The sequence below is a fragment of the Drosophila montana genome, unplaced genomic scaffold, assembly GCF_035044405.1.
Source record: "Drosophila montana isolate Dmon_TW-CO22-7 unplaced genomic scaffold, ASM3504440v1 contig_3733_1, whole genome shotgun sequence".
In the NCBI taxonomy this organism is placed as follows: Eukaryota; Metazoa; Arthropoda; class Insecta; order Diptera; family Drosophilidae; genus Drosophila; species Drosophila montana.
The window spans coordinates 3,586,375-3,700,744 of record NW_026998620.1 but is presented as its reverse complement, the minus strand read 5'-3'; the positions used below and the strand labels follow the sequence as shown (position 1 = coordinate 3,700,744).

Below are 114,370 nucleotides of genomic sequence, written 5' to 3'. Positions count from 1 at the left end.
ACGTAATAAGCAAATATTCAAGAATATGTGTATTTGTATATGTCTTGACTGACTGACTGATTGTAAGTCGGGGTTTATCGGAAAATCGCGAAAAATAGTTGTATGAATTTTTGTTTCAAACAGTTGGACGAGTTTTTCACACTTCCCACAAAATCCATTTCTCCTTGGTGGAAATGTGGCTCGAAAATTTGTTTGGTAAATTTCAAATTCATGTCAAATTCATTTCCAGGAAAATGATTTGAAACGGGTTTTCACATTTTTCATAGAGTCACAGTCTCCTCGGCCCTTATGATTACGAACTAATTAATAAGAACTTAGTGAATACGTGTTGTAGCGATTTTGGAAATTTCACCCGAAACAGTGGTAAATTAGCGGAAAAGTGTATGAATTGTATGAAAGTCTTGTTTAGCATATAAACACAAATCACTTTTCGAGATTTTTGTAAAATTTTATTTGATTTGTTTTTCGCAAAATCCACAGCTCCTGGATAGAAAATGGGGGTCAAAGGTTGAATGGACGAAAGTTCATTTTGCGGCTTCCAGATTCTCACCACAAGACAAATAGCCCATGTTTTTGATAACGTAGGGAAACCGTTTTGGGCTTTAATTCTAGGACTTTAAACATATTGTCGAATAGAAGTGGAATTCAAGATAGTACGGCTAGATTTACATTTTCCACGAAACTAGCCACGGGCAAAGCCGGGAAATACTCACTGATAAATCATTTAAATCTAAACCGAGTTAGTAAAAGAGAGAGAGAGAGAGAGAGAGAGAGAGAGAGCGAGAGAGTCTTAAAATTATTGCAGCAGGGTATCTTCTAGTCAAGCAATCTCATTGAAGAATATTTACGCATATATTTGTTATTGAAATAAATGTGTTTTCGTGTGATTCAGATCAAATAGATTTATTGCAAGTGCATAGCTTAAGTTATATATTAAGGGTATATATTATTCGGTAATAAATTTGCCTACTTTTTTTATACCATTTTTATCGCCCAACTTTGCGTTCACTTTGCATGTGTTTGCGTTGAATGCGCAATTATTTAGACAGGAAGTCAGCCGAAGCTGCAGCCAAAGATGCAAGACGCAGCTGAAGCTGCCGCGGATCTGCCGCAGAATATCTGCAGCCGGCGACGGACGTGGAAATGCAAACAGGCGCAGGGCGTGTGACAAAACAACAACAACAAATACAAGTAAATAACTAAAATAGCAGCAGATAAAAATAAACAAAGCGCGCGCGCGCTGCGCTGTCAGACAAAGGGCAGAGCCCAGCTAGGCATTGCAAGTGGAATCAGCATATATATGGCCATATATATGCATATATATGCACATATATACATATGTACAAGTAGACGGCAAACAAACTGAAAAGTTGATCGTTAGAAGTAGAGGCTGCAACGGGGCGAGGGGCGGCAGCTGAAAAACTTGCACGCAATGAAATTTCATTTTAGATACGCCGACAGCACGGGCCAAAATATTTGGGCAGCTGTGCGGGCAACAATGTAATCTAATATGCCAAAAATAGTTGGTGTTTGTTTTTTTAATAGTTTTTGACGATCGCCTGACCAAGCGCCTGACCATATGTTGCGCGCTTAAAATGCCGCAAAGATACTGAGATACTCGAGCAACGAGATACAGATACATGCCAACATCAACTAAGATACTCTAACAATGAGATGCAGATACATGCCAAAATCAACTGAGATAATGAGATACTCTAGCAACGAGATGCAGATACATGCTAACATCAACTGAGATACTGAGATACTCTAGCAATGGGATACAGATACATGCCAACATCAACTGAGATACTCTAGCAACGAGATACAGATACATGCCAACATCAACTGAGATAATGAGATACTCTAGCAACGAGATACAGATACATGCCAACATCAACTGAGATACTCTAGTCATGAGATACAGATACATGAGATACTCTAGCTGCGAGTTACAGATACATGCCAACATCAATTGAGATACTCTAGCAAAGAGATACAGATACATGCCAACATCAACTGAGATACTCTAGCAACGAGATACAGATACAACTGAGATACTCTAGCAACGAGTTACAGATACATGCCAACATCAGCTGAGATACTCTAGCTGCGAGTTACAGATACATGCCAACATCAGCTGAGATACTCTAGCTGCGAGTTACAGATACATATGAACTCCGACTCATTTTTGATTTTCCATGCGCCACGTATCACGTATCACATTACGTTAATAGAGTCCATTCGGACTGAGGTCGGGGCATGTCTTACATATAGTTTTAAATTCAAATCCACAGCAGAAAAGCAACCACCAAGCGTTCCAGTTCAAGAGGTCACCACACCCAGGCTCATAACTCATCCGAGCCCAAGTCAACCAGAGCGAGAGAGAGAGAGAGAGAGGGGGAGAGAGAGCGAGAGAGAGGGAGAATAAGTTTAACAAACTCTTTTGTTCGCAATGCATTACGAAAACCAAGAGAAAAGCAGGAAAAATCCGAGACAATAAAAAAGACAAAAGCAATAAAAAGTCAGGAAAAAAAAAAATTGTGCTTCAAAATGAATGAAAAACCAGTTGAAAAACCGGCCGCAATCTAAATGCCGCACAACTATGCTGGGCCATTGTTCAGCATTTTCCGGACGGCTGGCTGGCTGGCTGCCTTCGTCGACAATTGTCGCTAGTTTTCGCCAGTTTTTCACACAACCAGTTTGGGTGTGAAAAGTAACGGACCGCCGAGATTTCCACAAGTGGGTCAAGAAGAAGACGAAGTGGCAAAGTGGCGTGCCGCATGCAATGGCCAAAGAGATCGCGGCAACTGACCCACATGCAACACATGATTTATGCCACGGACATCATGTGAATGTTCTCATATAAATATCATATTTTCGAGCTGTTGTCACTATTCGTCTATCCACAAACGGGCGCAACCCCTTCTTTATTTATATATTTTCGTTTTTTTTTTTTGTGAATTATGAGCTGGACATTGGTCACTCGAAACGGGCCAGCTGGTGGGTCTCTGTGCCCCTGGGAGTCAGCCCGGCCAGATCAACTTCTCTCGCCTAATTGCGGCCAACCTAGCTCGGGACACGGGACACTACGCGGACAAATCCCGGCTGCAACTGCAATCGGAGGCGCGTGAGATTTATGAGCTCTCCCAGACGACGACGACGGACAACTATTGCAATTAAGCGTAGCCCAAAATGAAGCGAGAGTCACGTAGAGCAATTGCACTCCATATACACATATACATATACATATATATATTCATGTGCCTCCATCGCAGTTGGGTTGCCCGAAATCCAAGATAAATGAGCCAAATTAGCACATCAACAACAACATCATGAAGAAGAAGAAGAAGAAGAACAGCGACAATTATAATTATCAGACGGGGAAAGATGATATTATGCAAACCGGAACTGCAATTGCTCCACAAATGAGAACTTGATTGAATTCCATTTACATAAAACACATTTCATAACATTCGCTTTTTTATCAAATAGAACGAAGAACTATCTAAGACTAAATAACAGTTCCAGACATATTTCACATATATAAGTTTCTAGATTTCTACGAGAAACTCAATTTTGGGCTATTTTCTCCTATTTGAAATTTACATTTTGTTTGCTTTACTCTCAATTTTACTATTATTAATTGAACTTAAATTAAATTTATGTGATTATTTACAATACAACTTATTCTGCTGTCAAGTCTAACGTTAACAAGTAAGAGGTTCTAGTCGGGAGCTACCGACTAGGGGATACCCTGTACACTCTTCTTCCAACGGGCGATAGCTATAAAATGAAAGATACTTGATATATATATACTAATCTAGAAGCTAGAAGCTGTCAAGTTGGGTGACTCTAGCTCATATTATTTACCGAAATTGCTCAAAAACAGGATTTCGATATTGATTTTTATCGATTACTTGAAAACGGGGAAAGTTATCGAATATCGGAAACAAATCTGCGCGGGGACTAGGAGGACCTACAGCTAAAATTTCAAGTCTCTAGCTCTTATAGGTTCTGAGATCCCTGCGTTCATACATACGGACGGTCGGACAGACGGACGGACGGACGGACAGACAGGCCCACATGGCTAGATCGACTCGGCTATTGATGCTGATCAAGAATATATATACTTTATGGGGTCGGAGAAGGAGAAGGAAGCACCTTCTGCCTGTTACATACATTTGCACAAATACATTATACCCTTTTTAGCCATCTTTTAGATTATCGATGTTTATATAATCCGATCTAAGCGATCGATTGGATGAAATCTCCGAAATCTCCTGCGCATTCGGACTCCTCTAATTCTTCGCCTCTTTAGAAAGCGACTAGCTATATGTTTGTATGGAAAGCCAAATTTCAGTTTTAGCAGATATCTCAAAATTGAAGAGCCTTGACTCAAGGAAATACTGAAAACCGATAACAGGAAAAGGCAGCTAAATTATTTAGTCCGTGTCCGGCTGTATTCGGCATGGATTATTCGACAATATGGCGTCTCCGGTAAAAATAACTCTTGATAAACTCGGCCTATGTCTGGCGAAATTAAAGGTAATCTAGCAAGTTACGCATTTACTCATCAAATGCGTACAGTTGGTTGCTATGGAACCTAAGTTCTTTGATCCAAATTTTCAATCGATTCCATAGATTTAGTTAAGATAAGATAATGACTACTCGTCAAATTTTGGCAGAGTTAACAGCAATCGAATAAAGGTAATTGATTAAAGTGGAAAATTCAAAGCTTATCTGTTGAAATTGTTAATAGAAGACATCATCATAATTCGTAGATAACATTAAAATTTTTTTTTTTTTTTTTTTTTTAACATAATTATTATTTATTTTATTTAAAATCTGCCCCCTTTTTGGGCAATAATTAAATGTTTTCTTTGACCTATGGCAGTTATGTATTGCGTGTATCTATGTGTCTGTTTTGCGTGTTTAGTGTAGGGGAAGCAGTGGAATTTGTGGAGTTAGACTCTTTGGGGGAGGTCAAGTGGGTGTTTCCTTTTGAGCCGTCTTGTTGTTGAGTTGTTGTTTAAAAGGTTGGTGGCAAGATTATTTGGGTGGTTGCCTAGTCTGGCGATGTAGCGATCACTCAACTTGGCAATTACCTCTTTAACCCAAGGTATATTAAGCTGGCTGTGAATTGTGGTATTTTCATGGTAAATATGCGCGTTAGATAAAATTCGCAGAGCTTTATTTTGAAACCGCTGAATAATGTTCAGGTTGCTCTTGCTGGCGGTACCCCAAAGATGGATGCCGTAAGTCCATGTTGGCTTGATAATTGTTTTATAGATTATTAGCTTGACGCGAAGCTTCAATTTGGACTGTCTACCAATCAGCCAGTAATATTTTTTTAGCTTGTTTTCAGCCTGCTTTCTTTTGCGCACAATGTGTTCACGCCATGTCAGCCGTCTGTCGAGTGTGATGCCAAGATAATTGGGCGTTGTGCTTACCGGAATCTGTAATCCATCTAGGAAAACTTGAGGGCAGTTCCCTTTGCGCAGCGTAAAGGTGGTATGGGTGGACTTTTCCTGGTTTACCGCGATGTTCCACCTTTTCAGCCAGCTGTTTAGGGAGTCCAATTGACGCTGCATAACGGAGGACGCGTACTGCGGTGAGTTGGCAGTTGTAAGAAAGGCAGTATCATCCGCGTACGTGGCAACCAAGAGGCTCTGATCCGGGGTGACAGGCATGTCGGCTGTGTACACCGTGTATAACAGAGGTCCCAGAACGCTGCCTTGTGGGACTCCGGCTCTGATGTTCTTTATAGATGAAATAGCATCACCGCACTTAGTGTAAAACTGTCTGCAGGAGATGTAGCATTTAAGAAAATTGAAGTATGATGCTGGTAAGATTGCCTTAAGTTTATGCAGCAGACCGGGGTGCCATACCCTATCAAAGGCTTGCTTCACGTCGAACATGACCGCACAGCAGTACTTCTTTTCTTCGAACGCCTGCATTATTCGCTCTACTAACCTATGGCACTGTAACATTAAAATGACTTGACATTATTTTTGATTAATTTAATTTCATCAGTCTCTTTGATTTAAGTTAAGCAAAATCGTTTTAGTTGCCTTTGTATAAGGTATTTCAGGCCCGTCGAAACAGCGACAATTCCGGTCTATGCTTTTCGGGAGCAGATGTTATTTTCTGGCTGCCCCGCGAGCTCCTTTCTCGCGTCCATCTCCCTTCGACAAAAACAAGAATTTGCGTTATCTTTGAGCCTGGCTGCAGCTCAAAGCAAAACAAAACCAAGCAAGAGTCTGCCTAGAGCCGACTGGGAGATACCCTGTAGCCAGCTCTTCTTTCTTTCTTCTGTAGAAACTTTAACAAATATTTAACCAAATCTTCTTCTTTCTTGAGCCCCACACTGAGTACCAAAGTCCAGGGTATGAAATAGTCTGAATCGACGATCTACCTGCTAATATTTTAATATATCTAGCTCGCATTAGTTCCAGAATATAATCAAATTATTCGAAATATCGATACTTATCGATCTCGCAGAAACGCGCGTGAACTATCGGAGATTCAAAATTAAATACATCTAAGCGAATTCAGAAACATCTACGATTCATTATAGTCTCTGAGATTGAAACAACAACACAAATTTACCCAATTCTTCTTCTTTCTTGAGCCAAAGTTCAAGGTATGAAATAGTCCGAATATTTTACTATACGACGATCTACCTGCTAATATATTAATATATCTAGTTCTCATTAATTCCAGAATCTAATCAAATTATTCGAAATATCGATACTTATCGATCTCGTAGAAAAAGCGTGAATTATCGATTAATTGAATATAAATTCATCTAAGCGAATTCAGGGTATTAAATTGTCGGAATCTTTTACTAAACGGCGATCTACCTGTTAATATATCAATATATCTAGCTTTCTTTAGTTCGAGAATATAATCAAAATATTCGAACTGAAAAATCGATACTTATCGATCTCGTAGAAACGCGCGTGAGCTATCGATTATTTGAATTTAAATTCATCTACGTCTCAAATCTCAAACACACTTATTCTCTGAGATTGGCTAAGTATACACTTTAAAGACATTCTCAATAAGTGCAGGGTATACACGAAATACAGAGGAACAAAAATAAAAATAAAAAAAAAACCAAAGCACTTGTTCAACTTGCGCTGCGGCTCAACAAAATGTTGAAGGTGCGGAAGCGGGCACAGAGCGGCCCGGTTTTGTGCCTGGTGCCCGGCTGTGCCCGGCTGTGTCTGATTCAGGTTTTGGTTTTGGCGCAAAAATTTGCTCAAAATTGGCAGCAGGTATAACGCCCGAGCATGTGTTCCGCCAACAGCCAGCAGCCGCACAAATTGGCGCAAAATTTACAGATGCCTCACGAGTACAACAACAACAACAAGGAGAAGGAGAAAAGAGAGTCTGATTATTTATTTATATTTTGTGGCTTGTCAAAGGCGAGGGAAGATGAACAACAACAACAACAACAACAACAACTGGGCGCACTTTCGGCACAATTCGCAACCCGGGCCCAGACGCCGGCCCACGCACTAAAAATAGCCGACCCTAATGTATCTGCTAGATACATTTTACAGCCGGCACATGTATCTGCTAGATACATTGTACACAGACAACTGCAATGGGTGAAGTATGCATATGTTGCCACGTGCAGAAGCGCGGCAGCTCCGTTAATGATCTCATTTATTAATTACGCAAACGTGACGTCAGCGCACAGCCAAAGGGGCGCAGGCACAGATACAGATGCGAGGCGCAGGCGCAGATACAGATACAGGAAAACAAAAGTGATAAAAACTAAGCAGGCAACCCTCGGACTTTGAACTTAGTGCGCCGTTTTGCCTTTAACCTTTTGCGGCATGCCACACGTGCCCCGCGTGCACATTTTCCGAAATTTTCAATGAAAAATCGACTGAGGAAAACAACTAAGCGAACAGCATGTGATTTTGTGCGGCGCAAGCTGCTTTTAACGGAAGTTGGCCGCAAAAGTAGCTCAACGGCAGGCCCGGCACGTAGAACAGATAAAGATACATAAATATATATCTATCTATATATATGCAACTGAAGCAAAATGCAAAATCAAATCGAAACGCATTTTCCATGGAAATGACGCATCCGATTTGAGGCGCATTCAATTGTCGCAAGAGGTTTTCTCTCTTTATTGTTTTAGATACTCATTAGCAGAGTAAGAAGGGTATATTAGCTGGCTGTCTCTCTGTTCATATATATGTATACCCAAATCTGTACGTACTACATATGTAATTTAACAAATCAGTTATTACGCAGTTGATTGCATCCGACTGCAAACTCTCTTACCTGTTTTTTTTTTTGGCGCGAGGGTTGATTTTTGCATAGGACCTGTGCGCAACCCTTATTGTTGCATTCGCTGTCTGCTTTGGGGGCAGGTATCTTTTCAGAATTGGTGCCAGAAAAAAAAAAAAAAACCCCGAAAAATATATATAAAATAAATCCCATACTTGCCAATAGGCGCGCCGGCGCCTTTGTCCGGTCAAATGACTAATCCCTGGCCCGGGATCAGGTCCAGCTGTTTTGGGCTGACTCAGCAATATACAAATACACAGATACAGATGCGCGCACACATAAATATGTGTGTGTGCGTGTGTGTGTGTGTCTATGTCGATTTCAAACTGTTTTCACTTTCGTTTGCGGGCAACGCTTGAACGAGCGCCTAGAGCGCGAAAGTGTTTTTTTTTTGGTTTGTACCTTTTTTGTAAACACGTCGCAGTAATTATGTCGTTTAATGCTGCATGAAACTTGTTCTGACCTTGAACTAGGACTTAAACATCATTAAATCATCCAAAAAAAACAACAACAACAACAACAGCAATAGCGGCCGCAATAGTAATGTAATATTTACAAAATCCATAAACATACATACGTACATACATCTACGGTCGCACACACACACACACATCACACATTTTGTCTAGCTTCGGCCAGATCTGGCAACTCTGCAAGTCGCTGTTACTCAACAGTCTGAGAGAGTGCGCTTGCTCTTTAACAGGCATGTTGCAATACACTAACAAGGTATGACAAATGTGTTATACTGCTATTGCACAGTATGGAGTGACGTCATAAAAGTATTAATGGTTTAGCAATTATACTTTTATATTGTATTGTTTGGTAGCTGTATCGTTTACAGTATAAGGCTCCTACAATATTAATGATAATGAACGCTTAGAGTTGTTTAATTATATGCTGCGGTCAAAATTTAATTTGACGCCATTGTATTAAATTTATAATATATTGTGTTTTCCAACTTTTGTGCTTTTCGCTACCTTCATAAAAATCACCTGTGCTGTTTCTCTTTTAAGAAAGCTAAATTTGTTCTCTTTAACAGTTATCAAAATTGAGAGAAATAAAGAGATCTCTCAATGTTGATAACAATTTAACAGCCGCCACTGTAGATAACATTTTCTGCACTGCTATGCTTCTGTTAACTTGTAACTCAAGAGCTCACGTTCACGTACGCTTGTTATTCGTGTTCCAACATTCAAGTCGTGCAGACGCAGCCGCTCCGTATGTCGTGTGTTTCTTCTGACTCGCGTTTGCGTACGTACAATTAATAAAGCAGAAAAATTATAAGACAAAAAAAAAAACTAGACAGGAACTGTGCCAAGAGCAATATATAAAAAAGTCATTTTCAATTTGCATTTAAACACATGCAGCTTGCAATGCTCTCCCCGCACGGTACGTGACTTTCTTGCCACCTGATTTTCTGTGTTTTGTTTTTGTTTGTATTTGGCAAAGAAGAAATTGCTGAAGTGAAGTACAGAAAAGAAAAATACAGCTGCAAATAAAAATTAAAAAAAAATCAAGCGAAAAAGTGAACAAAAAATCAGAGCAAAATGCCGTCGTTTATAGAGGTGAAACCCCTGGCGCAGCCATTGACGACACTTGCGCTGCGCCCCTCCAAGTCCTCGCCCGAGGTTCAGTCCGTCAAGCGGAAGCTGTTCGATTGCCGTCCTGGCAATGACATCGACGCAATGATGGAGGCGGAAAACAAGCGCACCGAAAATTATTTAAATGAACGCTATAACATAACTATCGAACAACTCGAGAAGGGCACAACGCAAGTTTATATTGTGAATGGCATCGATGTGAAAAAATCGATTTCGAAAGTGCAAAAGGAGCCCAATTATGCAGTCGCGCCTAAAAACGGCCTCAAAAGTAAGTTACGCCAATTGGGAATTGCCATTTGATTTCTGTTACTACCCTCTCTCCATCATTTTCCCTCTCTCTCTCTCTCTCTCTCTCTCTTTCATTGGCACAGTTACCCTGCCGATGTCATATTTCGTTTGTTGCTTTGTTCTTCATTCGCCCTATTTTTTTTTTGTCAGGTGCAGTGCCCTTTAAATTGCCCAGCTGATTGCCAGATACCCAATAATTCAATAACCTTTGTACATATTTGCATCTTGTTACTCAATATTTGCACCACTGTGCAGCTTTGTTGTTGTTAAGCTTACGCATTACGCGCTTCTGAGCAAACGCAGTGTCCCTTTTTGCCAGGCTTTTCGCGCCTAAAACAAAATCGTATTTGTGCTTGAGTCTCGTGTTTTTGTAGTTTTGTTTTGATAGTCGTTCGCTTTTGTGCCGTCTCTTTTTGAGCTTGCTCTTCTTAACCATTTTTGGGCATTCATACACACACACGCATGCACGCACATGTATTTTAGTATTCGTTCTCTCTCTCTCTCTCTCCCTTATTCTTGTTTGAAGCTCAAAGTTGAATTGATTGAATTTGATTTCACCGCACACTAATTTTTACTATTCACAACAAAGTAAAAGCAAATTGCAAAGATAAATCGAGCGATAAACCGAAATACAAATATAAGCGAGAATAGAGATAAGAAGCAAAATTGAATGAAAACTGTTGAATAACAACGTTGACGTCGTCGACGCTGGTAGCGCTATTCAATTGACAAAATATTTTTCGCGCCAAAAAGAAAAATAGATATGTATTCCACATATGCATATGCGCACAATTTTAGTTTCTGCTCAAAAATAGCGGCGAAATAAAAGAAATCTACAACTGATTGCGTCAGCGGGTGCAGCTGCAACTGCAGTTGGCTGACAATTAATCGAGAGGCCTCAATTAAAATGGAAATCACTGTCAGTGTGCGCTGTGTTACTGTTATTGTCGGCTACACACACACAGGCACACACACACACACACATACACTATGCATGAAAACGAAAAATAAGAAATCAAGAGAATATTAAAACTTGGCACACGTCTGCGAGCGACTGTACATTAAAAAGTTGTTGTTGTTGGTGCTGCCTGACAGCCGCACCCACAACGACAAACGAAAACAACGTCGCCGACTCTTATACACACGCCTTGTCAGCCCACTCGCAAACACAAATGCACACACACACACATACACATGTGACGGGGCCAGACAATCGGGCAGGCTAAAGCATTGCCTGAGTGCTCTCTCTGCTCTCAATAAAGGAGAGCGAGAGAGTGGGAGAGCCAAGACAGATCGGCTGCTGCTGTTATTTGTTTGCATTGGCACACGCGGGCCTATGAGGTTGTTGTTTTCTCTGCGTTTTGGCGCGAATTTGTGATTTTTATTTTTAGTTTATTTTGTTTCCCCACTGATAAGCGTGTTTGTATCTGTATTGGGTTATGCATGCGTGCGTGTGCGTGTAAATATATTGGCCACGCACTACGTAGTACGCACGCATGTTGTTGTTGCTTTGTTTTTCAAAGCTCGTTGTGAAGGTCACGCGCTCGTTACGCGTAAGTACAGCAGCGCCTGCGGCTTTCGGCAGGTCTAGCTAACAACTGTCACGAAAGCGATTTATATACATATTTATAAATTTTGCGTTTTTAGATTGCGTGCTAGAACGTTTGAATAAAATGAAAATAAAATTGAAACAACTTTGTAAATTCTATTTATCTTTTATTTTATCCAAAACAGAAAAAGTTTAACAAATTGGACAATTCTCATTTAAAAGCGATTGTATCTGTGTATGTATATGCATATGTACATAACACGAAGAACTTTTTTTATCTTTTCGTCTAAGCTTTTGCCTACTTTCTTTAACTATTTTTGCCATGTTTTGATCACCACTGTACTTCACAGTTAGACGCATTTGTTTTGTTTCTTTTTCGCCTGCTTGCGCTTTTTGTTTTGCTTTGGAGTTTTCACCACGCCTCCAGCCAAAGCTTATAATTATGTATGTAAGCAGCAACTCTCACGGCCTCAACCATATACATACACGTATGTACATATGCATGTATATGCATACACAATATTTATATGCATGTATGTGTTAATAAATATTTATGTTATGTGTTGCTGTTGCTGTTGTCGTCGTTCCTGTTTTCATTCTCGCTACACACATATTTCGTAAACAAAACGCGTTTTGTTGTCGTCTCACCGTCCTATGTGGCGCGGATTCTTTCTTTCTTTCTGTTGTTGCGGTACATTCGGCTTGTAGTAGAAAGCGCTGTAAACGCATAATGAATTGAAAAAGCTTTGCGTGCCAATAACGGTAAATTACAATGCTTGAAATGAACGACAGCCAACCGATCTCGTACGCCCGACCGCTTATTACAGTCACCGTCAACGCCACCCGCTCAGCGAGCGAAATGGATGCCAGCGCTTTCTTGTGGCCGCATTGCTTAACGTTCTTTGTTGTCGTCGGCTTATAATTTTCTCTAACTGTATAATGCCTTACAACGCCGCCAGCGCTATTGTCTTCTTCTTCTGCTAGAGATGAGCGCGTGCCGACAAAGTGTGTCATGTTGTGAAATACAACTTAACGAAATTTACTAATCCCTACGGACATACAAACGTTTATATCGCTAAGTTCTCTTAAATATGTGATCTATGTAATAAAAATATGAACCTACGACATAATATTATACAGGGTTCAATCAAATTTCCACATAGAGCCTTCCGATAACATTATTAAAATAAAAATGTTTACAGAAAATCACAACTTTTAAATGCATTCAGTACGGTAAAACCTATTTCCATATATAGAAAATGCTTACCAAGTCTTAAATCCCTAGCGATTTCCCCTTTCCAAATGTAGTTCGTTGACCAGATTTCGCATATCATTTCGCACTATTTGTGAGACCGATAGGCACCGGCGCCCGGCTATCGTCGTTATTTCATTTATGATTCATTTTAAAATCACGCTAATATTGTAAGCTATTTCTAATAGACCCTCACGACCCACAGCTCTATACTATATTACCTTGCCTACTCTCTCTCTCTCTCGGCTCTTATGTATGTCAATGCGCAGTAGTGCTCTGATGAAACACAGTGACTAAGTTAACTGATTAATGTTTAGTATAAAGAAAGCAAACGCCAGCAACAACAACAACACAAGCTGTGCCCATTTGCTGATTATACAAGAAAACTCTCAAGTTTTGATAGGGAGCTGATAAGGCCCCTACGATATTGTCCACTTTTATATGTATGTATGTATATAATACCTATCGATTTGCTATGGGCCAGGTAATATATGCATACAAGTGCATACATGTGTGCGTAAGTTTGTCTATATTAAATGTATATATGCAATAAATTTACAGTGGAATCTCTGTTAGCGGACAGCCTCTTTGGGCAAACATCTCGTTTAGCCGAAAAATATATTTAAATTAAACAATTAATGCCATAATGCACTTTTATTTGTTATTTAATTGATATTCCCTCAATAGCCAATTGCAATATTGGCTGTCCTCTCCAGAGAGCTTTTACTGTGCACTTATAAGTTTCAATTTCAATATATGCATGTATGTGTAAATACATGCACATGCATGCGTCTGATAAGAGAGCTCTATGTGTGTGAGCGTATGTGTGTGTGTGCCTGCGCGTGCATGTACATATATATACGTGTGTGTGTGTGTGTGCTCTGCTGCAGTTTGTTTGTTTTGTATGGCAACTTTTGCAGTTTGCGCTCTGTCGTCGCCGTCGTCGTCGCTTTCCCTTTTTCCTTAAGCTTTATATGCATTTGAAGGTCAGGCGTTTGCACTTTTGCTTTATTTTCAACTGTGACTAATTATAGCAATTTTTGTTTGTTTGTTTCGCTTTCAGGAATTTACCGCATACGCAAGGGCTACAATGGAGCTGCGAAGGTGCCAAAACGTAAAAGTAATCAGATCAGCAGCAAGAACAATCAGACTGCAGCTGATAGCCATACTAGCGAAATGGGGCAATAATTGATATTATTATAAAAATTTTTATTATTTAAATAATTTATGTTTTTTTATATGTGTATATTTTTTTTGTTTAAACAAATCCAAGACTTGACAGTTCAAATTGTTGTTTAAGCTTTTGTTGCGAAGCCGTTTGCTTTGAAAAAAAGAAAAGAAAAAAACGAAGAAGTAGAAGAAGAAGAAGCAGAATAAGAAGCCCACACACGCACACTCAAAATAATAAAATTAGATACTAATTAGATACACCCCCCAATTTCAAAGCGTTCTCAGCGTGTTTCTGGCTTCTGCAGCACGCGTGTGCCGAAAGTATTTACAATTTGTCATGATCTCAATAAAAACAATTTAAATTATTTTGTCTAAATGTAATATATAATTGAAATTATTTAAAACGAACTTACAAAATACACAGGCGTTCTTGAAGTACACCAATTAAGTTCTTGTATTTATTATTAAATTTCGCTCAATATTACTTGTGTATAATTATTATTATTAATTCGCAATACGGTAAACCAAATTTAAACTTTATTCAATATAACTGTGTACATTGACATATGTTGGAAAGGAAAAATCTTAAAGTAGTTAAACTTAAACAAAAACAAAATAACACAAACTGTGCATATTTCCTTAAATGAAACTAAAAATTGTATAACTAACACAACACACAATGAAATTATGAAAAAAACAAAACAAAAACAAAACAACTTTATACTGTACTTTTTAGCAAAGGAAGACAAAATCTTCAAAAAAACGAAAAAAAAAAAACAAAAAAAAAAAATACAAACAAAATACAAATGTAAAGTAAAAACCTTAAAAGCTTTTTATTTGCTTACGGGGAGGACGCTCTAGAAAGCGTGATTAGTTCGAAACGTAAAATGAAAAGTAAGAAAAAATAATGAGTCAGCGGAACTCAAGCGGTCCTAGGCAACCGTTTGATACAGTAGAGCGTCAGTAAAACGAACTTATCAAATAACAACTTAACTGGACCTGCGTGTGAGTTATGTCTGCAAGGAACTAACTGGCAAAATGGAGACATTGAGAATGTTAAGAAATGTTAAAACTATATAACATTAAGAATGTTAAGAAATATTGAAACTGTATAACTATTCTCAATAGAGAGGTGGGTGAGTCCATAAATGCTTACTAGATAATTTACTATATAACATAGTCTGGCTTGCATTATACTCATTTATTTTAGGTTAAAAAACACAAATTCCTTCAAAGATACTCCTAAATATTCGTGGCTTTAGGCAGATAGCAAATGAATATCAGTATGTTAAAGTTTTCAATTCTCTCTTTAGTTTCAACATTCGCCTTAGTGAAGGCTTACCGTACACAGCCACACATACACGTGTACATTGTGCTACATTGTTTCCAATGCTGCCTGCAGACATTTGAGAAAATGCTTTCCAGTTGTAATTTGTTGCTTGTGGAGTGGGCACTTAACATTAGATTGGCTGTCACTTCCGGCAGGCCTTAGGCAAACGGCGACGACGGCGACGTCGACGTCGGCGTCGGTTTGATGATGATTGATGCTGCCAGAACGGCGGCCACTCAGCTGGCGGCCCATGCGCCCAATATTCACATAGATGTGTGCATATACATACATACATATGTTTAAATTTGTGATTGTGTGTGTGTATGCAACTATCTAGTATCTATGTATGCAGACTGCCCAGTCGCGACTTTTCAATTGGAAGTGAATGCATGTATATACGTACGTACATGCATATTTATGTGTTTGTTTGCAGTCATACGTACATATGTACATGGTTTTGTGTTTATGTAATAATGGCATTTCGCAAAAGTAAATTACACGCTGTGCATTTAGTAACAAGCATGTCCAACATACTATTTGCCCACTTAAGTAGCTGCCCGGCTATGGTTATTAGCATGCAATTTAAAGATTTTTAATGTCGGCGGAGCATTCACAATGCAGTCACACATGCGCGTACGCGTGCACGCATACACTCGCAAAATCATAGAAACTCTGCGAAAGAGAGCGAGAGAGAGAGAGAGAGGGAGGCAGAGAGCGTGAGAGATGTATGCGTGTAGTTGTGCACACAGTCGCGTTGGCCGCATTTTCGCCTGCGCCTTTTTGCATTTGGCCTCGCAATAAATTTAAAGCGCACATAGCAAACAACAACAATTTATGGCGACGCTGACTGCGTTGATTTGTTGCCTTTTTCGCTTTGCCGTAACGGTAAAGCCAAGCTCTGGTGCCATTAAAATTGTGCAGCTACAGCCGCAGGCACACACACACGCACACACACACACTCGTGCAACATGCGCGTTGTTGTCGTTTTTCTATTTCGCGGCTTTCACATTTTTGCAACTGCGCACCACCAGAAAACGGCATCTGTAAAAAAAGAATCGCAATAAATTATAGCAAATGGGGGGAAAGGGGACGGAATTTAATAGCACTGCGTTTTTCATTAATCATCATTAATGTCAGAGATCGTTCAGAGAGTGCAATGCCTGGAAAAGCGTGAAAAGCGAGCCAAGGCCGTGAGTCACTCGCACGCAACAGACGCAGACTCCTGGACACAATGGAAATCAATCAACCCTGCAGCAAATTGCCTGCTTTTGTAACCCCACCCATTCACCTAGCCATAAGCAGCTCCGTCTCGCTCTCTCTCTCTCGCTCCAGCTCTCTCTTCTTGAAGCTGCGTGTCTGGTGCTGCGATTGGACGTGAGGTCACGCTGAGCAATTGGCAGGCCTGGCAGCCCTTGGTTTGCTCTAATCTGCTGACCAAGTTGTGGCCAGCCGCTTCGCATGATTTCCTTTGGTCTGGTCTGGTCTGGGCCTGGGCCTGGCTTTCGCAATTTTAAAACTGAGCCGAGCCAATTTGCGGCAAATCAACAGCAACACGGCATGCAAAGCACTTTGGGTTTTCAGTGTTCATTTCGTTGATTGTTCCCACAATTTTCGTACAATGCTGGAAAATGTACGTGCCTCGTTCGTTGTCCCCTGGCCTCGCATTGTTACTGTAATTACCTAAAAAAAAACTAAAAAAAAAAAACTTAAAAAAAGTAACAATAAAAAAAGCCAACAACAACAACGAGAAAATTCTTTTCAAATGGCACTCGAAGGCAGGGGCGCTGTCTGAAGTCAGCAGCTCGAAAGATCTTCACAGATCTGGACGCAAATCGCTGAGCGCTGTAATCGTGCACACACACACACACACACAAACCCAGGCACACACACAGAATATTCAGGTGTAGGAGAGAAGATGTAGCATAAGAGATATGCCAGAAGATCACGTACATGTACCGCATGAAATGGGGGCGTCATTTACATGGGGGAGCTTAGAGCGTGAGGCCAACAACGGATCGCAGCGGCAACAATAACAACAACAACAGACAGGATCGTGAGCGTGTGAATCGAAAATACAATGGATGATGTACAACTATGCACAAGACAGACAGATCAAGTAAGGTGTACATCATCCAAAAGAAACCTCTCTCTTTGGGTTCGGCTTGTCAATTTACACTTCAGTCAGGTAAAGGTCTTGACTTTCTGTTATTTTTTAAATTTTAATTAATCACTTCAAATGATGTACAACTATGCACAAGACAGACAGATCAAGTCAGGTGTACATCATCCAAAAGAAACCTCTCTCTTTGGGTTCGGCTTGCCAATTTACACATTAGCCAGGTAAAAGTCTTGACTTTCTGTTATTTTTTAAATTTTAATTAATCACTTCAAATGATGTACAACTATGTACAAGGTTGACAGATCAAGTCAGGTGTACATCATCTAAAAAAATTAACCTCTCTCTTTGGGTTCGACTTGTCAATTTACACTTCAGTCAGGTAAAAGTCTTGACTTTATGTTATTTTTTAAATTTTAGTTAAACAATTCAAATGATGTACAACTATGTACAAGGCTGACAGATCAGGTCCGGTGTACATCATCTAAAGAAAAACCTCATCTAAAAAAACTAACCTCTCTCCTTGGGTTCGGCTTGTCAATTTACAATTCCATTTAGCCAGGTGGACTTGTTCTTATTTCTTAAATTTTAGTTAAACAATTCAAATGATGTACAACTATGTACAAGCCAGACAGATCAAGTCAGGTGTACATCATCTAAAAAAGAACCTCTCTCTTTGGGTTCGACTTGTCAATTTACACTTTCAATAGCCAGGTTTAAGTTTTGCCTTTTCCTTATTTTTTTTTATTTTAATTAAACATTTACATTTTTAATTTACAATTGTCTTTTTTACCGTAAAGTATTACACATTTTTATATGCATACAAAATATGCTTAGATAAATACTCTAGTTTGGGAAATATGTAAATATAACTATAGATATTATCTTGCAAGAATTTTCTTGCATGGGAGGCCTTAGGTCTATATCATCATCATAATCATCATCTTCTTCATCATCATAATCGGTTTTCGTGAGGTATGCCCAGGTTGATATAGTTTGCAGTGCTTAGTCATCGTCATAGTTTAGCAAATACTTAATCTATTAAACAAATTTTTGATTGAGTTCTACAAGCTTTGGCTCAATTACCAGGCGCACAGCGACGTCTGCAAGTATGTATGTACAGAATGGATCCGAGGACATTTGCATCCGTCTGCAATGTGACAGGTGTGACATATAGTATGTACGACAGGAACTGAACAGCAGATATTGTCCTGCATATGCAGAAGATAGGGGATATATATATACTATTTCAATTCGTCCCAATTACATGCAACTTGTAGTAATATACAAATACTTATAGAGTCTGCTCAGCGTGGCCTTAAAATAAAGATCAGTTCAACATTGCCCGAAATAAATATACGTTTTCCCAATCTGATTTGTCGTATATCAATAAATAGTCATTGCAAATATTGTTTCTATAATCAATTGTCATCAAAGCTCGTGTTGCAACCCCTATTAAACTTATTTCGCTTATCAAAATATTGTGCCAGGTAAGCCATTAGCCTAATGAACCCTCGAGATGGGTATCAATGGGAGCGGGCAGCCCTGACCTTGACCAAGCAATCAGTTAATACACCTGTGTGTACCTGTGTGTGTGTGTGCTTATAAATAGTGCCAGGCAATGCTGCCTCCGCAACATTCCGTTAATTTGCGCGCTTAGTCATGGTCGGCAGCCAGGTGAGCGTCTCCTCGCTCTCCGCGCGCATCTTGAGCGTCGCCTTCCGCTATGCCCAGACGCTGGGATTCGTCTGTTTTGGCATTGAGGGCAATCGAACGGATGGCTGCCTGATGGTTGCCCGGAATCGCTACTGGTACAAGTGGTTCTGTCTGCTGTCGCGTATCCTCATCTGTGGCATTTATGTCCGCATTAGCCTCGAGTTCATCAACAGCTTGGACAATCCGCATTTGGTGATACTCTCGTGGATTCGGCTGATCGGCTGCCTGATCTGCGCCTGCGTCATTCTGCTGATGCAGTTCTGGTTTGGCCAACAGGTGATCTGTGTGGTCAACAGCTATTTGAGGCTGTTCCGGAAGGTCAACGCGCTGCCCGGCTGCCAGGATCAGGGCTTCGGCGGCAAGCGCGAGCTCAGTCTGCTGATCTTCAAGCTGATGTGCCTGCTGAACGAGCTGGTCTGCGAACTTCCCACGTTCTTTACCGATCTAAATGGGCGTCACTTCTTGACCCTGCTCGTCGATACATACATCAGCGTGAATGCCACCATGATCGGGCACATGTGCTTCGTGGGCTACCTCAGCGTGGGCGCCCTCTACGCCCGCGTCAATCGTTATGTGCGCCAGGAGCTGCGCCGCCAGCTGCGCGGCCTGGAGCAGCACAACGGCCAACAGCCCAGTCGGCGGCAGCTGAAGGCCGCCGGCTACCGGCTGGACGAGTGTCTGGGCATCTACGATGAGATTCAGAGGGTGGGCATCGCCTTTCATCGGCTCATGGAGCTGCCGCTGTGCCTCATTCTGCTCTTCGCCTTCCTGAGCATGACCCTCGTCTCCTATTTCATCATGTTGAACCGATTCCGTGATGTCACCCTCTGGCTCCTTGTCGTCCGGCTCTTCATCGACGTGGTCCTCCTAACGTTGGCCATTCATGGAGCCTGCAGCAGCTCGCGAGTGATTCGCAGGCTCAGCCTGGAGAATTGCTACGTGAGTGAACGCAACGATTGGGACATGAAGGTAAGTTCCAAAAAAAAGGAAAACTCCTCCCTCCACACTTAAAAACTTATTATATAATTATATATATGACTGAGCCGTAAGAACTTGAAAGCTCTGATTCGTACTCAAGCTTGGTTTTGGGTCAATGAGTAATAAATATTATTCATTTCATTATTGTTGCTCATTGGTTTTGGGCTAATGAGACCCACAAATGGGGGGAAAACTGTGACCCAAATGAAAAAAACATCAAGAAATTGTGCGTGCCTAAGCGTCGGAACAACAAGCGAGAAGTCGCTGGCTCAACTCCAAGCAGTTGATTATTTTTTTTGGCTATTTGCTTATTTGATTTGAAATTATTGAAAAATGGCAAACAGCCTAAAAAAAAAAATAATAAGAAAAAAAAAAGAATGGAGTTAACAATTTTAATTTTAATTAATGTAAATTATTATTGTTTTAGTTCAAATCATTTTGGTTGTTTTATTTGTTATTTAATTTGAAATTATTAATAAACTAAGAAACAATAAACAAAAGAAAATGGGAACGAAGTAACCAATTTAAGTTTTAATTATTTTAAATTATTATTATTTTAATTTAAGTTATTTTCTTGTTTTGGTTGTTTTATTAATAACAATTCTTTTATATTTTGCACTTGGGTAAGGGTTTGGGATTCGAACCGCGAGATGAGTAGGTTTGAATTTGAATTTGAGGGTATTTTATTCAAACTAAAACAGAAAAAGTTTTTAATTTTGAGTGCAATTAAGATTGAGCTGAGACAATTTCCTTAAAAGAAAATTAATAAAGAAACCAAGTCTTCATTTTTATTGGGATTTTTGAATATGTTAACAAAAAGAAAACCTGGTACTCACCTGTGAAATTGGATTAGCAGCTAGTAGAACACCTTTGATTAAAGATATTTTACTTGAAAATTCTGTGAAATATTCTACTTCATTCATTGCAGCTGGAGATGTTCTTGAGTCGCTTGAATTTTTACGAGTTTCGAGTACGTCCATTCGGACTATTTGAGATATCCAACGAGCTGATATTGGTCTTTCTTTCCGGCCTGGTCACCTATCTCACCTATATATTGCAGTATGGCATGCAAACGAATCAGATTTGAAAATTGATATTTAAACTTTGAACTGGACACCAAGAGTTGTCGTGGAGCACTGCAATGGTTTGACCAGACCCAGGGATTACTTAAAGGACCCGATGTTTAAAACTTATCTACATCCATTTCTTTCTGGCTCGTTTATTGCCAGGCACATTACCTTCATGTTAATAGGCTAATGTCATTAGAAATAATATATATATATAAATTGCTTTTTTGATTTTTATCGAGCTACTTGACAAATAAACTTGTAAGTGTGATAAAAATAATGGCTTATATTTCTTTGAATATCAACAAATGTTGTCTAGAATCTTGGGTAATATCCCAGTTCTCATTGGTTCCAATTAGCTTATTGGTCCCCAATTGATATTAATCAGAATGGGGCTAATACTTATAAGTATTGCCAGCCCGTTTGGCTGCACATTGCTGGCCTGGTCATGATTGGGAGTCGTCGCCGTCTGAGCGCCTCTTGGATCTCCGCGAGAATCTTGCGCGTCGGTTTGAGGTACGCCACATTTATGGGCATCATCTGTTTTGGCGTGCAGTGGAATCGCCGCGAAGGGCGTCTGGTGGCCAAGGATTGGCTGTGGTACAAATGGTTCTGCCTGCTGACCCGCATACTCATGTGTGGCCTCTATTTCGTCCTGTACAATGGCTTCATCTTTGTGCTGAAATTCTCGCATTTGAAGCTAATCTTCGTCTTTCGCACGCTCATCTGCATGGTCTGCGCTGCGGTCACCCTGCTGCTGCAGTTCTGGCATGGAGAGCGGGTGCTTCGTGTGGTCAACAGCTTTCTGAGGCTCTATCAGCGCGTCGAGGCGCTGCCCGGCTGCCAGGATGTGGGCTACGGCGGCAGGTGGGCGCTGTGCCTGCTGATCTGCAAGGTGATCTGTCTGCTGCACGAGCTCTGCTACATGATTCCACAAATGCTCGAGGAACTCGATGCCTATTTTGTGCTGACCACAATTTGTGATCTATACAATACGGTGAATGCGGCCATGATTCTGCACATCTGCTTCGTGGGCTACCTCAGTCTGGGCATCATCTACGATCGTCTCAATAGCTATGTGCGGCACGAGCTGCGCCAACAGCTCGGCGAACTCGGCGTCGCCGTCAGCCGGCGGCAGCTGGAGGCGGCTGGGCATCGCCTGGACGAGTGCCTGGCCATCTACGATGAGCTGCATCAGGTGGGCCGCGCTTTCCACCAGCTCATCGAGTTTCCGCTCTGCATCATTTTAATGTTTGGCTTTGTCAGCATGGCGCTGGCTGCCTTCCTCATCATTATGGACCTATTCGATGGCATTAGCCTGTGGTTCATGGAGGTCAAGATGTTGCTCGACATTTTGCTGCTGACCCTCGTCGTGCACGGCGCAAGCAGCAGCTCCCGAGTGATTCGCCGGCTCAGCCTGGAGAACTATTACGTTAGCGAGCACAAGGATTGGCACATGAAGGTGAGAATACTTCCTGTCTATTTACCTGTTCTTCAACTGTTCCCTCGCTCGCAGCTGGAAATGTTCTTGAACCGTTTGAACTACAATGAATTTCGCGTGCGTCCTTTGGGCATGTTTGAGGTATCCAACGAGCTGATCTTGGTCTTTCTGTCCGGCCTGGTCACCTATCTCACCTACATACTGCAGTACAGCGTGCAGTGGGAAAATCTTTAGGCGCTCGTCACGCTGCGGGCGCACTTATTAACAACCCCGCCGATTGATGTTAGGGTAAGGTACACACCTGTCCTGCGGTCGCATATGAAAATCCGTTGTCAGGACAACAGCTCAAATTTGCGCTTAACGTTTTTCTGTCTCACTTTTCCCATGAAAGTTGGCGCATAAATTAGTATTGCGGCATTCGGTATGCTCTTTTTGCCTTGGAGCAGAAAATTTATGCAGCTACCGCACCGGCCGGCTGGACAGTTCACGCTAAAACGCGCATAAAAACAAGGCCGAGGCCGTCGCTCTAATTAGCATAGGTAGCCCAGGTGAACGCAAAGGTAAACGCAAAGGTAAAGGTAAAGGTAAGCGCACAGATATAGGTGCACTTGTTCGCTGCACTTGTTCCAGCTCTCGAAAAGGGCTGCGTCAGCGTTGGCGATAATCAAAAAGCAAAGCAGAATAAAAAATACCGATCACTCTGCGGAGCCGAAGATTGAATGCCCTTGCAGACCTTGCAGACCTTGCTGCACCTACATCAAATAGGTTTATCTAACCGGAAATACCTTTTGCATATGATAATTATTTAGTCAATTACATTAAGTGCAATTTTGTGAGCTGAAATTATTTTACGATGCAAATTCTTATATGTAATTATTCTATGCTATATAAAAGATATTGTGATCAAGTCTGGATAATATATTATCTATTTATTGTTCGATATTTGTAATTATAAAAGAAAAACACGGAAATTTTAAGACTTAAATTTTAAAACATTTAAGATATGGCATAAAATTCATATAAAATTCATATATATATATCCCATTAATATTTCATATCCCATTAATATTCTAAATTTGTATTAAATATTAAAATATTAAATTCATATATAGATATTCTATTATACCTTTTTGCCTTATTCAATCGCTTGGTAGAGATCAGAAGGCATTGATCGATTTCAGCGTAAAATAAAACATGCTTAAAGCATATTAAAATAACAAAAAAATAAAGATATCCTATTAAGATTATAAAGTAGTAGAATCAGAATACAATCAGTTATACTAGCTCGTAATTTCCGGTCTTGTCTGTTCCAAGTTTTTTACTTCAATTCTTAGAAATCACGGCTAAACATGGAATGTTAAAATCTAACCATATTATAGACAAATTCAGGTTTAAAGTTATATATTACATAGACATTTGAAAATGAGCTTGAAGTTTTTCGAATTAGGAACTCAAGGTTGAAATCTTAAAACCGATAAATAAACTTTAAGCCACATTTATCATCCAAAATGGGTGGATTTTGCGAAACGTGTGAAATACGTTTGAAATGAAATTTTCATAGAGATCTTTGAAAATGAATTAGAAACCGATCGGATGGGAAATTATGGTTATCTGTACTCATCTCTGCTCTCAAGCTGCCAACTGGGAAAATAATTGCAGACAGATTATGAATATACTTATAGGTATATATCTAATTTGATCGGAAATGTGTCACATGGAGAATGAAATCTGGTAATAAACTCTTTCTGATGTAAGGGTATAGAAATCAAATTGTTGGCTGGTGACGAACATTATCTCGGCATTGACAGAAGGAGAACTGTGACGATGCCTCCGGCCTGAGACTGAGAGTGGGGAGCCGGGACTCGGAACTGGGATGGGGATGGGGATGGGGATTGGGATCAGTATTTGGGGGCCCGTTGCGACTCCAGCTGCGTGCTTTTTGTGTTTATGCGTGCCGTGTAAACGGGGAAGATAATCAGAAAACGTAGCATTGGCATTGCTCAAATTATTGTACTTTTATAAGAAGGCAACAAACAGAACGCAGAGACCGGGTTACAGTCAGTTTTCCCATGATTGTTCTGTTGGCCGCGACTGGGACCCGGTTGCCGGTAATTATGGGTCACTTCTTATGTACTATGTGCTGCTCTCTCTCCCTCTCTCCCTCTCTCTCTCTCTCTCTTTTCTTTCCGCCTGCAATTATCATACACACACACGTGTGCAGGTAAGTATATTAAAGTTTGGGCTATAAGGCGAAAGATACTATAAAAAAATTAATGATGCTTTCAACATTTCACTAGACAAAAGCCCACGGCCTCATGTTCAAGTTGTAGCTCAAGTGCAGGTAACTCCTCACACCTGGTAAATCCAAATGTACAGCTACTTGGCGAAGAACGGCAGCAACAAGAGCGTCAAGAATATTGCCGATAAAACGAACGGATGATGAAAATATCATCATTAAGAACCGAAAAGCCCTAAGTCAATCAAGATTATGTATATACACATCTATATGGAGGAACAGTAGCCGCTAGCCACGAGAAGGTAGACGGTAGCCGGCAGCTGGCAGAAGTGAGAGAAAGATCCAAAATATTGCCTGTCGAGGCTGCAGGCCCCGAGGCGAACACAACATCCGATGATAACTCATTAGCCATTAGCGGCCGAAAGAAACGGAAGGTTCAACACGTTTTGCACATGAACATCTTATTGTTCAAATAAAATTACTTTAATGTAACATTTCCCCAAAAGCCACAGAAGCTATCACACATCCCGGCCTCAATTATGAACACAATAACACGCGAATTGCTACAACATTTAAATTACATATTTAACTAATGTCAATGCAGACAGCATTAATACACATTAGGCAAATATATGCACGTATATAATGAATAGACACATGCTGCATATGTAAATAGATTTGAGTATTCAGTTTGTTCAACTTGATTTCTTAATTAACAACTGTTGTTAAACAATTCAGAATTGAGTTATTTTTTATATAATTACCATTTATTACCAACATAAAAAGTGGTTTTTGTGAAAAATTACTAAAACCCAAATTTAATATTTAGAAGTAACATTTCTATTTTAACAAGAAAAATATTAAAATATATATAAATATAATTTAAAAATATGTATGCTAATAATAATAATAATAATTATAGTAAAAATAATAATAATAAGAATAATAAGAATAATAATAATGATAATGATAATGATAATGATAATGATAATGATAATGATAATGATGAGATGATAAAAATAATAATAAAAATAATAAATATGATAATGATAATGATAATGATAATGTTAATGATAATGGTAATGATAATGGTAATGATAATGATAATGATAATGACAATGATAATGATAATGATAAAAATAATTATAAAAATAATAAATATGATAATAATAATGTTAATGATAATGATAATGATAATGATAATGATAATGATAATGATAATGATAATGATAATGATAATGATAATGATAATGATAATGATAATGTTAATGATAATGTTAATGATACTGATAATGATAATGATAATGATAATGATAACAATAATAATAACAATAAGAATAATTATAATAATAATAATTATAGTAAAAATAATAGTAATAATAATTATAATAATAATAATGATAATGATAATAATAATAATAATAATAATAATAATAATAATAATAATAATAATAATAATAATAATAATAATAATAATAATAATAATAATAATAATAATAATAAAAATAATAATAATAATAATAATAATAATAATAATAATAATAATAATAATAAAAATAATAATAATAATAATAATAATAATGAAAATATAATAAGAATAAAATCTTAGATGCCTAGTTTTGACCCATTAGTTATTGGTTTTGTATATTTGTGAAGACTGAAGAACACAGAAGTTTCATACAATAGTTTTTCGACAACCAATAATAATTTCCACATTTGTGGGTGGAATAATATATCAAACAAGATAAGTACTGTACTGTGTATTGATCACCAATCAGACAGTTCGTCAGTCAATCAATCAGTCAGTCATCACAGTTTTACCTATTGTAACTGCCAAGAGACTCAAAACTTCACAGCAGACAGCTTCTAAAATTTCACAAGAATATTTTTTATTTTAAATGCACGCTCAACGTATATGAAAAATAAAAACTTTGAACCTGGAGCAAACCTACTTAACAAAACAAATATTTAAATAAATACATAATAGCTTAACGCAAGCTGATTAAGGAGATTATATAACTTGAGGGTATATTTATTTGAATAGCAGAGATTATTTAACATGAGAGTATGTGTATATTTGAATATACAAAAGAAAGGTCTGTTAAGGCATTATATCAACTAGACTTATAGACTATAAAACTGAAAAGTTTACTGCTAGAGCAAGATATATATTGATTATAGGCGGAATATCTTAAAAATCGTACATGACAAATTTTATGTATACCGGCTATCAATAAATTTATAATTTCTATTGCCTGTCATCTTAGGATTATTTTTAAGCCTCTGCCAGAGACAACTGCATACAAATACATATGCAGACATGTACTGTATATATATATACATATACATATGTATGTATGTACATGTTCGTATAGCTAAATATGTGCTCGATTTGTATTTATGGAACTAGTTAATTAAAAACAACTTTGATTTAATGCAAATCGTTTTCACCTTTTACAGCCCGAAGGCCTTCTAAGGCCTTTGTGTAACTGCAAAGGTGCATATGTATGTATGTATGTATGCATGTACGCATGCGCACACATACATACAAACATTTACATGCAACTGGTGAAGCTGAAACCTCAAACCCAAAGTCAAAGAATTGGCACGAGCTGAGCACACGTCGCCGTCGTCGTTGTTTGTGCTCCATGGGCTTGGATGTGACTTGGGCTGGGGCTGCCGCTGTGTACAGTTCTGGCGCGGCATTTTATGGCTGCACACATGGCGAATGCAGAATGCTCGACTGGCTTCGGGGGAACTTGTTTTGTGGGCCGATGGGCGCGCGCGCGCGTAGGCGCAGCAGCAGGCGCAGCAGCAGCATCGGTAGGCGGCAGCGCGTGTGCGCGATGTGCCAACATCTGGAGCTGGACCAGTTTGAAGACAGCAAACGCATCCGCAGCACAGTAGCCAACGGGTCAGGTACACACACACACACACACACAAACATACAAGCATACATACGGACAGACACATTTGAGCCCGGGCGCAAGATAATCGATGTATACTAATTATTTGCTTTGCCTGCAACTGTTTGTCATGCTCCGCGCTGCGTCTGCGTCAGCGTCTGCCACTGGCTGGTACAGCAAAAACAAAAAGCACAACAGTAGCCAGCAGAAAGCAGCCAGCAGCCACTCAGAGCTGAGCTTGAGATTGTGCCTGGCTAAAATAATGGCCATCGACAGCAGCAGCAGCAGCAGCAGCGGCAGCGGCAGGCGGGTTGGGGGCCGACTGTGTCTTGGGCAAGGTTACGGACGCTGCGAGCGTTACGTTGCGTCGCGTTGCGTTCTGTTGTTGCAAGTCCAGGCAGGCAGGCAGGCACTTTGCACGGTAGTCAAGTTTAGACACCTTAAATACACAGGAAAGCGTCATTTAAGCGCTCGTTCCAAAAACGACAAGCACTGGGCGTGGCACAGCCCGCAGACTGCTGCATCACTATTAATTACATGGACGGGCCTCACTTTAAGCCTCACTAAATTATATGAATGCATATTTATATAAATATATATATGTACATATATGCGATGCACTTGCATCTGCTGAGATTGAGGCTACAAGGTCAGAGCTTTGGAAGCCAGCAGCTGCCCGTCTTGCGGGTCGCTACAGTTCTGCACAGATCGATTTCAATCAACACCCCACAAAAGCTCAGTCAAAGCTCCGACTCGCTGCGACAACAACAACAAACAAGTTTGTGATTTAAAGAACAAAAAAAGGTACAGTCACAAAGATTACCAACAACAGCAGCAGCAGCAGCGGCGGCAGCGGCAGCGGCATCAGCAGCAACGCTGTTGACGTCAAAGCTTGGCAGCGTTTCGTTTGGCTTGAGCCAGCTTTTTTGATTTGGCCGAGACGTGTGGCAAGCTTCAAGTTTGGAACAGGTTTTGATTTCGAATTTTGGAGCTGTTGTGCAAAAAGTTCAACAACTGCGCTGCCGCTGCTGCTGCTGCTGACTCTGACGCTGCCTTCGCCTGCAGATGGCTGGTTGTTGATCTCGTGCTGCGGCCGCTGCCCGCAAAACAAGTAGCAAAACAGACAACGACAAACAAGCGAGCGTTGCGTAAATTACAAGCAGGCACACACACACACATGCGAAGACAAACACATACACACAGGCGCGCGCAAACACACACAGAAAAGCAACATCAAATTAATATTATTTTTCTTTACGATCGCAACGTCGACTGCGACGCTGGCCCTATTGACTCTCCCTCTCCCACGCTGATGCGCGCTCTCTGGGCTCGCGCTCTCTTTGTCTATCGCTGTTGTGTGCTTTTTGTGGATTCCATTTGCCATAAAGTGCGTTAATTTGTTGGAAAGTGGGTCAGCACTAATTTCGGTTCATCGAACACACAAATAACAAAGCGTCCGCGTCGAGTGTGCGTGCCCGGCCCAGCCCGGCTCGGCCCGGCCCCGGAGTTCTGCGCAGCGGCCTTAGGCAACCGCAAACCTCCCCCCCCCCCCCTCCCAGCATTGGTTTGGGTTCGCGCACCTTTGGGTACACTACCATATGTGTACGCGGCATGCACGACGAATGATTCATGCAACTGCAGCCAAAGCGAACACACACACACAAAAGAATCTCTTCGCCGCATTCCTTACTGATTTACTCATTTTCGTTATGGAAACTACTAAAACCGTTAATCCATTTGTTGTTTGAAAAATCTGACAGATTTGTGATTTTGTGTAAACGATTGCCATAACGGGCCCTACTATGATAAGCGTTAATGTTATTTAGTTAATGATTTCGGTGAATTTAACGATTCGTTTAGCATTGAAAATTTATGATAGACCATTTTTTATTTAAATTTATTTGTTCTTTGCAAATTATTTCTTTAGGTAGCTGCTATTATTTCCACATTATAAACAGTTATACAATTGTCTATAATTCCTGATGCAATCTATTTGCTTTGTAGGTCATAGAAGATTCGTTGCAGACCGCAACGCTTGCTTGCCCACTTGTTAGCGCCTTGTGTATTTAGGCCAAAACGAGTATTGGCATTTGCTGATCTTGGCTTGTAAAGTGCGCGGGTAAAGGGGTCAGTTTTTTTTTCCAATATATACTCATAGCATGTTTTTGTTTCGTATTCGATGTGCTGTTTACGCTTTCCCACTTGATTTGCCATGCACACACACACACGCACACACGTACACACACACACACTCACACAAGCTGCGGCAAACATATGCGGGGAATTTGTTATTATTTTTATAAGATGTTTTTACTATGAATACACACAGAGTCTGTTGTGTGTTGTTCTTGCTCCAAATTAAGTTCAAACATTATTCGGGCACGCTTGTTTATCGGCTGCTTGCCGCCGGCTGCCCCCGCACGAGGAGTGAGGGGAGGGGGGGGGGGGGTTCTGTGTGTGTGTGTGTGTCTGGGATGGCAAACAAAGTGGTTTGTTTGTGTCACGTTTACGAGCACACGATCTCAATACGAGACGGCAGCATTAGCTCTTGTGTTTTCTATTTTGCTTCCAGTCATTCGCTAGTGAAAGTATTTCAAAATGGATCGCATGACTCTGTTGATGATGTGATTGTTTTCACTACTGTTCATAACACTATCTAACACTGGTCAACAAAGTGCGCTAAATGGAGTGCAAATCATCTTTAATATGATATGTGTATATATCTAAGTAAATCAAATTTGATTGAGTTTCGAGGTTTTGGGCTTCATTTGGAGTTGCACAAATCTCTTGAGAAAGTAAGGATATCTTCGGCACGCCGAAGACTTAATACCCTTGCTCGCAAAATTCTAAGTTTCTTGAAATATCTTCCAAACAGATTATTTTGCCATATAAGATCCTACCATTCCACCGATCTTGCCTATAGCAGCTATATTTTATAGTGGTTCGATGTTGATAGGATTTTTCAAACATATAGGGGGCATAGTGAAACTCTTAAATGTCAAGTTTTGGTAAGATATCTTGATAAATAAAAAAAGTTCTGCTCACAAGTACTTAGTTTTTGAGCGATCGTTCCTATGGCAGCTATATGATATAGTGTTCCGATGTTGATAGAATTTTGCATACATATGAGGATCTGGGTATAACTTAAAAATGACCAGTGTGGTCAAGATATCTTGATAAGCCAAAAAGTTTTTTATACCAGAACCTACTTTGCGACCGATCGTTCATATGGCAACGATTGTTTAAAGACTTAACAATACTTTGCTTTACTTAGTAGTTTTTATGATTATAAACAATAAACAATTTTTGTTCGAACCAAATCCCTAATATATGTTAATATATTTTCTAATCTGTTCTAGGACAACAAAGAAATTGCTTTGAAAATTAAGTGAGATACGATAAAACTTAAAAGAATTGTACGAGCTCCAACTATAATATTTCATTATAGTTAGAATAACTTATTACATTATTTGAAAGATGCAGAACATGTAATCTTTTTTAGGAGTCCTGTTACCCTACTATTGTTAAGGAGACACAGAGCCAAGTTATTTTTATGCTTTGTGCAACCTATATTTATAGCTCACAGCGCATCTATTTATTTTAAGCTTCATACAAGGGGCATGTTTAGGTCTTTATGTATATCATCATTGCCCACATACAAAGGCGCACCTGTAATAGTTCATGGGGTCATAGACGGATAACTTTAAAGTAATTTCTATTTTGGGATTTTCTTTAGTTTCCCATAGCTGCATATAGCTTATGTCCAGTTCTTAGAAGGTCTTTGAATCACATTTTCAGCCAGTAAATTTTTGCTTTGATTTTATATATTTATATGCTTCTTTATTTATTTTGCAATAAAGAAAATGCTTTGCCATTTGTCAAGTGAATATTCGGTCTATCAGCGCTATTTTCCTTAGAATCAAATGCTTTCCACAAGATCTTTTATCTCCGAGTGCAGCGCAATGTGCTGCTGCGTCTTACGGACTACGGCAAAGGTCAAAGAGCTTGTCGTTTTTTTTATTTTTTTTGTGCTGATAAGCAAGTGTGTGGCCTGCAATTGAATAGAATGTGTATTTAATTAGCTCAGAATGTGCCGCTAGTTACACACACGATTCTTACGCATGCCTGTAAATACATAACCGCAGCCAGAAGCGCACATGGAACATTGGGAGCTGTCTGTGTGTGTGTGTGTGTGTGTGTGTGTGCCCTTGGCATGGGGGCCCACTTGGAGTGTGCGGCATCTTTCAACTGCAGCGCCGGCATGCGGAGAACAATGCAGGCAGCCACAACTTCTGCGGCTTTTCAAGCTGTTCCGTCATAACCTTTGCCGCTAGCCCCACACCACCCCACCCCACCCCTTAGGCACAGGGTGTGCCAAGAATTTTGCTGCAGAGACACCACAGCCGGCGGGGAGCTGGGCTAATTAAGTACATGGCAAATACTTGCTTGGAATGGCCTGTTGCGGCGGCAGGAAATCGAAGCTGGCTAATGGCGGGGCCTGGACAGAGGACAGAGACTGGCCGGAAATATGCATGGCTTGGCCGGGCCGGGCTGGCCTTTTGGCCAGCTCCAAATGGGCAAAAAATTTGAATGCGCCCTGTCAGGAAGAATTGGGAGCTCTGTTGCCAACATAGACCAGCGGCGTGTGCAGCCGACCACAAACAAAAAAAAAGTAAACAAAAACAAAAACCAAAAGCAAATTAATTCAGTTGCAATGTTTGCAAGTTTTCGTTATTTCCACTTGCTAAACACACATGGGGTATTTTGATTTAGCAATCAAATTTGTGACGCATAGAAAAGGGAAGTGACAGTTCTCGTTTGGGTGGAAATAAAGTATTTTTTAATCAAATATATATAAGGGCTTGCTGCAAATCTCTAGGAATTCACATTTCACCCATTTTCCGCCAATGAAAAGTTGAAATCCACCCGTACTATTTCGAACTACATTAACAACATATTTTACATAGATAATCGAAAATAAAGAACCGAACGGTGGAATCAAAAGTTTCCCTTCATTTAAGTTCCGCGGTGTGAAAATTAATCCTCCATTTATTCAACCTTTGACCTGCATTTATTATCCAAAAGGGATACATTTTGCGAAAAGTGTGAAATACGTATCAAAACAATTTTCACCACGATCTTTGAAAATGATTTTGAAACAGTTCGAATGGTAAGCATAGAAGTTTTATGCAACCGTTTTCCACGCTTATTCCACACAAGCGAGTGGAATTTCCCAGAAATCTGTCTATATTTGCAGCTCCTCTAGTGCATCAAATTGATCAACAATTTGTCTAGCAGGATAAATAGAAATATATATAGATATATATATTATATCTCTATCTGTATATCCATATATAGCTACATATATACATCTATAGAATAGCCCTATTTTAAGGATTTCTTTTATATATTTTCTATATATCTATATTCTTTTTTTTTAACCTTTTGTTGCAGTTCCGAAAACAGGTTAAATGGTCGCTTGTCTCTACAGTCTTATAGATTGGCATCGGCTTATTAGGGTATTAGAGGGTATTACAATCTTCGACCTGCCATGCATATGTTATTTTGCTTGTGTGTTTTTTTTTCGCCGTTTTGTTTGCTTTGTTCAGTGCATGAGTATTTCGCCAAGCGGATCACACACTGAACGCACACGGGTCAGCAACGGTGCCGAGTTCAGGTTCAGCTGACGACACTCCCGACTAACCTCGACTACATATATATATATTTGGTGTACATGTGTACTTGGACGGGGTATATCTGTATAATAGGCGTGACAAGCGCGTTACGCTCGGCTGGCGCCTAAAAAATAATCAAAGACAAAGACGCTCGCGTAGATGACGATGTTGATAATGGGGCGGGCGGCGTGGGCGGAGCAGGAACTGACAAGCCAGACGTAGCTATGATAATTACGCCGTGCTCAGCTCCGAACTCTGGCCTGCCTAACGAGCACCGACTTCCCAGCACCACCCAGCTCCGAATTGTATCAGCCCGGCACGTAGTATAATGGGGCACAATATAATGAACGATAATATGGGCAGCATGAATTTTCAAAAAAATGCAAAAAACAAAACAAACAAGTTCAGTGAAAGAGCGGGCCAAGAAATTTGGATTTACAAATGGTTGCGTGGGCGGAGAAAGCGTTTCCATCGTCTAACTCGAAACCTCATAAAGCCCCAGCTTGAGACTTTCTGTGGAATATACTACACACAATAAACTGGGACTGGGGAATGTTTTTATATTTTCATTTTATCTTTCGTGAATTCCAGTTTTTTGTTCGACCAATTTAGCTTCCTTTTGCCCATTTACGAGCCTATCGAGTTACATTAATTGATAATGCATTAATGGAAACCACTTGGGGTTGTTTTTTTTTCTCAATATCTCTTCTCACAATACATATATATATTTATAAAGATTATTATTGTTTTATACATATACATTTATATCATATATTATATACATGTGTATTTTAGTAAAATATTTACGAACAATTTTTTATTAAATCATTTCTGTATTAGATAAATCCTCGACTTAAATTAATTTATTTTTATGTTTTTAAATAGTTACATTTGAATCTATTTTTTTTCTTCTTTGTACTGAGCGCTCTATACGATATTCTTGGGCTTAAGTATTGCCTAGGGGATTTATATGTTCTTATACTTTGGTCCGATTTGGAATAGATAAAATGGTATATCTATGGCACGTACAGTTTTGATCAATTAATCTATAGTAATCTAAAGTATCTTTTGTAGATGATATGCTATCACTCTCTGATTTTCGTTTTTCTTTAACTCTCTCTCTCTCTCTCTCTCTCTCTCCCTCATTCTCTCTCTCTCATTCTCTCTATCTTTATTCTATATTCTATATTCTGTTTTGTCTCTCACTTTTCTGCTTACTCATTCACAATCTTTCATATCGCCTTTCTATGCGATTTTCATGAATTCAAGTTATGTTCCCAAGTTTTGATAAACAATTGTTAATTTACTAATCATTTGTTTGGAATAGGAAGGGATCTAGCTCAGGCGTTGTATATAAAGTGCTCCGATTTCAGCGAATGCTTCTGAGTGTGTTTATTTTAACTGAATAAACACGACTTTGTTTAGTGTAATCCTATCGTGGGTATAGGGTATTTTCTAATCGAGTAATTTTTCCGTCCCATTTCGACAAATACGTCATTGCAAGCGCTTTAGTAAATGAAAAAGATTATCTGTAGTAATAAGCGGACCAAATTTGATTACCTTGCCGAGTATTTAATGTAACATACGTATCTATAGATAATAAAGCTATTTTGATTAAGATACATTTTTATGAAAATCTTTTATAGTTTCTGGCAATTCGTCGGCTACTTCGAAGCCGCCAGTAAAGGCAAATTGTATCAATATAAATAGATATGTTATAATGGCCGATAATATTGTTGGTATAAATCCATTGTTCAGCTGAAGGATGCCCAGGACTTTGATTTCCAATTGCTGTGTTTGCAGCTGATTCAGAAAGGATTCCACCTGTTGCAATGGAGTTTAAATTAAGTATCTACCCTGACGCCATTTTAACTGGTTAAAGGGGTATAATGGTTTTGTGTTAATGTATGTAACGGGCATAGAGCACATTTTTATTAAAAACCAGGCTTGTCCGTGAATCTGTTTATCCGCATGAATGTGTCGAAAATTTAAGAGCTAAGGAATGGAAATTTTGAACTTAGGTTTCCAATCTTCGATAACATGCCCCGTTTCCAAAACACCAATAAAATTCGATAGGAAATTCTGTTGCTTTTAGCATATCTCGGAGAAAGCTAAGAGCTAGGGATAGATAATGTAGTATGGAAACTTTTGTAGGGTATTCACAGGTCCAGAACATTTCACCTTTTGCATACCTTCCCCGCTTCCACCAAAATTGTCAGAAATAAACTTAACTCTGAAGGTATACGGCTTTGATATCTACACTCATTTGAATGCCATATATGTGACACTGAAAACGATCGGACAATAAACTCCGATTCTACTCAAGAAAACATTGCCATAGTGTGGCTGAGGGATTGTGTTCGTGTAGTGATTGTGATTGTGATCGTACTAGAATGACAGCTCGTGGCTGGGTACAGGGTATTTTCTAGCCGGACACTTCCGACTAGAGCACTCTTTTTTGTTTCATATAATAAACTCACGCTCTTGTCCCAACGCTGGTCTATATCCGTGCAGACAATATCCAGCGGCAAGATCTGTGGCATTTGGGATTTCTTGATCGTGAAATCCGCACACATGATCAGGAGCACAATATTGGCCAGCTTGATGCAGACCATCAGCACGGGCACCAGTTCGCCCTGCGCAGCCTCCAAATAGTTCAGAATATACTCGTACAGCATAAGCAGCAAGACAATGAAATTGTAATAGATATAGAATAAGATCTGCCATTGGAAAATGCTGCGAAACGAGAGCGTTACGTTATACAGTTCGTTATAGATAACACCGCAAGCGTCCAGTTCATCGGCCCGATCGCAGAGCAGACACATGCGCCTATAATGGCTGAGGTGCGGCGGATGAGGATTCGACTGGGATTCGGCTTCGTCGTCCGACTGCAGCTCCTGGCAATCGATGTCAATGGAGCGCATTTCCCACAGCATTGTCGCAATGTGCGCGCCCATGTGCTCGTAGAGAAGGCCGGACACGAAGAAGCCGAGGAAACAGGCGTCCAGCAGGAAGAGCGTGCCCAGCCACAGGTAAATGGCGATCAGGCCGCCGATCACCTCGCCAATATCCAGCTGGACAATGTGCTGCAGCGGCAGCAGCTGCGGCACCTCGTAGAGGCAGCCGGCGACAGTCAAAAGCAATTTGAGAGCCGTAAAACTGATGAACTTGAGCGGAAGGAGCTGTTCGGTTTGGGTCAGCGAACAGATGCTGCCGTAGACCGCAATATAGCGATTCAGTATGGCCATGAATCTGGACTCGGCGCGCACTTGCATTATGAAGGAGCCGACCGCGAAGACGGTCACCGAGCCGGACTGCATCATGGCAATCAGTGCGGCATAGCTTTGGCTCGTCTTCACCGATCTAAAGATGCCAGGTATCATGGTCCAGTATATGTTGACCAATATGGCGCGCCACAGCACGATCAACAGACGGTTGCACTGATGCCGTGGCGCCTTCAGCTGCACCGGCTCCCGCTCCAGATCCAGCGAACTGGACAGCAGCGAAAGTCCGCGCGCGGCTTGGTAAAGCGCCAGCAGGAGACGACGCGAGCGGAGCTCCACGCGACCAACTGCTGTTGGATTGCACTTGGTCATGGCCAGGCTTGGACTGAAATTGCTGTACTGGATGTCCAGTGTCCTGGCCGCTGACAGGGCACAGCCGAGTTGTTGTTGCTGTTGTTGATTTCATTAATTGAATGTGTCTAGATATCGGCAATTGCGTTTCACGCTTCGCTGAGTGCCTCGCTGACTGATTAGCCGAACCCGGAGCTGGACACGGAGACGGACAGAGACGGAGACGGAGACGGAGCTCATCGCGATACGAGCATGCTCGCCCGTTGATGGACAGCCCCCCTCCCTTGTCCCACTTGGCACGCACATTGGAACAGATGTTGCTCAAAATAGGGCGTAAAATGATATTTCGATTTCTATTTTCGGTGCGAACTGGTTGCCTTTCCACGAAATTTAAAACTTGCGTAATTGAAGCCGTTTTTTTATTTATTAAAATTTATTTTAATATTTTTAATCAAAATTTGTTATTATATTTTTGGTAGGATTTACCTTCACTTATTCAGGCATTTTAGGAAAAATAAGGTAAATAGATCTTTTTTATATTTTTATTCAAAATTTTTTTTTATATTTTTGGTAGGATATGTTTTCATTTATTCAGGCATTGTAGAAAAAAGGTTCATCTATCTACAAGAAACATTTGCTGCAGTATATTTAATTTATATATAATAACAAATTTCATCCTTAGATAGGATGACAAAATATGCCTTTAAAATCCCTTTACAATATGCCCGGCAAAAATGCACCAAGGCACAGCCCGAGACAGTTTGAGAATGGAGAAGTTTTCAAAACTAAGTAAGAGGAATTTAGAAATCCGCTTTTATTTTATATTTTTTCCCAACTCAATATATTTATCGCTCCAATTGGTTTTTACGTGAAACATGCGAACTATCGTCTGGTTGTAAGTGGAAAGTTTTGCCTGATAACCTGGTTTTTACTCCAGCTTGACTTCAGATATCGTAATCTTCGTGATATGGGAGTTGTATTTTTCTTTTTAAAAAAACCTATAGAAAACCCATCATAGTTATTAATAAATACTACATTTGATTTGAAGCATAAGCAAATAATTTATTATTTTTACACAATTTTGACTCACTAATTAAATTTCATATTATATTAGCCATAATTGAAGTACTTCCTAAGCAATTCGAACCTAAAGTATATTTGCAGAGATTAGTTTTTTGGCGCTGGCGGTCATTATAACCATTCATTGATATTTATAATGGCTGTTAACTTAAATCTTATCAGGTAAGTACAAACAATTTAAAATGAATCAAAAATTCGGCATTTTGTGCCACAAACCGTTGATACCGACAATATTTTTATACCCTGAACCCATTAATGGGTGTATCTGTGCAAATGTATGTAACAGGCAGAAGAAAGCATCTCCGACCCCATCAAGTATATATATTCTTGATCAGCATCAACAGCCGAGTCGATCAAGCCATGTGGGCCTGTCTGTCCGTTTGTCCGTCCGTCTGTCCGACCGTCCGTATGTATGAGCGCAAAGATCTCAGAACCTATAAGAGCTAGAGACTTGAAGGCTGAAGGTCCTCCTAGTCCCTGCGCAGATCGAGTTTGTTTCCGATATTCGATAACTTGTCCCGTTTCCAAGTAATCGATAAAAATCGATATCGAAATCCTGTTTTTTCAGCAACTTTCGCAAATAATATGAGCTAGAGTCCCCAAACTTGACATGTAGCTTCTAGAATAGCATATATATATCTTTCATTTTATACCTCCCCGCTACCACCTCAAAGCTATAAATCAAGTTAATTATCCAACCTGTATTGCCCATCAAAGCCACAATTTATATGCAATTGCATTTTTGAGAATACATAAATATTCTTTATTCTATTCTACAATAAGATGTACTGTCGAAAATTTCATTAAGATCGGTTAAGAAACACAAAAGTTATGTGCGCACGTGTTAGCAGCAGCTAGCGCAAATTCCAAGAATTTCTGTATACATGTACACACACACACACACACACATATTCATGCGCTTCTGCTTTCCCGACTAGAACCTCTTACTTGTTGATTTTTACCATTATAGATGCCATATCTGCTAGCTTCTGGTAGAAAATGTCCCAATTTATTTCGCACGTCAAATTTGCCGGCAGTCATTTAAAATGGCTAAGAGGGCTATAAATTATATATATATACCTTATCAACAACAATTTAACAATTTAACAATTTCTTGATTAGAGTTGAGTCTATCTGTTTGTCCATCTTTGTAATCGCGTCGATATCGAAAGCTTTATAAGCTAGAGACTGGAATCCCATATCGATTAAAATCGATTTGAGACTTGGTTTTTAGGCATACCTTATCTATAATGGTTAGATATATACCAAAATGGGTATGTAGACTTTTGGATATATGTCATATATCCAGTATATTTCCCCTTTTTGGAGAAAAATCCCTTGTAATGCTAGAAATTTGGTATCTTTTTGGTATCTCCACATATTTTGGTGCCATATTTACATATGTCCCTTAAATTGCACGAATCTTTTCAGAACATATTTTCCATAATGTGAATAAGAGTAAAAAAGAAGAGATAGGCTTGGATTAAGCTTTTCCTGTTCCGGATCCGTAGAAACCTCACCGACACAGAGAGCAAGATATTCAAAATAGGAACAAAGTAGGAGAAAAGTGAATTTAGAGATTAGGAATTAAATAGATATTTAGTTAGAAAATGAATAAGCTTGATGTTGATTCAGGGTAACAATAGTCGGGCATACCCGGCTCTCGTACTCCGCCTTGTTCAATATGAATTTCATAACAATTTCAATTCACTCGCGAGCAATTATAAAGGTCCGATAGTTGTTGACGTTAGTTGTCGTTGTTGTTGTTGTTGTTGGTGTTGCACCTCCCACTGTTGCAAGTTGCCAAACACGTTTGCTGGACATTAGAATGTGACGCGGTTCAACGAACTGCCGCAAAGAGCATTATCCAGCTGGAGGAGGAAGTGTTGTATGCCCAAAGACGGGCAATAGAAATAACAAAGTCAATAGCCTTTAAGTTGCTGCCACAACAAGCCAGAACGACAACAACAACAACAACAACGACAGCAACAACAACAACAATCAGCAACAGGTCTAGGCTGGATGTTGTTGCTCCTGGCCTGATCATTGCCGCTGACAACGCGGCGGCAAGCAGGCGTGCAACAAGCCCTGCCACATAACTGGTTTTTCCGATGCAAGCCAAGCCTTGCCTTGCCTAGCCTAGGCCCGGCCATAGATAGATAGATAGTAGACTCTTATGCAGCGTCTACTCGTCCCAGTACAGCATCCTGCAACTGCAACCAGTTTACGTACAGTCCGATGCCCAGTTCCCGATGCCCGATGCCCGATGCCCGACTCTCGACTTTCCACTACTCATCGCGTCCGTGTTATTGCAGTCCAAGTACATGAAGTAATTGCATGGAGCAGACCTGACCCCAGCCGTGATGCTGCTGCTGCGGCTGATGCTGCTGCTGCTGCAGCTGGGGCTCCATCAACTGGCGGCCGGCCAATGAACTGCCACTGAAAAGACAATAGGAGCCGGGCCACAGCTCAAGCACTTGCCCGGGAGCTGACACTGCAGCGGGGCGGGGCAGGGCAGGGCAGGGCAGGGCAGGCTGAGGCCATCTGCTGGAGCCAGTGTTGTATTGCTAAATTGGAAATAATTGCAGAGACGCAGCAGCAGCAGCAGCAGCGGCAGCAGCAGAATGCACGTGTGCAGCTCTTGTTGTTGTTGTTGCTGTTATCGTTGTCATCAGTTGTTGTTGTTGTTGTTTTTGTACTATGACATAAAATACGAGACAAGAGCTGAACGAGCTGCAGGCAGGCATGGATAATATGACTAGAATCAGAGACAAGCAACAACAACCAAAACAACAACAACATGCGGAAAATGCTTGCGAATAATAACAACAATAATAGAGTTGTGCGCAATGCGAACTATAACAACAACAACAACAGCAACAGCGACAACAACAACAACAACAACAGCAGCAAAACATCATAAAGGAACAAGTTCAATGACATTAGAAGATTAGAGAGAGCATTCACGATACACAACAACAACAACAACAACGGTAACATGCACATTTGAATGCGCGCCTATGTGTGAGTGTGTATATATGTATGTGTACGTGTGTGTGTGTCAGCGAGAGATTCATCGAAGCACTTCGACGTCGGCGTCGCTGTCGACGCATGTTAAAACACAAAAAAGTCAACGACATCATATGGATTTTCGTTAAGTTGAACGTCAGGGAGAGTGTGGGGCAGAGGTTGAAGGAGTTGAGAGAGAAAACAACACAACGAAAAAGAATTAAAAGAACGCAGTCGGGGACAGGAAAATGTTTTTCATTGTGTTGCTTGGAAAAGCTGACTGACTGACGGGCGGACGCAGCAGGCATTGGATTCATTAGAGTTGCGGGAGACATGCCCCATGCGTTTGCATAAACAACAACAACAACAACAGCGACAACAACAACAACGACAACAACAATCGTTAAGTCTGGCCATGCAAATGATGCGCTCTGTCTGGCTGTTGCGACGTGATCCATTGGGGCCGGGCCGAGGCCGGGCCGGGCAGAGGCCGGGTGCCGCCACCCCAAAGGCAGCTTCACATTTTGGCGTGTGTTGCATAAAATGCCGCACTCGGCTGCGCTGCCGTCTTGCTATTTACAGATACGAAAAGATGCAACCCCTACATAGCTGAGAGGCGGCTGGCATTTGCTTACGTTTAATTTGGATATTTCATGACGATAAAGATACTGGAGCCAGAGAAATCAGAGACCCAAATGCGACTTCTGGGTGGGGCTATAGGGAAAACAACCAGAGTAAGTCGACTGCTGTATGCTCTCAGATTCGGACTCGACTTAGACAGGTGGCGTTTACTTTAGACAGATTGACAATTGTGTTTATAACTAATATATTAATAATTTGCCACACTTAAATTTTAAGAAAAATTCTAATTTCTTTCACAAGTAAAAGTTAAGTTCATTCTTTTTCTCTTTTATTACGAACGAAAAATATGTATGCATAAATATATAACTCATCTTCTCAGCAACTTAATGTATCTGAAAATGTGCAATTTAATTAATTAATAAATAATAATAAATTAATTTAATTATTTATTTTTGTATATTCAGAATGTTGAAACGCACACTCAAGAAAGTAATAAAACAAAACCAATCAATTCTAATGAATAATCCTTTTTCTTATGCCAAGTATCTATTGAAAATGCTTGACAATATGGCATAATATGTTACAGGTAGAGGAAAGAATCCCTGGCCTGTAGTTACGATCAGGACGACGGCTGAGTCGATCTAGTCCTGTCTGTCTGTCCATCCGATCTCGAAAACTAAAAAAGCCAGAGATTTGAAATTTGGTATATATACTCTCACAAATATATATCATATTATACGCATATCATATCATTTTCATAACGGGTTACATGTGTGTTTGTGCTCGAGTGTTTATAATGACAGTTCGATGATGGATATAGGGTATCTCATAGGGTATCTACACATTTGATGATGAGTCTTACAACTGTAAAATAATAAATAAACTGAAATAAATACAAGAATTATACTTTTTTTTGACATTGTTCTATTTACGTCATTTTCCACAGAAGTCTCGAATTATTCCTCGACTCATTATATTAGAGCATTACTTAGTTGGTGTTTATTTAGGATTGTTATCTTAATTCAAATAAAGATTCCTTTTGTAGTTAAAACAGTTTGCAATTTTGATAACTGTCTGATTAATATCGAATTTTTAAATTTTAGTGCAAGTTTTCTAAGGAATTCGTTATAGCCAACTTGTTAGGGTATAATTAGAGAAGCTGCTGCGGCGGCGGCGGCGACGGCGGCGACGGCTGCTCAATTTGATTAGGTTTTCAAAATCAATTCCCAAAGTCAACTCTTATTTGTTTTACCGCCTTTGTGAGAAAATAAACATGGCCCATCCGCAGACGAGATGCAGCCCGATCTCTGATGCTGGTTATTGGAACTGAGAGCTGAGACTGGGGACGGGGACGGGAACGGGAACGGGAACGGGGAATGGGCCTTTCTTTCATTGCGTCTCGCCTTTGTTTGTTATCACTTGGAGTTTGAGCATTTTAACGAATTGATTAAGGCGACGTTTGTTTACAAGCAGGTAAACAGAAAGTGCGGCCAGTGAGAGAGAGAGAGAGAGCGAGCGAGAGCGAGGCAATAGATAGAGTGGGAGAGCGAGCGAGAGAGAGAGTGGGGGAGAGAGTCGGCAAACTTTCCGTTTAAATGCTTTTACAGTTGACTTGCAAACATGTTCTGGACGCTCGTAAAGTCGCCTCCGTCTCCGGCTGCGCCTCTGCGCTCATTAAGCAAAGCATGACGAATAACTGCAGCGTCGACGTCGACGTTAGCACACCTGACAATTTGTTAATGAGAGCAACAGGTTCAGCGACGCGGCAGGAAGCGAAGCGATAAAACCGACAAAACCAAAGCAAGCGCAACCGACAACCAACTTGCCCGGAGATCATCACGGATGTCCTGCTAAAGAGAACCCAAACCAGAACCAGAACCAGAACCAAAGCCAGAGACAGATCCGCAGTCAGATCTGCAGTTAATCAAAAAAAGAAAGAAATATGTAAATAATGCAAAACATTTTCTCACCACGTTCCGCTGGCGGCGCACTTTTTAGGCTTCCCCCGGAAGGGCAACGGCAAAGCTTGCATGGGAAATGATATGTAAAAAATGCGGCAAAAAAAAAAAACAAACAGAGAGAAAACAGAGAAAAACTCTACACACGCCTAATGTGTGTGAAGATCTGTGCTTTCTAACCGAGTGTCTATGTGTGCGTGAGTTTTGTTTTTGTGCGCGGCATGACAGGCCAAATATCCGCATAGGAATATCTTTAACCATATAAACAACATATGGCCAAGTCGCGAGATGACCTTTTTTCCACATTCACACACACACACACACACACACACACACATGCCTATATGCATATACGCTGCCCAGCCCATTTGTAGTGAAATTTAATCAAGCGTTTAATGCCAAGGTGGAACGTCGAGGAATATAATACAACGGGGCTGCGGGGCGGGGCGGTGCGGGGCGGGGCAACACGCTGGCAGGGCGAGGGCGTTTTTTGACTCGTTTCGACTGAAGCTGATGCTGAACCAGAAACATAACCAGACCGTAGAGAACTCTGTCCGGGCTGATCTGGCTGGGACTGGGACTGGGACTGAGGCTGTGCCTGTCCAGGCTGTGCCCGCTTTTGATGCCTGTCAGATGTCAGTCTGCGAGCGTCTCTCACCTACGAGGCTGGTTAATGACATTCTGAGTTAATTGCTGCTGCTGCTGCCATATGGGCCCGGGTCGGGGTCGGGGTCGGGGTCGGGGTCGGGCACTACGGTAAATAAATATGCGTACAGACGGCCTTTCCGGGCAACGTAATTTGACTACATACATCAAATGCAAATTGGGGGAGGGCCTTGATCCTTCGCCAGCTGATCAGTTCCCGATGATCCGTTAACATCGGACATTAGGCACAAAAGTTTGTTTTTGAAACATGAGATACTTCAAACAACATATTTATGCACGTGCTTCAATTTACCTGACAATCTGTGCGTTTACCTTGTAACTGATAACCTTTTTTTTTAAAAAAAAAAAAAACTCTACTTTCTAAATGCAATTCAAGCGTGTAATAATTAAAGTTTCTTTTATCGAAAATTCAGTCGGAAGTATTTTAATTTATTTAAATGTGCCTGAATAAATTTGAAAGGGTTTTTTTTTAAAATACATTGATAGTTGCTCTCATTAAATATTTAAAAAATACATTATCAGTTGCTCTCATTAAATATTTAAATGTTCTTTGCGACTTGCTTTAAAATCTATATCAATTAAGGATATATTGAGACTTATGAAAAGTCTTCGATATGAAAGCATTTCGTATTCAAATTTATAATTATATTCCGGTCTTTTCTAGGTTTCGATTCGGTTCGGTTCGTTCCGTTTCCGTTTTGGTTTTCTTGCTTCCGCGTGAATTCGAATCGATTTCGAATCGAATTCGAATCGTTTTTATTCCCACTCTCAACTGTTTCTAGCTGTTTCATTAATTCGTTAAATTTTTGTTTAAAATGCCAGCTGAAATGATTTTTGATTGACCCCAGGCGAAACGAAGACTAATTGCAGCCTCAATTGAATACAGGTTGGTTCAGTTTCCATAGATGTCGTTGGCGTTTTTTTCAAGAAAGTATTATATAATAATTTTGTAGAAAAGATTACCTAATTAAATAAATAAAAGTAATGTCAGTTAAAACTGTAAAAGTTTGCCAAGAAAACGATCCGTTTCGATTCCGTAAAGATTAATCGAATTCGAAATCTAGATTAGGAAAATTCGAATTCACAAAGTTTGATCGGAATCGAAATTAAGTTCACCAATCTAATGCAAATTCACAAAGTTTGATCGGAATCGAAATTAAGTTCACCAATTCATTTAGATTTCGAAAATGTGGATCGGAATCAAAAGAAAGTACACCAATCCGATTCGAATTCAAAATGTTTGATCGAAATCGAAAAAGGATTCACCAATTCATTTCGATTTCAAAAATTTTGATAAATATCATCAATTCATTACGATTCCGAAAAGTTTGATTGGAATCATAATCTAAATCACGGCATATTATTTATATTTCATATTAAACCAAAGGGAATTAATTGGCTTTGCCCGAACTCAATTAATTTTAGACGTAGGTTTTCTATTAATATCTCTACATATATCAAATTTTATTTAAAATATATATTTTAAAATTAGTTTAAAATCGATTAGATGAAAAGCAAAATGCTGCATTAAAATCTATTAATTTTTTAATTATATTTAATTAATATTTGGAGCTTGGTAATTAAGCTAGAATTAAAAAACTAAACAAAACCCAACCCAAAATATTCGAATTGGATTTCGAATACTATATAGACCCAAGTTAAGCTATTCTTATCTAAAGCAAATCTTATCTATTTACGCATAACTGTACATGCGGAACTGTTGGGATTATTACGAGATTATGCCTTGCCGCATTTGGCGCGCTTTTTTCGATTTTCGGTTTGTTCGCAGCAGCTAGTTGCAGGTAATGTCCTAGGGGCAACAATAGCAGCAGCAGCAGCAGCAGCAGCAAGTGGGCAGGTACGCTGCGGCTGAGGCGAAGGTAGGTGCAGAGGCGCGCTGCGTAGGACGCGTAACCAGCAAAAAAAAAAAGAAGAAGAAAAGAAAAAAACAATATATATTGGCAGCAAACCAGTTTTTATAATGTCAATTCGAATCCTACACGTTCACGTCCATGTCCAATCCACACGCATTAAGCGCGACAGTCGCAAGTCGCGACGCGTCCAAATAATGACGACAATGCCAGCGCAGGCGCAGGCAGCGGGCGAAGGGCGCGGGCAGCGAGACGTCGGCAGCGACGGCGACGACAACGGCGACGGTGGCGATTGGTTGGCGTTGAATTTGATTTTGATTTCAGCTGAGTGGCTGCAGCTCTGAATGTTCCCTCTGCCGCTGCCTCTGCCACTGCCGCTGCCCCTGCCTGTTGTCAACCAACGCAACTGCATTGCGACCTACGATTTTCGACATGTTATTGTTGTTGTTGTTGTTGCTGTTGTTGCCTTTGTAATTGATGATGTTTACGTTTGGGTTCCCGGTCGCTCGTTTTGTAGACGCAGTTGATTTAAAGATTACGCACCTTTTGTGTGTGGGTTTTCGGAGAGTGCTTGTGACCGGCATATTAATTCTGAAGTCTTAATAATTTCTAATGTGTTTATCAAATGGTTTATGCCCATACCGAGATAATCATTTAAATAATGCTTATAATGTTTGCATATTTGCATATATTAAGGTATTTTATATCAGTCGAACTATTATTGAAGATACATTTTGAGTTTAGTAAGGAAGCAATTCAACTTAATATGCTTAACTACATCTAAATACTTAAATCTCTTTAGCCTGACGGACTGATTGACTGACTGACTGACTGACTGGCTGACTGACTGACTGATTGGCAATCTCTAGGAAGCTGACGTTTTTCACTATAGTTATTTTATGTTATGACGCTAAGTCGCGCTTTTGGGAAATTCCACCCGCAATAGTGGAACAAGCGCGGAACATATTTTGTTTAGTATTCGATCGACCTCAACTCATTCTCGAAGATCCTTGCGCCAATTCTCTTTTAGAAAAGCTTAAAGGTGTGTTTACTTTTGTCTTCAAATTTCTCACCACAAGTCTAAAATGGGCTTTAAGCGTTGATCCAACCAATAGGTCGACTCAAAGACGGCTATTTCGACTAAGTCGCACGTTAAAGACAGCTCTTATAGGGATAAAGAAAATACTTAATTCCCATAGAACGCACACATGCTGGAAAGGTAAAATATTTATTATAAGTACATGGCGATGACCACCAATAACAAGAATCAATTCGATATGGAGATTCTTACATTAAATATTATTTAAATATTATCTCAATTGTTATACAAATATACAAATATCGCATTGATAAGGTTAAAAGCATATCGAACTCAATTCGGTGAATACATTTTTTTGAATTCTTGTTGCGCGGTTCTTTTAAATCACCCGCGTTACGAATAATCCGTAAGGTTGCCAGAGTGCATTAATACCACATATAAAGTCAGTATTTTTTGTGAGCCAGGTTTTTTCACATCAACCTATGTTAACAGGGTGGACCCTTACAGCTGTAGGAATAATTCGTTAACTGCCTGTTTAACATATAAAAATAAATTTAATTGATGTTTTTATTTAAAGCAGATTGCAATTGATTCCAGACATTAATTAAGTTGAAGCGTTTCGGATCTGCAATTTGATACACAGGCCACTCAAAATATTAATTGGAAACTTCTAAATATACTGTTTTCAATATGTTTGCATTGTTGTCTTCTACACATGCAAATTCTCATAAGCAACATATTGATAATGAATCTATGAAGTTAACTGATAAGAATATAATTTGAAAGATTCAAAAGTTGAGGGCTGCCAGACTGTGGAAATCAATTTAATGTTTACATTTCAGTAGATGTTTAACATCTTTGTTGTAAATTCAGTGCTGCCACCTTACAGAAAAAGTCCATTCACAATAGGCGAACCAGTGGTACTCTAGTTCCATCACAGCGAGCCGGTTCAGTTGCCACCAGTTCTTTGCCAATCAATTTACGGGCCGTGTTTGTTTTAAGTTAAAATAAGTGAACAAATAGCAATATTAAATAAATTATACTATAAAATTAAAGTGCACAACTATCGACTGAGCTTCTAGCGACCGTGGGAATCAAGTATTGGATATGTCTCAAGCCGTAATATAAAATTGTGTGCAAAAATTCGGTTGTGCGGTGCTGAGATTGGAGGGGTTTGTACCTAAATGAATACACGATATGTATGCGGGTGTGTGTGTGTGTGTGTGTGTGCGTACGCTAGTATGCCCATCAGTTGGTGTGGGCGTGGGGGCGTAGTGGGCGTGGGAGGAGGCAATGATAGCAACGGCAGTGACTGAGCAATGCAAATCCTTTGTAAAAATACTCAACAAAGAATCAATTTCTTAATTGTGAGGCGGTGGCACTTGTCGCGACAAGTTGCCTTCCGTATACATGTGTGTCTCTCTCTATGTGTGTGTCTGTGTGTGTGCGTGTGTGTGGTAAGGTCGCCCAGTTGAAAGTGTCAAGGAATTTTACAACAACGTCGGCGGCGGCAAAGGCACTCACGAGCAAGGTAAAACCTTCGCCCGAGACCGAGCCCTGAGCCTCGAGCCATACCGCGCCCAATGCGCGCTCTGCATTAAACGTGACCATATATATATATATATATATGTGTACATGTGTGTGTGTGTGTGTGTGTGTGTAAGTGTGCTGCCCAGGACCTGATCCTGCCGTGATTGAGAGCCGAGTGCATTCCAAATTGTTGCATTTGTCAACTACTCAACTCTTGTACACGCAGTCCCGGATATCCAGACCCTGTGAGAATTTTTATGGCATTGCTTACATTGTTACGATTACAATTTTTGGCATTTTTACACGAACTTCGCCACGCGCCTGCGCTTTGAGCCACACCCCCGCACCCCCTTGCATTCTCCCTCTCCCTCTCCCACTCGCTCTCTCTCTTTACTGTCGGCGCTCACTCTCACTCTCGTAGTTTGGAGTACCATCAAAAAAGTGTGTTTCGACTTCAAGTGTGCTCTGCCCATAATAAAACCTCAACTATTATAAGCTTAAAAAAACAAAAATAAGAAAGATGAAAAACAAGGTGAAGGAAAACTTGTCCAGCATTTAGGAGCTATTGTTCCTCTACTATGCTGGCCAGTGTAGTGGCAGAGTCTAACAGTAAATGCCTTGTTTACATTTTGTGGACGAGCGCAGGCAAACATTTCCGTTCCGAAATTCAAATCGTTAACTGACAGTTAAACTTCCTTTTGGTCGGTGGAAATTTTCGAAACGCTTTTTGGGGCTGTAATTGATTTGGGTTCGGTGGGCACTCGGCCACCTGTGATTGACACATCTGCAGGACCTGATGAATGCCCATTTTGATTTCCGTTTACTTTGTTTCCTGCGCCCTGTGTTTACTCACATTAACAACTTTCTGTGTCATTTTTCAGTTACATGCGACGAGATGAATCTTTAACAGCAGCAACAACAACGAAGCAACAACAACAACAAGAAAACATACACACACACAGAACTCGAAACTCGTAGCAAAGACTAAAGTTCATTGAAGTTTTGTGGACTCGACTTGTTGTTTGACCAGGAGCATTAGGAGCGGAGCCGTAGTCGGGGAGCAGCCGGGAGCCGCAGCCGTGGTGCAGTGGTGCTCATCAATATTCGAAAAAGCAATTGAGCCAGGCGGGCGCACGCATTAATTCATCAATTATTCAAAATGACCGAAGACGAAATTCTCTTTGACGATGTCTACGAGCTGTGCGAGGTTATTGGCAAGTGAGTTCCATTTGCTTTCCCATTCTTCTTCTTCCTCTAGTCGCTTCGGCTGCCACATCTCATTATGTGTTGCACGCACTAAATCATCTGTCGACGCCCCAAACGGGGGCCAGCATTCAATGCGAACTTGGCAAACAGCAGCTTGCCTCAAAAGTTGGCCAAACAAGTTTTGGGCGCCGACTCTTACATTATGCATTAATATTTATGTGGCGCTCGTTTAGTCGATCCAAGCAACGAAATTTCGCTAGTTTTGACACGAATATGTTGAATATGTTTGGCAAGTTTGCAAGCCTTTGGCCCGATAAGGTCAGCGAGGACATTTGAAATCAGTTCATAACTTTTACTAAACATTTATTACTTTTTTGCATTCCATACATTTCAACACTACGCAGAGGACCCTTCTCCATTGTGCGACGCTGCATACATCGAGAGTCCAACCAGCAGTTCGCTGTCAAAATTGTTGATGTGGCCAAGTTTACGGCGAGCCCCGGACTGAGCACAGCGGGTGAGTTACGGCGACGACGACCTTGCCCCAAGCGCAGCTCCCGAAGCACTTTCAGTGAATAAATTATAATTAAGCTGTGCGCAAATTATACAAAATTTGCTGCTACTAATTGTGCGGTAACAACGGAGCAAAATTAAGAACGTGCCGTTCGCGCAGCACGGGACAGGGTATGCGCAGCTTAGAACTTAGTCGACGGGCCAATTAAAAAGAAATTGCTCAAATGAACTGGCGTCTGCACTCGGATATTGACTAAATGATACATGGCTGGCACATAAGTCAGCCCCAAATCCATTAGAGCTCCCGGCCAGCTGGTGTCCCGGACAAGGGCGCTGGGCGCCTTGTGAGGGGGTGGTGCGAGCGCGCGGGCGGCCATACAAATGTTACTTATTCTAATATCAACTAATTGCGCGCCATTACAGATCTGAAACGCGAAGCCACAATATGTCACATGCTGAAGCATCCGCACATAGTCGAGCTGCTCGAAACCTACAGTTCCGAGGGCATGCTCTACATGGTCTTTGAGTTGTAAGTAACACACACACACACACACACACACACACACACAACTTTCTGTATATATATATTTACTTACATTCGAATGTGGGCCACTTAAATATTTCATTTCCTCTTGCTTGCAGCATGGAAGGCTCCGATTTGTGCTTTGAGGTTGTGCGGCGTGCCGTCGCAGGATTTGTCTACAGCGAGGCGGTGGCTTGGTGAGCATCGACACATTGCCCAGAATTATAGTATTATAACGGAGGTTTTTACTTCAAATCTCAATCGATCAGATTCTATATGAGGGCAATCAATTAATATTTAATGGGAATACTTAGGACAAATGAATTAGGCCACATTTCGATTTTAATTACACTATGCAACGGAATTACATTTTTTGTTACCGCTGAAATTTATATTTTTTAATAGATTTGAAACATTTAATAATGAAATGGAGCTTTTAAATGTTTTGTTTAAAGGCAATAGATATTGTACCATCTATTACTTCGGAGTTAGTTAAAGTTAAATTAGCCCTTGTCCAAGCATAATTGAAATAACTCCATTTCTTTATTAGAGTTGCCAAATCGAAAAATATATCCCTCTTATTAAAAGATATTATATGCTGTTGCATAGTGTTATTAACTATGTTTGAATGCCAGCAGAGACAGCTCTTTACTTCCGATGTACTTAGCTATTCGATATAAATATTTTAAACAGATTGTGTGGATTTTAATATTAAATAATCTGGCATTGTAAACCCGCTCTGAATTCTTTTCGATCGTTAACAAGATAGGCGTGTATTTCAACATAATTTGCGAAGTTTCTACACTTTTGCAATTGAATAGTTATTTCACATATTTAATAGTTAAAGCTATGAATTAGATTAGAGGAGAGTTAACCAAACAAAATAATAAGGCAACTATCTTAGAATCCATTCCTTATAGTCGAAATAGTTTATGACAAGTTCATATGTCTGTAGAAACTCTTTTTATATGTAAGTAACAACAAAGTTATTTCCAAGAATTGCATTCATTTATTTTTAAAATACATATATCAACTACTAAGCTGATTACATATTATTTAGATTGAATAGTTAATCTAACTGAAAGGAGTTAGTTTTTATTTTAAAGCTGAGCTGCATTAGTTACATGCATTTTTGCTTTATTTTATTTACTCCATATTTTTTTTTGGTAAATCTGAGTAAAACATATTTGCAAACAGTCAACTATCTGTAAACTTAACAAAATACTAATTAGGTTATTTTGATAAATGTCGCATAATTTCATTAACTTTTTGTATTGTTATTGCCAACAGCCATTATATGCGCCAAATACTGGAGGCGCTGCGTTACTGCCATGAGAACGATATACTGCATAGGGATGTGCGGCCCGCTTGTGCACTTTTGGCGACAGTGGACAACTCGGCGCCAGTGAAACTTGGCGGCTTCGGCTCGGCGATACAATTGCCGGGCACGCGGGAAACCATAGAAACACACGGACGCGTGGGCTGTCCGCACTACATGGCGCCAGAGGTGGTCACACGGCGTCTTTATGGCAAAGGCTGCGACGTTTGGGGGGCAGGTGTAATGTTGCACGTTCTGCTCTCGGGTAGGCTGCCCTTTTTGGGTTCCGGTGTGCGACTGCAGCAGTCTATAGCACGCGGAAGGCTATCGGTAAGTGGACAGATGATTAATAATATGATATATAATAATAATATGATTAACCTTTTTGATTTTCAGTTTGAAGCACCTGAATGGAAATCAATTTCGGCCAATGCCAAGGATCTAGTCATGAAAATGCTCGCCGCCAATCCACACCACAGACTATCCATAACCGAGGTGCTAGAGCATCCCTGGATACGTGATCGCGACAAATTACAGCGCACGCATCTGGCGGATACTGTTGAGGAATTGAAGCGCTATAATGCGCGACGCAAGCTCAAGGGCGCCGTGCAGGCCATTGCTGGTGGCACCAACATGGATCCGGTCTATGCCACGGATGCGGATAGTAAGTCTGGATAAACGAAAATAGTCGAGCAATTGCTTTAATAGTAAGTTTTCCGCTTTACAGTGCCCATTGCGGGCGCACCGGACGAGTGGGCAGACGAGGAGGCGGGGATTGAGGCAGTGCAGCGTATATTGGACTGTCTGGATGACATTTATTCGCTGCAGGACGCGCACGTCGATGAGGACGTGCTGCGTGATATGCTGCGCGATGCTCGATTGCAACAATTTCTGCAGCTTTTCGATCGCATCAGCTCCTCGGTCATCACGACCAACGGCCGGGCGCCCAGCGCCGAGGCTGTTGCGCGCAGTCGCGATGTCCTGGAGCTGTTGTCATCGGCCAGTTCCGCCGGGGGCAATAAGTATGCCAAGGATGAGCTGATGCAGCTGCTCGCCGCGCCGCACTTGCAGGTTAGTGCACTTTTATTGTATTTATTCTGTATATGCATATTTACTTTGCATATATATGTATATTTGTGGCTATATATTTGTGGCAAGCTGTCAACTGAGGCACATGATTATCTACATTGTTGCGCTGTATATATATATATATGATTCATGTCAGCTACCGGCCATGCGGTCTTAGCAATCTACGGTCCACTCTGTAGTTCGGTTTAACATAAGCCAAAGCAAATTTGAAATGTATTTAGTGCCAGCAAACAAATGCAAAGGTAAATGGCCACGAACCACCACCACCACCGCCACCATTACTATCCACTCCCAAAGAGCTGTCTCTGCTTGTCGCTGGCAGTCACTAATCCTGCACTCGAACAGGGACACACACTCGCCGGCATACAATGTACATACAATACATGAGCAAACAAACTGCGCCAGCTAATGCAACCAAAATACAAACAATTTAATCAGAATAAACCCAAATGAAATTCGGACGGTACGGATGCCCTGCTGGCTGGACGGCACTAAATCCTGCGCCAGTGTCCGTTCCTCTAGCTTCCCCCTTAGGGCTTTTTGCGCACGAAAGTATGCTACACAACTCAAGGGCCTATGTTGTTGTCGTCGGCGAGTGCCACACATTTGCAACAGACCAACAGAAAAACATTTAACTATAGAGCAAAATGTCGTATTTAGGCCGTTCGCCTCTCAACGATGTTTAAATACACTTAAAATATTAACAATTAATGCTTATACGTCAAAAAATAAACCAACGAAAGTCCGTGCAAGGACAGAAAGGATTATAAGAAAATCTTTGCTATAGTTTTTGGTAAATAAGTTTTAGTTATTTATCTCACAGACGTTTAATTGAGAAAGGAATTTTGTTGGTTTTGTAATTAATTATTTTCAAACAATTTGCGAAGGCATTGCGAATTGATCTGCTTTAAATTTCGATTTGTTTGATGAACTGAAGGCTTAGATGTTAGATGTACCCGTTTCTATGCAGAGTATGTCATTGTTAAGCTTTTTTCAACCTCTTTTAGCCATGTTCTGAGCCTGGCCGTATATTGATATCAACGTTATAACTCTGTGCCATTCACTGTCGTTAATTGCTCCTTGAAGCAGACTACACTTTTTTTTGCTGCTGGACGGCTGTGCTTTATTCTCGTAATACCCTCTACTTACAGAGCACATAGAAAGGAATTTTAACAGCTTGAGAACATAGCTGTCTGTGCTGAAAATTCACATGGGGATTAGTCCTTATTTCACTTTGTCGTATTAAAAATGTGTTAATGCTGTAGACACAATGTCTTTATTTCTACTGCATAGGAATTTTGTTTGAGTCTTATGTTTTTATAGAATTTTAAAAATAAGAAAGCAATTCTGAAGTCTTCTCTTAGTGAAAATTAAAGTAAAAATAGAGAAAGTTGCAAAATGCAATTATATATGCATGTGTTAATTAATATATCTTTAAATATATGCAGAAAGATAATATAAAATATTGCTCTACAAATTTTCAAGAGTAAATTTTAAGATTTATTTCAATTGCAGCCACTCAACATGAAGAAGAGGCCTTCTCTTTTGAGTTGATTGTATTTTATTAAAGTTAAATTTGGTGCAAAGAGAAGAATTGGCTTATACAGTTTTGCTAGTAGTACATTTAAAGTTATTCCAAATCAGCTTCAATCAGCGCAAATTGTTTAATTAGTTTGGATGTAACAAATTTAATCTTTCTCTACAACGAATCTCAGCTAAAAGCTCCGTTGTCGTTGCAAGTCCACTTTTAGTTTGCGATTACAGGGTATTTGCCAGTCATGACTCGAAATTCGTTAGCTGTTGTGCTGGGCCGCGGTCAGTCCATCTGTCTATTTGGCGTTTTGTGTGTGAAGCAAGCTGTGTGTCTCATTTTCATAAATTCATGGCAAAACAAGGAGAGAGGAAAAAAAACAGACGAAAAAAAAAATGAAATAAATGGATAAAAATGACAGACGAGATGAAGAACTGCACAAAACGCAGGCCCAGCGAGCAATGAGCGATTGTGTTAATGCTATACGCTGCGTCCAGTCAGAGAGCAGATTGCAAGATGTGTGTGTGTGTGTGTGTGTGTAGGGTGTTGGGCGTCGGGTAGGCGTATGTTGGAGAGAAAAAAAAAATAACAATAATTATTGTAAGGACCTCGGGCGCAGTCGAAACATCCGCTGCATTATCCCACTCTCACACTCTCTCAGCTCTCAGCTCTCAGCGCGTTGGCGCTGCAAAGTGCAGCGAGAGCTCTTGCTGCTGCTGCTGCTGCAGGGCAAATGCATATACGTGTGCATACACATTTACATATATGTATATATATATATGTGTGTGTGCGTGCATGCGTGCGGGCGCGCGCGTGTGTGTGTGTGACTTTATCGGTGTGTGCATGGCACTAACCAACCGAGCATTCGTGATTGACTTAAACAATAAAGCGCGCACAAATTTCAGTTTAGTTTGCGGCGCAGTCGCCGCGAGGGAACGACGACGACAACAACAACGCTGCAGCCCGAGCCCGAGCCGCGTAGCGCCCCCAGTCGGATTTATTTGACACTTGGCAAGTGACGTGTGAAAGAGGCGCCTAACGAGCGATTTCGCGATTGTCTCTGCCCGCGCCGCTGGCGCTTTGGCCCGGCCCCAAAAGGGTTAGCAGCTGGTGCTAAACAAAGCTCTGGGAATAGTGAGGTGAAACCTTCGTCAAGTCAAGTTAACTTTACCTCGAGTCTATTTCTCAAGTGAGTCTCACTTCGCGCCGCGCCGCGCCGCGCACCTCTCGCTTGACCCAATTAACGGGACGCGGACGCGTATGCGAATCTGGATGTGGATGTGGATGTGGACGTGAATGCGAGTTGTCTCTGGAGTGTTTAGTGTCGTGTCAGTGTGCCAATTACGCGCGAATTTCCGCAGTAACCTCCAGAAGAAGCACGTTGGCCCCGGGCTTTGGCACGGGCACGGGTACGCGCACGGGCACGGGCACAGGCATCGCCGCGCTCGTAGCCAAGTTTACAGCCACGTGTTTGGCGGCGAAAGCCACATGGGAGCAATTGACAAAAAGGCAACCGCTGTCATTGGCGGCGTACAGAACTCGACCCCGGGACTGGGTCTGGGACTGGGACTGGGTCGGGGGCGGTCGCTTCGTCAGAAACGGTGCTGCAGCATCGACTGCGCCTCTATAACTCAATTTAAATTCAAATGTGTGCCACGATACAAAAATAAAATGCAAACAAATTATAAAGCGGACGCCAATATCGAGCAAAGCAAACGAAATTAGCATAGAACTTTTGAATGGCGGACGAGGCCGTCGAGCAGGTGGAGAACGTTTGTTGTTGCTGCGACAGCACATCCATAATAACCACAACAACAACAACAACGCCAACAACAGCAACAACAACAACGCCACAATACAGCGTCTTTCAGTGGATCGGCCTGGAGACGGCCGAACTTTTGCCCCCGCACATAACGCGCTACTACAACAACCTTCACCTGCAGGTAAATTATAACGGCAGCAGCAGGTGTAGACGTCTCTGCCGAAATTATGCTGTTCGATAAAGACTTTTGCTGCCACAGTTAGTTTTGTGCAACTTGTAAAACGAACTAATAAGAATCATAATAAATATTGAGCTATATGAAATCGCTTCATTTCACATTACACATTTTCTCGCTATTTATTTGGAATTCCACATTGGCTCATTTTGCATATCTGCAACTTTTTCGAGCGTGTTGCAAGTTATTTTTTCTGCAATTTTGTCCCTGAAATATTTGTATTTATTCTTGAACAAAACTATTGTCATGTAAATATGTTTTGAATGAAGGACTATGCTGCTAAAATGAATGACTATATTTTCATTTAAATTAATGTATTTGAATCGTTGAAAGTTGTTTGTTGTTTATACTTTAGCTGTAGTTAGGTGTACATAGAATAATTATAAATTATCTAGAATTTTATATTGATTCGCTTGTCAGGGATTCGTGGAACTGCAATCGGAATCATTCGACATAAATACGATACAGAATATTGTAACCTTATTTCAAAATAGAAGATATAGAATGTAAATTTATTCTACAATATATTTAAAAAAAAGAAGATATATTTATAGGTATTTAAGGGCTGAAGATACCATGATAAAAGTTCTACAGTGTAACTTTATTCTACAATATATTTATAAATATAATTATGGGCCTTTAAGTCCTTAAGATACCATGATAAAAGTTCTTTAAATGAATATTTACTCTCAAGGACCTCTCTTATATAAAAAAACAAACGAGCCAACTTATAAATACCTTAACTATAAGCTGCTCTTAACTGGAATATACCAATTGTATAACTGAAATACGCTAAGTAGAGTTTTTAGTTCGTGTCAGTTACCTGTTCGTAACACGCTTTTTTCCCCATTTAGTTACGAACGTATCTGGATGCCAATATCAATTTGCAAATGGCTATTGAATTTGCATTTATTCTGGCTGCCGTCGCACTCGCGGCGAGCAATGCCCAATGTACCTTTGACTTGTTTGTGATTTGGCAAAGGTACACAAAGCAACATAGATTATCCATGTACGAGTGTGTGCGTGTGTGTGTGTGCGTGTGTGTGTGAACTGGCAACTAAACGTGTCAACAAGCGTGCATGCAGCGCCTGCCCAGAATTGGCCCGTACACAAGCCACGTTATGGGCCACGTTACGACCCTGTCCGGCCCACTGACACATTAAGCGTACCCCTTTTGGCCACACACACACACACACACACACACATAAATGTCGGACTGCTGCTGTTGTTGCGGGCAGTAAATGTTGTTGGCACCTCGATGAAATGACAAATTCGTTGCCAAATTGCCCTTTGACCAAAACGACTGCGACTGCGACTGCGACAACGACAGCTTTATGTTAATAGTTGATTGGGTGCTGCTGCTGTCGCATAGCTAGTATTACATGTGCTCTGGGCCTTGACCTACACTAGGCACGTATTTTGTGCCTTGACGGGGCCCTGGAGCAGGCCTTGGCTCGGAATGCATTCCGAATCGCTGTGGCACTTGATGGGATTGCAGCACGCCCTGCACTTTATTGTGCATTAATTAAAAGCCTGTTATGTTGCGCATTAAACGTGACAGCATTTCAGGCACAGCCAGTTGTCCTTGTCCAAATCAATCGATTGTCTGTCTGTCTGTCTGTCGCTGAGCCTTGCTACGCAAACATATCATAATTATTTGCCAGATTCCATAACTTATAAGCTGCCCAGTTTTGGCCAGTTTGGCCAGTTTGGCTACCTATCTGCCTTTGAGCATGTTTGCACATTCTTTCTGCCACCGGGGGCAGCTTGCCACAAGTAATTAGGTTGTGGCTTCGGCATTCTTTCCTTTTGCCCATGATTCCTTTGGCGAAAGCCCGCATGCGGTTCTCAAATAAGAACTGGCCAAAGATATCTGTGTATAAGTGTCTATGTGTGTGTGTGTGTGTGTGTGTGTGTGTGTGTGGACACAAGTCACCTACTTTAGTTTGGACTATGGCCGCTGGCATGATTTAGCAATGCGACCGCAACCGAAACTAGCAGCAATCGCAGTCGCAGCAGCAGCAGTCGCAGCAGTCGCAGTCGCAGCAGCTCGATGATGTTGATGATGATGACGGGGCGAAGCCGGCGATGATTGGGTTAACGACTACGTGGCGCAGACATTGCGCCATAAATTACGAATATTTTTTGCAAGCCCTTCACGTTACTTGCCGCTGCCGCTGCCGCCGCCGCCGCCGCCGTCGCTGCCGCTGCTAGACAAATAGCAGCGCTGCCTGCGCCAATGCTGACTGCGCTGCTGGCAGCGTTAGCCCAGAGTAAGAAATGCCTGGCCAGCCAAAAATGTTGTTCGTCCAGGCAATGCGCATGCCCTGCACAGCATCTTTTACAGATTACAGATTCAGCAGCAGCAGCAGCTACTCGCACCCAGCCCACCCACTGGCTGGCAGCGCAATAGTCGACAATATAGTCGTCTCTTTTGCGCTCATGCGAAAAGGACATAAAGCTGCCATCTGCACCGGAAATTGATTGCTAGGTGAAAAACTGAAGCTGCGGCTGCGGCTGCTGCTGCTGCTGACGCTGGCTTCTTCTGCTGGCTGCTGCATTCAGCTGCGAGAGCTAAGCAGCGGACAGAATTGTCGAACTGCTGCTGATAACTCAGAGTTCAGTCTATAATTGTGCACCTTGCTGGCTGGAACTGTGGCAGTAAACCGCGAGCCTTTGCCTGGACAGGACGGGTACGCAACAACAACAATAACAACAACAACAACAACAACAGCAGCAACAACAACAACAGCAGCAGCAGCAGCAGCAAAATTCAGTACGGCCAGCATTTTAACAACAACGACGGCTGCTGCACACACAGACACACACACACAGACACAGCTTCTAGAGTGAGTGTGTGCCATATATCGAGCTCATCCTCGACGTCGCCGTCGTGGTTGTTGTTGCTGTTGTCGTACTCGCTGCCATACGGCGCAAGCGAGTGCAAAATCAAAAAAAAAAAAAAATAAAGAAAAACGTCGACAAAAAAAAAAAGGAAATGAAATATGTGAAAGCTATAAGGCTAAAATGTACGAAAAACTTTTTAATTTTAAAAGCAAGTGCACAAAACTTTTCGTAGCCCCGCAAAGAAATAGTTTACCGAACTGCTGGCGCACAAAAGTAGGCAGTGAAAATTTGGTGGCCATTTGGCAAAGTAACAAAAACGGCTAGCAAAAAAAAAAGTTGAACACAAATTGATTTTTACACGCCACATGCTAAAAAATAAACGAGAAATAAAGTCAAGGAAAATCGGCACACACACACACACGCACGCACACGCAAACGCACATGCGTTCCTCTGGCGACTTTTTCGTGCCATTGAATTTAAGGTCGCTGCGGGCTGCTGATTTTTTGCATATTGGTTCGAGGCAGCAAGCAAAGCTACACGCACACACTCGCACACACACACACTCGCACACACTCGCGCGTAGTTGAGTGTGTATGTGGGAGTTGGTCGAGGCACGAGAGTTTATCGTGCCGTTGTCATTGACGGCGACGGCGACGGCGGCGGCTTCGTGCGAAGCAACAACCGCACTGTCTCCAGTTTCGATTGCCTGAATTGGCATTCTGTGGCGTCTCGCGGCGTCTCGTGCCGTGCCGTGGCGTGGGCGACCAACCGGGCAACCAGCACTTCCAAAATAGATTTGCCCAAAAATTATCATTATCAATGATTTCGCAAACGCAAACGACAAACGAACGCGTTGCAAATTGAATTCAATTAATTTGATTTCATATTGCTGCCTTTCTGTGTATGTGTGTGTGCGTGTGTGTGTGTGTGTGTGTGTGTGCGTGCGGTTTGTGTGGTTTTGTGAAAATTGAATAAAGCTGCAACAGCAGGCTTATTAGCTTGTGGCCTGCCTGCAACTGCTTTCGTCTGTTGTTTAGACAAGTGCAAAAATCAAATCAGTATAAAAAAGTCTTCGCTTAATTTAATTATTGATTTTGACGCTCAGAGACAGCAACGGCAAATGCTTGCAATCAAATAAAATAACAGCAATAAACACAAAAACAAAAATAAGAACAACAACAACAACAAAAACACAACGATTTAAATGCGCACAACAACAACAACAAAAGGCAACACAAGAACTTCAACTTCGACTTCGACTACGGCTACAACTTTGCAGTAAGTATGAGCAGGAAAGCAGAGCAACCCCCGTAACACCTGAAGAGCCCGACCCCCAAATAAAGAATGCCGTCGTTTCATCTCTACACTCCACAAATTTCGTTCACTTCACTGCCTCAGCTCAAGCACAGCAGCTAGCTACCCCCCCTCCGCCCCCTCTAGCCACCCGACGCCCGACGCCCGACTCCTATTTCCTACCTCCGTTTCCTATGCCATTTCCTTCTACTTTTGCCTTATCAAAAAATGTGTGTATATACACACACACACACACACACACACAGACAGCCGCCGCCAAGAGAGAGCACTGCACCAATACACAGATAATGTTTGGTATCATTTATACTTGAGCCCCAGCCCAACTGCAATTTCCACCCACTTCCACACACAGATACTGCTCGAGACTTCAGATTCAGACTCTTAACCCCTGCCCCTGCACCTGCAACCCGCCCGTCCGCCCGTCCGCCTATTTATTAGACTTCAGCAACATTTGTGTGTGTGCTGTTGTTGTTGTTTTTCTCTCGCTTAGCTGCGGCTGTTGTGTATGAAAATTTCTGTACATTTTGTTTGCCTTTCATTTTGTTTTTCTTTTTTGAATATTTTATGAATTGAATTTGGTTATTTTATTCGCGTATGTTGCGCTGCAAAGCTGCGTCTGTTGAACTCCCCGCCCCGCCCGATTTCCCAGGCCGCTGCGAAAAGCTCGGCACGTTCTCATTCAATTATGGTGCGGAAGCGACAGGGCCACATTAGCATTCTTAAAATGTGGCAACGGAAACCGGCGAAACAAACATTTCGGCACCTTTGTGTGCCTTATACAAACCTGCCCGCCCATCTGCCCACCTGCCCACCTGCCCGTCCGCCCATCTGCCTTGCCTGTAAGGATAGACATTTAAAAACATATTATTTAGGCGTACACAATTTCTTCTTAATTTAATTCGCCATTCCACCTGCCTCGGCGCCTACGAACTATATATTTAACATAAATAGTCTCGCATTGCTGCCATCGTTATTATATAAAGCGGTCGCCAGGGGAATTCGACTTGGGTCGAGTTTTAAAATTTGTATGTTTTTTTTTTTCATTTTGTTGCCTATTTCTCGCCCGTTGGGCCAATTTTTAGATAGCGTGTCCCTCCCATGGGTATTTTTTGGTTTGCTCTTCTTATCTTGCAGGCGCATAAAATTATATTTTTATTTTTGTTTTTTTTTGGCCCGACAGGCCAGTTTGGTTTAATTAAAAGTCTGGATTTGGCAGCGGATGAAAATTTTGCACATTTTCATTCAAAGCAAAAACTTGACAACTTTATTGAAATTGCACTTTTATGTTCGGTTAAATGTATTTATTATTTTTATTATTTTTTGTAAAAGTTGAGCTGCTGTGCATAGAGACATACATAGACCCAGTAGAGTCCATTAGCTTAGCTTAAATTGTATATTCATTCCCCTCACAATTTCCAGTTTCGACTTAATCCTCTATAGATTTTGTTTAATTTTGGGCTTCTCAACAATTTTCTTTTGCAGAACTCGCATGCTAAATAACAAAATTAACCAAAAAGGCAACCCAAAATTTCAAAACTAAATTCAACTAACGAAATAAATAGTGAACTTTACACACATTTTAAACACAGCAACTAAATACATAAAAATAATTCGAATAATAAACACAATTGTGATGCATAAAAACTAAAAAAAAGAAAAAAAAAACATTTAAATTGTAATAAAAGAAAACCAACTTTAACCAGGAAAATAGAAAGACGCACAACATAAATCAATTAAAGGAAACAATAATTTTTTTTTTCTAAAAAAAAACGACGCCAAGCGAGATCTTCCAAACATACATATATATATTCTATATAGATATATATGCGTATACAGACATGTTCGGTGATAGCCAAAGAATTTAAAGAGAGCAGCTGCAACGACAACAACTGGAAAATGCATACATGTTGCAATTGTTGCAATCCCAAGGCGAATCCACATATAATATAGTTGTTGATAGTTAATTGTTGTTGTTGTTGTTGGCCAACGCTGATTGATTGATTGATTCAGCGAAGAGTCAACTGTGAATAGAGCAGGAAATGCAACAAAAGCTGCCGAAGCCAAGGAACAGGCAGCAACAGCCACAACAAGCAGACGAATCCGTGTATTAACAAGAGCAGCATATCAGAAGGCTAAAAGGATTTAACCCAGGGGAACAGACAAAACAACATTTACTCGCGTCAATCCTCGCCACCGCCACCGCATCGATTGCAATGCTCTGGTAGCCAAGACAGTTTTACCGTGGATCACTACTGTGGCGGCGGCGGAGGCGGTGACACACACGCTGCAGCGGCAGCGGCAGCGGCAGCATCGGGAGCAGCGGCGGCAGCGGCAGCAGCAGCAGCAGCGTCGACTGGTCAATGGTCAGCGGGGGGCGTGACAGGATCCGGCGGCGTCGGCATGTGCCAGCATCATGGGCTCACATCACAATCGTTGATGTCCGGTGGCTGTGGCTCGCACATGTCGCTTCTGGGCGGCGGCGGCGGCGGCGGCGGTGGCGGCAGCAGTGGCAGCAGCGGCATGAGCGGCAGCGGCGTCGGCAGCAGCGGCCAGGGCATACCCGTGGCCCAATGTTCGGCTGCTGATGTTGCCATGCTGTCCGGCCATTGCCGCAGCATGAGCGGTCTCAGTTCGTTGAGCATGTCAGCGCCGCCCTGCCCGCCGCCGCCGGCGCTTTTTAATCCCTGCAGCTCAGCGCTGTCCCTGCAGCAGGCTGCTGCCTCGTCGCGCTGGGGACCGCGCACCTCCTGCCCCGTGCATAGTCCGTTTCGTGTGCGTGTGCCCAATGGCTCCATTTGCTCCGGACATCAGGTGAGCCACGCAACACCCGCACAGCGAGTGTCAAATTGAGTGAACGTACCGTATATACCCTGTATATACCCTGTATATACTCTAGACTGTGTCTAAAATCCGTTAAATAATTGCATTCACTTAAAAACGCAGCCACAGCTTGCCACACAGCATTTTTTGCGCCTTTCAGTTTCATTTCGTATTTAAATTGCTTTAGAGAGCCACATCTGTACATATCTATGTAAATATAAATATCCATGCGATATATACGATATATATATATCATGTGCTTGTGTGTGCGTTTGTGTGTGTGTGTGTACCCAACCGCTTGACTTACCCAACTACGTATTCTGTTCTGTTCTCTTTCTCCTGCACGCTCGCTCCACTCTTCGCTTGGACCCCGTGGACCCATCCCCATCCGCAGGTAAGCAAATCCGTACCGGAAGCCAAGTGCCCAACACATTTGGGCAACAACCAAAAATGTGTCAACGACATGTAAGATTAATTCATTTAGCTGACCCACGCGCAGCCACATAAAATGCCCTGCCAGAAGAGACAACACACACAAACACGCCCACAGACACAGACACGCAGACACGCACACACACAACGCAAGACACTTGCCACACTTGCCACACATGCCACGTGGGCGGCTTAATATAATTCGCAAACATGTGCATGCCCTGCTAGAGGGTATTGTTATTTTGTCATTTCAAGTGTAACGCATAGAAGGAGTCTGACCTCATATGCTGCATATATATATATATATACTTGATCCTTTTCAAAAGTTAGGGAGATTTAGATACTTATGTCCGTCTGTGTGAACTTATCGATCTCGGCAACTACAAAAGCTAGTTGCCAAAAATTTGATGCATAAATTCTGGTAAATCATGCGCAGAAGTTGTTTATCATTTTTTGTTGTCGCTTTATGCCCGTTTTTCTTTAAAATCGATAAATATCGATATTGAAACATGCTCTTTAAATCAAAACTTACAGATTACAGGAGCTAGGGACTCCAAATTTGGCTTGGAGATTCACAATATAGCATATACAGGAAATGTCACAAAATGTATTTATTTGTCGGAATGCTTTTTCATACGTTCCATGACTTTGATTATTTCTATTATAATTTATAGTTGATATATATACTATATACTTTAACTTTAGTCTGTCTTTCAATGAGTTCTCGAGTCCGCGATTTCTGCAGGTCCGCTCTGCTCAACATCCCAAATCAGACTATCGATAATTTATAATTCGTAGTAATCAACATGTGTGTTATATCTTCTATCTTATACTACTCTTCATCTGTCTTTTGACAACAGGGTTAAGAGTAATTAACTGTTTAGATACTTTCCCCGTACTGCTCAAAATGGAAAAATCTCAGGTTTAAAGCTAGATCCTTGTGTTTTGTACAAATAAACATGCTTTAGCTATCGAAATTTCATAAATAATTCAGTTCTTCAATAATGCAGCTCCTCCAATGCATAAATTATTGAGTATTGTTTTTTTGTAACATAAATGAATGTTTGGATGTTTCTAATGGCCGCTTGGTATCGATAAATGGGAAGTACTCTTTGCAAATTCTATAATTGGAATTTGATTTTACCTGTAGGCAGGGTTTGGCAGGTAATTAATGACTATTGCACTCGATGCACTAATTTGATGAATGTTGTGTTAGATCAAGTGTAACGCACTAATCGTATATTGATTTATAATGACGTATGCTTGCATAGTTTGTAAATTAATTTCACGAATCGCACTTAATGTGAAACAAATATGATTTCTGACTGCAATTCCAATTATCTAATTGATGGTGCGCAGGCTAATTTAGTGCATATTATATTTTTGAATTTATGAATGCTGCCTAAACTGGGGCTAGTTTCTCATAACACAAACAAATAGAATTCGTGAATTTAGTATAATTATATAAAACGGTGAATATTCGTATTCCCACTTAAACTCTCAATTTATTAAGTACTAGCGGGTATTGCCCGGCCTTGCCCGTGGCACGTATAAAATAAATTCTTTCAAATATTATTAAAAATGAGTTGGAAACCGATCAGACGGTAAACAAAAAGGTTTCATACAATCGTTTTCCGCCAATTTACCACTGTTGCGGGTGAAATTTCCCAAATTGCTGAAACACGTATACATTAGGTTCTTATGTAGAGCTTAAAAATAAGTTTGAAGCAAATTGAACAAGACTTAAAACTGCACTCAAAAATGTTTTGAATCGCATTTCTACCGAGGAAGCTTGGATTCTGCGAAAAATGTAAAACACGTCTTAAATGATTTTTTATATAGAACCTTGGTTATGAATTTGAGCGCGAAACGTCACCCACCAAATCTTTGACCTCCATTTCCACCAAGGAGGAATGGATTTTCCTAAAAGTGTGAAACACCCCTCAAATGAGTTTTTGGCAAAGATATTTGAAAATGAGTGTGAAGCCAATCGGATGGTAAACAAAAAAGTTACATACAAACGATTTTCGCGATTTTTCCACACTTGTGGGTGGAATTTCCCGAAACACCGTCTTAACGTGCACCTTCTTTACAAAAGGAAACTATTGTGAAAATTTCAGTTTCCCAGCTCTTACGGTATGGGCTGTGCGTTGATCACCAATCAGTCAGTCAGTCAATCAATCAGTCAGTCAGTCAATCAGTCAGTCAGTCAATCAGTCAGTGAGTCAGTGAGTCAGTGAGTCAGTCAGTCAATCAGTCAGTCAGTCAGTCAGTCAGTCAGTCAGTCAGTCAGTCAGTCAGTCAGTCAGTCAGTCAGTCAGTCAGTCAGTTAGTCAGTCAGTCAATCAGTCAATCAGTCAGTCAGTCAGTCAGTCAATCAATCAAACAGTCAGTTAGTCAGTCAGTCAGTCAATCAGTCAGTCAATCAATCAAACAGTCAGTCAGTCAATCAATCAGTCAGTCAGTCAGTCACTCAGTCATTCAGTCAGTCAATCAGTCAGTCAGGACAAACAGTTTTATATATAGAGATAAATGCATGCAGCAAGTATTTATTTATTTAGCTGCCTTCTCTTCTTCAAGCGAGCTAAACTCAGTCGAAATTCATTAGACAGATACACATATCTCTTTAGCTTATTGTATTTGACAGACATTTCTAACGTAGAGTGAAAAACGGCCAACCAGACAAAATGTAACTTCTGTCAGACACAGGCCGCAAGTTTCTGACTGTAAATACTCTCGGTGCAAGTTTATAGAACTGAACTCAAAACTAAACCAAATGCATAAGAGGAGGAGGAGAAATGGGATTCTGATTCTTGCTGAAGAAGTTGACACAGAACTTTTGTGAAACAAAGCAATATGTTGGTTGTAAAAGCCCTATCGAGTATCTTAATATTTGTTAGGCGAGCAGCTTGCAAAACAGATCATTAAGTTACAGCTGGATTTTTTTTGGGGACTGGCACAAAATACCTAATACTAATACCAAGTCAGGGAACTTGCGTTTTACATAATAGGCACACGCGTAAACTTAGTGACTCGCATAGTTTTGCAAATTATATAGAGCTCGATACACATGATTGCCCAAGCGGCGCACAGCGGACCCAAAGTTGGGGTCAGGTTTCGGATCCCAAATCAGTGGCAGGCGCAGGCGATTTGGTTGACTGCGCCCAAAAGTAGGCAGCACAAAAGGCGCAGGGCGCAAAATAAACAATCTACCGGGCATACGGAAAACAGAAACTAAAATAAAATAACATTAGCTCCATGACATTTCCAGGTCGGGCCGGGGGCGGGGGCGGGGCGGGGGTGGGCGTCTATCATAATTCTCGGTGCTCTGTGACAATTGCCGTTTGGCGCTGTTTCTCGGCTCCGGCGTCAAATTGAATGTCACTAATGCAATTAGTTCACACAAAATAATTCTCTTCCACTCGATTATGGCGCCTAATATGCCTGATGTCAGTTGTATGCATATATATACATATATATATATATGTAATTATGTGAGTGTATATCATTTCCCAATGCACACACACAAAAGCGAAAAAAGGCGAAATGTCGTCATATGCAAAGTAGGCAGCGCATGGAACCATTACGCCTTTCAATTTCTCTGCCAGGCGTGCCACATTTACATAAATATTACACAAGCCGAGGCACAGGCACAGGCACAGGCGCAGGCATGTGCCCCACTGATGGGGCTAGACTCTGGGGCAGCATTGCAAATGGGCTCGTTATGCTGTCTTGTCGGGCTTGCCTTGACAGCGGTTTGGGGAGTTAATTTCAAGGCGTTGTCGTTGCCTTTTTCGGCAGATCATCCGGCATGAAACTGTCGGCGAACTACCAAAAGGTGTGGCCCCAACATTAAATCGAGTTTAAGGCTAACGTTGCCGCAGTTGTCTGATGTGTTAAAACCTTTCTCGGCGCCTTGGTCACGTTTATGCAACTTTTCGTGGTACACTTTCATATATTTTTGGTTCGTTAAAAGCTTTCCGACATAAACAGATACTTTTCCCTTTCAGCCAAATGTGATAGTTGCGGCTTCTGTTGGCCATAAGTTACAATTATTCGATAAAAAACAGACATAAATTTCATGTTTTAAATCTGAAAAGAATTTGGGATTTTTCTTTTGATAATAATCAAAAAAATGGTCGCCTTTTATATACCATATATAAAAAATGTTTCGAGGATTGGAATAAGCGCTGGCATAAATGTGTTGCAGTCGATGTGAATTACTTTGAAGGCAAAACAATATAGACTTAGATGAATAAACTTGTATTTTGAATTTTCTGAATAAATTCCGGGAACTTTTTGATCAAGGTGCAATTTCACATTTATCGTTGCGCTATTTCTTTTAACATCGTCTACCTTCATTTTGATTTTGTATTTTCCGACGTCGCGTTTTAGAGTTTACTTTTAACCCAAAAGAAAGCGTCAGTTAAAATTTCAGCTTCGCAGCTCTTACGAATTATACATGTAGATAATTTATTTATATATAAATATAATAGATAATATCTATTGAATGGTTTAAGACTATGTAAAGCATAACACTTAACCAATTTTTATACCCTGAACCCATTAAAAATGGGTAAACAGGGTATAATGTATTTGTGCAAATGTATGTAACAAGCAGAAGGAAGCATCTCCCCGACCCCATAAAGTATATATATTCTTGATAAGCATCAATAACCGTCTGTCCGTATGTATGAACGCAATGATCTCAGATCCTATAAGAGCTAGAGACTTGAAATTTAGCTGTAGGTCCTCCTAGTCCCCGCGCAGATCGAGTTTGTTTTCGATATTCGATAACTTGCCCCGTTTCTAAGAAACCGATAAAAATCGATATTGAAATCCTGTTTTTTTATAGCAATTTCAGCAAATAATTTGAGCTAGAGTTACCAAACTAGACATGTAGCTTCAAGAAAAGTATATATATATCAAGTATCTTTCATTTTATACCTATCGCCTGTTGGAAGAAGAGGGTTCAGGGTATCCCCTAGTCGGGAGCTCCCAACTAGAACCTCTTGCTTGTTTTGCTTTAAGCACTTAAAACAAAGCTTTTTAATTATAATTATCAATTTATAATTATCGCTGGCAACATCGCAAAGGCGCTTTTAATTTTAAATAATAAATGTTGAGAAGGAATAATGGATTGTAGATAATCTGCCCGCTTGGCGTCGTCGCTTCTGCTGATGAAAGTACTTACAACATACAAATTGGTTTTCTTATTTGAAAATTGCAATTTACATTTATTTATTATTTTCTTTTGATAAGCGAAAGATTAACTGTGTAAGCGTAAAGAAAATATTTGCTGATGCAAGTTTTGTGTTCAAACACGTGGAAAAATATTTCATTTATTACCTTTTATTTTCTGTAAAATTATATCATACTTAATGAGATTCTGGGCTTTTAAGATTTATTCATTCATAGAGCAACAGAGGCAATTAACGCACCTCAAATGGATAAGTGCACACATACACACACAAGTCCAATGGGCATTTGCGGCTATTTAGGTTGTGCATGTGTGTGTGTGTGTGATGTGCTTTGGCTGTAATCATAAGCTGATTTGCCGGCAACCGCAAGGACCACAGCTGACAACCAGCCGAAATATCGCCTTTTACCAGTTCTCAAAAGTGTGTAGTTCATTTTGGCCTTTCTTCTTCTTCTTTTCGGGCCCATGTCGGCCATCAAAAGTGAAAAATATGCGCCCGATAGTAAGTCCAAGTGTTGTAAACTTTTTAATGGTTTTCTGGCTTAAGCCACTTTTTTATGCACTTGGCGTGAAGCATAATATGCCGTTTGAGTTTGCCTTTTAACTAGCTTGAAAAGTTTTCAAGCAACTCCAAAGAGCTTTTGCCTCATATGTGTGTGTGTGTGTGCGTGTGTATGTGTGTCCCGGCTGATTCATTATTGGTTTGACTTGGCCCCGAAAGAGGAAAAAGTGCCTAACTGACAAACAGACCGACTCTGCTGGCTGTTTGCCTTGACACTCTTCATTTGTGAATGCGTTAATTGCGCAAGCAAGGCACTTGCCTTCCTATGTCCCTGTGTGTGTGTGTGTGTACATAACACGTATGTAGATGTGTGTACACACACTGGCACTGGGCCAGACGCAGCTGTTGGCGTTGCTGTTGATGATGATGAACAAGCACAATGGCATGAACAAGCAGTTGGAGGCAGTTCCAACAACATCAAACAACAATGGCGATTACAACGCCAAGTGTGTACATTATTTTGCAATTTAGCAGCACACACACACGCACACACACACGCACACACGTACACATGCGAGATTCGTACATGCGCTCAGCATCTCAAGGCGAGCAAACAAGAAGAAGCAGCACAACAAAAACAACTGCCAACCACGGACACAGGCAAAAAAAAAAAAAAAAAGAAACCAAAAAAAGAAGTCGAAAAATAATTAGTTTACTTGTTACAAAACTCAGTTATCGCCCTTTGTGTGACGCTGCGTTGTTGCTCTAGTCGAAATTGAATGAAAGCAAATACATATAAATAAACACGGACACTCGGCTCACATGTAACACAAATATATATATGTATGTAGGCGAGTGTTGAGTGTGTCCTTTAATATAATAACACACACAAAAAAATGTGGACAGCAAAAAAGTGTTGCCTAACCAAAAGGCGTCGCATGAAAATGATGCCATAAGTAGGTGCCATGTGTGTGTGTGTGAAAGAGAGAAAGATACACAGTGAAAGAGAGAAAGATAGAGAAGGAAAGAGAGTATATACATGTGCCTTGACTTTTGCGCCCCCTCTCCTCCTCATTCGAGCAACAGGAAGAAGTTGACGCACCTCAAATAGATGGCACCCGATAAGTGCATAATGCACACACACACACACACACACACACGCACACGCACGCAGCCGGCCTGGAACGGAAATTCGTGGCTTTTTAGATTGTGCATGTGTGTTTGTGTGTGTTGTGTTTGGCCGTAATCGTAAGCAGATTTGCAAGTAGCCGCAAACAACCGGGCGATATTTCGCCTTTTGCCATTGTTCGAAACTTGTAGTTCGTTTTTTTTTTTTTGTTTTTGTTCCTCTTTTTGGGCGCATGTCGGGCGTCAAAATTGAATGATTTCCACCTGACAGCAGCGGGGCACAGGGGCTGGTGCGCATGATGCGGGTTGCGGGTTGCGGGTTGTAGATGGTGCACGGCGAACAGGATACAGATGACAGCGTGACAACGGCGCCTGATCCATTGTTCAACTGATAAGGCAACCGAGCATATTACCTGTGTCAATCATTGTACAGGTGCCCTGATGTACGATGATGTACTGCCATTAATAGGCGGAATATAACATATACATATATATATATATATATGTGTGGGATAAGGACAGCGAGTCGCCGCTCAATTACCGTGACATAGTCGTACGGTGAATGTTGTGTATGGAGTCCAATGTTAACTGTAAGACTGTGTCTCGGTGGTTGCTAGCCAATCAACAGCGACACATGAGACGCTGACGGAAACGGAAGTGAAAATTGTTCAAGTTGTGCCCAAAAAAAAAAACGGAAGAGTGTAAAGTTTTTGTTTTGTTCGGAGAGAGAGAGAGAGGGTGAGAGAGAGAAAGCTGCAGGCGTTTGCTTGCCAGCTTATCAAACGTCAGGCACAGACATGACAGACACCCTTAGCGCCCAAACTGACAGCTTGACAGACGCCTCTTCAGCCAAGAAACAACCTGGAAATGTATATTCCATTTCACGAATTAATCATGCATATGATGCGTGCTCATTAGGCCATGTGCTGGCGCTTACATACATAACATATGTCTATAAGCTGGCCCAAAACTTGCGCCCGGTTGCGTTTTTGAGCCCCTTCGCTGCCATCGGCTGCTGCAGGAACGCTGATAAGGCGCCAAGTGTCAAAACTATGAGCCAAGGGCGGCACAGCAACAATAAAACGTGCCGGCCCAGACCACAAGATTAACTGACTCACTCACACTCAGTCCTCCATTCACTGTCACTGGCTGGCTGCCTGGCTGGTTGCCCTGGCTGGTTGCCCTGGCTGCACGTTGTACTAATTAAAATTCGGCATTAATCCAGATGATTCAGCTGTCAACGTTCTCCCGGCTGACTGTAGTTTGCCCCTAATGAAGCCTGGCTGCGGCTGTTGCCAGTAACTGATGCCACTGCGGCCAGTGTCAGCTTCCCGGTTCCTATTGCTCTGACGACCCAGCCGTACATAATGTACGTGTGTAATTGAAGTGTGGCCTGGCATATTAAAGAGCGCAAAGTTGGCGTTGTCGTTGTTTTTGCTGCTGCTGCTGCTGCTGCCACTGCTATGTAATTATTAAAACCAACAAATAAGGTTTTTGTGGCCTGCACGTTTGCTCCTAGCTTCGTCCACCGCCGGGTGGCTGGCTTAGCGCAAAGCTGATAAAATGACCACACAACAGACAACAGGCAACAGAAAACAGGCAACAGACAGCAGCCGTGAGCCATAACTGACAACAACAACAATGCAGTTCCATACAACAGTGCTGTTCATTTAGCTGCTCTTCTTACCTGAACTGCCAACGTCTTAAATTACATTTTACGCAGATGTAAGCTTGAAGTCATCGTTTTTCCGTTCGTCTTAGTCGCACGGTGTGCTAAGTATTAAAAAAAAATCTTTGAAGCCTTCTTCATTCTATTTTAATGAAGAGCTTTTAATAGAACTTTAAGCGACAAAGTATCCTTTGACCCCCATGGACTCTTTCGGTTTGTTGCGAAAAGCGTGAATTACTTCCGATCTTTATTGAATGACTTTGAGGCCGTTCGAAAAGTAAACTAAAAGAGTTTCCGGCAACAATTTTGCTCGAGTTTATCATCTTTCAGATGAAATTGTTCATAATCCCATCCAAGTTGCACTTATATCCCATAAGGTAACTAACTGAACAAACAGGTATATTAAATAATTGACCACTTAAAGGATTTGTCTCTTTCGATACTTACCCCAATCCACCAAAAGTGAAAACAGGACTCATGGCTAGAGTCTACTATAAACAGCGCAGCACTTCAGGAATGCATTTGCCATAATCTGGACCAAGCATCGGGTTTTTGTGTAAAGGTAGCTCGGCTGCCACTTAATTTTTTATTTAAACTTTTCTATTATTAAATGTTAAAGTATCGATACAATTTTATGCGATTCGTAAGATTCATAACAGGTCTGTGATAAATTTACGAGGCTACATTTGTTTGCAGAAATGAAACTATGTTAGAAAGAATTCTTAATACAAGTATAAGTTACTCGGTTTCGCCTATTTTAGCTTTTCTTCGAATTTTCTTAGAGTTCACAATATTTTTTTTTGCCAATAGAAAATAGATCTCTTCACCAGTTACCAAATAGTTTGACAAATTAAAAACGGAGCAATATCAATTTAAAGAATATAATGAAATAACATGCATATTTTATTTAATGCAGTCTCCAGTCAGATTTAAATGTATTTTGTTTGTTATTTTTTACAAGCTTCCATTTAGATCAAATCTGGCTTGGTTTAAAACGTCTTCGCTCTGCATTTAAATCAAATCCTTTTCGACCTTGTTTTCCCCATTATCAAAAGGGTTCGGAGGGGGTCAGAAGAAACAACCTAAATTTATGGGCTTAACTTGGATACATATTTTCAGAGCTCAATAATTAACCAATAAAAGTTGTTAACTTAAATGAAACAAAGCCAAAACAAGTGAGCAGGCGTTTAATAAACGCTTGGATGTTTTCTCTCAGAGTCAAGCTGTTGCTCAACACTGTTAACCAGTGTCTTAAGTTATGTTGGGCCTTGCCCTGCTGCCTCAGCAAAGTTCGCACAAAATACACACACAGAGCCGGAGCCGGAGATGGAGCCGGAGCCGGGGAGCCAAGCAAACAGCCAAATGCGGAGCAAGCGATTGTTTAGGATCAGGCCAGCATACATAGGGTAAACTAATATCTGCATATTGTGCGCCTCGTTGGGCAGCTGGAAGCAGAGGGGTGGCAGGGGGAGGGGGGGTGTCAGCTGCTGACCGAGTGTGTGTGTTGGTAAAACTTTAACAAGCACTTAAGTATTAATCATGGAAATCAAAGTCAGCTGCGGGCCAGGCACACGTACCAGCCGAACATGTTTGTATAGCCTTTCCTTGTGTGTGTGTGTGTGTGTGTGTGTGTGTTAGCTTGGCCCAAAACTTTGTTGCTGACGCTGACTATCAATGTCACAGGCTCGGGATTCAGATTCGGCGGCGGGGAACTGCGACGGCGGCGACTAATGAGGCATTAAACCTAACTGCTCAACTTTTCGCCTGTCAAGCATTTATTAAATTTAGCGTTTTATTGGTCCCAACAACTTGGTGTTAACTATGGGCCTGTCGCTCTTGCCCGAGAGGCGTGCCGGGAGGCGTGCTTTAGTTGAAATCAGATTACGTTGTTTACCGCTTACTTCTGGCGGTTGCACAGCCAACTGGGCGGCCATCCACTCCCCCTTCGCCCTTCCCCTGCTTCACCCGCGCTCCGATCTCGCACTGTTGCCTAAGCCTCCTGCCACATTTAAATAGTTGCCGAGTTGGGCTAATTTTATTTCAAGTACGTAATTGCGTTTGCGGAAATTGTATTACCCATTTATTTAGTCGAATTTTCTGCAACGAATGGAATATGTGAGGTTGGGAATTCGTTTAAGCTCTCTTGGTTTTTTTTTCATGATGGAAGTTTTGGTAATCAGATTGAAATTCGCCCAGGCAGCAATTCCATGTAAGAAAAACTAAAAACCTTGCATAAGCCGTTATTAGAAATATTTGCTGCATTTCGTACAGTTTTCAATTACGAAACGCTGTCTGTCTACACACCAAAATAATATTGGATTTTGTATACCCTGTGTTTGCTGAGATAAGTAAGAAGCGAAGGTATATAGGAGTATATATTGGATTTGATTTGGATTTTGTGAAATTCGACCGCAAGTTGGGGAATATAAGGGCCAAAGCTGGCTTGAAAATCCAAAAACGCATTTTAAAAAACCCCAATCGATTTTGTATTTAGTTTTGATTTTATAACTGACAACGCCGGTTAATTTCTTATAGTTAAATATAATTATTTGATATAATAAAGTATATTATTGACAGGCGTGATAAGCTTAAGTTATTTTCCCATTTCTGTTTGTATTTGTCTAGTTTCTGTAAATATGCATAATATTTTAACTTTTTCTCACTAAACATTCCAAGTTTTGTATATCCATAAAATAGACCAGATTACAGGGTATCTACCAGCGTTCCACCCTCTGCTGAAAAATTCATTTCGTTTTATGCTGTCACTAATTAGAATTTTTGTCTGAAAGCTTCACCAAATAGTTTGCAAAATTAAAAACTTGATGCATGGTAACCAAAAAAAAAAACCTCTCGAGTTTTTATTTACGTGAACAATATTTATTTACAGAATTAAATGAAATAACATGCATATTTTATTTAATGCAGTCTCCACTCAGATTTAAATATATTTTATTTTGTTTGTTTATTTGTTTCAAGTTTCCATTTAATTAAAATGTTTTATGCATGTTTTTTCTACATATGTTCATTTAAGCTGATTTATTTAATGTTCGTTCTAATTATTTGTAACAATATCAGCAAAAGTTTGTAAAATACAAACGTGAATATCATTGTTACTTGAAAATTAATTAAATAATAGGCATTGTTTAACGGAAAATTTGTTTAAAGCGAAAACATTTTGTAATTTATAACCATTTCACATTAAATGGCAATTAAATTTGAATATATATTTCAGCAATAAATGCAATTCTGTGCAGGGCAAATATGCTGAATATATATATTATATTGAATGTAATTTAAATATGTGTAATATCAGACGAGCTAAACTCACAAACTTTAAAACAATGTGTTTTTAATGTTAACTCATTCACAATTCGCATTCTTGATGGCCTCTAAAAAAAGTAATTCTTTACCTTTTTACTTTATATCAAGCTTAAAAAAATTTGACAAGATATTATCGATAAGATAGTCGGTAAATTTTTCATAGCTGAATTAACTGTCCTTTAAAAGAGTTTCTTCATGTGTACTAGCAGAAAACAGTGCTGATAGATGTAAAATTTATTAAAAGGTGGTAAAATTTATAAAAGGGTGGCAGCACTAAATTCATGTTCAATGTTGACAAACGACTAAAGTAATAGACTATTAACACTGGCAAGAACATACATTGAAAATCGCAGGAAGAAAGTTAAAAGAACAGTTCATTTTTCTTATACATTATCGATTGGATTATAGATTTAAGTTTTTTTTAAAACATAAAAATAAACTAAGGAACATTTAACTTAATTTTTTCGGAGCACATTATACCATATAACCTTAGCAGTCAGTAGTTTATGTTTTGTCTATAAATTACTTGTTAAAATACTTTAAATCATGAGCTGCCAGGCTTTTACATACATCGTAAAGTGGGATGAAAAAAACAATTTTAATCTTAGATCAATTTGCTAAAAGTCAGTATGTATGGAAATAATATTTACATATGTACATAAGATTCATATAAATGATATATGTATATAAATGATTATATGTATATTCATGTGTAAATCTTATATTAAAGAGCTGGTAAAACATTTGCTTCAATGTAAAGAAACTCTGATTTGGCATAGAGGTTAAATGGACCTCGTGGCAATTCAATTACATTTATTCGTCTTGATGCGTTCTTATAGCACAATATATTGGCAGCAGTAAAAATAATTGCGTTTGCATTTGACAAATACTACACACACACAAAACGTCGAGCTGGCTAGATCCAGCTACAAATATGTTGATGATATCAAACGATTTGTTAGTTGGAAATATGCAAGCAATGGCGGAGCATTAGAGGCATTTTTGTGTTGGCCCAAATCGATTAGGTAGCCAGAAAATTGAGTTGTGAATCAAATTCACAAACTCAATCAGCCCATCGACAGCAAATGCTGTAACTATGCCTAGTCTACATGCCTAAATAAATTCATATTTTGATTTACTTTGGCGCGCTGGCAGCAAATCGCAGTGTGTTAAAAGCATTATGAAATATTTATGCACTCGGCATTGCGGATATTTGCACGAGGCGACTGCCAAGTGATGGTGATTGTGAAGCTGCCAGTGACTGTGACTGGAACTGTGACACTGACAGTGACGGTGTGTGAAAGCTGCTTAGGCTTTGCCAAAGTACTCAAAGAAGTGGGCAGCGCAGAGGGAGAGGCGAACGGAGGGAGAGGCACTGAAAAAGCCAATTTACTTTTGAGCAGCCTAAAAGCGAGCAACGAAAAATTTGTGTTTTGCCAGCCCCGCCCACCCGATTGACTGGCCAGCCGGCCCGCCCGCCCGCCCGCCTGTCAGCAAATACAAGACCAACTAGTGACAGACCAACTAAAAGGCAACTGCGGCTGCTTTTGTAATGTTAAAGCGGCGTCAGCGTCAGCGTCAGCGTCAGCGTCTGTGGCGGAAATGAAACGTGCAACTCGAGTGAGGCGTCTGAGGGAGACCGCTGCGTACGTGCCTCTCTCTCTCTCTGTGTGTGTGTGTGACTGTGTGTGTGTGTGTGTAAGCCTGTTTGTGTGCTTGTGGCATTGAGTAATCATCAACGATGAAAATTGCGTTTTTTTTATGGAGCTACCCACAAAAGCGCTGACAAGGCCCAGCTATACTTAGCATATGTATATGTGCATATCAGAGTGAGTGTGTCAGTGTGTGTGTGTGTGTGTGGGTGTGCGGCGTTCGTGCGACACAGCATGGGCACGCATTAAAATCCTTTTTTATGACCAGTCGAGGTCCTGCCATTGCGTATGTATGTGTGTGTGTGTGTGTGTGGGTATTAGAAATTCTGTGCCTTGTCTTGCTATCTTGCGGTTTGTCGGGGACACCGCACAAATTAATTTCCACAGCATATTCAAAGTGTTATTAAACATAATTTATTAAAAACGAAATTGTATAAACTCAAGCCGTTGCTCTCATAGGCTCCGCTCCGAGGCAGACTATGCTGCACTTGAGCGCCAGTAATAAATTTTTGTGATTTTCGTTGTTGTTTTTTTTTTGTTTTTTGGGAGAGAGGGAGGAAGGCTGCCGGGGTTGGGTTGCGGGATCATGGGCTTGATGTGCGTGCCTTTTCGTTGGCTTGGCAACAAATGTTGCCAGTTAATGTTGTAAACAAGTTGTGTGTGGGCGTTCGACAGCGCTTGAACCCGTGTCTGTGTTTGTGTGTGTGTGTTGGGTTATGATATATGGGACAGGCATAGCAAATCGGAAATTTAATTTCCACAGAAAGTGGCTTTGAAATGGCTTTTAGCCGCATTATAACTGGCAGCTTAATTGCCGGCCATAATTTTGCGAGTCGCCTTCGTTCGGCCAAGAAAAGGCTAACAGAGAATGTGTTTCTTTTTTGGTTGTTGCTCGACAGGCGCTGCTGCATACACACGATGTTGTCGCCCGGGATGTTTATGGCGAGGAGGCGCTGCGCGTCACACCGCCGCCAATGGTGCCCTTCCTCAACGGCGACGAGCTGGACAACGTCGAGGGCGGCGAGCTGCAGCATGTGACACGCGTGCGTCTTGTGCAATTCCAAAAGAACACCGACGAGCCCATGGTAAATTAAACATTTGATACTCAAAACTGTTTTAACCATTAAGCACACTTTGCTGCAGGGCATCACGCTTAAAATGACCGAGGACGGGCGCTGCATTGTGGCGCGCATCATGCACGGCGGCATGATACATAGACAGGCCACACTGCACGTGGGCGACGAAATCCGGGAGATCAATGGCCAGCCGGTGCAGCATCAGTCGGTGGGTCAATTGCAACGAATGCTGGTAAGCTTTCAACCTCAATTTCGAGCCAACTTTTATCTTAACAATTGCTTTTTATGCAGCGCGAGGCACGCGGTTCCGTTACCTTTAAAATAGTTCCTTCTTACCGTAGCGCACCGCCGCCCTGTGAGGTAAGTTTGACATTTAACTATTATTGGAGTTTTTTTATACCCTGAACCCATTGAAAATGTGTAGAAAGGGTATTATGTATTTGTACAAATGTATGTAACAGGCAGAAGGAAGCATCTCCGACCCCATAAAGTATATATGTATATTCTTGATCAGCATCAATAGCCGAGTCGATCTAGCCATGTCCGTCTGTCTGTCCGTATGTATGAACGCAAGGATCTCAGAACCTGTAAGATCTAGAGACTTGAAATTTTAGCTGTAGGTCCTCCTAGTCCCCGCACAGATTGAGTTTGTTTCCGATATTCGATAACTTTCCCCAAGTAATCGGTAAAAATCGATATTGAAATCCTGTTTTTTGAGCAATTTCGGCAAATAATATGAGCTAGAGTTACCAAACTTGACATGTAGCTTCTAGAATAGTGTATATATTTATCAAGTATCTTTCATTTTATACCTATCGCCTGTTGGAAGAAGAGGGTTCAGTGTATCCCTTAGTCGGGAGCTCCCGACTAGAACCTCTTACTTGTTTTTTATTAGAATATATAATTTTGGCATCGCTAGAATTTCATATTTAACACATTCAACATTATTTACTAACAGTTTGTGCATTCATTTAAACGAATTCATTTAAATTGCAATTAGATTTATTTCGAACAATTTATTGCAATGTGATTTTATTGTTATAAATATGATTAGCCTGGGGTTAAATTAAATATTTTGACAGGCAAGCAGGCTAAACCAGAATATACATAAATTATAAACTTTGGTCAATCGATTTCATTTCATTTAGGTTTCAGTTTCCATTCGAATTTAAACTGATTTCGGTCAATGCTATTTTCACAATGAAGCCTGTCAATCAAATGTGACAAATTTTTACAAAAAACATTTCTATTTTTTTTCTTCTTGCATTGATAGCTACAAAATAATTTGCTAGAATAAGAAACTTACATGCAAACTGATATTATCTAAAGCAAGCACAAATATGAGAGTAGCAAAAAAAATAAAATAAAGGCAAATGAATCAATAGCTTGCTTTATGAAATTCGTTATGGAAGACTTGATTTGATTTTGTCAGCCTTGATAATTGAAAGTAAATTAGAGATTTGCGCATTCTGATTGTAAACTAGCATTGAGCATAAAGCACACGTAATCATTAAAAAGAATCACTTTGAATGCATCAATGCAGTATTCGTTTGTTTGAAATCCATTAAGCAATTATTTTGTTTGCCATTAACATTAACATGACTCCTACTCGCTCTTCACTGCTCCTCTCCCAACCTGAACATGCAGCTATTCAGGATAAGACCTGCTCCAGTGCTTGTAAGTATCACGTTCAAACAAATCAACACACACACCATACCAATACATATACATACATGTGTGTACATAAACATAGGCATTTACATCGCTATTGGCTCTGCTCATTAGTTTTAATCTAAAGGCGAAAATTGGACTGCTGTCCGTCTCTGGCTTCAGTCAGATTTCGGTTTCAAGGCAAAGCCTCTGCAATATCAACAACTAAAAGGTGTTCTCTGTTTTGTCTGCTCCTTCTTTTTTTGCATTTGCCAATTTGTTGTGCAGATTTTTGTTCGTGCACAGTTCGATTATAATCCCCTGGATGATGAGCTTATACCATGCGCCCAGGCGGGCATTGCATTCCAAGTGGGCGACATACTGCAGGTAGGTGCATTAGGAGACCGCAACCCAAGACCGATGGCATTCAACTAATGACTATGGCTACATTTCGGGGTTTAGATCATTAGCAAGGATGATCATCACTGGTGGCAGGCGAGAATTGATACGGTGGGCGGTTCAGCGGGCCTGATACCATCACCTGAGCTGCAGGAATGGCGCATTGCCTGTCAGACCGTCGACAAGACCAAGCAGGAGCAGGGTAAGTGCACAATTCCCGAAATCTCTATTTAACAATTACATAAATACATGTAAACCAACTATGTGTACTATTTCTATGTGTAATTGGATGCTAAATACTTATAATCGTATGCTTTATAATTCTATAATATTGGAAAGTGTGTGATGAATTCGTAGTTAGCCAGAAAACATCATAAAAGCGCGCTCTCTCTCTCTCTCTCTGTCTCTGTCTGCCAAAAGGCAGCGTCCAGCTTACGACTAGCAAACACACACACACACACACACACACACGCACAACCGTACATATACACACATGAACACTCACACCAGAGAATTGCATGACAAAAAAATTAAATAGATCCAAAAGTGCCCTAAATTTCGTCCAAATATTACTAAACAACACCAAAAAGGGATTATAACACTCTAGAGTCCAAAAATATATTTGCTTATGTGAACTTCGCTTAAAGAAATCAAAAAGTCACTTAAACTCTAATAAAAGAAGTTTTTTTTTTTATAGATTTCATGAAGTATAGAATATGTTTCTTGTAATGCAGCAATAATTGTCCAATTTTCAGCTGATTAGCCTAATCAAAAATATATCTTTTAAATCAACACGTAAGATGTTTTGATATAGGGTCATTAAATTGTTAATAAAAAAATAACTATGCAATTTAAAAAAAAAAACCAGCTGCTTCTATAAAGAATTTATTTTTGAAGGTGCATGTAAAATTTAAACTGAATCGGTTGAAAATTGTACATGTTATTGGCGAGGTCAGCTCGAAAATAAAGTTTTGAGATAATCGCGCTTCAAGTTTTATTGTTCGGCCATGATCCTGCAATAAGTTATGATTGAGTCCCTTAGGGAACTGTGAAAGCCAAAAGTCCTAGAGTTTTATAAGCCCTTAAGTGTAAGCAACACACACACGTAGATCAACACAAACCCTACGTCAATATATATATATGTATATTATAATCAATCTCGTGAAATCGCCAATTACACATTTTATATATATATATGTATGTATGTATATGTATAACAATGTTATGCAGGAGAGCCGGGTGCTGGATGTTCCGCTCACGCAGATGGGTGTGATGGATCCACAGGTAGCTAATACTCATAAGACCCAAATAAATAAAATGACAACTTGCCAACAACCGAAGTTTTCAAGTTTTTTCTTGAGTTTTCTGTTTACTCAAATTTCGTTCATCACCAAACGTAGCAAAGCAAAGCTCATTTCAAAAGGCACCAACACACCCGATACCCTAGAAAAGTATCAACATGTCATCCAAACATTAAGTATAATCGGTGCCCCGATTACTAAATACCCTTGCAGAGCTTCTGGAGAGACTAAAGATTGATATAAGACATGATTGTTCTAGTGAAAATATCATTTTATTATTTATTTATATATTCAAATAATAATTACAATTTTATTATTTGATATTGAATACAGAAATCTTTATGTTATAAGATTTCTTGTTTTTGTAAGTCATAATTATTTAGCTTAATACATTTCCGATCGGTTATTTTATAATATTTATTCATATTCGTAAAATGTATTCATTCGTATAAATTTTTGTATAAGCGAAGGATTCATTATACGCTTTTTTATATATATCTCAATTGATAGTTAATAATTCCCTCTGCAAGAGTATCGACAGCTGATTATCGCCTGTTCAATGCCATCAATTAAAATGTTATCATGCCGTTTCAAGATGCAGTACAGACATTATATGAACATCACGCACATACTTAAAAGTAGACGCGCTTTAATATAAATAAACACCAGCTCATATACAGATACATTATCATCCGCTTCGACTTAAGACAGTGCATGCTATATTATTGGTGTTGCTGAAAAATTGTCGGATAAGTACATACTTTGTACAATTGTACAAAGTAGGGATAAGAATCAAATTAAGGACTAATTAACTCGCCATGTGAAGCTTGTTTGCATTTACCTATTTACAGCATGCAATGCATGTTTACAAATTAATACAATGTTAAGCACAGCCAATAGATTTAAAACATATTGCTCTATGTAACCCACAGTAAACTGTTCCATCTTTGGGCGTAAGAAGAAGCAATGCCGGGACAAATATTTGGCAAAACATAATGCCATATTCGATACGCTTGATGTGGTCACATACGAAGAGGTTGTCAAAGTGCCAGGTAATATTTAATTCACAAACTAAAGAGCTAGTTAATAATATGTTATTCTTTAAATTTAGTGGGTGATCCGAACTTTCAGAGGAAGACATTGGTGCTATTAGGCGCACATGGCGTGGGCAGGCGGCATATTAAGAATACTTTAATATCAAAGTATCCCGATAAGTACGCCTATCCCATACCACGTAAGTGAAACTAATTAGCCAGATTCAGAGAAAAATAGTGAATAAAAACTCTTTCAATAAACAGATACAACGAGACCTGCTAAGCCCGAGGAGGAGAACGGACGCAGCTATTACTTTGTTTCACATGACGAAATGATGGCCGATATTGGTGCCAACGAGTATTTGGAATATGGTAAAACTCTTTGCCCACATTTAGTTCGCATTATAACGAAATGTTATGTTGAATAGGAACCCATGAGGATGCGATGTATGGCACCAAGCTGGACACAATTCGACGCATACATACCGATGGTAAAATGGCAATACTAGATGTGGAGCCGCAGGCACTTAAAATACTGCGCACAGCTGAATTCACGCCCTATGTGGTGTTTATAGCGGCGCCATCGCTGCAGAACATTGCGGATGTAAGGCTCGAGTGTGGCATGAGTTTTTAATTAAGCATTTGTAATTGAAAATGTTGTATTTTGAAATGCAGTACGATGGCAGCTTGGAGCGTCTGGCCAAGGAATCGGATATGCTGCGTCAACTGTATGGACATTTCTTTGACTTGACCATTGTGAACAACGATATAAGCGAGACGATTGCCACACTGGAATCGGCCATTGAACGTGTGCACACCACACCACAATGGGTGCCCGTCTCTTGGCTCTACTGACAAGACAGTGAGCTGGAATGCCCCGACTGTCTTGATGGCTGCGATTGCGAGTGGGATGCATACACAAAGGCGTCCAATGTGGCGCTATACTGAGTACACATACACACACCATTAAAGTATTAACAAGGCACAAATACAACACAGCAAACATACACACACACACACACACACACACACAGTCAAATTGGAGCGCCTGGCGCCCGCTTATTTACATAAGAACAAAACACACACACATACATCTATAGAGAATGGGTATTATGGGAATTGCAGTCGCAACGCAAAGACAAATTGTAAAGTTTAAAAATACTTATTTAAATTTGAGTTTCTGTTTTATTGTTTATATTTGATGTTTTTTTAGTCAACATAAGTTAAATATTATTTGTATTTGCCATTCCAACAAGCTGAGCACAGCGGCTTGTTATTAATTGTTTGTGTTATTGTTTTATTTAATATTTCTCTTAGTATTCTTCTTTTGCCAGACAGCATTAATCGCACTTGTTAGTGGCTAAGTTAACTTGAACAGAAAACAACAAATGCACTCCAGCAACAAAATACAAAATTGAAAAGTATTACAATATTATTTGCAACTTAATTGAAAGTCTTTTGGAAAGCGAGCGTGAAACGAGTTAGTAAATTATAGCGAACTACGTAATTAAATTTAACTAACATAGAACAAAATGAAAAGCATGAAGAGTCATAACGAGCAACTGCAACAATACGAGTATAAAATATAGTATGATGTGAGCAATTTCAAGTGTTTCAAACAAATTAAAAACAATTAAATACACATTGCAAAACCCAAATAAAAATTTAACAAAAAATAAAATACAAACATTTAAAAAATATATATTGTGCACGGTTTTAAATGCAATAAAGAAAATACATCATGCAAATGATAACACGTCACGTACATACACAAAAGCGAAACTGCGAAAAATGTAAAAGCATTTGCGAATAAATTGTTGAAGTTGAATTAATTTAATTAAGAATTTAAAAAGGAAATGCAATCAAACAATATAAGCGTAAATTATTTGCCGCAGCGTTAACATTATAAACGACACTTAATTCAAGCAAGGCAAATAAAAACATAGAGTGAGCACAAAAATGAACACACACACACACACACACACACTTACTAACAGCAACAATAAAGTAAAAGTAAAAGTAAAAGTAAAATAAAACGAGAACAAATGGTAAATTTAAATACCCTTTGAACCACTATTTAGTAAAATAAATGTGTGCATGTCAACGCACCAAACACATAGACAAACAAACACTCGTATAAATAACAATTAAAACCAAAAAAAATATACACATATATTTTTGAGCAACTCAAACTCAGGTTGGATACATTGAAAATCAGACATGTTGAATAAGATTAATATAGCGAGCGCTTCCTTTTAACCCACAGCCAATAAGCAAGAACAGACAGCTAAATCTAGTGAACCAACACAATGAGCCCACAATCCAAAAATAAAAAACTTATAAAAAAATCAAGAACAACCAAAAAAAGAACCACCCAATAGCGTCGCAGATTTAAGTTTTTAATGCTTTGTATTATGTATACAAAAGATTGTGTAGAAACTATGAAAACAAATTGAGGCAGCAGAAAACGAGCTCATCAGTTTTACAGGTTTGCTAAAAGGCGCCTGCTTTTATATAGTGGAAAATACTTGCTAGTTTTTATTATTTACCTAAATGTATGATCTTTTTTCGAAAATATTCCGTAATCTAAAAGACAACAAAAGCAAAGAAGATTAACCATGACTCCTGAATACGCTGTTAGAGCCAAATTTCATGTGCAAACTTATGAATCAAAGCAGAGTCTGGAAATTATCTGAAGATTGTATAAAATTCAAGCAATCATAAATGCTCATATGCCACTTAAATATATGCAAAAGTAGATTGAATGCCATGCGTCTCAGGGTAACCTGCAGCTGGATTTCGAAGCTACGTGGAACACTCTTACTTTAGGCCAACATAAAAGCGCCAACACAAACAGAACAACATATTGGACAAGAAAAATGCGAACACGTAATTCTTCTAGAATAAAACAAACAAAATACAAAAAAAAAAACAAAACAAAAACAAAAAATCGAAGAAAAACATTTAAATTTATAATCATAAAGCACTTTTGGCGGCAGTCAGCACTTGAACCCAATTTACTTCCCAGCCCAATTGAGCCGAAGCTTATTTTGAGTACCACTAGCCTCCATCCAATCCACACAATAGTTAACATGGAGTTACCCACAAGAACTACATGAACAATTCTATGGTTTCAAGATGGTTGAACAATTTACGCATATACCACATATATATGCACAATGCTTGTGTCTAACAATTTTACGTTCCGAGCGTTACACAGCTGACGACAGGCAGAAGGATAAAGGCAGAGATCAGAGATCGGAGAGCAGGCAATGTAAATCATAGATGTATTCCCAAAGAGACAAAGAAGAACCTACCCAAGAACAAGAACTTAACTACCTACTACCCACGACAAACGCAGCCGAGTGGCCAAATTAACTAAGTAGTAATTATACCTAAAAAAAAAAAACCTAGAAAGTGTATGTATTGTATGTAACATATATTTTGCAGCCCCCAGTTGGCTGGGTGTGTACCACAACACCAATGCTCAAATCAAAATCTTATATTTTACGATAATTGCATAATGCGTGTGAATGAATATGATGTTAAAAACGGGGCCCCATCCGGCTAACGATGTATAATTATTATGATTATTTACTGTTTTTGTTTTGTTTTTGAATATTTGTTTTTAGTTTCATAGCAAATGCGAGCAAATTGTAGCGATTATATTAAGAATGATTTCACATTAAATTTAAGTAAAAAATTTATTGTTGATATTACATAAATTAAAAACTAAAAAAACAAAAAAAAAAACACAAACAACTCGAGCGAATTAGAATTTTTCTCTAATCTCCTGAGTTGGCAAACAAATGGCAATGAAAGGATAATGATGTATTCATAAGGATAATACTGATACTTATGATCCCCAATGTCAATATGAAAAAAAGAAATTGACTATATTTGAGCTATTTGAGTGAATTGTTATTAAAATATAAATGGAATAAGATCGATATGTGCAAATAATTGAGACGTTAGTAAAAATCATTTAAAATTGAATGATGAAAATGACATTATATATACATAGTTTAAACATGGGATTAATAATAAATATAAATTGAAACGAAAATGGAATGCAAAATTGAGAATTAATAAAAACGAAAAGCAAATAAATCAACAACGAATTTTCAATACATTTCACGAGCTGAACTTCAAAATAAAATAAGCACAAAATAGGTACGAAGGTACGTATCTGATATATAAGTACATTTAGGTGTGAGTGAGCGAGGCGAAAGAGAAACACATTGAATATGTACTTCAACCAGTTTTAGCACCGATTTATTCGGAAATGGCCAAATGAAGCAACAAGTACAAGTACGTTCTTTCTTAGAGGTTGACCTGCCGAATTCAGCGAAATGCACCGAAGATCGTGACAGCTTAAATCCGGTCGGAGTTTCTAATTGAAACATTTTGAAAAAAAAAAATAAACTTCAAATATTGTCGACAGCTCTAAATTTGACCCAAATTTCGGTGCATATTTTTCAAGGTAATGCGAATTTGATACTTTCGTTTTTTTTTTGGAATCTTGTTTTTTTTTTTTTTTTTATTTTTTTGGGTGGAGCGGTTGACTGTCAAAAAGTTTTTAATTTCAGCAATTGCTCCACAATTCTATTGAAGTATTGCGCAAGTTTTAGTTAAATTGCAATCATTTCAATTTGCTATACGACAATTTGTTCGTCCCATGCGGCACGGGCTGCGGCCCAGGTCGCGCTTCCCAGTTCCCAGTTCCCGGGTCTCGGGTCTCGGGCATTTTAGTATGCCAATGTGGAAGCGTCAGACGTGCTGGGAAATATTAATAAGCGGAAAAGCTGTGGGGGAGCCATGGCACATGCACCACAACATAGACAACAAAGACATTTAGACATTTGTGTCATGTGCTATTACCGTTGTTGCGCCCCACTGTGTGTGTGTGTGCGTGGTGGGCGTGACAGGGGCAGGCAGGCGACCAGAACATCAGCCCGTCAGTCATTGAACTGCGTCTGCAGCACAGTGGGCAAAAATACCTACAAAATTAACATTTTTAATTGAAATATTTATAGTGGAAATAAAAGTCGAATTTTATTAAGTTTATAAACATTATGTTGGATCAATAAAATTTCTAGATTTCAGTTTGTTAATTTTGGTTACCACAAAACAAATTTAATTTTTTTTTTTTTAATTTTTTTTTTTTTTTAGATGTTTGTTTTTTTGCTGTGAATGTGAAAAATAAACAAAAATCAAATTTTAAAAATCAGCTCTAGATAATAAAAAAAACAGTGGTTATCGAGGAGCAAATTTTAACGGAACTACAAAAATTAAAAAAATTTTCGTTTTATTTTTTTAATAAATTATAGAAAAAAATGTTTGTTTGCATTTAGCTGCTTGATATTAGGATCAGCTATTCAGGTTTGAATATAGATGTCGTATCTTAACGTGAAAGTAATATTTTCTTTATAATATTTTTGATATGAAAATATATATTTGCTCAATTATTCTACATATTTAACTTAGAACGAAAGAAGATTTAGGGTTTCGATTTTTAGTGTAATATACAAAATTTGTCAATCCATTTTTCATTCCTTTCCTGTATCTTCGCCAGGATGTTCCCAGCAGGTGTTTATTTACCGAAAATCCATCGATCGCAAGCGATTTTAGACCACTGTGCGCTGGAGCGTCGCCGCTCAGCTTATTCTCTCTTGTTCAAGCGATCGAGTTTTGGTAGCTGGTAGCGGGTAGCGGGTAGCTGCTGGCTGGCTGAACAACACACCGGCAGCCAGTTTCAGTTTAGCTTCGAGTCTGCGCGGTTGAAGTTGTGTGTCCGTTGGCACGGCTCGTTTTCGAGGTGTACTCGTAAGTGCTTTGAGAATCGACAACGACGTCAGATTCCGGCTTTTTAAGTGCAATTGGAAGGCACGTGTATGTGTGTGTGTGTGTGTGTATCTGTCTGAGTGTGCTTCTGGTGTGTGTTTGTGTGGGCAGCCGGAATTTCAGTGTGCTATTGCTGAAACCTAAAAAAAACAGTGCGCGCAAATGTAACGGCAATAACCATCAAAATTAATTCTATTTAAAATTAATTGATATTTGCGTCTGTAAAGGCAGCCGACGCCGCCGCCGCCGCCAACGCCGCCGACGCCGCCGCCAGGCGCTGGCTTATCAAATACCGGAAAGGTCAATGGCGGCGCCTTTAAGCCATGCTTTCTTAGTATCTGTTGCGCTGCCTTCAGAATTATGTTCGCTGCCGGGACTGACCTTTAACATCAGATGTATTTATGTACAGAATATATAGTATACGCGAGCAGTTAATGATGCTAAACGTGCCTTGTGCATTGGCCCCTGGTGTCAGTTAGCCGCGCGATAAGGCAAACCAGTGGCAAACAAGTCGCAGTCGCAGTCGCCGTCGCAGTCGCAGTCGTCGTCGTCGTCGTCGGCCGGCCAATCGGTTTTCAGTACTCTAACTACATACAAAAGACTAAGTCTAAGCGCCTCTGAGTGCGTGTCAAAAAGCTTATCGAAGTGCGTAAGTGTGTGTGTGTGTGTGTGTGTGTGTGTAGATGCTTCTGCTGCCTAATGTCGCCTCGTGAATTCTCGTGTGCAGTCAAAAAACAAAAACAAAAAATCAAATAAAAACAGAATTAAAAAACTTTAAATGTGAGCTCTTAACTTATGCTAAACGCTGCTCAAGGAGAATATATATATATGTATATATGAAAAGTATTAACTGCAGACCTTATGCGTGCCCTTCGTGCGACCGAGCGCGTCCCTGCCCCCGCGCGACCTGGCCCCAAAAGAGCGCATAAAGAATCTCCAATTGGCTGACGGACTGACTAAATGACTGACTCCGTGCCGCCGATCTGGTTAGCTGTAGTCAAACAGTCGGACGCAATCGTCAACAACGCGCGCGCATTGAATTTTTGATTTCGGATTCATTTGCACCGTCTCCGTCTCCGTCTCCGTCTCCTCCTCCGTCCCCAACTCCAATCTCCGTTGGGTGTCCGTCTCTTGGCTTTCGGTTTCGGTTTGGGTTTTTGGTCATTTTGCACAAGGTTATGCGTATGCCCACCGTAGCATACCCAAAAATATCATTATATCATAAATACACGAGAGCAGGCCGCCGATTCGCATTGTCCGAGGGATGACTTTTAAGCTGTTCACAATTGTCAATGAGTGTCAGTTATCAATAAGGCGGCGACAACTTGGCCAGCTTATGTCAGCATTAGGGGTAGTCAGGCATAGTTGGATCGCCGCAATATACGCATATCTATAAGTTGTTGTTAGTTAGCACGCATTTCCCCAAGACCTTAGCTTTTTATTGGTGTATTTTTAATTTATTAGTCAGAAATTAACAACAAATGTGTATCGTTAAAACCAGTTCAAGTTCTATTAGCATCAGGCATAGTCGCAAAAATTCAGACTTAAACCTTTTTATTTGCTGTTAATTCAGTTTTTGTAATTGAAATTTTGTTGTCAAAATATCCAGAAAGCACTCAGAACTTTACAGTGATTAGCATTAGCCATTAGCCATTAGCCATTAGCTAGGCATTATGTTGAGCATTACGAAAGTAAATAGAGCATAAGTTATGCATATAGTATAGCTTGTTCTTGCTTCGGTTTACTTGTGTTGCAAAATCTGAATTCATGACAATAAATTAACAAAAATAGGTATCATTAAAACGAGCTCATGTCGTTCTTATGTAACGCAATGACAAGCATACACAATGACAATACGATTAAATGTAATTAAATGGAACATTTATTTTTCTCGTCAGTTGAAATAATTATAGTTTTATCCATAGAGATGCCCTCGAGGGCGTGCTAAATATAGTATTAGTTTTGCTGCCATATTATGACCAATGCATTAGAGGTAAAATATTCAATAATCCATAAGAAATACTCGATGGGTAACTTTTATGGAACATTTATTTGTCTCGTCAGTTAAAATAATTGCCCTCGAGGGCATGCCATATATATTATTAGTTTTGTTGCCATATTATTGCTAATGTATAAAAGCAATGGTATAATATTTGATAGTCCATATGTAAAACTCGATGGGTAACTTTTATGGAACATTTATTTTTCTCGTCAGTTAATATAATTATAGTTTTATCTGTAGAGATGCCCTCGAGGGCATGCTAAATATCATATTAGTTTTGTTGCCATATTATTGCTAATGCATTAGAGGTGATCAATGGTAAAATATTAGATGATCCATAAGTAATACTCGATGGGTATCTTTTATGGAACATTTAGTTTTTCGTCAGTTGAAATAATTATATGCTAAATATCGTATTAGTTTTGTTGCCATATTATTGCTAATGCATTAGCGGTGATCAATGGTAAAATATTAGATGATCCATAAGTAATACTCGATGGGTAACTTTTATGGAACATTTAGTTTTTCGTCAGTTGAAATAATTATATGCTAAATATCGTATTAGTTTTGTTGCCATATTATTGCTAATGCATTAGAGGTGATCAATGGTAAAATATTAGATGATCCATAAGTAATACTCGATGGGTAACTTTTATGGAACATTTAGTTTTTCGTCAGTTGAAATAATTATATGCTAAATATCGTATTAGTTTTGTTGCCATATAATTGCTAATGCATTAGAGGTGATCAATGGTAAAATATTTGATAGTCCATATGTAATACTCGATGGGTAACTTTTATGGAACATTTAGTTTTTCGTCAGTTGAAATGATTATATGCTCAATATCTTATTAGTTCTGTTGCCATATTATTGCCAATGCATTGTCGATCGGTGATGATCCGTGATAAAATGTTTAATATTCCATTAATACTACTCGATGGGTAACTCTCATACAACAAGTTCAGCAAATTTGTTGCGTTTGTTTACCGAACTGCTGATCGATTCAAGTAGTCCACACAAAGTACGTCTGTCGTTCAGGTGAGGTGCATGTTTTTGCACCTTTCACAGTGTTTGCATGGGGCTGTGCTTAAGTTAGGGCATCGTCATGTGTCGACTTTGGCGACTTTGTTGTCGCCTACATTTAATGGTTCGCTGCCAAAGCTCAAATTTTGACCGTCACCATTGTCGGTCGCTTTGGCAAATGTTGCGCTTCAGCGCACAGTCGAGCGGCAGCGGCAGCGGCAGGTGTGAGTCATTTGGACATGGCTAACACCCGACACCCGAGAGTGTTATGGCTAACCTTTTTATTTTGACCGGTTCAACACGTCTGCTGCTGTCGGTCGTTTCAGCTATTACTGCTGCTGGCTGGCTGCTATTGATAACGACTGCAATTCTAAGCAGTATTTGACGACTTTGCGCAACTAGTTGCAATGTGGTTGGCAGTTGTCGTTTCGCCGCGGCTTAGCTGTGCCAGTTTATTGATATTGTTGTTGTTGTTGTTGTTGTTGCTTCTGTGGCTTCCTCGTCCCAGTCAAGAGATCGGCAAACAACACACACACACAACCGGTTTAAAGTGGCGCGCCAAACTGTTATAAAAGTGTACGAGCCACATACAAAAAAACCATCTTGAGGAAATCATTTGCATGCGAGAGACAACGACAACGACAACGACAAAAACACAAACACGAATACGATCTGTGCCTGATCCAATTTGGATGTGTCTATGTCTTTGGGTATTCGCGGCTAATTGCAGCCGCTGCCAGTTAAGTGGCTCATCTCGTTGCAGGCCTCACCTTGCCGCGGTTCAAGTTCAGCTCTGCCAACGGTTCACGGTCAATTAGAGCTCGAACCTCAAAAGGTAGACCCTGCCCCTGCCAGTCTGCATAAATTATCGCCAGCTCATATATATAAGTATTTTAGTAGAAAAACAAATAATAAATATAAACGACTAGGCTAGCTAGTATATATATACGTAAGTAGTTAAGTTGTTGTTGCCTGAGAAAAGTGCTTACCTGTTCCCTGCCTGCCTCTTCACTTGCAGCCCCCCGTTGCATGCCGAGCAACAACAGCTGAGCGATGAGCCCGAGCCGGAGCCTGAGCCCGCGGCAGGGCCTCTTCTGGCTGTGGCTGTTGACACTGGCGCTCCTGGTGCTGGCGGCCAGCGGCAGTCGCGAGTCCCAGCTGCGCATTGGCAAAGCCATCAACTTGTTTATACGTTACGGCTATCTGGGCATATCGATGCGCGTGGTACCCTTCGACGATAAAGCCGATAGCGAGCGCTGGATATTCAAGGAGCCAACGCGAAATATATATAAGGTACATTTCCTCAAATACTTTTAAAGCATAATTACCTCAGACTAACTCGTGCATTATTCATATCTCTCGAATGGCTTATAGCAAAGAAATAATAATAACCAATAGATTGTTAGCTCGTCTTATAATTTAAAGACGTCACACCTCTTCGATCATTAAACGGTTTTTTATGATTAGAGAAGCCGAACAATAAAAAAATGTATTTTCAATATTTATCATATTCCAAGAAACTTAATTGCCGCGGCAAGAAAACGCAAGAAACAAACCAAAGTAGATTTAAATAAGCATTTTAATGCCAATTCATTGGCATTTCCGGAGTTGAAGATCGATTAACATTTATAAACTTTTGTTAGCATTTACTTTTAAGAATTCTTAGATTATTGATTTTATCTCTTTGGCCTTCCAGAACATGAGTCAACTGTCGGAGAGCCACGAGGACACCACGCCCGGCATTTTCCATGGCGATTTCCATATGGAGTTCTGCGAGAATCGCCGCCAACTGTTTCAGGCGTATTTCCGTGACTTTACCATCGAGCGTTTGGACAAGCCGTGGGAGGCTTTCACGGGTGGCTGGTTCGCGGATAATGCGGCCAAGAAGCTGGGCATCAACACCTCCTTCATACAGGGCGACTACTCCTATGTGCTGGTGCGCGTGGTGCGCTTCCGTGAGACGGGCAAACTTAATGCCGAGATCCCAATCGATCAGCCGCTGGAGGCGGAAGTGCGAGCACGCATCCAGCAGCTGGAGGTTGGCAATATAACGTCGGCGATGCGATTTATGGAATCATTTGGCACGCACTATGTGAACTCCTATACGACTGGCAATTCCCTGTTCCAGGTGTTCGTGTATAGTCGCAAGAACTACAAAATGATCAAGGAGCGCATCAAGAGCAAGGGCCTCAACGGCCTCTCTAAGCTCGATCTGTACAACTATTTTGCGCCGTGGTTCGCCGAGCATCTGGGCCAAATACGCTCGGCCAGCGCCAATGCCACCGTGGAGCGCTGGGCCCGTCGCAAGCTGCAATACGAGTACTACGTGGTCAAGTATGTGACCCTGCTCAAGTTGCATGGGAACAGCACGCTGCTCAGGTCGCTGGACAGTCTGTTGGGCAACGATGCGATCTTGCAGCTGGACCTAAAGGCACTTAATGTTGCGTTCAGGGATCATCCGCAGAAGGAGAGCTGGTTCCACGAAGTCCTTGACAACAACTTGAAACTGTGGGAGCTCAACATGCCACTCAATCATCCGAGTCGATGATAGCCCGGACAGGGCATTGGACCCGACCAACAATAGGTTACTTTCAAGTTCCTAAATGCAAGTTGTGCAAACTGGCGCGCTTCGAGCTGCTATCGTCATGTATCCATAGGCATCATATATCTGTATATATCTATATATATCGATATATATATATATGGTACATATGGTAGTTGAGTAGTTGTAGTTAAGTTCTCTAGTGCGTAATTACTGTTCTGCCTGTGATAGCTTTTAGATAGTTTAATTAAACTTATGTAACTATGTATTTTGCATGTGAACTTTAGCATAGTTCCGAATATTAAATACTTGCATTCATGCATTTGTAATATGAAAGACTGCCTATTCTTTTTATTAAATGGAGCTAAAAATAACTTGGTTGAATAAATAATAACAATTCCGTAGGGAAATTTCTGTGGAAAAACACGGCAACACGTTTCAAGGGCTGCGAGATTCTTTTTCACTTATATAATTTGAATATTCCGAGAATGGCAAGCAACAAAACAGCTACAAAATAATGCAAAATATTCTATTAGAGATTTTTAAACAATTATCTGCTTAAGCTGGTCGGCATATTTATTTTGCCAAACACTACTCTTGCATCCCATCATCTGCAGAGGGTAGCAAAATTTGTTATCAATATTGTTAAAAAACTTATTTAATAACCAAAATATTCTTAACAAATATGCCTCGTCAAAATAATAATTCGAACCAGTGTATCTCAAAAACTCCTTGTATACGCAGTTTGAGAGCGACTGTTAAATAATTTAGTTGCTCAAAACTTCGTTCCACAGTTTGAATAGCCTGTTCCATTTGAGTCACAACTGTAGTTTGACAATCATTGTTTCACTGCAACGTAAAGTGATCCCAACTATTTCAATTAGAAACATGGGAACAATAACCAAAATAGTTTGTTTTCAAACCAACCACAGTGGTCATCAAGCTGTGCAGCTGGTGTGTGTCTTTGCTAGCTGAGTCACGGCTTGAATTTTCTTGCTAAAAACTGGTTTATTGAGCGAAACTATAATAAGACCCCTATTTTAGATAATGTTTGGAAGTGTATAAATGTACTAGGCAAGTCTGATGACTTTAATCGATTTATCTATTTACGTATTTATGTTGGGATTTCCAACTTTATATTTTATGGTAAACATTTTGCCATTTATTTTGCGGTTTTATTTAAACGCGATTTTATTTACTTTCATGCAGAGCCCAAATATCGGTCAATACCTGCATTAATTTGATTAGCTCGTGTTAAAGTTAAAAAAAATACAAATTTCCCAATATGCATATATATGTTATTTAACTTGTATTCAAACATAATTAATAATATAAATATTTGATTTTTGTCGGCTTCTTTATAGTCACAAAATAACTCAATAAACTCTTGTTCTAGTCCGAGTATAGTTCTTATAGGGATAAGAGCGAATAAATGCATTATGAACTTGAAATTCTAGACCCCATTTTGGCAAGCCGGCAGGATATAAGTTAGCCAATACAGTTATCAGTTATTTAGGGCTGCAGTGCAGCAGTTGGCATCGAGCTGACAGCCAAACTTCGGACAGCTAGCGGCAGGCAAAGGCAATCAGTCAGCTGGCTACGCATGTGAATATGATGATAACTGGGATGGGGAATGGGGAATGGAAAGGGGAATGGAGATGGAGATGGGAATGGGGGATGGGGATGCCATTGCTGCGACGTCGACTACGCTGTTGATAAACTCATCCATCTCCAATCCACTTACGAGCGCAAATATTTACACAATTTACTCGAAAACGGAGGTATGAGCATATAATATTTCCAAAAACGATGGCAAACACACACACATACACACGCATACACATACACATACGCACAGAGATACGCACACATACTGAGAGAACTACGGCCGAATGTTTGGCAGTTAGGCATAGCACAACAGCAACAAACCTCATCATTAGACAGACACATTTCGGGCATTGCAAATCAATGATGATGATTCGGCGGGAGAGGCGCATAGTTCGGCACATGCATGAAATCACAGGCCTTCCTGCTCCTGCATAGCAAATGGTCTAAATAAGTGTGTGTGCGAGTGTGCGTGAGTGTGTGTGTGTGTGTGCATGTAAAGTTCTAAAACTGAGCGAGCGGCAAGCAAATCAACTATGTACATAATACATATAAAGTATGTGGGAATCGTTATTGGGCATGGACTGTGGGGGGGATATGATGCACCCCTTATAGCCATGCATACTTACTTATATAAGCACAGATCGGAGGCAGCTTAAATATAATGGCTGGCAGCCAGCATTTGTGTCTGCGTTTCAATCAAACTGGTCAGCCAAAAATGTCCGAGCGGCAACGGCAGCTACTCAACCAAATTGAAAATTGGCCATTGGCTTGGGGTGTGTGTGTTGGTCTCGGTTTTAGTATTGGAATTGGAGCCGGCGTGTGCTGGGCTGATTGGTGGTCAATGCCAAACATCAATAATAATTCCATAAATGTAATGTGGGCGTGGTAGTGGGGGGGGGGGGGGGGGGGGGATGACTCGGACGCAGTCACTTTGATTGAGCTCTTAATTGCACTGCATTGTTAAGCCTCAAGTCCTGGCTTAACTTCTCATACTCATTTAAGCTTTTGCATTAATTTATGTGAAAAATCTCTTGTTTCAAATGCAACGAATGCTCAATATATCATAATATTTCAGCTTAATAATAAGAAATGCTTTGATTTTGAAGTTTGTACAGGTCACATTCTTTTGTTTTCTATTTCACATTTGTAATTATATAGTTCTGAGTATGTCAGGTAATTCCATTAAATATTGGAAAGTTAAGTTAATGAATGAAACACGCTGTTCGTAGAGACGATCGGCTAAAACTGAAGCTCTTATATTAAATATTAATATGAGTATATATATTATACAAATATAATATATATTATATAAAATATTAAATATATATATATAATAAATATTATTAAAAGTCTATGATTTATTGGGTTATCAATAGATTTAGTCTATATTACATGTATCTTTATCATATTTGATACTGACGTCTATTAAATGTATCTTTATGATATTTTATACTTTCACTTTGCGTATATTTAAAACAAAATTTATTTTGAATGTCAATTTCTCTTAGCTTTTTGCCTTAGAATTGTCAAGAATGTCCAGAATGTGTAAGGGACTCAATTGTTGGTATATCTTTTGGATTTCCATAAATGTACTCCTTCTTATAGCTATGGTCTTGGGTTTTATTGGTATTCATACACACTCGGATAAAGATAAAGATACAGACAGAGATCAAGAGCACGTTTTTCACAGTGTGGGGCTAAGGGATATTTGCAATTACCTGTTTCTAACTAGTTTCTCAGTTTTAAAGCTATCGTCTTTAAAAATTTGCATAGATCCGTTTTTCTGTTGCAGGCAGTATATATGTCGGAAGCGGCCGGATGGGACCACAATATTATATAGCTATCATAGGAACGATCGGTTGAAAAGTAGGTTCTTCCATGAGAAACGATATTGCTGGTCAAGACATCTTGACCAAACTCGGCATTTATTTCTTTCAGTATGCTTCTTATATATTTGGAATATTTGATCAACATCGGATCGCTGTATCGTATTGCGCCCATAGAAAAGTTCGTTCAAAAATTACTCACCCTTTATGAGCTTCACTATACTTACATAACTGCAACCGTAAGGCAAATGTCTATAAGGGTATTAAATGTTCGCTTACTTTTGTTTTTTACACCTGCTGGTCTCACTACTACTTATTATTACATTCATGCATACTCTGAGAAGTTATTGTTATCAATTGTAAGCCTGGAAGTATTTAAAAAGTACAGTATTCGGCAGAAATGCGCGACCCTTTGTTGCGTTGAGCACTTTTAGCACTTTGTGATGCTTTGTTTTTCAAGAGCTCCACATCTTCTCCCTATACATTCCACAAATAAATTCATTATCTCCTCTTTAAAACTGGTGAATATTTATTGTCATTTATCGTCGCTTTTAAGAACACAGGGTGATCTAATTAAATTTTTCTCAATCTTAGGTCGGATGCATTCTACCAGCTATCCAATTTTAAATATCTATGTATTATTTGTATCTATAAAAGTTTAATAAAGTTTTGGCTCTACTCGAAGGTGTCAAGCTCAAATCCTCTTTAGCAGATAGGCTGTTTTTTTATGACGATATAACTACGTCCCGAACAGTTCGCGGATATGACTATATTATCATATAATAATGGTAGAATGAGCTCTGGTTGGCTAACGTAATATATTTTCATAGAACCTATTACATACATCAGATTCTAGGCATAGCAAATTCTTTTTGGTATTGCCCACTTTATATCATAATAATATATCATAACACGTCGAATTTTAAACCAGTTTATACTATTCGCAACTTCATCAATTAGTCAATCGTAGATTTTTTGCCATTTCATTTAGCCTCAGCCTTAACATTTATAAACAAATAAGGTTTTTAAAACACAGTTCCGCAAATATATGATATTCACACGCGGTCTTTAAGCTTTACTTTTTCTTCAACTTTGATGTCAACCCTCTCATCAGTTTAGAGTTTATTTAAGTAGCAGAAGTTAATCTTTGGTTCCTTCACAGGTAAAGGATCTCATATATCTGTTCACTTCCGACATCAACAATATGATCATATGCTAGTCTGTAAGCCATGCTTGTAAAACTATTACAAGGTAAATGTTTTGTCAAAGAGTCAAGCCAAAACGAAAACACAGAATAGATTAAGGCTGGAGAAATTGAAAATTGGGAAAATCCTGCACACAAGCCGAAAAACACGTTGAAAAGTCAAAAGTCCGGCTTACGCTTAAGCGCAATTAGCGTTAATTGCGCCGGGCCACAGGAACAACAAGATGAAGGAAGAACAACAACGCCAACAATAGGCATTATGGCAAAAGCAAAAGCAAAAGCAAAGGCAGGAACAACAACAGCAGATTCCCACAGTCAACAACTGAGTTGCATGAGGCCACATCCACGTCCACGACCACGTCCTGCCAGGAGCCAGGACCTGCCGCTGTTGCCGCTGTTGCACACGCAACATTGCGGCCACTTGAAGTTTAATTTAATTTTTTCTTGCGGCTGCCGGCGCAGCGTCGCTTGATTCAAGTGCCAGCACCCAGGGATTGGCTGTTCATTGGCGGGTCATTCGGTGGGTGGTCGGGTGCTTCTGTGGTTATAGTTAACAACGACATCATCATCATCATCGACATCGTCATCGACAACGGCAACGGCAGCCACATCGAAGACGACATCGGAGCGCCATCGCAATCGCAATCGACGTTCGTCAAGCTCGTGTCGCAACTTGCGATGATTGATGGTGCGTAATTTGGAAAATTAGAAGCACATGAAAGGACTGGCAGGATATACAGGACGCACCGAGCTGCAGAAAAGGGGTGGCTCCGGCTTTTTTTTGGGCCATCGAATGCGAGGCGCAACGCCCTTGCTAATGTTGTTGGCACAACAAGGTGTGTCCTGGCTGGTCGGCTCGATTGCCGCGTGTCCTGGCGCGTGCAGCCCAACAAAGTTGCGCGTCGTTATTAGAAAACAATTTAATTAAATATTCACTTGAACACAGCAGAGCCGCATCGGTAGCAGCAAAAACTCCATCGTCGCTTTCTCATCATAAAGAGCTCTAACAATGCCCATCAATATTAAACGATGTCCATTTAGACTGATTCAGTTCACGTCCTCGCCCTCGTCCTCGTCCTTGTTCTCGTCGCTGGTCCGTGATGTAATGTGAGAAAGTTTTTGTTTTTTGTTTTGTGGGTGGGCTGAAATTAAGAGTTTGGTAAGAGCCACAGACCCTGACAGCGAGGGAACGCCTTTGATCTAGTTTGTAGCCACGGTTTTTAGGCTCGGGGTTTGACTTTTTTTATCAACAGTTATAGAGATTTATTAGCTAGGAGAAGGGGGAACTCGAAAGATAATGGGAACAATTTATCCATACTTTATTAATTAAAACCGAATTATTTTCAACTGTGAACAAACAAAAAATAAAAAAACTATATAAATATATATGTATATTGATCGGGATATTGAAATAATTTAGCACAGCTTTATTTTTGTGTTCGGAGTGACATTTACTTTATAAACTAATCCATAAATATGTATTCATTTTTAAAGTTAATCAAATCAATGCGTACTTATTTGAATCATCAAGGATCTTAATATCTTAATTATAGCCAGAACCCATTGGAAATGAGTGTAAAAAATCATTTCAGGTTTCTCTTAATTCGTCGATAGCTTGCCCTAATTTAATTAAAAATAATTATTTGAGATTAATCGAAAAGCTTAGATAGAATTGTTCGCTAGCAATTAAGTTGTATAAAAACATATTGTCGTTTAAGATCGGACTTTATTGGTAAAACAATATGAATATAAATTGAAGATCATATGGTATGCATTCCTTGGAGCTGCTCATTTTTGACACCCCTATACAATAATAATATAGACCATATTGTATTGCCAAAATAATGGAAGTTCATCACAAAAAGGTGTGTATTGCAGTAATACAGTCTCTACAATTAGTATACATTTTGTAAAAAATAATTAGCTTTGTTTTCTTAATTTTTTAATCAACATTTTAAATTTAGATGCAGGCAATAAAAACTTCGTTCTTTCGTTAATCTTAAAACAAATGAATAAACTTGAAAAAGTGTTACGATTCACACATTTTGTAGCATGTCTTATTAATTTAAATATTATTAAAATTTAATTTTCAATCTAAATAAGTAAAATGATCACCAAATATCACTTAATATTCTGCAAAAATCAAAAAACGTTACCTTAAAGTAAAGTAAACTAAAAACTCAATATAGCTCAATAGCTGCCTTGATGCAGCCACAAAACAGCTTTCTATGCCACAGTGTGCACACCCAAAAAACACAGGACATGAAGAGGCAGAGAGAGAGATAGATGGGCTGACTGGCATTGGTAGAGCCCGCACAGCCGGCTGAGAAGTCATTGCAGGACAATGGAAAAGTCGTTGGCTGTCTAATTGCATCATCGGCGCTTCCAGAGTTACGGCCACGCGCCCGGCGCGTCTCACCTGCAATTAAAGTGTCACAATAGGAACACGCAGCCGGAGTACTCCGCATGCAAAGCGATGACACTGCCCAAAAAGCGATTCAAACTACATCCGACAGGGAACATGGGAGATCGGGCCGGGGAGGGGAGGAAACAGTTATGGGCCACGTGGCGGGTGCGGCGCGGCAACTGCACGAATTGCTGCTGAAAGTTGGGCTTTCGGTAAAGTAGCAGGAGCAGCCCTTCTGCAACTGGCAAAAGTTTTGCTTTGGGATTAGCCTCAGCTGAGAGAGCGTGCTGCTGGTTTTCCTGCGATTGCCATTGTGTTTGTTTACAGTTACATTTGCGCCCGGCAAGCCAACTAATGAAAGCAAATCTGCGCATTAATTTCAAACGAATTTGTTTTGATGCCGTGATAAGCCGGCAACCAACAACCGCCAGCCGACAGCCGGGACCAAAAAAAAAAAAAGGCGTTCGCCATTTGGGCGGCTGCTGCTGAGCCACCGACCCACCGACCCATCGACCCACCGAGCCATCGAGCCGCTGAGCCGCTGAGCTGGCCCGTTTTGATTTCTGTCAATAGCCCTGCGGGTCGGCACTTGAGAGTCGTCATCATCGCCGTGCGCTGAAACTGAATTTCGCAATACGCCCGCGGCGTTCGACCTGCACACCCACACACACACACACACACGCACCCTTCGTATCAAAACTAAAAAGCACGCTTTGCATTACAATTGCCATGCGGCACGCCCCCCCCCCTCCGACCTGCTGCACCCCCATTTAAGCTTTAATGCCGCCGGCTTGCTTCAGTTGTTAATCTGAAAATACACTAAGCAACCAGATTTTGGACTGAAATAACATTTATTGTTTATAGCTTATGTAGTATATAACAAATATATTTAAAGATTTTATTTAATGTCTTACGATAATATCTATTGTATTCGACATTTATTTATAAATTCTAAAATAACATTGATTTTGTTTGTTTTATTTCATTTTACTGTTATTATGAAAACAATCTTAATTAAACTTATATGAAAATGTACAATACTTTTTATTCCACTGTTCAGTCTAACATAAAAAAAGTTGAACAGTTCTTAATCTAATTAATAATAGTCTCTGTAATTGAAATTTAGCACAGCATACTTTGCGGAGCTCATATTAAACAATGTCTAAGATATGTAGTTGTACAAATAATAAGTTTAAAAATTCTAGATATATTGTCAGGCTTATTACACATGCAAATTGTATACATTTGTCTCGGCCTGTAAGTTGCTGCAACTTTGCAGCATAGTGTAACTTGCCGGCGTGTGCCTGTAAGCTAAATGTGTAATTAAAATAGTTGCGGTTCATAATGTCGATGATGATGATGATGAGCTGCACTTGTCGCTGAAGGACTCGCCCCGGCTAACATGTCCTGGCACTTGCGATGGCCGCGTGCGCTGCACGTGAGGCCGGCTTGATAATGATCTCACATGCACTTGCCAGACATGAACTGTGAGAACATCTTTAAATGCTCTCGATAGCCATCAATATCAGGCTAAATTATTGATTGTCAACAATTAAGCATATAAAACCAAGCACACCATATATCGCATACTGTATGCCAGTCGGGCATTGTTGTTGCGTCTGTTTGCGTCTCAATGTCAAGATTAATCGCCAGCTGTGACGAGGTTAGCCGACCGAACGACTGAACGACTGACTGACTGAGAGACTAAAAGGCGGACGGGCAGGTAACATCAGTCAGCTTCTATATAACAATGAAATACTGTATTGTAAAACATATATATAATACAAAAAAATATTCAAGTTCGGCAGCTTGTCAAGTGCCACTTGTCGTCAGTTGAACGTCACGGCGTTCGGCCACTTTGTCAATTCAAGTGAAATTTTTATTAATTTCGTCTTCCAATTGCATACGCATACACATATATATATATAAACATATATTGTTTTTTTTCGATATAAGTGAGTATCTATGGGTTCTCATCGCTGGCAAACCAGTTGAAAATTAGTTTGTTTTTTAATGCTAACAAATTGCATGCAATTCATCAGCAGCTCCCTAAAAATTGACAGCGTCAACGTTGACGTCGACGTCGTCGTCGGCGGTGCCTTTGTTTGACCTGTATCCTTAATTCTTGGCTGCTGCTTTGTTGCCAATTGACAGTTGTAAATGTTTGTTGTAAATTGTGCTTTAGAGGTGCTAATAGAGTGCCACCGCCGTGCGCGCTTCTCCATGTAGTTTTTTGATTGAGTTGGCCAGACAGAAATCAATGAACTCCACACTGCCAGCTACAAGATACAAGATACAAAGATTTTATGATGCTTTTGGCTGCTCCATGCCACCAGGCCGGGCCAGGCCAGGCCCGGCCAGCTTGGGTCTCTTTGATTTCGTACCGCAGCCAGCGCGAGTGAATCACAAGAACTTCACACCGAATTCCAAATGCCGATTGATTCTCAATGCGGGACTCTGGAGAATGCTGCAGTAGCTGCCCGGTGCAAGCTATTTATGAAGTGTTGGACACAGCCTGGGAAATGTTGTTTGTCTAGCAAATTAATGCGACTACCAATAAATGCCCAGAACTGTATGCGGCGTTGCCTCTGCGAAGGCCTTTCAATTGGGCCTAACTTAACTTTGTTATCACGTTCGCACACAGCATTAAGACATTTCGCAGCCTCACACAGATAAGTTATTTCCCACAACTGGGCTGTATCTATCAATTAGATACAGGCCTGCTCTAGATTTCGATTCCAAATGGATTCTCCATCAAATCTAGTCGTTCTGAGTTGTCAGCGTGATAAGTAATTGGCAAAATCAAATCAAATAAATAAAATCAAAACATGATATTGGGATGACACTGCAGTTTTTACTGATTAACACTTTTCTTTTTGTAAACATCTTTTTTACTAAATTATTATTCAACAATTGGAAACTGAGCCAGACTGTTCTCAAATGAAGCTGCAATTGGTCAACTTTTTGCGTGGGGTCAAATCAAAAATCATTGGCAAATAATTTTAATATCAGCAAATACAATTAATGAAAATTCGCTACCAATTGATATAGAGTTGAAATTATAACGGTTGGAAATAAAAGCGATTCAAGAAAACCAAAATAGAAAAGAATTTAAACATATCCAAGCTTACCTTTAAAACCTAATCGAAATCTTTCTATATATATAATTAAACAATTGTTGTCAGAGTAGTTTATTTCATTTATTTGTTCTCTAATTTTGGCTCATAGTCTTAATTATAAAATTCCCAAAATTAATAAAAAAAATTAATAATAAAACGAATTATATAGTATTTACTTTTACCACTTTTAGCACTCGACCAATATCATTCCAAAACAGGAAACATATTTTTACAACCGCATAAATTGAATTATATCAATATAGAATTCGAGTTACTTTTCTCTACACTTAACTTTAAGCATTATGTTCATAATTTCTAGTAGCATTTTATTGATTGAATTTTAGTTTCACTTTTCTTTTTGTATGTTTAGCTTGGATTGGGCATTTGTTTGGCCAATGTCATTGACTTGGTAGCTTTGACTTTGGTGCAGCCGAGTGTAACAATTACGCGCAGACAGCAACAACAACAAACACACCTCCAAATGAGGCAGCAACTGTCAAATTTCATATTGCACCAAATTATTGTAAGAGTCAACTTGTAACATTCCTTTTTTTGTTGTGTTTTTTTTTTTTATTTTGGCCATTATTAAATTAACGCTTTGCGTCTGTTTGCTGCGTCATCGGCCAGTGCCAGGAAAGGAGCCGCTTGCCGTTATGCGTCGAAGGATGTTACGAGGGACAGCGGCTCAGACAGCGGCTAACAAGGGTGCCGCATGTCCAGTTGAAAAGCCAATGACTTGCCATTTTCAATGGCACTTGGCCCGTCAGCGTCAGCTTCAGCGTCAACCTCACGTCACGTTATGCGTATGGCCAACCAGGAGAATCGTATGTATATAGCCAGCCAAAGAGTCGAAAAGTGCAACCAAACCCAAAAACCAGATGGATGCGTGAGGCAGGAATATATGGACACGTGGAGACACAGGCAGAGGCGGCGTTTGTAGCTTCCAAAATTTCCTTATCAAAGTTGGGGACCACACACGTAGAGCTGCACCTTGCGGCGCTGCTTTTAACAACTCCAACATTCTTATCAGCGTCTAAGACTTGGCCACGATGACTTTTACAAAACGATGAAGACAAAGCGGAGGCTCAGCTGGAGCTGGAACGCCGTAGCTGATGCCGTGGAAGAGGTGTAGAGAGCTGGAGCTGCTGCTCGTTGGCTGTGCACGCATCGTCATGTAAGCGCCACTTATGTCACTTGTGCCGTTGATGTAGAGATGGAGATGGAGCTGGAGATGGAGATGGAGACTCCATTGGAGCACACGAGCACTTGTACTCATCGCATGCAGCTCCAGTTTCTAAGCAGCAGCTGCTGTTGTTGTTGTTGTTGTTGTTGCTGCTACTTCATAATGTGCTGAGCTTGATGGGATTAACACAAACGGCCAACACATCTCAAGCATCTAAAGTTGTGTGCCAGTTTGTAGCTGCGCTTTTTTACACAGTCATCACCATGATCAACGGGCTCCAAGCAATGGGCCCTGTCCCTATGCCTTGTGTGTGTGTGTGTGTGTGTATGTGATTGGGTCTACGTCTGTTTCAGTTTCTGTATCTGCGCACTTCAGAGTCTCCAAGTCTGCAGCTCTTCAGCTCCAGCGCTCTCGGCTTGCTGTACGCGCTGTCTGCGCGTTGGCTCAAGAGCTAATTTGCGTGTCAGCCAGTCAAAAGTTTATGAATGATAGCCCGCAAACCGGTCCAGGTAGCCACACATCACATCCACATCGACATCCACATGCACACGTATGTATCCACAGCAATTATTATTTATTTGAGTTTGTTAATGTCCAAGCGTTTGTGCAGCATTATCAATTAGTTAAAGCTTTATCGCCATTGGTCATTGTTTTCGGAAGTAATTAAGAGCCAATCGAGCGGGCAGAGCAAACAGAACTTAAATCATATTTGCTTAGGCGTTTCGACACTCCAAAAAATCACAACGCATTGCGATAAGTCCAAGTGGGCAACACTCTGATAGCTTCTCTGATAGTGCACGCTTGTAAATCAATAACTACCGAAAAAATAACCGAAAGCCTCGCGTTGACAGAAAATTTCGGTTTACAACAATTAATTGAATTGTTTATATCAGCGCCAACATGTGTAGATACAAATGTATCTTGCCCTGTATCTGTATCTCTATCTGTATCTCTGCGCCGTGTGACTGTGACTGTGAATGTAAATGTGAACAAGGCCACTCAATAACATGGAGTACGATAAAAACTTTCCGACAATTTGACAGCTTTCGGGCTGCCGTCGTTGTCGATATTGCCGCTACGGCTCCCCACTCACATTTGGGCATGGGGCCAGCCCGGCTAGGCGTTTTCTAGATAGGAGCCCAAAAAAAAATACAGAACTGGCAGCAACTCTTGTTGTCGCCGTCCACAGCTCGAAAGTTAATTTTTCAGGCAACGAATAAATAATTAGCAGACATGTGCTAAGTTGCCTGAACATTTTTTAAGGAAAACGACTAAGAATGCTAACCGTTATCTGTGATCGACTATGTGAATACCCTGTAGGTTGTTCTAAAGTCTGTGATTTGAATCTTCCGTTGTTAAAACTTGATTCATTGAAGGGATGAATCTTATCATTAGTAAAGGACGACGGGATGAATCCAAATAAATGAAATATCAGACTGAGTATATTTTGATAGACAATTTTAGCTAGGTAAGTATTTTCATGATACAATTATTAGAAGTTATTTTTGTTGTTAATTCGATTAAGTATAATTAAATGCGGTAATAATCTTATTTGAAGCATGTTTTTCAAATCTATTACGGAATTTAACACTTTTGAAATTTATAAGGCTATATAATACTTGTGTTAGATGGGTTGTCTTAGCGAATAACTATAAACTATAATAACTTATCTTTTGATTAACTCGGTTGAAGGAGTAAAATACCCAGCTCTGTTTATAGATAAATTTGATAGATCGTAGATATTACGGGATTGTTATCATAATGTAATTGATAAATATCAAATTATCGGACCTATACATAAACTATATAAAAACCTGGCATACCCTTTGATTGCAGGGTATTGGCATACAAAACAACAAGCGATGGGAGAAAAACTGATGTTCGAAAAAGAAATGAAGAACAAATTCTTTCGCATGATCAGTTTTGGGCAGCTACTTCACGCACTTGCAATGCTGTTGTTGTTGTTGCTGTTGTTGTTGTTGTGGTAGGTGTGTAAATGGAGAGATAGAAAGGTTATATAAAACCGGTCCTAAATCAAAAGAAACTGTTCCCAAAGTTCCCAGAATGTTATGTTTAATTGCAGCGGAAAGTCTATAAATGTAATTTTTACTCCAGTTTTGTTCTCATATGGAAATATGTTATTTTGTTTGCTAATTAAAAAGTTTCAAAAAAATTGTGTCACACATTTACGATATTGGTATGTAATTTTGCATTTACGCCAATATCATAAAATGTATTTGTAAAATCGTGTGTTCACGTCCCTGACCTGCCTGGGGAGTGTAGTTTTAATTAAAAGAATATAAACTCAGTGCTCGTGATTCTTTATTAAAAATGAAATAATAAGGTCGGTTGGGTATTAAAGCGTTGCTTTCAGTGTTTGCACAAAGATAACAACTTTATGGCCAACCGCAGCAAATAGATAAAATGGGGAAGATATTAAGGCGAAAACTGCGACTAGGCTGTGATTTATGCGATTTGTATGTCGTTGTCGGGCGGCTTTCTGATAAGTCACGCACCCGAAATGCTCGAAAAGGCGCTTATCAAAAGCGACTGATGGCGTCTGCATTGCAGCTCTACGAGTGCAACTATTTGCCTCGAGGCTCTTGTAAAATGCAGTTTCTACCTAAAATGTGAATCATGAAAGTGACAGCCACAACAACAACAGCAACAACGACGACAAGAGCGCGCCAAAACTGATAAGACAACAAAGAAAATCACATGTGAAAGTGGAAAGAGGAAAAAAACCCGATTTCGGCCCAGAGACGGCTGAAAGCGATATGCTAAGGTAGAGAGCTGGAGGTAAAGGAAAATGGTAAAGGTAAGACGAGTCTGCGCTGCCGCCGCCGCTTGCGTGCAAACACTCGCCAGATAAATTGTGAAACGGAAATGAAACACCTACGCAAATAGTGAAGGCGACGCGTAGACACAGGCGCAAACAAACAACATCCTAATTTAGATAAGAGCCGCCACGGCAGCAGCAATAGCAGCACCACCACCGGCACCACCAACAGCAGCAGCAGCATCAGCAACAGCGCTTTACGGCCAAAAGAAAGTAACCGCCGACCGTTTTCCCGCTGCCCGTTTCCCGCTTTCCGCTGACCATTGTGTGCTCTAATTAATGCGCGATGGCGACCCCGTTCCGGAGAGCAAACTGCAAACAGCGCCGTTGTTCTAGTCCGACTTGCAAATGATTCAACCTCTGCTCTACATTTGGGTGTCAGCTCGTCGCCGACTGCGGGATGCGCTGCCATAGCTGCGGATGCGGTGCCTGGACCCGTTTTATTGCCGGTGTCTATGCGGCTCGCTTGGCCATAAAATTGGCATTGTTGTGTTTAGCAAACACGCGCGCAGTGCGGTCGTAAAACAAAAGACGCTTTTATGGCCGTGCTCATTACGACACACGCAACAGATACAGATACACGCAACAAGAGACACCAACACCAACACCAACACCAACACACAGGCAAATGCAACAACAAAGCGATTAAACTCCTGGCACGGCCAGGCACAGATACTAATACATATATGTCAGCTATTAAGGGAAGCTGTGATCCAATCTGAAATTGCAGCAAAAAACTCGTACAATTCTTTGAGAAGCCTCGTTACAAAAATAATATATATTAATAATCCATCATGGAAATCGCCCTATCCAATCTTAAAAATAAACGAGAAAGAAGTGCTATCTTCGGCACACCGAAGATTTAATACCCTTGCAGACCCAACCTTTTCAAAATGCTCATAGTGCTTTGCCCGTATCTAAGAAGCACAGGGAAAATAGTTAATGCCGAGTATGGTTAAGATATCTTGAAAAACAAAACAGGTTTCCATACAACAACTTAATTTTCGACCGATCGTTCCTATGGCAGCTATATGATATAGTTGCCCGATGTGAATAAGATTTTGCATAAGTGGAGGGAGCATAGTAAAACTAATAAATGCCGAGTTTGGTCAAGATATCTTGAAAAACAAAAAAATTCCATACAACAGCATAATTTTCGACTGATCGTTCCTATGGCAGCTATATGATATAGTTGTCCGATCTTAATAGAATTTTGCATATATATGGGGACCGTAGTAAAACTAATAAATACCGAGTTTGGTTAAGATATCTTGAAACACATAAAAATTTTCTATACAAAAACTTAATTTTCGACCGATCTTTCCTATGGCAGCTATATGATATAGTGGTCCGATCTTAATAGGATTTTGCATATATATGGGGAGCCTAGTAAAACTAATAAATACCGAGTTTGGTCAAGATATCTTGAAAAACATAAAAATGTTCCATACAAAAACTTAATTTTCGACCGATCGTTCCTATGGCAGCTATATGATATAGTTGCCCGATCTTAATAGGATTTTGCATATATATGGGGAGCGTAGTAAAACTAATAAATACAAAGTTTAGTCAAGATAACTTTATAAACAAAAATGTTTTTCATACAAGAACCTACTTTTCGACCGATCGTTCCTATGGCAGCTATATGATATAGTGGTCCGATCCAGCTGGTTTTGACATATGAGCTGCGTGCAACAGAAAGAGGGAATTCTGCAAAGTTTCATAAAGATAGCTTTAAAACTGAGAGACTAGTTCGCATAGAAACAGACAGACGGACAGACGGACAGACGGACAGACGGACAGACGGACAGACGGACATGGCTATATCAACTCGGCTGTTGATACTGATCAAGAATATATATACTTTATGGGGTCGGAGATGTCTCCTTCTATGCGTTACACATTTCACGACAAAATTATAATACCCTCTGCAAGGGTATAAAAAGAGGATTCTAGTATCATACCTGCCAAGGATCTACCACTTTCATCAATTTTCTGTGGTCTAAGGTGATTATTAAATTTTAAATTATGCATTCAAAAATACGCTATACTAGTCTCTCTTTTCCCAAACAATTTTTGTTGTTGTTAACCCTTGCGATACGAAGTACATCTTAAATAAGATATAGTTTGGCTTAGAAATGATCTTTGGCCAAATATTTTAGAGCTATATGATAGTCATGTTTGATACGACTTCACAGAAAAGTTGGGAAAATGCCAAGATATGAAGACAACATTTAAAAGGTTGATGGATGAATTTGTAAATGTCAAGTTTGCTCAAGATAACTTTAGCTACTTTAATGAAGAACACTTAGAAGAACTTAATACTCGACCCATTACTTCTATTACAGCTATATGATATAGTAGTCTGATCTGGGCGATTCTTACAACGGTAATGCCGAAGAAAGATGGACCTAGTCGAAATTTCATGAGTGAGCAAATTGTATACAAACCTACAGACGGATAGAAGGACATGGCAATATCTACGTGGATATTGATATTGATACTGATCATAAATATATATTCTTCATGGGCTAGAATACACCAGCTTCTGTGCTTGAAAGAATTAGAATATCCTCTACAAATGCATAAAACATAGCTTGTTAAAAAGATCAATGAGTTTTCTTTAAAAAATAGCTTACAAACAGTTTGTTCTAACGTTTTAATTATAGTTAGTTATTTTTTAAAAATGACGGGGAAGACGAGACGCAAAATCAACTTGATCTGAACAAGAAAATATATATCTGCTTTATACGACGAAAGTTGGTTTTGTCCCGCATACAGAAGGCAATCGGCCAAGCAGATTACACCCCATTTCAGCTATTTAATTTATACAGGGTATAATAAGAATGCTTAAACCGGTTCCACCCAATTATTTATGTAGGAATATATTTTTATAGTGTACAATATCGGATGACGTAAAACAAATTTAGCTTGTTGCCGTAGCAGTAAAGTGGAAAGAATAAATAAAATGAATTTAGAATAAAGCTGTTAAGAATGGAGATCTGTCATCGCGTTAAGATCCTTAAGAAACCTATAATAGAATAACATGGGTATATTTAATTATCCTTAAGAAACCTATAATACAATAACATGGGTATATTTAATTATCTGAACCTTTGGAATATATATTTATATTGCCAAGGCATTTTGTGGTACTCAAAGAATTAATGCATATACTATATACCGAGCGTTCACCTTATTTGTTAGTCAATCTGGGTTAACCACTCTGCTAAAAGAAATAAATTAATTTGCGTAAGCCGAAGACACGTGTCTGCAGATTAAATAAAGCCTTAATGCCAAGTAAACATCGTCAGATTAAAACTCTTTGGCATCGAATTGTTTGCCTGACATATTAGAACATTGCGCTTATCTTTAACTTTATGAATTTTGGCAAACAATTAAATGCCTACTAATGAGCATCGATAATTGGGTTAAGTTAAAAAATAACTAAAATGTTGTTGAGCAAGGAGCGGGGGGAGTAAAAAACACGTGCATCGCCGCAGCAAAGTCAACGTTGGCGTTGGCGTCAACGTCAGCGTCGGCGTCAGCGTCGGCGTCAGCGTCGACAGCGTGGTTGATTTTTACGTGGCGAAGCCAACGAGTCGGCAAAGTATTTTAATTTGTGTGAAAATATTGTACAAACAAATAAATCAACAATAACAAATAATAACAATAAAAATAAATATTATACATTTTATATCCATACGCACAAGCGACACACACACACACACGCACACACATGCACATATGGATGGCTCCAAACGGTAGCTGAACTCCATTTATCTGTAAAAAGTTGGTCAAAATGGACATTTTTGTAAAGTCACGGCCACACGGCGCATGCGCCAAGCCAATGCTTTGAGCAAACAAAAAGCGCAGCATTTTAAAGTAATATCAACATCGAATCAAATAGAAAACAAAAACAAAAACTAGAAATAAAGTAAATATTTTTCATAAATATATAAATGTCTGGCTATGTATTGGCCGAGTGCGCGCGCGTCAACAATGGAAACTAATTAAAAATGTTGAGCAGGGCTTAAATACTTGTTCCGAAACCGAGTCTAGCCGAACATGAACCCGATTCGAATCCAAAACTCAACTGAACTGACCCGACCCGAAAGTGGCGCGCTTTAAAAGCAAATAAATAAATAGATAAATTACTAAAAGGTAAATAAATACGCGCACACACACATTCATCCACGTACATTTTTGGACTACTACGAGTATTTGCTCTACGTCATCAGAAAGCGTTGCCCCCGGACAAACAACAGCGAGGGACCGAGCCAGGCACTGGGGATCGCCTGGGAAATACAATAAAAATATTAAATATTTAAGCACATTATTAGAACTGCACACAAAGGCGCGACGAACTTTTGAGTCTGCATTAAAGAACAAGTCTCTTTGTGGGCGTGTATCATCATACAAATAGCACATATCGAGCTAGATGTACATATGTACATATCTGTGTAAGTACATAAATATGTTTGTACTCTGCTCTGTTGGCTCTGCACATAAACAAACTTTTATGTACATCAAATACAATTAAAGGTTAACGCACGCTTTGAAATTATATTTTTAACAATTCATTTGATTGTAAAATGAACTTAAATGGCACGGTAATAAGTGTGTAGATATATGCATATATATATATATATGTATATACATATATATGTATGTGTGCTGATATTCATTTAACTATATGATTAGTTTATATAAATAAATAAATAAAATCTGTATGTGCATATAGTTTGTCAGATTAAGAGGGGCTGAGCTAGTCGTTAAACATTGATTTTCTTTAAGATTTACTCTTTTGTGAGTGGGTAAAGTCTACAAGAAAAACTAATACTACATTTATCTACCTCATCTATATATACTAAATTTATAATTTCTCTATATAAAAAGATGCTCATTTAATATTGATTTAAATCTTTATAAGAAACAAGCCTGTAAATATTGCAAATAGTAATTAGAAATTAATTAAATCAAAGCAAATTTTAAAACAAAACAGAAAATCATAAAAGAAAATTACCATGGCATGAATTAAATAGAATTAAATTTAAAAGATAGCCATGAATTTATCTTGGCGCTTGTCAATTGAAACAACTTAACCAGATTGTGATGCATATATACACAGTTGATATGAAAAGTTCTTAGTATTATTGCCAGCCAAAGTTCATTTGAATTTCGATAGGGAATATTGCAATGAATGCCATTAAGGTCGGCTACACCCAAGTCTAGCGAACATTTCGATGTGCCCAACTAATTTGTGGGCTTTGATATAGGGGAAATGAAGCGAAGACTCTGCGA

General features: G+C 40.0%; 5 protein-coding genes across 12 annotated transcripts; 4 read left to right on the top strand and 1 right to left on the bottom strand.

Moving 5' to 3' along the window:
- Nucleotides 1-9,483: 9,483 nt before the first annotated feature.
- LOC135436840 (uncharacterized) lies at nt 9,484-14,536 on the top strand. The gene is made up of 2 exons (XM_064694582.1): nt 9,484-10,179; nt 14,064-14,536. Exons 1-2 carry the CDS (start codon nt 9,858-9,860, stop codon nt 14,186-14,188), a joined length of 447 nt encoding a protein of 148 aa, XP_064550652.1. The 5' UTR covers nt 9,484-9,857; the 3' UTR covers nt 14,189-14,536.
- Nucleotides 14,537-19,278: 4,742 nt separating this feature from the next.
- Nucleotides 19,279-23,083, top strand: Gr93c (Gustatory receptor 93c). Its single transcript, XM_064694742.1, has 4 exons — nt 19,279-20,301; nt 21,239-21,394; nt 21,766-22,839; nt 22,894-23,083. The coding sequence occupies exons 1-4, from the start codon at nt 19,279-19,281 to the stop codon at nt 23,050-23,052; spliced, it is 2,412 nt and encodes an 803-aa protein (XP_064550812.1). The 3' UTR covers nt 23,053-23,083.
- A 12,166-nt stretch (nt 23,084-35,249) lies between these two features.
- Nucleotides 35,250-37,300, bottom strand: Gr93a (Gustatory receptor 93a). Its single transcript, XM_064694741.1, has 2 exons — nt 36,116-37,300; nt 35,250-35,459 (listed from the first exon to the last, which is right to left on the bottom strand). The coding sequence occupies exons 1-2, from the start codon at nt 37,229-37,231 to the stop codon at nt 35,250-35,252; spliced, it is 1,326 nt and encodes a 441-aa protein (XP_064550811.1). The 5' UTR covers nt 37,232-37,300.
- Nucleotides 37,301-49,896: 12,596 nt separating this feature from the next.
- Nucleotides 49,897-86,914, top strand: CASK (peripheral plasma membrane protein CASK). 8 transcript variants are annotated; one of them, XM_064693464.1, is made up of 19 exons: nt 49,897-50,163; nt 50,556-50,668; nt 51,088-51,193; nt 51,307-51,384; nt 52,478-52,835; nt 52,902-53,169; nt 53,233-53,576; nt 78,908-79,093; nt 79,152-79,316; nt 79,376-79,444; nt 80,732-80,761; nt 81,023-81,121; nt 81,197-81,335; nt 82,364-82,417; nt 83,367-83,486; nt 83,546-83,668; nt 83,733-83,840; nt 83,897-84,072; nt 84,144-86,914. In XM_064693464.1, exons 1-19 carry the CDS (start codon nt 50,105-50,107, stop codon nt 84,321-84,323), a joined length of 2,775 nt encoding a protein of 924 aa, XP_064549534.1. In that variant the 5' UTR covers nt 49,897-50,104; the 3' UTR covers nt 84,324-86,914. The 8 variants fall into 8 exon arrangements, with proteins under 8 accessions (XP_064549534.1, XP_064549535.1, XP_064549536.1 ...); XM_064693465.1 differs by lacking the exon at nt 80,732-80,761; XM_064693466.1 differs by lacking the exon at nt 82,364-82,417.
- Nucleotides 86,915-89,206: 2,292 nt separating this feature from the next.
- On the top strand, nt 89,207-95,216 carry tsl (torso-like). The gene is made up of 3 exons (XM_064694358.1): nt 89,207-89,294; nt 93,357-93,631; nt 94,035-95,216. The coding sequence occupies exons 2-3, from the start codon at nt 93,392-93,394 to the stop codon at nt 94,884-94,886; spliced, it is 1,092 nt and encodes a 363-aa protein (XP_064550428.1). The 5' UTR covers nt 89,207-89,294; nt 93,357-93,391; the 3' UTR covers nt 94,887-95,216.
- The last annotated feature ends 19,154 nt before the right edge of the window (nt 95,217-114,370 follow it).

Excerpts from the sequence above, each read along its gene's own strand:
- LOC135436840 (XM_064694582.1), top strand. The coding sequence starts at position 9,858 with ATGCCGTCGTTTATAGAGGTGAAACCCCTGGCGCAGCCATTGACGACA. Across the intron at positions 10,180-14,063 it reads GCCTAAAAACGGCCTCAAAA|GAATTTACCGCATACGCAAG; the intron begins GTAAGTTACGCC and ends TTTCGCTTTCAG.
- Gr93c (XM_064694742.1), top strand. The coding sequence starts at position 19,279 with ATGGTCGGCAGCCAGGTGAGCGTCTCCTCGCTCTCCGCGCGCATCTTG. Across the intron at positions 20,302-21,238 it reads GCAACGATTGGGACATGAAG|CTGGAGATGTTCTTGAGTCG; the intron begins GTAAGTTCCAAA and ends CATTCATTGCAG. Across the intron at positions 21,395-21,765 it reads GCATGCAAACGAATCAGATT|AATGGGGCTAATACTTATAA; the intron begins TGAAAATTGATA and ends GATATTAATCAG.
- CASK (XM_064693464.1), top strand. The coding sequence starts at position 50,105 with ATGACCGAAGACGAAATTCTCTTTGACGATGTCTACGAGCTGTGCGAG. Across the intron at positions 50,669-51,087 it reads CCCCGGACTGAGCACAGCGG|ATCTGAAACGCGAAGCCACA; the intron begins GTGAGTTACGGC and ends GCGCCATTACAG. Across the intron at positions 80,762-81,022 it reads TAAGACCTGCTCCAGTGCTT|ATTTTTGTTCGTGCACAGTT; the intron begins GTAAGTATCACG and ends TTTGTTGTGCAG.
- tsl (XM_064694358.1), top strand. The coding sequence starts at position 93,392 with ATGAGCCCGAGCCGGAGCCTGAGCCCGCGGCAGGGCCTCTTCTGGCTG. Across the intron at positions 93,632-94,034 it reads CAACGCGAAATATATATAAG|AACATGAGTCAACTGTCGGA; the intron begins GTACATTTCCTC and ends TTGGCCTTCCAG.
- Gr93a (XM_064694741.1), bottom strand. The coding sequence starts at position 37,231 with ATGACCAAGTGCAATCCAACAGCAGTTGGTCGCGTGGAGCTCCGCTCG. Across the intron at positions 35,460-36,115 it reads ACCAGCGTTGGGACAAGAGC|GTGGAATCCTTTCTGAATCA; the intron begins GTGAGTTTATTA and ends CCATTGCAACAG.